We start from the raw sequence: 135631 nt of genomic DNA on the forward strand, positions 1-135631 counted from the left end.
GGGCGGAAAAGGATGATCGTTGGTGGCTCTGTATACCCTGGGAGTGCGAAAGAGGGCCTCCCCCGTCCCCCGCGTCGAGCCCTAGCAGAACGAGTCACTCGGAAAAGGGCAGGGAAGAACACTCACAGTGCAAAAACACCGAAGCATGAAACCTTGTACCTTTCTAGAAGTTGCAAAAATAGCGCGGCTGGAGGAAAAAGTGTAGCTAGCTCTATACGTGTCTGGTTGAGGGGTGGGGCACCAGAGGTTGGGCTTTGATCCGAAAAGCCTCAAGTTTCCAGAGGCTACATTACAAAGCAGGCTAATGACCAATCTTTGTTGAATCTACCAGCTAGTGGGTAAGGAGGATTTGAACCAAGACAAGGACTGTTGGGTGAGAGTTGAGACAAGACTGGAGAGATAGGGGGTGGAGGTTGGAATCAACAGACTTTGTTGGATGTGAAGAGTAAAGGATAGAGGGTTCTGGTAGGATTCCCAGGTTCTAGAATGGAGCAGCCGCTGAGTCAAGGCAGAGGAAGCATGAAACAGTATGGGGATGAGTGCAGAGCTCTTGGTGAACCTGAATGGAACTCTGATCTAAGGAGACTTCCCTGCTCTTGGACAAAACATCAGAAAACAAGGGGGAACACTTCCCAGTCATTTTATAGAACAAACATCTCCCTGATACCAAAACCAGACAAAGACATTAAAAGAAAAAAAAAGCCTTTGGACTAATATACGTCATAAACGCAAAAAATCTTAAAATATAAGCAAATTAAATCCAGGAATATATGAAAAGGCTAATACATCCTGGCCAAATGGGATTGATCCTAAGAATGCAAGGTTGGTTTAAAACATTCAGAAAACCAATAAATGTAATTAGCTGTATAAACAAAATGAAAGCGAAAAAGCTGATCATCTCGGTAGATAAAGAAAAAGCATGTGACAAGATTCAATACACATGAAGATTCTCAGCAAATTAGGAATAGAAGGAAACATTCTTTACCAATTAAAAGCCCTCTACGAAAAGCCTACCACTAATAGAATGTAATGATGAAAGACTGAATGGTTCCCCTAAAAATCAAGAACAAAGAATACCTCCTTTACCACCTCAATTTAATATTGTACTTGAGGTCCTAATCAGAGCACATAGGCACTTAATTAATTAATGGTGCACAGATCAAAAAGAAGTGAAACTATTCACAGATGTCACGATTTGGGGCTCAGAAAGCTACTGGAACTAATAAGCGAATTTAGCAAAATCACAGAATACAAGGTCAGTATAAAAAACCAACTGTATTTCTATATACTAAAAATAAGCTATTAGAAGATGAAATTTCAAAATATATACTATTTGTCCTAGCATCCAAAAAACATGAAATACATAGGAATAAATTTAACAAGCTATGTGCCAAACTTGTACACTAAAATCTATGAAACATTGCAGAGCACAATCTTTAAACAACTGGAAAGATCATAACATGTTCATAGTTTGGATGACTCAAAATTGTGATGTCATTTCTCCCTAAATTGAACTATGCATTCAACAAAGTCCCAATAAAAATCCCAGAAAGTTTTTTTGTAGAAACTGGCAAGCTGATTCTAAAATTCATTTGAAAATGCAAAAAAAAAAAAAAAAAAAAAAAAAACCTAGACTAGCCAAAACATTTTTGAAATAGAAGAACAGAGTTGGAGAGCTCCCCTACCTGATTTCAAGATATACCATAACATTACAGAAATCACTACTGTAGTGTGGGCACTGGGGCAGACAGATCGATGGGACAGAAAAAAAGTCCAGAAATAGACCAAAATGTACATGCTTAGTTCATTCTCAACAAGAGTGCCAAGGTATTTCAATAGAGAAAGGATAGTCTTTTACAAAAATGGTGCTGGAGGAACTGGGGATCCATTTGAAAGAAAAAAAGAACTGAACCTCGACTCTTACCTAACACCACACACAGAATTAACTTCAAATGGATCACAGATGTAAAAGTAAAAGTTCAAACTACAAGATTTCTAGAAGAAAATTTAGGAGAAAACTTTCATGACCTTGCATTAAGCAAAGATTGCTTCGAATACCAAAGCCATGCGCCATAAAAGGAAAAAAATTTATTGGACTTCATCAAATTTTAAAATGTCTGCTCTTCAAAAGATACCATTTTAAAAAATGAAAACACAAGGCATAGGCAGGAATAAAAAACCTTTGTAATGCATATACATGACAGAACACAGGTATCCAAAGTGTATGAAGAATCCCTACAATTCAGTAACAATAACCCAAAATAGACCAATTTAAAAATGGACAAAATATTTAAACAGGTATTTTGCAAAAGGAGATACACAAATGACCAGTAAACTCTTGAAAAGATGCTCAACATCACTTGTCATCAAACAAATACAAATAAATAGACGTCACTATATACATCCACTAGAAAGGCTAAAATTAAGAAGATTGACAATGCCAAGTGTTGATGAAGATGAATGGCCACTGGAATTTTCATACATTGCTGGTAGAAATGCAAAATGGTACAGGAATTCGGAAAATAGTTCTACAGTTTCACATAAAGTTTAATATATGTTTACAAAATGATCCAGCAATTCCACTCCTAGGTATTTACCAAAGAAAAACTAAAACATAAATCCATGCGAACAAAGACTTGCTCTCTAATGTTAATGGCATTTTTATTCATAATATATGTCTAAAACTAAAAACTACCCAAATATCCATCAAAGGGTATATGAGTCAGAGACGTATCACAAGGAATTGTCTCATGCAGTTATGGGGGCTGGCTACAGGTCTGAAACCCGGAGGGCAGGTCATCAGGAAAAGCAAACTGGAAGGTCTCTGGCAGGAACTGAAGCTGCAGTCCACAGGCAGAACTTTTTAAGGGAAACCTCAGTTCTGCTCCTAAGGACTTTCAGCTGATTGGATCAAGCGACCCGTATTACTGAGAGTAATCTTTATATAAAGACAGCCGATTATTGGTGTTAATCACCTCTACAAAGTGCCTTCACAGCCACATCTTCATTAGTGTTTGATTGAGTAAGTGGGTATGATAGTCTAGTCAAGCTGACACATAAAACTGACCAGCAGGTGACTGGGTATACAAATTGTGGACTACTACTCAACAATAAACAGAAACAAACTACTGATAGAAGTAACGGTATGGATGAATAAGTCTCCAACACATTTTGTTCAACAAAAGAGGGCAGACGAAAAGACCCTGTAGGATTCTACTTATTTGGAAATTCTAGAACAGTCAATAATGATCCACAGTGTCAGAATAGGTAAGTGCTTGCCTGATGCCAGTTAGACATTAGGGTGAGGATTCTGACTGCAAAGGGAAACAAGAAAATTTGGGAGAATGATGGAAATTATAACTGGACTGTGGTGGTGGCTACCCAGCTATAAACATTTGTCAAAATTCATCGAAATTATGCACTTTTTTAAAGATTTTATTTATAAGTAATCTCTGCACCCAGTGTGGGGCTTGAAACTACAACCCTGAGGTCAAGAATCACTTGCTCCACTGACTGAACCAGCCAGGCACCCCAAATTATACACTTTAAACGAATGCATTTATGTACATAAATTATTTCTCAGTAAAGTTGATGTGGGGGGGGGGGACCTGATTCCTGCACAGCAGAAGCTCCAATCAAGGTTACAGAGGTATGTCCAGTTCCTATGGCACTATTTTTGGAAAAGACTATCTTTTCCCTATTGAATTACCTTGGTACTTTTGTTGAAAAGCATTGAACCTTATTTGTAGGTGAGAAGTTTCCTGGATGGGAGTGAAGGATAAAAATGCAATCAGATCAACTATACTTCATGAAAGAGAGAGAAAGAAAGAAAGAAAAAGAGAAGAAAGAAAAAGAAAGAAAGAAAGAAAGAGAAAGAAAAAGAAAGAAAGAAAGAAAAGAAAAGAAAAAAGAAAAGAAAAGAAAGAAAAAAGGAAAGAGAAAAAGGAAAGGAGAGGAGAGGGGAGGAGGAAGGGGAAGGAGAGGGGAGGAGGAAGGGGAGGGGAAGGAGGGAGAGAAGAAGGGAGGGAGGGAAAGAAAAGAATTTAATCAGAGAGATCCCTGGTTATTTCTGACGTCAGAGATGTCACATGAGCGAGAGAGACGGGGATGTGGTCACTGGAAAGCCTCCTCTTCACTACCCCTACCGCGCCCAAACAAACATTTAAGCGCTGCCCTGAGCCCTGTGAACGGCTGTTGTTCAGTGACTGGTCCTCATAAGGTGTACTCCTCACCAGCAGCCACAGCAGCCTCTCTGGTGACCAAACTCATCCCCACCCCTTCTTCGCCATGGGAGAAATCATCCTTCTGGAAACAGGGCTCTTCTCTGGGGACCATACCCTGGGGGACCGGCCCTCCTGGCCTTGGAAAGGGCCCGCACCTAGAGGACGGCGATGAGCAGGAAAAGCCTTAAAGCGGCTTCCCATGGGGTGGCGAGGCAAGTCTAAGCTCGGCGGTCTCACCCAGTAGGCCTTGGTGAATCCCCAGTGGTCCCGAAGGTGCTGCTCATGGCCTGGTCCTGGACCAGCGGCAAGCAACTTCACCTGGGAACCTGTTAGAAATGCAAATGACCTTGGCCCCACCCAGCCCTCCAACGCCCGGCGCCGCGGAGATGGGACCCGGCCCTGCGCTTTAACAAGCGTCCAGGTGCGCCGAGGCAGGAAGTGGAGGAAGGAATGGCAGCGTCGAACGGGGAAAGAAGGGCCTCTCCTTTAAGACTGAGTCGACGCCCCCCTGCTGCCCCTTCGCGAGCCCCCTAACAGCCTGCAGTGGGCGGTGACGCTCAGGTGGGGCTGGGAGGAGGCCCGAGCGCGGGAGGCGGCGGCGGGCTGGCGAGAGGGCCCGGCCCAGGGGAGGGACAGCCGGGACCACGACGGCACCGACGGGGCTCCCAGGGCACCCGAAGGGCCCGCCGGGGCGGCTCCCATTCCCTCTCCAGCCCGGGCGACCTAAGCGTCTAGCGCCCCGCTCCGCAGGCCCCGGGGCTGCCCCGCTGTGCCGTCCGGGGGCTTGGACTCGGGGTGGCGGGGCGGGACGCGGGTGGCCGCGCTGGGCGCCGGGCGGGCGGGGGCGGCGGGCCCGGCCTCGGCTCACCGCGGACGCCCGTTCCGCACAGCCGCCGGGACCCCGGCTCCCGCACCCAGCGGCATGAATCTCAGCAGCACGAGCAGCGCGGCCGAGAAGGCGCCCAGGGCCACGCTCTGGGGTGAGTGAGGGCCCGGCAGCTCCCGAGCCCGGGGGGTGGGGGGGGGGACGGGGAGCCCCTCCCCTGAGCCGGCCCGGCCCCCTCGACCCTCTCCCTTCGCAGGCTGTGAGCTAAACCAGGAGAAACGGACTTGGACGGTCAAAGCCCAGAAGGAGGGGAGGCAGGACTGTAAGCTGTTGCTCAGTACGGTGGGTGCCTCCCCGCAGGAAGGGTGGTCGGATGCAGCCGGGAGGGACTTGGACAGCTGCGGAGAGCCAGGGGGGCTCTCTGGTCCCAGAAGGTGGAACAGGGTTTCCCTCCGCTGCCCTCCGGTGATGAGGTGGCCTGTCTCCAACCGCTCTCAGATTTGCTTGGGGGAGAAAGCCAAAGAAGAGATGAACCTCGTGGAAATCCTACCCCCAGCCAGCCAGGAAGACAAGAAGACCAAGCCCATCACCATTGCCTCGCTTCAGGCCTCTGTGCTACCCATGGTGAGCCTTTCCCCGCAGGCTTAGGGAGACTGCCTGCCCTGGGGCGGTAGGAGGCCCAGCTCAGTCCTCACCCCCTGGGTGGGGATGGACAGACATCAAGGGGGGATACAGTTGTTCAGCAGTAGGGCAGTCCTGCCTGAGAGGCTATATAGCCCGTGACCGAGAGCCCTGGACTTAGGAGGCAGAGAGCCCCATTTCCATCCCAGCCCACCCTTTACGAGCTGTGTGACCTTGGGCAAGTTAACCGCTTTTCAAAATCACGTTTTTAAACCTTTTGATGCTGGTGACAGGACACTGTTGATGACTTCCATACTGATTGTGTATCCAGAAATTCTTTTTCTAATTTTCTTGAGTTCTTTATGCAAATCATCGTTGTTAATGGCAGTTTTTGTGTCTTTTTTAATCCAACTACACTGTCTCGGACCTCCAGTATAATATTAAGTAAGATAATAACGGTAAATGTCCTTGTTTCATTCTTGATATATATGTATATTTTTATAGATTTATTTATTTGAGAGAGAGCAAATGCGCGTCAGTGTGGTGGAGAGGGAGTCTTAAGCAGATTGCATGCTGAGCACAGAGCTGGATCTCCTGACCCTGAGATCTTGACCTGAGCTGAAACCAAGAGTTGGCCGCTTAACTCACTGAGCCACCCAGGAGCCACTATATGTATATTTTTAAAGGAATGCTTCTAATGTTTCTCCATTAAGTATGACATGTTTGGTAGACACCTTTTTCAGGTCAAGGAAGTCCCCATCTAGTCCTCTCCCTTTTAAAATTGGGATTTCTTCATTTTAATCATAAATGGTTAGCAAATGCTTTTCTATTCAGATAATCATAGGTTCTTTCTTTAACCTGTTAATGTGGTAAGTTATATTAATAGAATACTATTCCGTCAACTTTGCATTCCTAAAATAAACATTATTTGATCATACTATAAATTTCTAGATTTGCTTTGCTAATATATTAAAACTTTTTAAAAAAACTTATATACTTATAAGTGACGTTGACCCATAAACTCTTTATCTTATTTGGGTGTCAAGGCATACTAGCCTCATGAACAGGGGGATGGAGTGTTCTCTCCTTCTATGCGGTGGAACAGTGAAGGTAAGACCAGTATCATCTGTCCCTGAAGACCTGGGAGGCCCATCTGTAAAACTGTCCTTAAACTTTTTTTTTCCCCCTCTGTCCATGAGATCTCCCTAGATCTCATTCATTGCCAGGGTTTTAAAGACCATTTTTACAAATGAAGACTCTGATATTTATTTCTGTAAACCTACTCTCTCTCTTGTGCTCCAGATCCTCTGTCCTGCTCAATGTATTTGATACCTAAGAGATAACCTGTACTTAACAAATCCAAATCCAAACTCTTGATTTTTATCAATAATCTCTTTCCCCACCCCCAAACCTGATCCTCCCCCAGGATATAATTGCTCTTCCAGTTAATCAGGACAAAAACCTCCTTCTCAAACACCGCATATCACCAGCAAATCCTGTTGGCTCTACCTTCAAACATACACCAACCAGTCTGACCACCTCTCAGCACCTCCCTACTATACCCTGGTCCAGGTGACCATTACCTCTTGTTCAATTTTATTGCAGGGCCTCCTACCTGGTCTACCTACCCTTTACCCTTGGTTCCTTATAGTCTATTCCAGGGTTCAACAAACTGCAGAATTAAACCCAGCCCACTGCCTGTTTTTGTAAATAGAGTATTACTGAAACACAGCCACACGCCTTCATTTATGTATTATTCATGCCTATTTTCACTTGGTAACAGCAGAACTGAGTAGTCTCCGCAGAGACCATATGGTTCACAAGCCTAAAATATTTACCGAATATCTACAAAAAACTTTTCCCCAACTCCTGATCTATTCTATGCACAGCTGCCAGAAGGATACTTTTAATTTTTTTTTAATATTTAAGTAATCTCTGCATCCAACGTGGGACTCAAACTAACAACCCCGAGATCAAGAGTTGCAAGCTCTTCTGACTGAGCCAGCCAGGCACCCCCAGAAGGATCCTTTTAAACAAAAGTCAGATCACATTGCTTCTCTCCTAGAACACCTAGGTCAGTGGCTTCCCATTTCACTTCGAATGAAATCCAGGATCCTTTATGTTCTGGCCTGCAGAAACCTCTCTTAATCTCAACCTTTGCTACTCTCCCCTCCCTAACCCTGCTCAAACAACACTGGCTTTCTTGACCGTACCTTGAAAATTCCAAACATACCCCTTTCTAGGAGTCTTGCATTTAATGTTCCCGTGAGAAGGACACACTTGCCCCCATCTTCAATTCAAACTTTGCTCATATGTCCTCCCACTGAAGAAGTCTTCCCTGACCACAAACGGCACCCCCTCTTCCTACCCTTCGATAATCACTTTTTCCCGCATGGGACCCATCACTGGCTCAGTCTTCATTTGTGCCTTGTCTTTCTCCCCAGCCAGGATCTAAGCCTCAAGAGAGCAAGGACTCTACCTGTTTCGTTTACTGCCTTCACCATAATGCCTATAGAGTAGTGCCTGGTATATTGTGGAAACTCGGCATATAATGAATGAGTGAGTAAGGAAGTGAACAAACTATGTGGGACTGGTTTGATTTTGAACTACTGTCATTTATTTAGTAGGTTTGGATCTCATTGTTTCCATTTCTTTGAGTCGTCTTTTTATATCTGCTTTATTGAGATATAATTTATATGCAGTAAGATTCACTAGTGTTGGAGCGCCTTGGTGGTTCAGTAGTTAAGCGTCTGCCTTCAGCTCAGGTCATGATCCCAGGGTCCTGGGATCGAGCCCTGCAAAGGGCTCCCTGCTCCGCGGGAAGCCTGCTTCTTCCTCTCCCACTCCCCCTGCTTGTGTTCCCTCTCTTGCTGTTTCTCTGTCAAATAAATAAATAAACTTTAAAATATATATATAAAATATATAAATAAATATATAAACATCTTATATATGTATAGATATATAGAAAATCTATATATTTATGTTTATGTATTATATATTATTATAAATAAAATCTTTAAAATATATTTATTTCAAGTATTTTCTCCTAGTACATGGCTTGCCTTTTCATAATAGTTTTTTTCGAAGAGCACAAGTTTTTAATTTTTATAAAGTTCAATTTGACTTTTTTTCTCTTTTTAAAAAATATTTTATCTGAGAGAGAGAGAGAGCATGAGCAGCGGGGAGTGGCAGACGGAGAGGCAGGCTCCCCGCTGAGCAGGGAACCTGATGCAGGGCTCAATCCCAGGACCCTGAGATTATGACCTGAGCCGAAGGCAGCTGCTGAACCAACTGAGCCAGCCAGGCACCCCTGACATTTTGTTCTCTTATGGTTCATTTCTTTGGTGTCCTGAGAAATCATTGCCTAAACTAAGGTCACAAATGTTCTCTTCTAAATTTACTTCTTGAAGTGCTATTGTTTTAGCTCTTATATTTAAGTCGATCCATTTCAAGATAATTTTTTTGCATGGTATAAAGTAAGGATAGTGAAACATTTTTTTCTGAGTTTCTATCCAGTGCTCTAGCACCACATTTTTTTTTAAAGACCATCCTTTCACTATATTTGTATTTGTTGGCATTTTTCCATAAATCAATTGCCCATATATGTGCAACTGCACATAAAATATGCAGATATTTCTGTATTGTTTCATTGATTTTTTTTTACCTTTACTCTCATAACAGTGATTTGATTATCGTAGTTTTATAGTGAATCTTAAAATTAGTGTGAGTCTTCCAACTTTGTTGGTCTTTTCTAAAAGTGTGTTGGCAAATTCTAGGTCCTGAGCATTTCCATAGAAATTTCAAAATAGACTTTCTTTAAAAATCAGTCTTTAGGGATTTTGACAGAAGTTGTATTGAGTCTATAGACTGCTCTGAGGGGAATTGGCGTCTTAACAATTTTGAGTCATTAATAATTGAACATATGTTTCTCTATTTAAGTCTTTCACTTTTCACTGTAACATATGTCTTTAACTTAACTTTAACTTTTCCTACTAATATTTTATAGTTTTCAGGGAACTGGTCATATACATACTTTGTAAAATCTACCCCAACATACTGCATGATTTTGGGTGCTATTGAAATTGGTATTAACGTATTTATTGAAGGATAATTCGTGTACCATAAGCTTCGCCTATTAAGGTAAAATCAGATGGTTTTTGGTAAATGAAAGGTGATGTAACCATCACAATCTAAGTTTAGAACATTCTCATCACCCCAAAAAGTAACTCCATACCTACTACCAGTCACTCCCCATCCCCCAGACCTGCAGCACTAGGCAACCATTAATCTATTTTCTGTCCCTGCAGATTGGCCTATTCTGGGCAGTTTATATAAATCGTAAAATGTGTGGTCTTCTGTGAGTGCTTCTTTCACGTAGCATAATGTTTTTTTTTTTTTTAAGATTTTATTTATTTATTCATGAGAGACACAGAGAGAGAGAGCGAGAGAGAGGCAGAGGGAGAAGCAGGCTCCCAAGGAGCAGGGAGCCCGATGCGGGACTCGATCCCAGGACTCTGGGATCATGACCTGAGCCGAAGGCAGACGCTTAACCATCTGAGCCACCCAGGCGCCCTCATGTAGCATAATGTTTTTAAGGTTCATCTGTGTTATAGAATATAACAGTACATTTTTTTATTGCCAAATGATATCCATTGTATGGACAATACCCCATTTCAGTTATCCACTCAGCAGTTTATGGAATTTGTTTTATTTCTACCTATTAATGCTGTTGTGAACATTCATGTACAAATTTTTGTATGAGCATGTGTTTTCATTTCTCTTGAGCATATACCTGGGGGTGTAATTGCCAGGTCATATGGCAGCTTTATGTATATAACATTTTGAGGAACTGCCAAATTGTTTCCTAAAGTAGTCACACCATTTTACAATCCCACCAACAGTGTCTGAGGATTCCCATTTTCCGACATCTTTCAATGCTTGTTATTGTCTGTAATTTTGATTACTCATTTTATTGGGTGTGAACTGGCAGTTCAGTGTGGTTCTTTTTTTTTTTAAGGTTTTATTTATTTAGTTATTTATTTATTTGAGAGAGAGAGCAGGGGAAGGAGCAGAGGGAGAGGGACAAGCAGACTCCACACTGAGCGTGGAGCCCAACATGGAGCTTGATCCCAGGACCCCAAAATCATGACCTGAGATGAAATTAAGAGTCGAAGGATGCTTGACCAACTGAGCCACCCAGGTGCCCCCAATGTGGTTTTGATTTGCTTTACCTAATGACTAATGATGTTGAGCCTCTCTTCGTGTTTTCATTGGTCATTTGTATATCTTTTTTGGAGCATTGTCTATTCAGGTGTTTATTCATTTTTTAAAATTGCACTTGAGTTTGATATTTTAATATTTGTCTTCTTTAAATCGTATGAGTTTTTATATACTCTGCATACAAGCCCCTTATCAGATGACTTGCAAATATTTTCTCTCCCATTTTCTGAGTTGTCTTCTCACTTTCTTGATGCTATCATTTGCAGCACAAGTCTTTACTTTTGATGTAGTCCAATTTATGTTTTATCTTGTTGCTTATGCTTCTAGTGTTGAATCTAAGAAACTGTCACCTAATCCAAGGTCATGAAAATTTGCTCCAATGTTTTCTTCTAGGAGTTTTATAGTTTTAGTTCTTATAGTTAAGTCTCTGATCCATTTTGAGTTCATTTTTGTGTACAGTATAAAGTATGCAGATGGTGAGGCACCTGGGTGGCTCAGTCATTTAAGTGTCCACTCCTGGTTTCAGCTCAGGTCATGATCTCACATTCATGGGATCAAGCCTGCATCCGGCTCCAGGCTCAGTGTGGAGTCTGGTTCATATTCTCAGATCCTACCCCTCTGCCCCTCCGTGCTCGAACTTGCTCCTGCATGCACTCTTGTGCTCTCTCTCAAATAAATAAAATCTTTTAAAAAATGTTTTAAAAAATAAAACAAAATAAAATCTCTAAAAAGAAAAAAAGAAAGAGGGGCCCCTGGGTGACTCAGTCAGTTCAGCATCTGTCTTCCACTCAGGTCATGATCCCGGGGTCCCAGGATCAAGCCCTACGAGGGCTTCCTGCTCCACAGGGAGTCTCCTTCTCCCTCTCCCTCTGCCTGCCACGCCCCCTGCTTGTGCCCGCCCGCACTCTCGCTAGCTCTCACTGTCAAATAAATAAAATCTTAACAAAAAAGTATGCAAATGGTATTTTTAAATGTCATTTTATTGCTGTTCAGTAGTAGTATAGTTATGTAATTGTTTTTGTATTATCTGACCTTGCTAAACTTGCATATAAGTCCTAGCACCTTTTTGTTGATTCCTTAGAATTTGTTATGGATTTATTCATGTTATCTATGAATAAAGTAGTTTAACTTCCTTCATTTCTTTTTCTTGCCTGCCTTCACTGATGAGGACCTCAAATATAATGATGAATAAAAATAGTAACAGCAGGTCTGTCCTTGCCTTTTTCCAGTCTTCTACCATTAAGACAGATGAAGGATTTTTGTAGATGTCCAAATGAGGGTGAGGATGTTCCCTTCTAATTTCCTGAGATATTTTGTCATGAATGGATGTTGAGTTGTCCAAGAATTCTTTTCTGCATCTATTGAGGTTATTTTTTCCTTTATCCTGTTATGTGGCAAATTACATTTACTGATTTTTCAAATTTTATTTCTTTTAATGTTTTTAAATTTTAGGGTATGCTCCATGCCTAACATGGGGCTCGAACTCACACCCCCGAGATCAAGAGTGGCATGAGCCAGCAATACATAAAAGGACAATGCATTATAATCGAATGGGACTTATCCCAAGAATGTACAGTTTTATATATTGCTGAATTCCATTTGCTAATATTTTATTAAGGATATTCATGTTGGGGTGCCTAGCTGGCTCATGCCACTCTTGATCTCAGGGTTGTGAGTTTAAGCCCCATGTTGGGTATAGAGATTGCTTAAAATCTTTTAAAAAAAAGATATTTGTGTCTATATTTATGAGCAACATTGGACTGCTGTTTTCTTGTCATTTCTTGTTTCTGTCTGGTTTTAGTATGAGGGCAATGCTGGCCTCAAAATGAATAGGAAGATCCTCTCTTCTGTTTTCTGAAACAGTTCATGTAACTTTGGTATTTTTTTCTTAAATGTTTTAGTAGAACTCAAGTGTGAAGCATTCTGGTTAACTACAACTTAAATTTCTTTAATAGATTTAGGACAATTTGGGTTGTTTTTTCTTAAGAGAGCTTTATGTCTTTCAAGGAATTTTTCCATTTTGTTCAAGTTGTCAAATTCATTGGCATAGAGTTGTCCATAATATTCCCTTCCTTTCCTGTAAACTCTGTAGTAAATTCTATTCTTTTGTTCCTGATAATGGTAATTTGTGTCTTCTCTCCCATTTCTTTGTACAGTCTGGTTACAGGTTTAATACTTTTATCCATCTTTTCAGGAACCCGCTTTTTGTCTCAACTTTTCTCTATTGTTTACCCACTTTTGTATTTTATTGATCTCTGTTCTTTATTTCCTTTCTTCTGTTTGGATTTTAATTTGCTCTTTTTCTAGTTTTTTAAAGCAGAATCTTACATTATTGATTTTTTTTTTTTTTTTAGACCTTTGGTCTTTTTCTGATACAACCATTTCATGCTTTGATTTTCTTCTAAGCACCTTTCTGACTTCATCCCACAAATGTTGATAAGTACAGTTTTCATCTTCATTCCATTTGAATTATTTTATAGTTATCTTTAGCCCCTGGGGTATTTAGAAATATGTATGTTTTTCTAAGATTCTCTCATTGATTTCTAATTCTGTCTCATTGTGGTCTGAGAAAATACTCTATATAATTTCAGTCTTGTGTTCTGACTTTTATGACCCATAATATGGCCTAGTTTGGTGAATATTTCCTTAATGCTCAAAGAATGTGTGTTCTATGGTTGTATGTATTGTTTTATTACTGTCAATTATATCAAGTTTTGTTGGAGTCTTCTGTATCCTTACTCATTTTCTGCTACTTGATCTGTTACTGAGAAAGGACTGTTGAAGACTTCAACAATAATTATGCTTTTGCCTATTTCTCCTATCAATTATCAGTTTTTACTTCATGTATTTTGAAGTTATTTTATTAGGCACATATACTTCTAGGATTGCTATATCTTCTTGGTTAATTGATCCCTTTATTATGAAATGTCCCTCTTTATCTGGGGTAAATATTCTGAAGTCTACTTGGTCTCATTAATTTAGAACATCTAGCTCCCTTTTGATTAGTGTTTGTGTGCTATATTTTTCCTATTTTTTTGGGGGGGTCATTTTACTTTTAACTTCTGTATCTCTCTATAAAGTAGGTTCCCTTTAGATACCGTATAATTGAGTCTTCCTTATTTAGCCAATCTGGTCATCCCTGCCTTTTAATTAGAGTATTTGAATTATTAATATTTAAAATAATTATCAACAAGGTTGGATTTTAACCTATTGTCCTGCTGTTGGCTTTCCTATTTGTCCCATCTGTGTTCCTTTCTTTTTTTCTGGCTGCCTTTTGGGTTAGCTAAGTGGTTTTTATGATTACATTTTCATCTCCACTATTGGTTTCTTAGATATACCTCACCTCTATTATTTTTTTAGTGGTTGCTCTAGAATTTATAGATGCATCTTTATTTATTTTTAAGATTTTATATTTATTTAATTGACAGAGAGGGAACACAAGCAGGGGGAGTTCGAGAGGGAGAAGCAGGCTTCCCGCAGAGCAGGGAGCCCGATACGGGGCTCGATCCCAGGACCCTGCAATCATGACCCGAGCCGAAGGCAGTTGCTTAACCAGCTGAGCCACCCAGGTGCCCCTATAGATGCATCTTTAAATTACAATGGTCTATATTCAAATAATATTATACCACTTCATGAATGATATGAGAATCTTGCTACAGTATACTTCATTTCCCATTTCCCATCCTTTGTGCTATTCTTGTAATAACTTTTGTTTCCACATATGCTATAAATCCCACACTACATTGTTCATACTTTATTCACGATCCTGAGATCAGGACCTAAGCTGAGATCAAGAGTCAGATGCTTAACCGACTAGCCACCCAGGCATCCCTTAAGTTTTTATTATTTTAGTAACCTCTACACCCAACATGGGGCTTGAACTCACAACCCCAGGATCAAAAGTTGCACACTCTTCCGATTGAACCAGCCAGGCACCCTAGACAGTCTATATTTTAAAGAGATTAGAAATTAGAATAAAACGTTATGTTTACCACTTCTGGTACTCTTCATTCCTTTGTGTAGAACTCTAGGTTGACTTTTTTGCCTTCAACACTTAATAACATTGCTCCATTGACCTTCTAGCTTGCATAATTTGGAGAAATCTAGTATCCTTGTCTTCATTCCTCTTTATGCAATATCTTTTTTTTCCCTCTGGCTGCATTAAGATTTTATCCTTATCACTGGTTTTGAACAATTTATAAAATGCCTTGTTCATTGAACTTCTTTAATTTGTGGTTTCATTGTTTTCATCAAATTTAGAAATTTTGGGGCGCCTGGGTAGCTGAGTCGCTAAGTGTCTGCCTTTGGCTCAGGTCGTGATCCCAGGGTCCTGGGATCGAGCCCCGCATTGGGCTCCCTGCTCAGCAGGGAACCTGCTTCTCCCTCTCCCACTCCCCCTGCCTGTGTTCCCTCTCTCGCTGTGTCTCTCTCTGTCAAATAAATAAATAAAATCTTTAAAAAAAAATTTAGAAATTTTTTGGCCATTATTCTGCAAATATTTTTTTCTGCTCCTCACTTCTCTCTTGGGGAGTCCAATTACAAGTTTATTAATTGTGTTCAAACCTACCTATTTTGTCTCCCTGATCTATCAATTAGCAAAATGATTTGTGTTAAAATTACCAATTATGATTGTGGATTTTCAGTGGATTCCTCTCATAATTTTATTATTTGCTTTATATATGTTTATTTTTCAATTAAAATTTTTAGATAATTGTAGATTTACATATAGCTGTAAGAAATAATACAGGGAGATCCCTATATATTTGCCCAGTTTTCCCCAAGTAACATTTTGCAAAACTGTAATATAACATTGAAATGAGGATATTGACATTGATACAGTCGAGCCATCTTGTTCAATACAATTTCATCACCTAAGTTCATATATTTAGCACCAATGGGGCAGGGAGACAACAGGGATCCCTCAAGATACCCTTTTATAACCACACCCACCTCCCTTCTGCCTCCTGTTCTATCCCTAACCTCTGGCAACTACCAACCTATTCTCCATTTCTAAAATTTTGTTCTAGAAATAGTATACATATGTAACTTTTCTGGAACAGGCTTTTTTTTATTTCCCTCAGCATAATCTGGAGTTTCATCCAAATTGTTTTGTGTATTCTTTTTATTGCTGAGCAGTATTCCATGGTCTCACTCTACCACAGTTCAACCATTCAGCTGTGGAAAAACTGAGCTGATTCCACTTTGGGACTGTTATGAATAAAGCTGCTCTGAACATTTGTGTAAAAAATTTTATGTAAGTATAACTTTTCCTTTCTTTGGGATAAATTCCCAAGAGTACAATTACTGGGTCATATGGTGGCTTCCTGCTCACTTTATTAAAATGCCAAAGTGTTTTCTAAAGTGGCTGTGCCATATACATTTTTACCAGTAACGCACGGGTGATGCCTTCTTCTGCATCCTCACCAACGTTTAATGTTGTCACTATTTGTGTTTTTCTGCCATTCTAAAATGTGTGTCTTGATATCTCATAGTGCTTTTAAGTTGCATTTCCCTAATGGCAAATGATGCTAAACGTCTTGTCATGTGTCCATTTGCCATCTGTGTATTCAGTAAAATGTCTGTTCATGTCTTTTGCCCATTTTTAACTTGGATTGTTTTGTTACTGTTAGGTTTTGGTAATTCTCTATAGATTCTAGACACTAGTCCTTTGTCAAGCCTATGGTTTGCAAATATTTTCTCCCTAGTCTGAGTTGTTTTTTTATCCCTTTCCAATGAACTTTTTTGGAATAAAAATTTTTAGTTTTGATGAGGCCCATCTTACCAGTTTTCCTCTTATGACTTTTGCTGTTAAATCTAAGAACTCTTTGCCTGCTCCAAGATCACAAAGACTTTCTATGTTTTTTTGTCCAAAAGTCTTATAGTTTCATGTTTTGCATTTAAGTCCACAATCTAGAGGTAATTGTGGTAGAAGTTGTGGGGTTGAGGTCAAGCTTCATCTCCTTGCCTCGGGATGTGCAGTTGCTCCGGCCCCATTCATTGAACAAGCTGTCCTCCTCCCTTTAACCAGTCATGCACCTTTGTCAATAATCAGTCTCACGTGTCTGTGTGGGTCTATTTCTAGGTCTTCTGTTTTATTGATCTTTGTGTCTCTCCTTCCAATACCACACAGTCTTGATACTGTAGCTACAGTCTTTTGCGTGTTTAGACTACGTTGTCGATGCATATGATTTACAGAATTATCTTCCTGGTAAACCAACATTAGTTTTTTATCCCCCAAAATGCTTATTGAATTCAAGCTTGCATCATCTGCTATTAATTTGTTTTCCAGTTTTCTCTTAATATCCATTTTCCTTTATTCTTTAGTAATGGAATTCATGACTTTTAGCTGGCCACAGGCTACTGAGAATCAGGCATGGCCATGAAGTTCTGGCCAATGGAATGTAAGCAGAAGTGGTCAAGTGTCCTTAAAGAGAGATCGTGTGACCGTTTTTATCCCTTCCTCCATCCTGCTGGCTGGAATATGGATGTGATGGCTAGAACGTGAGCAGCCATCCTGGACCAGAAGGTGGAAGCCATGTATTAAAGATGGTGGAGTAACACAATAGGAAGAACCTGCATCCCTGATGACTGAAGAGCAGTATATACCCACAGCTGACTGCTTCTATCCAGATTGAGTTTATGTGACAAAGAAATAAGCTTCTGTGTTGTATAAGCCACCAGCATTGAGTTTTCTGCGGCTTGTTACCAAACCGAATCCTAACAAATACAGCTAGCTTCATTTTTGTTTTAGATAGTTATGTTTGCAGTAACAGAGACCCAACTCCAGGGACTCAAACACATTCGAGATTCGTTTCTGTCTTGGATAGAAGACATCCAGACATAGGCAGTACAAGGCTGGTAAGATGGCTCGATGGTCACCAAAGACCCAGGCTTCTCTTCTCTTTCTTCTCTCCTGGGTTCAAAACTTCCATCCTCAAGATCATCTTTGAGTCCAAGAAGACTGCTGCAGCTCCAGCTCTCACTTCTGCATTTAGGGTAATAGGCAAGAAGAAACAGGGGGAGACCAAAGGGACTTTTCTCAGTTCTCTGTCTACCTCTTAAGGAGTCTTCACACAAGCACCACCCACCAAATTCTGCTTATAACTCATTGGTCCAGAAATTAGTAACATGATCACAGCCAACTACACAGGAAACTCAGGAATACAGTCTTCGGTGGGTACAGTATTTGAATAGTATCAGGACACTGCCATTATGGAAAAAGGGAAGAATGGATATTGCAGTAGCCTTGAGAAGCCTCTGCCACACCTGCTAGGTATGCTTCCATGTCTTTTCTTCAACATTTCCATGTGCTTATGTTTTAGGCATGTATCTTATAAGCAGTAAGTAGCTACGTTCCATGTTAATCTATCTGACCAATATAGTCCGTTTATGTTTACTGTGATGCTAATATACTTGGATTTATTTGTAATATGTACTTTGTGATTCTATATTCCTTGCTTTTTCATGTTTTGTTTTTCTTTTATCTCCTTTTTCTGTCTTTTATCAGATTAAGGTTTCTTTTCCCCTTTTCTATTGGTTTGGAAGCTGTTGAATCTCATTCTGATTTTTATTATTAATTTTTTAACAATCATGCATGATTAGTCTAAAATTAATATTCTATTCCTCCTCCCAAACAATCAGGGGAGATTTTCTAATTACCTTCTTCTTAACTTACCTGTTATCATGCAGTGTCTTAGCTTCAGCTTGTTTTAAACCCACTCAATACTAGTCAATACTAGTATGATTTCGTTTTACAATAATGCTTGCTTGGATTTTTCTTTGTTGACCAAGTTTCTTGCTCACCCCACTGCTGCTTGTATCCACCTCTTCCTTTTCCATGTAATTGTCCTCTTTTAAAAAAAAATTCTTTAAATTCAATTTAGTTAACATATACTGTAGTCTTAGTTTCAGGGGTAGAATTCAGTGATTCATCAGTTGTATTTAACACCTAGTGCTCCTCACATCACATGCCCCCCTTAAGGCCCATCACCCAGTTACTGCATGCCCCCACCCCCATTCCCTCCAGCAATCCTCGGTTTCCTGGAGTTAAGTGTCTATTATGGTTTGCCCCCCTCTCTCTGTTTTTATATCATTTTTCCTTCCCTTCCCCTGTGTTCATGTTTTGTTTCTCAAGTTCCACATATGCATGAAATCACATGGTATTTGTCTTTCTCTGATGCACTTACTTCACTTAGCATAATACCCTCTAGTTCCATCCATGTCGTTGCAAATGGCAAAATTTCATGCTTTTTGATGGCTGAGTAATATTTGTGTGTGTGTGTGTGTGTGTGTGTGTGTGTGTGTGTGTGTGTATACCACCTTTTGTTTTGTTTTGTTTTTTAATTTAAATTCAATTAATTAACATATATTATTTGTTTCAGGGGTCCGGGTCTGTGATTCATCAATCTTACATGACACCCAGTGCTCATTACAACACATACCCTCCCCATTGTCCATCACCCAGTTACCCCATCCCCCCACCCCTCTCCTCTCCAGCAACCCTCAGTTTGTTTCCTAAGATTGTGAGTCTCTTATGGTTTGTCTCCCTCTCTATACCACCTCTTCTTTATCCATTCATCTGTCAATGGACATATGGGCTCCTTCCATAGTTTGGCTATTGTGGACATTGCTGCTATAAACATTGGGGTGCATGTGCCCCTTCAGATCACTATGTTTATATCCTTTGGATAAATACCTAGTAGTGCAATTGCTGGGTAATAGGCTACCTCCCTACTGTTTTTAAGGAACAGGAGGAAACTCCATACTATTTTCCAGAATGGCTGCACCAGTAATTGTCATCTTTTTGACACCTCATTGAGTAGGTCTGGGAGTAGTGAACTTACTTGGGCTTTGCCTGGAAATATCTTTATTTTACCCTCATTGCTTCATGATAGTTTGGCTGTGTATAATTCTACAAAGAGGGGAGTTTCCCTCGAAACTTTGAAGATGTCATTCTATTCTTCTGGTTTTTGACGTTGCTGTCAAAACCTTCAGTCTGTCTGATTATTGTTCCTTTTTTGGAAATCTGTCTTTCCTCTCTGGTTTATTTTAAGATAACCTCTTTTTGTTTTTGCTATCCACCATTTCACTGTGGGATGTTCAGGTGTACATTTATTTTTATTTATCTGTTCAGAACTTAGGTTTCCTGGATGTGAGGATCTGTGTCCTTGACGGTTTCTAGAAGCTCTTGGTTATCACTTTGCATATTGATTCCATTACTTTTAGTCCCTTACTGTGATGAGATGCATGTTAGATCTGCTCATTCTGTCCTCCATACCTCTCAGCTTCTCTTTTGTATTTTGTTCATCTGTCTCTATGTGCTGCATACCGGGCAGTTTCTTCACAGCACAATTCCAGTTTCCTGATCCTTGTTTTAGCTGGTTTATTCTGCTTTTTAACCCTTTGTTCAGTCTAGAAGCTGCATTTGGTTCTTTTTATTTCTCCTAATACCTGTTCTTACAGTTCTGATTCCTACTTTTGTTTATTTGATTTTCATCAATCTAATTTCACAATTGTTTAGATTGTTTCTCTTTTATATCAGGTTCTTGCTTGTGCTGGTCTGCGGTCATCTTGTTTCCTTCTGCTCACTCTAGCAGGATTGTGTCTTGTATGTTTTTTGTGATTTTTAGATGAGGAGCTGTCTTCAGGGTCTTGTTTTTTTCTCTTAAAGAATTCCATGTGAAAAAAATTGACAAGTGTCCCAAGAGAACAGTTTTGTATTTGTGTCTGCCATTTGCCCAGGAATGTCACCAGTCTGGGATTCTATACAAGTTTCTGGACTTGGCAGTACTCACCAAGTGAATTCAAACTTTGTGTGGGAGGGAGGTACAGCCTGTGAGTACAGGTTCTCACAGGAAACTTATTTATGCCCCTTGCATTTCCTTCCTTCAGTGGTGGGGGGAGGGGGAGTTCCTAGTAGGTGGGTTTGGAATTCTGCAGTTCCTAGCCTCTCCCCAACCCTGGAGCTTTTTACTGAGGTGCAACCCTTAGAGGGTCCTAGCCTCCATTCAGCGGGCTCTGTGACAGCGTTCCTCTTTTGAACCCAGGCCCTGTCTCCTGTCCATGAGTGTGTGTTAAAACCTAAGGCCACGGGATGCCTGGGTGGCTCAGTTGGTTAAGCGTCTGCCTTTGGCTCAGGTCATGATCCTAGGGTCCTGGGATCAAGTCCCGCAATTGGGCTCCTTGTTCAGTGGGGACCCTGCTTCTCCCTCTGCCTGCCTCTCTCTCTCTCTCTCTCTCTCTCTCTCTCTCTCTCTCTCTCTCTGGCAAATAAATAAATAAGATCTTAAACTCAAGGCCAGAGCTGTTTTCAGGCATATCTCCCCCTCAGCTGCTTACGGCACCTGTGCTTGCCACGCTGCCCCTTCTTTTCTGGTGCATGGGACCTCTTCTGTCTTACTATTCAGCCATGCAATGAAAACATTGGAATATATTTTATCCAGCATTTCTGGGTGTTGATGGCTGCAGAGTTTCAGTTTTCATTTATCTCCTTCCTGTCTGAGCCCAAAACTCTAAATTAATCTCCCTAAGCCTCAGTTCCCTCCTCTGTAAAGTCATGGCACCTCCATCATGGGATTGTCCTGAGGGGTTCGATAAATAAAGCCTGTAAAATGCTTAGCATAGGGCCTGGCACACGGTAGGCAGTCAATAAATGGGAGTATCATCATTGATACTCCAGAAAATTTGGAAAGTTTGGAGAAGTATAAGGAAAGGAAATATCGTACTGTCCCCTGAAAATTATGGTTCATACTTAAGAGAAGTCTAACTGTATTCATATGTATATCCACACACTACTGGTACTGTACATACCACTTTGTGTCTGCTTTTCTCGTTTGATTCGTGTCTTATTCAGGTGGGCCACCATAACAAAATACCATAGAGTGAGGGGCATTTATTTTGTCACAGTTCTGAACGTCTGAGACCAGGGTGCCAGCAAGGTCGCATATGGGGAGGGACCCTCTTCCTGGCTTGCAGATGGCCGCCTGCTCTCTCTGTCCTCACACGGCAGAGAGACAGAGACAGAGGGAAGCCTCTGGCCTCCTTTACAAGGGCACTCATCCCATCATGAGGGCCCAGCTCTCATGACCTCATCTAATCCTAATTTCCTCTCAAAGGCCCCACCTCCAAATATCCTCACACTGGAGGTTAGGGCTTCACATAAGAATTTGGGGGATACAGTTCAGTCGGTGGCAATCACACTTCTCTACTGAACAGCTGCCCCTCAGCTTGGAAGCCTGTCTGGGATCTTTAACAAGAGCGGGGTTATCAGATTCACATTCTTCTCTGACAGAATCCACCTCAACAGGAAGGGGCTGATGACACAGTGAGGCCCAGAGAACCTGAAGTGTGTGTAGTTGGGGTTTGGGGAATCAATTCTGAGTGTTTCTGCCAGAGAGCAGCTCCCAGGCAGCCTCCAGGGGTGAGTGAGCCCATCTTCTCCACTCCTGCCCCTGCATCCCTCCCCCTGCAGGTCGTTCTGATGGGACTGGAGCTTTCTCCTCCAGTCACTTTCCAGCTCCGGGCTGGCTCTGGACCTGTGTTCCTCAGTGGCCAGGAACTTTACGGTAAGTCAGAGCTTGGACCTGGGGAAGGTCTCAGAGTGCAGTACCTAGCACCCAGGGCCAAGAGGGGACCTGGCACTCCAACGCTGGAGGGATTCTTGAGTTATTAGCAAAAATCCCCAAAGGCAACGTGATTGCCAGTAGTCTGGACTGGGAGTCCTGCTTTACCCCCCTGCCTCTGTGGGCCACAGTCCCCTTGCCTGTAACACCAGGGTGGGGGTATACTTGGTTTCATCTTCAAAGAGCAGCTGGGAGGAATAAACGGGACATCCAGGAAAAATTTGCGGGGTGCCTCGTGCTACCGCACTCAGAGTGTCAGCTGCTGTGAGGCGCGTGGCTGGAGGGGCCGTACGGACCCCCAGCAAGCCGCCGCGCCGCCAACTCTTCCTGGCCTCCTCTGTGCGGTTGTCCCTCTTTCGTCAGGGCACTGCCCTACCCCAAGACCCTGGCAAGGCTCTCCTTCCCTCAGGATGAGGTCCGCATTCCTCAGCCGCCCCCTTCGCTGGCACCCTCCGCCCACCCTCCCTCGCCTGACTGCTTCCCAGCCAGAGCCGCGGCGGGTCCCTTCCCCTGCCCTCCCCTGCCCTCCCCTGCCACCCCGGCTTCTCCGGGGTTCTGGGCCCTTCACATCACCCGAGCCTCCACTTTGTCAGAGAGGCCAGAAAGGGTCTAGAGGAGGTGGCAGGTGCTGGCTTCCCCAGGGCAGCTCTGACGGCGAGACCCATGGCGGAACGGGAGCTCGCCAGAGACCCGGAGCTCCGCGGCCCTGCCCCCTTCCCTGCGCCGCAGACGCTGCAGACCCGTCCTGGGAGGAAGAGGAGGAGGCGCTGGACGAGGAGGAGGAGGAGGAGGAAGGTGACAGCGGCGAGGTTGACGACGACGAGGACGACGACGACGACGTAGATGTGTCCCTGGAGGAGGAGACCCCTCTTAAACAAGTCAAGAGGCTGGCGCCCCAGAAGCAGACCAGCGTCGCCAAGGTGAGGCAAGGGACCCCCAGAGGCTCCCCAGAAGGGGGCCAGGCCCGCCGCGGGCTGGGTGCCTGAGTGAGAGAAGCCTGGCCAGGGCCCGCCGGGCGCTCAGCGGCAGGCCGTGCCGCTTGTGTTTGCTTCCCAGAAAAAGAAGGTGGAGAAGGCAGAGGAGGCCGTGAGGTAACTCTTTCCCTCTATTAAGTCGGCCGCGATCTTGTAGCGGGGGTACGTGGGGCTAGAAGGGGCCTGCCATGTGTGCACGCCGGTATGAGCCTCCTGCCGCAGCCTCTGGGGAAGCCTTAAAGTATGCTTACCTTTTGCCCTAATTCCACTTAAGGCAATTCCTTCCGAAGGAGCCCACCCAAAATATGGGTAAAATGATAGGCACTGAGATACGCATTATTCAAGTAACAGTAAAAAATGGAAGCATTCCAAATGTTGGCCAATATAGTATTTGATTGAGCCATGTCACATTTTCCCAATGGCATGTGACCTGGTGCCTATGAAGAATATAGCATCCTGGAAAGTGTTTATTGAATTTTTAAAGCAGGATGTTAAGTCATATTCATGTTATTTCATATGCTTTTAGAAGAAAACAAAGCAAAAAACCCTAAAGGGAAACGCACCAAAATGTTAATACTGGTGGGGAAATAAAGAAAATAAGTAATTTAATCTCTATTTGCTATATATTGTGCAAAGTAGTTGAACATTACTTTTATAATGAAAAAGACCCATTTGTGATAAATAAAAGAAAGCAGATGGAAGCCTGAGAAGAACAAAACATCTTGTTTAAAATAAGACAGAGTGGTCCCCGGCAGGTGACAGGCGGAGAGGTAAATTCTCGGCAGCTTCCAACTCTCCAGGTCACAGCCCCCTGCTTTCAGTGTGGGCACTGCGAGGGTCTGGGCTACTGGTGTCAGGCTGAGTGCTCTCTTCTTCCCACCCACATCCCCTCTCCTTGCCCCACCCCACCCAATTCCAGACCCAGGCTTAAAGACAAGAGTCCTGTGAAAAAGGTGAGTACCAGGAGAAGGGGCTGGTCCTGGTGGGGGGAGGAGGGGGAGGGAGTGGGACACTGGCGCCCCCCCTTCTCTCCATAGGCCAAACCCACACTCAAACCCAAAAAGCCGGGATTCAAGAAATGAGCCAGGAGTGGCCTGGCTGCAGGGACCAAGGGAGAGCCACCTAGAGCACATGCAGGGTGGCCTTCCTCGGCGCGTTCCCCAGGTTCCCCCCTACGCAGCCTCTCTCCATCTGAGTCTGAATGGGATGGAGCTGTTGGGGGCGACACAAGAGGCCCTCACTCCCAACTCTCGAGTTTCAGCAGGACCTGGAGGGAAAAGCTCCAACCTCGGGGCCACAATAAAGTTTGCTTTGTCAGGACCTTGTTTCTGCCATCTGCTCCCAGGGGCCGGCCTTCTTGCTGCTGCAGTGAGCCCGTGTGCCCGGCAGAGGGCGGCCGCGCGCCAGCTGGGTTCTGCTCTGCTCTTTTACCTCCCTTTACCTCCCTCTCTTGTTCTCAAACTCCCACCCACTCCCACTCCCACCCCCCCAGCTTCGGGGAAAAAACCAAGTGTCTCAACCCCTTGCCCAGCTTCAACTTTCTGCCCCTGGCCTGAGGGAGGGAGCTCCAGCTGGTGTGAGTCTTTCTGTGTCCACACTCGCTTGTGGCTGGCCCGTTTGCCACGTGCCGAACCAAGGGGTGAGAGCTGCCCACCCTGCCAGGAAGGGCCTTGGCCCGTCAGACTAGCCTGAGGATCTTCTCTCCTGGCCCTAATCACGTCTGTCGCTTGTCAAATACACAGGACATCTATTGGAACCCCAGAGGAGGGATGCTAGTTGTGCGCTTCCAGGCTTGCCTCCTGTTCAGGGTGAGCTCTTGCTCATTTGTGTGCAGATCTGTGTCAGGCAAGAGCCCGGAGGCCTGGACCTTCAAGGACACCCTCCCAGGCAGGGCACATGAGGCAGGCTTTACAGAGTCTCTAGAGGGTCTCTTACAGGAGGTGGACAGGTAAACACTCTTAACTCCCCTGTGAGGCATCCCCCAGGACAGTTCCTGGAGCCACAGAACAGGGCTCCCCAGAGTGTTCGGGTGAGGCAAGGGGGGACTGGCAAGGGGGTGAATGACCTGGAGCCTGGGTCACCCATGGTGACACACAGATGGCCCCCCACTTGGGCTTATACTTGCAGGGCCTCTGCTGGGCTTCTCCCTGGCCCTCCCCCACACCTCCACCTGCCAGACCTAAAGTGGGCCAATGGGGAGATGGCCCTGCCTCTCTCCAGGATCCGGAGGCAGGGTCCCAGAAGGTGGGAGGCCTGAATGCCGGCATGAGAAGGTCAGCAGGCAGGCTTTTGTGTCCGTGTTCAGCCTCCGTTTCTCTCGAAGCCAGGAGAGACGGAGGAGGGTAGGGCTAGCGTTCTTACTGCTTGCTCTCGTCACCCCATAGGACAGATGTGGGCATCGCCCCACCCTCTAACAAATGAGAATGAGCCACTGACCTCTGGTCACCCGGACAGCAATTCACATCTGGCTCCAGGTGGGCAGCAGGCATTTCTCATGGCTTCATGCCACAGTGACACAGAGTTGGGGAGACAAATTCTTCACCTTCAAGTCCCCTCCAGCCTCATGGAAACAAAAGCCAACAACAAAATGTCAGTTACTGTCCAGTGCTTTGCAGGAAGTGAAACAGGCTAACTTCCAGGCTGGAGAAGTGCTGTTGGGAGATCAGAGGAAGCCCCTCAAAGAAGAGGAGTGACAAGAAGGGGGTGGCAGGCCCCAGGAGTAGCCGGCAGAAGGACACTTGTCCTTCTGCCCGGGCAGGGGCCAAGAATGCAAAGGGCCTGAGGCAGAGCAAGCTTGGGGGTCTGAACAAAAGAAGATTGCCATCATTGTAGGAAGAACGTGCTGGGCGTGCAGGGCTATGGGTGCAGCCTGGAGGGCCTCCCGGGACTCACTCCCGTTAAGCCCGGCTTCTCAGACCTGGAAGATGAGGCACAGAGAGGTGAAACAACTTGCCCCCAGGGCCACAGAGCTAGTGGAGGAACCAGGGTTCCCACCAGGTAGTGTGGCCCCCAGCTCTTTAACCACTCCGGATGGGAGTGGGGAGAGCCCCGCAGAGGAGCGCTAGGAAGTCTCATGAACTGAAAGCGGTCGTTAGAATGCAGGCCGGGAGTTAGACTGGGCAGCCCCCAGCCACACAGGGACTTCTTCCCTCTGCCGGCCCCTTGCCCCAGGCCAACGCCCCAGCAGCCTGGCTGCGCCCGGGGTCTGCACAGAAGGGCCGGCGACAACTACACCGCTGACTTGGCCTCCGAGTGCTGGCAGGTGCTGGCAGGCGGTAGGGACCGAGTGACAAAGAGGAAGGGCTCCCCGGCCTGGACAGGTCCAGGTGCCTTTTGCCCTGCCCCAGCTCCAGCCCCAGCCCTTCTGTTTTTCAACAGGAAAAGGGTGAGCCGGGTCGAAGCAGGTGGTGACAAGTGGCAGGTCTGCAGGTGGGCTCTGCGGGCTCTGTGTCTGCACCAGCTGGGCTGTTAGAAGGAGCAGGCGTGAGACGCCTCAGTTGGGGGGTGTTGAACTTGGCACTAGGGGGTGGGGATTAACCAATGCAGCCCAGGCTACTTCTCACTTCCCTTATCACCTCCTGCCACCTCCCCCCATAAATGTTAATGAACCCTACCTTCTGCCTCCCAGCTCCCTCTAGTCAAGGGAGAGAGTGGGGCAAAATTTAGGTAAACTGAGTCTGGGCCACATAAGAGGGTCTAGGCCCCTTGCCCCCATTCTTTTGGTCCTTGATACTTTTCAGGGAGTGTCTACCTCAGTTGGTACTCATGGTGGCAGTTTTGACAGCATCGATAATGGCCATTTCCTTTTTACAAATTAGCAAGCTGAGACCAGAGAAGTGAGGGGCTTGCCATAGGTCACACAGCCCATGGAGGACAGGGCCTGGGGATGGGGATAAAATCCATGGAACACTCTCCATGCTGCCTCCCCTCTTGGAGCCCAGCACTGGCCTCCCCATAGGGGTAAAGGAGCAAGCTGAGTCAGAAAGCCAGGCCTGCGGGTGCACAATGGGAAGGGACAACGAGCAGATGTCGCACCATGAAACAGGCTACCCAGCCATGCCCCAGAGCCCCCTGGCACAGGCCCCTGGCTGAGCCCCAAGGCCAAGCTTGACTGCTGGCATCTGTTGCCATGGAGACCCAGGCCTGGCTGGGGGGCTGGCCAGTGACAACAGGCCCCTCCCCCACCGATAGGAACCAGGCACTCAGGCTCAGAAAACTGGGGCCCAGACAGCGCTAGGTGGCACTCCCCACACCTGACTCCTTATTTCATTCCATCTCCCAGCTCACCAGTCCACCCCACAATTCCAATTCGGAACTACCTCCATGCATCTGCTCTTACCTGTCATCCCAGGATTGAGGGCAGCAGGAGGTAGCCCTGAGTACCCTGTCCGGGAGGTAGCCCTGAGTACCCTGTCCGGGAGCTAGGAGCAGGCACACATGCGGGTGAGGTCGCGGGCTCCCCGGAGAATAGAGCCAGAGCCAGCACCAACCACAGCAGAGAGGGAGATTCAGGCATTTCCTCAGGGGAGGCGGAGTTTAAATCCTGCCCCAAATGGAACAAATGTGGAAAATGGAAATGATCAGGAGCATTGGTCTGGGCAAAAGCAGAGAAGCAGGACAGGCTGGGGCTTGCTCAGAAAATGGTGAGCACTGGACTGGGAGTCTGGTTACCCGATGCCTTGTCCAAGTCATGCCACTCACTAACTAGCTGTGAGACCCTCCCTGGGCCTCCTCAGGGACCAAATGAAGAATCTCTAAGAGCCCTTCCGGTTTTTTGCGTTTTTGTTTTTTAAGATTTTATTTATTTATTTGACGGAGAGAGACACAGCGAGAGCAGGAACACAAGCAGGGGGAGTGGGAGAGGGAGAAGCAGGCTTTTCGAGAGCAGGGAGCCCGATGCGGGGCTCGATCCCAGGACCCCGGGACCACGACCCGAGCCGAAGGCAGACGCTTAAGGACTGAGCCACCCAGGTGCCCCGAGCCCTTCCAGTTTTGACAGTATGATTCTAGTATTGTTCCAACCCCGGACTCCCCCAGTTACAGGACTACCTCCGCACTTCCCAGGCCAGGTCAGGCTCAACAGGACCCTGAGCCCCGCCATGGGGCACCAGGGGCGGAGCTGGGAGCCAGGTGCTGGAGCTGGACTGCTGGAGGTGGCCAGGAGGTGGCCTTGGGTCTTGTCTGGGGTGGGGGGAGGGGTGGCAGACAACTTTGTGGATTGATCTAGCTCAGGAAGGTGAGAAGGAGGCCTGGAGGTGAGAGTTTCGCCCTCCTGCTCATCTCTTTAGGTAAATACATCCACACCCAGCATTTCCCCTTCTCTTTCCATCCTGGGGGCACTTAGACCTCACAGCCCAGAGCTGAGGTGTGAGCTCTGCTTCCCGACGCGGGGGGCTTCCCTCGGAGATCCCCCTAAGCACGAGCCTGCTTCCACAGTCACCATCCCCCACCTTCTGTAGGGAAGGAACAGTTAGAGTCCCTGGTCACCAGCTTCTGGGACCTTGGATATCGCAGCCCGGAGGGCATGGACACAGCAGAAAGTCTCCAGATGAGATCCATGTGGAATAGAAAGAGCATGGACTTTAAGAACCTAGTTCCACCATTCACTAGCTGGGTCATTCTGAGCTAACTACCTACCAGTGTGCCTCAGTTTCTACAGCGTGTCTGTAGAATGGGGTAATACTGGCACGGTACAGAGCAGGGTGGGACCAGAGGTCATGTGACGAGGCTGGTGGGCACTTCATCCCAGGCAGCTGCTGGTAGGCGCGGGGAGGAGGCCCTAGGGACAGCTTCTGCCCCAGAGAGGATGATGGGTGAGGCCCAAGAACATATTACACCTTTTGGCGTCTGCTCAGTGCAGTTATCTCATTTGGTCCTCCGACATCCTGAGGCGGTACTGTCCCATTTCGAGGAGAAAAGTGCCCGGGGCCCTGAGAAAAGTAGCTTGTGCCAATGCACCAGCTCTTCTCCGAGTCTGTCTTTTCTGAGACAGGTCCTTCCACAGCCCCAGCTGCGCCTTCTCCCCCATCCCTGGCCCCCCACCTGTTGCACCCACTATTTGCTGCCAGTTGGGACAGCCTTAACACCTCCATCCCGGTGGCCAGACAGCAGAGAGGGGGAGCAAGGGGTGACAGAGGCAGTGGAAGCGAGCGCTCCTAGCCAAGCCCACCGCCTGCCCCCTGGAGGGAGGCTCCTCCTTTTAAGGCTGCTTCTGGGAATTTCCACCCCCAGAGCCAGACTCAGCAACCCCTGGCCCGGAATGATACCTGCGCTCTCCCTTGGGGAGGTGGGGCACCAGACCTGAGGGCAGGAGAAGCTGGCCCTGAGAGGGGAGGAGGGGCCCTCCGGTCCAGGTCTGAGGGTCAGGGGAAACGGGGGAGACCACAGGGGCCAGCCTCCTTATCCAGCAGCTCCATCCTCTGTGCTTGGTAGCCCAGCAAGAGGCTGGCGGCCCCGCCGGTGGCTGCTTTGCTGGCTCACTGGCCAGGAAGGTGGACACCTCACACCTCAGGCTCCCAATTGCGCCCTCCTCCCCCACTCCTCCTCCCCTCCCCTCGCTCTCCTCCTCTCCCCCCTGAAAACCTGTGGCTTGAAGAGACCTTGGCTTCTCTGGGACTCTACCCCTGGGGACTGCCCATATCTGCTCCTGAGTTTGGGGGCAGGGGGGCAACGGCCCCAAGAAATCTCTCCGGCGATGGGAGCCACCCGCCTGCTGCCCAACCTCACTCTGTAAGTGTGCTGCCTCTCTGGACTGAAGTTTTGTCGCCGTTTCCAGCCTGGGGCAGACCTAATCTTACCGGGACCCCCACACGGAGGGGCTGGGGGGAGTGCCTGGGGGCTCGCCCTGGGTTGACGGCTGGCACCCACACCAGGGTCTGCCTTGTCTTCCCACACAGGTGCCTGCAGCTACTGATTCTCTGCTGTCAAACTCAGGTAGGCGGGCGCCCCCCCACCAACTTTTCCCCATCTCCCCCACCCCACCCAGCTGGGGCGGGGGTAGTCGCCTCTCGGCAGGTTCTGGCCTCTCCCTGGATACAGATGGTTTTTGAGGTTGGGGGGATGGTGTCAGCCTTCGGGGGAGGGTAGAAGGGGCCAAGGCACATTTGGGGATGCACTGAGGTCTTTATCTGTCCTCCCTCCATGACCCTCCCTGTCCCTACTTGTCCTGGAGTCTCTGTTTCTCTCTCCTTACTGCCACACGGGTCCCCCCCCCACCACCACCACACACAAGGCTAAATGCATGGAGCAGCCCAGGCTTGAGGGATGGAGTCTGAAGCGGTAGGTTAGAGGGCAGAGGTGCTGGCTCAGGTGAGGCTTGTACTTGGAGGTATCTGAAAACACAGGTTTCCATGCAAAACCACTTGTGCGTTCCACTTACTATCCCACGCCCCCCAACACGGATGTCCTGGGGGGCCGCTGTCCTGGGGGATTGCGTGGTCAGTCAGAATGCCCAGCCAGGGCGGGGTGACTCCTTACCTACAGGGCAATGAGGTGAAGCCCAAAGAGGTTTTTTGGGGACAAGATTCAGGGTTTGCATCTCCACACTCCCCCCACCCTATGTCAGCCCCCCATGCACACACACACCCCCCACCCCAAGCCTCAGCCCCCTGTGCAAGGCTTGGTCCCTTTTTGTGATCCTCCATAAAAGTGCAGCTATTAAAATGCACTGGTCCAGAACCGCTCTGGGGAGAGATCGCTTGGCTTTCCCAGGCCAGAGGCCCACTTCTCTTCATATCCAGTGGGGACTTTTTTTGAAGGTAAATGCCTTTTCTCTGGGAGAGGGAAAGGGGCTGCCTTTGAAGCAGTGGGGGGGTGGGAGAGAGAGAGACAACTCCCCCCCCCTTTTCCTTCCCCCTTTTGCTCTAGCCCCCGTTCCAGGCCTTTTGCTTCACACATCCAGGGAGAGCAAGAAGAAAGCCCCCAGCCTGGCTGGGAGGGGGCTGGGGGTGGGCCCAACCTGTTCTGGAAGGGGAATTAGCACAATGGTGAGGCTGGCCGGGGCGTTTATGGCCTGGCTGAGGCCCCATTCAGGACTCAGGGAAGGTGGCAAAGCTGTCCTTTCCCCCTTGAAGTGCCCCCTCACCCCCCTTGGAGGGGGGGCCGGCAGGCCGGACCATAGCCATGCTTGAGGGGCCGTCTGACAAGCAGCTGTCTGCAGCAGTGGAAGGGGAGGTCCCCCCGCAGCGGGAACATGAAAGGGACAGGCCAGGTCCCGCGGGGAGAGCGACTTGTGGGCTGTGGGGTTGTGGGGGGGGGGCGTGGGGCTGCTTTTGTGCAGGGCCTGAAGGGGGACAAGGAGAGGAGGGGGCTTCAGGGAGGCCCTCTCTGCTCCTGACCTGGAACAGACAGCCAGAAGAAGGCTGCCCGCCAAGAGGGGCGGAGGGCCTGAACCTGGGCCAGGAGGCTGGGGGCTGGGGACAGGCCGGACCTCACCGAGGGTCCTGGGCCAGCCAGACCCCACCCCCTGGCAGGGAGGCAGGCCCCCACCCCAAATTCCAGGGTGGGGTGCGGGTCGCACTTCGCTGCCCTGAGTCTCCAGACCCTGCTCTCATAGGCGGGGGGTGGGGGGGGGGGGTCCTGGCGGCACTCCTGGCCAGTGGCTGAGCTGGAGTCGGAAATGAGCAGTGACACACACGAAGGGTTAACCCTGAGCGGGTTACAGGGTCAGCCTGGAGCCGCTCACTCACCGCCCCCTTCCTCAAAGCTGATCCTTCCGGCTCCGGCTCCTCCCTCTCCACAACAGAGTGGCCTCTGACAGATGCTGATCAGGGTCCAGGTCTGTCTTGGTGGTTGTGACTGGGCCTGGGATAAAGGTGGCCTTAGGGATCTGGGGCAGAGAGAGTCTGGCCAGCAGGATTGGGTGGAGGGAGAAACATTTGAGCCTAGGGTTGAAGCTGTCACCAGCAGCTGAGAAATGGCATCAAGTTTGCACCTTACTGGAGAGAGAGGGCAGGAAGTGGTCTGTTTTTCTCCCGCTCAGCGTTGCGGATAGGTAAGGAGAGACTGGGCCTGGGGACGGTACTCGGCCAGGCTTGGCAGCACGTACAGTGGAACCCGGGAAGCAGGCAGCAGGCAGCAGGCTGCAACATCGCCCCCACTGGCCGCGAGCCTCTGTTACATTGTGGCACAGGCAGGCCAGAGCCTCCCGGGGGCGCCCCTGGGCCACCGACCCTAGCGCCCCTTCCTGCTGCAGCCTCCACCTCCCTCACCCCTAGGAGGGAGGAACACTGAACCGGGGACGGGCTTCTCTGAGAGCCCTGAGCACCCAGGGGCAGGGGCAGGGGAGGCGGGCAGGAGCTCAGGATTCCACAGTTAGTGCTGAAATTGGGTTCCTTCTAGCAACCAGAGTCACGACTCCAGGTCTGCACTAGATCACCAGGTGTCTCCCAAGCCTGGCAGATGGAGAGCCAAGAGGTCACGACTGGCTCACCCACTGGCCTGGGAAGATCATACGTCACCTTGCCCTACACCTCTGCTTCCCAGGGCCAATGGCCTGCCCGCATCACACTCACCTCCACACCCCGCTCCCCTGGATGGACCACTGGTGGTGTCACCCAAAGCAAATTGACACTATTTTTCCCTTGGTAACCGCAAAGGGGGAGAATCACCCGTCTCCTAATTTTAACCAGTACGTGAGGGACCAGGGCGCCATGACCGACCAGCTGAGCCGGCGGCAGATCCGCGAGTACCAGCTCTACAGCCGGACCAGTGGCAAGCACGTGCAGGTCACCGGGCGTCGCATCTCTGCCACCGCGGAGGACGGCAACAAGTTCGGTGAGACCCAGCCCTTGCCAGAGGCCACTCACACCCCTGGCCTGCCTAACCTGGTCTCTCCCCAGATCCTGTGCCAGGGCAGGGGCCCAAGTGTGAGAACCTCCCGGTGCCCCCCGCCCAAGCTCGGGGGTCAGGCTGGTTGGGGGCCCCCCTGCCACACCCCTGAGCCGGGAACCCCCATGGACAGAGGTCTTTCTCCCCCTCCCCCATCGCAGCCAAACTCATAGTGGAGACGGACACCTTTGGAAGCCGCGTGCGCATCAAGGGTGCTGAGAGTGAGAAATACATCTGCATGAACAAGAGGGGCAAGCTCATCGGAAAGGTGAGACCTGGAAGGAGGGCGAGTGGATGAATGAACCAATCTTACTGCCTGCCCCACAGCACCCCACTCCCCTCTACTGGGCCCAAGCCAGGACCACTTCTACTCACACCCCAACACTCAGCCACTCTCTGGTTTCTCCATTTAAATGAGTCCCTGTGGGTCTAGAAGCCCTCTGAGAACACTTACTGATCCATAAGTCTCTTCGGCTCTGATTTACCGGCTCTATCCCAACATCAATCAGTCAGGATTTTAGCACCTACATGAGATTGCAGCCTCCATGTTGAGGTTAAGTGTTGATCAGTGCTGAGAGTGGGCACTCATACACGGCCACAAGCTCCCCAAGGTCAGTGGGGTCCACAGGAGCCCTCCAGGAAGATGCACACTGTCTACAAAACTGCCTGCTAGTGTAACCTCTCCACAATGGCAGGCCCAGTACTGTTGAGCAGGGAGACTTCCATTTCCTTTAGCATTTGTCAATCCTGGCTTCTGATTCTGGCTGTTCTCACCAAGTATTTGCTGATTTTTGTCAAGCCTCAGGCTTCTTGTCTATAAAAATGGGCATAGTGTCAAGGCTATGGATAAGGTCAGATGGGTGGCTCCTGACATTGTCTTTATTCTATAAACATTTGCCCCTTCTTTTCAGGAGACTGTTGCCTCCTTTCCTCCACCCAGCAGTTACCATTCACCCACGCTGAGGAGTGTTCTCATGTGCTGAGTGCCCACTGAGTACGCACTGCAGAGTAATCTGGATCTTTATGCCACATCTGGGGAAACAGGCTCAGCATGGCTAAACACCGTGCTCAAGGTGTACAACTTGCAAATGACAAGCCTGTATTTAAGTTCAGATCTGACTCCCAGCAAAGCGTGTTCCTTTCTCCCACTTTTGCCTCTCCAACAAGGGCACCTGTCTCACCTCACCGGGCAGAAGTCCTTGGGCACACAGCCCCCATCGCTCCCTCCTTTGTCCTACAAAATAGGCCCAAAAGGCTGACAAGCCAGACAGGTTGGGTGGACAAACTCCCCTCCTCTCCCTCCTTCCCTCTGCAGCCCAGCGGGAAGAGCAAAGACTGTGTGTTCACGGAGATTGTGCTGGAGAACAACTACACGGCCTTCCAGAATGCCCGGCACGAGGGATGGTTCATGGCCTTCACGAGGCAGGGTCGGCCCCGCCAGGCTTCTCGCAGCCGTCAGAACCAACGAGAGGCTCACTTCATCAAGCGCCTCTACCAGGGCCAGCTGCCCTTCCCCAACCACGCCGAGAGGCAGAAGCAGTTCGAGTTCGTGGGCTCAGCCCCCACCCGCCGGACCAAGCGCACACGGAGGCCACAGCCCCTGACGTAGTGGGAGACACTGGGGGCAGCTGCCCCTCACCAGCCTTCCCATCCCCTTCCCTTCCTGATCCCAAGACTGGGCTGGGGTGGAGGGAGGGGAACCAGAGCCCCCAAGGAGGACCACCAAGCATCGGAGCCTCCAAGCCGGAAAGGGGCGGGACTGCCACAAACCAGGGCTGGGGCCTCAGGGCAGCCGCCCCAGATACCCCCCACCCCCCCACCCCCCCAACCCCGCACCGGAATAGGCCCCGGGGGTGGGGCAGACCCCCAGGTGGAGAACTGTAGTGTTCCCCTGGACGCAGGCTCCCTGAAACAGGTGGAAAGGGCAGCAGACTCAAGGCCTTGCAGACACTGTCTGGAGGTGGCTCTCTTTAAACTCTGCTTGCGGAGACTTCCTCAGTCTGCCCCCAGCCTCCAAATTCCTCCTGGCCAGACTGTAGGAAGGGACTTTTGTGTTTGTTTCAGGAAAAAAGAAAAAGGGAGAGGAGAAAAAAAAAAAAAGAGGGATGGCCATTCTTCACATTCCACTACCCAGGCCTGCACCCCCATCCCCAATTTCAAGCCCCAGAATAAAACCATTTTCCTGCAAACGGGTTATCTGAAGGCGGGGTGGACAAGCCAACTCCCAAACTGCGGGGTAACAAACTTGCCTCTCCGAGAGGCGCGGAGCAGAGCCCGGGCGAGCCGTGGGAGCCCAGTGGCCCCGGGCCGGGCGTGGCCCGGCAGGTGGATGGGGCGGTGCGCGGGGCGCGGGGGGCAGCGCCGCCCGCAGGGGAAGCGGGGCGTGGGTGGCCCCGGGAAGGCCCCGCACCTCCGCCCGGCGCGAGGCTGGCGGCCCGGGGCGGGCCCAGGCCCCGGGACCGGCGGGTGCGCCCCTCCCTCCGCGCGGGCTCCGGTTTCCTGGCTGGCACAGCGCGTCCCGTGCTACCTGTTGGGGCGAAGCAAACCCAAACCCTGGGGCGGGCGAGCCGCCGGGGCCGGGGCCGGGGCAGCAGGCCCGAGAGTCCGGCGCGGCGCCCGGGCGACCCGCGTACGCCGCAGCCTCCTCGCCGGTAGCCAGATTGCCGTTTTCCGGTGAGGACGGGGCGGGGGGGGGGGGGGCAGGGGGATGGGGGAGGAGGGCTCGGCCGAGCGGAAGGGGGAGTGAGGGCGAGAATGCGCCCTCTTGTTCCCCAGGTCCCCGCGGGGGGCGGGGGCGGGGGCCACACCTGAGGGGAAGTCGCAATTAGAGCGCGGCCCAGGGGGAGGGGGCGCCGCGGCGGGCGGAGGGGAACGGCGCCCCCCTCCCCCGCCCGGGCTTCTCGGGTGGGCTTTCCCAGACGCCTCCAGGTGTGCTTTTGGGGAGTGGAACTAAGAGGCCATAAAAGCCGCCTCTTTCCTCATCTGCGCTGGCTTTTAATCTTGTTGAGGGGAAAGCCCTTCCTAGCAGGGCTCCCCGCCCAAAACCGCTCTTATGTTGTTGGACCCCCAGCCTCAGTTTCCCCTTCCTCTGCTTTCTGGGAAGCTAGTGGAGGGAAGTATTATGGAGAGAGAGGAAAAAGGATGAAAAGACCTCCCTTCTCCCCACTTTTCCCAAGAATGGCCTAAAAATAAGGACCGATTGGGAAGTTGGGGAGGAGCCCGGTTTAGTCAAAATGGGAGGTGGGTGAAGCAGCCGCCCAAGCCGGTGGGGATTGGGGATCCCTCGCCTCTCCTTTGGTGAGGACTGGAGCAGTCTGACACCCCCAACTCTGAGCAATTTAGAAGGCACAGCCAAGAGGGAGGTCCCCCAGGCCCCAGGACAGACATTCTCCCCCAGCTTGTCATAATTGCTTTGCACCAGGTTGCCCCCCCCATCACAAAGAGCCTTAATCCTGGTGAAGACTGCGGGAGATGTGTTGGGGGTCGTTTTCTGGGGGTTGGGGGGTAGGGAGGGTGGTCCAGAGCCACAGCTGATAACTGGTGAGTTCAATGGGATTTTAAACACAGGGGCACCGCCCAGCAATTACCTGAGGACAAAGGGTTGGGGCCCCCAGGTGTGGAGGTCTGGACTTGGGGGGCAGGGGTAGGAGGCTGGGAAGGAGGTGTGTTGGGGAGGGGGGCTCTTACAATCCTGCTGATTTCCGCAGGAATTTAAGACATTCTTTAAAACTCTAGCCTGCCTCCCCCCAGCCGGGCTCTCAGACCCACCCCACCATCCCTGGCTGGGTTAGAGACAGCTTCAAAGGTGGACGGGGCCCTTTGTCTTGCCTCTGCTTTCTTCTCCGCCTTTCTCCCGCCTCTCCCTCCCTCTCTTTGACCTCCCCAGCACAGACAGGCCTCTGGGGGCCGGCTCCAGAAAGCCCTTACTGTTTCCTTTCTTGCTTTCTGAGGTGAGACCTGGTGAGGAGGGACTGAGAGTGGGCAGGGTGAGGGAGGAAGGCGGCCTCGGAGGCCTGTGCCATCTCAGAGTGCCTTGCCCCGCCCTGAGCCCCGAGCCTGGCACGTCTGACGCCTGCTGGTGGCCTTGGGTCTCTGGCTTGGCTCTCTGAACCTTCTTACCACACCTTTTGGTGCCTCTGCCAAGTCCAGGCTCCATACCCAGGGGGTCTCTTCATACTCTGGGGAAGTCGGTTCAGTTCATTCGCCTAAACTGGGGCTGATTTCAAAGATGCTGAACAGAAGAGGCCAAAGGAATGGATCTCTGAAAATGGGGTCTCAAGGGATTTAACATGGGTGGGGGAGGGAGAAGGCTTCCTTGAGGACCTTAGATCACCCCGCAGCTGGCTACAGCAACCCTGGCTGCCTCTGTGTGCCGGAAGGTTCTAAGCAAGTGCGCAGATGGGGTGGACACCGTGGGGGAAGACTTGGGGCAAGACGAGCGCATCCATCTCTGGGAGGATGTGACAAAGTGGAGGGAGGCGGCAGCAGGTGCCTCCGATCCTGTGCTGGTTAGGATCACCAAGACCTCCAGCTAAGAAAGGCCTGCATATTGATCTCCCCTCCTCTGTCCTTGTTCCTCCAACAGCCAGATGAGGCAGAGGGGGAAATCCACTCTCTTTCTAGTCCCTGCAAGCTGGCTTCTATTAAAGTCACTCTACTGAGCCCTGTCCCTCATACTGCAGTGGCCAGTGAGCTCCCTGGCTTCAGACCTGGGCGTCCTCAGCCTCACAGCCCTGGACTCCATGAAGGACCACCCCTTTTTGAAGCTCTGTCCTACCTCTTCATTCTCTGGTGCTGGGACCCTTCTCTTCCCTGGCTCCTCTTCATAGAAACATCCCCTAAGATTTCTGCCTTTCTCTTCTTGCCTTGTTCTTCCTGCTGAGACTCTCCTAGCAATGCAGCACGTCAGCTGTCACCCCCTTGCACACCACTGTTTTCTCTCCCACATTCGGAAACTCTGCACCATTGCCAGACCTCGCTGGGGTCTGTCTCAGTTACTACAGTAGCTTTCCAAGTCAGGTCTCTGCCTCCCGACACCCCTACCCCCTCCAGGACATCACACGGTTCGCTCACCCTACCCCACCCTAAGCCACAGCTCTGCCCGCGTTGTGTGATCACCAGTGGACTCCTTAGCTCCTGTACAATCCCGCTCAGCCTTCCTTCCCAGCCCTGTCCCTACAAGTCCCCTCCAGGAGCTCTGGCAAAACAGCAGCCCTTGCCGTCTGGCCAGCACCCTGTGCCCATCTTTGATCATGAGGTTCCTAGTGTCCAGTACGCCTTGCTCCGGAACGCTCACACGCCCAGACCGCTGCTGTCTTCTCCGCTCTGTAGACTTGCCTCCTCTCTTGGACTAGCGGTCGTCTCTGGTGCCATGGGGCTCTCTGGCCGCCCACTTGCCCTTGACTTATGGCACATATCACTGTACTTATTCGTGCTTGTGGAATGGTTGTGCTACAAATCAAGTGCCTCAGATGTAGAAGTAGTCCGTCTTTGCCTCCCCCATAGTACCCAGCACAGGACATTACATAGAGTAAGTATTTACTGAGGAAATTAAACCAACTGAAGGTCCAGAAATAAGTCCTTGGCCCAGCGCCCTGCATTCCCTCGAGATGGAGGCAGAATGAGAAGGAGAATCCTGCCTCCACCCTCCATCCTTAGGTGGACTTAGACAGGGATGGGTCCTAAGCACTTAATCCACAGACTTATTTATTCCCTACAATGTACAAGCACTGTGCTAGCCCTTCAGTTAACAAAAAAGATGGACAAGATATTGTATCATCCCCTGTCAAGATCTCCAGACACTTGAAACTTAAGGACTTTTGGAAATCTCTCTCTCACACCTAAGAAGGTAGCAAAGTGGCATTTGGTACAACCCAAAAGAGGAAAAAAGGAGATAGGAGCTTTTGGAAACAAGGACACTAATGTGTACAGAACTCCAGAGATGTGCCAGGCAGCATGTGAGAAATACTCACATATAACCCCTTATTCAGGGGATAAGATTATTCCCACATCACATGTGGGCGAGCTCAGACTCGGAGATATTAACTCATCCGTGGTCGCAGCTAGTGAGCATTACAGTCTAGATTCTTGCCTGTCTTCATCACCTGAGTGGGATATTCTCCACTTCCGGCCAGGCATGGTGGTTTCTGGGATGGGAGAGTACATGGGGCCAGAGCATTGGGAAAGGCTGGGGTTTGTATGACCTTTAAGGATGAGCAGGATTTCAGGGGCACTTGGGTGGCTCAGTCGGTTAAGTGTCCGACTCTTGATTTCGGCTCAGGTCATGATCTCAGGGTCTTGAGATCCGCATCAGGCTCCAAGCTTAGTGGGGAGTCTGCTTGAGATTCTCTCTCTCTCTCCTTCTGCCCCTCCCCCACCTCTAAACAAATAAAAGAATGAGCAGGATTCCAGTCCGCAGACAAGACATGCAAGGGAAAATACTAAGAGGGAAAACAGCATGAGAAAAAGGCTTTGAGGCAGGAAGATGTGAGGTGTGTTCAGGGGAAGGTGAGCAGTCCGTGGGTTTGGCTAGAATTGTAAGTTTGCCTGGAGAACTGGCAGGAAAAGATTGGGTCACACTAGGGAAAGTTTTGTGGTAGCAGGAGCTTTGAGACGGAGAGTGATCATGCAGTTGTGGGTTGGGGATCCGGGGAGGGGCTGGTCTTGTGGCAGCATGCTGGGGGCTGAGGCTCTGGGCTCCCTGAGACAGAGGGTCCAGTGTACAGAGGTGGGGGGTACGTGACTTCTAAACTCTTAAGAAAGGGTCACTTCTAGGCCCTCCTCCTTTCTTTTATTCCTGTGGCCCAGTTGTCACCTTTCCCTTCTCCGTAGGTGCCTAGGTACCCTTAGTCACCCTCCCCAGGAGTTAATCTTTAGATGGCCCGGGCATAGGGGGAGAGTCCCTGGTGCTCCCAGTCCCAGCCGGTTGGTGCATGGGGCGGGGCGGGGGGCAATGGAGTGAGACCGAGAGAGAAGAGACTCCCATTGCACAGGCCTTGCCGAGGCGGCTGGCGGTGGGGCCAGAGTCCAGTGAGGACATCTGGCACCAGTGATCTTGCTGCAGAAAGGAGCCGAGAACTAGGTGTGTGGGGCCTGGGACTGCCTTCCTGAGAGGGGCAGGCGCTCCAGCCCCTATTGTGGATGCAAGGGGCCCTCCTCAAGGCCTCAAGGCACTTCTGAGCTTACAGGTAGGCTAACCCCCTCAGCAGCTGGGTACGGCCGAGCCGCGCCCGGGAAGCCTACCCCGGGGCCTGGACAACAGGCACTGGTGTTCAGTGTTGCCTACTTCTGGGGGAAACTTTTTGCCTCCCCTCTCATCCCAGCCTGAAGGGGAGGCAGGCAAGTGACGGGGGAGGATGGTCCACTGGCCCTGAGGAGTCTGGGGCCTTCTCAGGGGAAAGGGCTGGTGGGCAGAACAAGTCTCACTGTCCGGCAAGACCAGAGGGGAAGAAGAGGTGGAGCGTGGCAGGTGAGAGAAGGGTCTCCTGGCCTGGCTGTACCCTCGCCGTGGGCACTGACACACACACACACACACACACACACACACACACACCAGGGGCCCTTGCCGTGGGCACCGACACACACGACACACACACATGCCGTGGGCACTGACACACACACACGCCATGGCCACCGACACACACACACGACACACACACACGCCATGGGCACCGACACACACACACACACCCCAGAGGCCCTCGCCGTTGGCACCAACATACACACACACACGCCGTGGGCACTGACACACACACACACACACACGACACACACATACGCCCTGGGCACTGACACACACACACACACCTCCACCCCCCCACACCCACACCCACACCACCCCCCCACACACACACACATGACACACATATGCTGTGGGCACTGACACACACCTCCACACACACCCCCCACACACACACACCCCACATCCCACACACACACCCCCACATACACACCCCACACACCCCCACCCCCAGGATCCCTCTCAGTAAGGAATGACCTTGACAGGTACCATGCCTCAGGCCGACAGAGGGAGCCCTAACTCTGCACTCTGCAGTGGCCTTGGTTCCAGGGCTGGCTGGTGGCAGACTCTTCCTGCACAAGGTGGCTCTCCCGCCCCGTGGAAGGACATTCCTCTAGAGTGGGGGGCAGTGGGAATGGGCTTTTGCAGGATTGGAAAACTCTTCTCTTGGTCAAGGGGAATGAGAGGGAGGTGCTCAGAGACAGCTGAGGTCAGGTGGGGGGCAGACTTCTGGGCCCACAACCCCATGTCCACCCCGGCCATGCTTAGGGCCTTGCCTTCCTGCTGGAAGCCACCCTCTGACCCTTCAACAGAAGTCATCCCTCCCTGTCCCTATCGCTCTTCCCCAACTGCACACCAAGCTTTCTGGAAGGGGGGGGGACACTGCCCAGTGCTGCCTCTGTCTGCAAGGCTGTCCTGCTCTCTGGCCCTAAATTAGGGCTGTCCTGAGGCCGCCCGGGGAGCCAACCCCAGAGCTTCATGGAAGGGGGTAGGGGAGACTCGGGGGAGCCCTAGCCCCTGCAGCTCCCCCACCCCCACCCCAGCACCAAGCAGACCTCAGGCCGCCTCCCTCCATCCCTGAAGAGGCAGTGGGAGCCACAGCCGCCTCCTCCCCCCTCCCTGCTGCCGCCGTGGCTGAGCCGGCAGGTTGTCTTGGCAACGGGAGGCGGAGAGGAGATGCGCCGAGGGATGGAGGTGTATGTCACCGAGGAAGCTGCCGTGCTCCTGCCCCACGCCCCAGGCCCCTGAAGGTACTGGAGAGCCCTCCCTTCCCTCTCCCCCTCCCCCTGCCCTTTCCCCTGGCTTCCCCCACTCTGTCGGACGATGTGCTTGTTTCGCAGAGGAGAATGTTCCCCTCCTCCCGGCCCAGAGACTCCTACCCATTTCTCATGAGCCACCTCATTCCAGGCCCCTGTCCACAGCTGTCCTTCCCTGCAACAGCTCATTCCAGCCCGACCTCTGGTCACCCTTGCACCGGAAGACAAAACTCCTGGGGTGGGGTCTGGGGGGGTGGCAAGTGGGAGCAGGGCAGGAACCGCGGTAGTGGGAAAATCAGGGGCCCTAACGGGCTGTGGTGGAAAAGCACCAGGCGCTCGGTGTGCCAGAAGGGTGGCAGGAGGCTGTGCACAACTGAGCCGGCGGGGCCTGGGCAGTGAGGGTGGGCTTGCAGGGAGGAAAGCAGAGACTGGGCTGGTTGCCCAGAAAGGCCTGGGTCCCCCTCCTCCAAAGCTGTGGCCCCTCCTGCCACATCAAAAGTCCACCCCCTCCTGCATCATGTCCTGACCTTTCTTCCTAAAGGTTTCTTCCCCCACCCCCAGGCTTTCTGGTTCCTTCCTACAGGGCCCTCCCCCAGCCAGTCCCCAGCAACTAAGCCTGAATTCTTTCTACTCTTCCTCAGCCACTCAGCTGCCTGCCTTCTTCATTTCTCCTTTCTCGCTGGAGCCCATCCTTCAGAATTCATTCTTCTCTGTCTTCCACTACCCCGGACGTCCCTCCCTTCCTTTCCCTATCTGTCCCCTCCCATCCTCTTTTCTTTGAGAAAGAGGTCCAGGGCACACTCTCACCTGTCCCCCTAAAGCCCCCTCCCCTGTGATTTTCCATTTGGACACCCCAGAGCCCCCTCCCCAGATTCTAGATTTCCCCAAGGACAGCTCATTCCATCAGCTGACCGGCTGTGGGCAGCGGTTACCGGGGCAACAAGGGCTGCCTAGGTAGGCAAGTCTGCTGTGAGGTGGAAGGAGACTGGGGCCATGGCCAGGGTCGGCCGGCTGGGCTCCCTCCCCTCCCCCCCAGGGGTCACAAATGAACCAGGCTCTGTGCTGAGCTCGGAGAGAACCAATGGGCCAGTGGCAGGGTCCTGGAGTGGTTGAGGGTTTTCCCATTCAGGGAAGGCACATCCTGTAGTTCTGTGCTGGGACGGGGGCATCACCTGGCAGGAAATTGCCTTCTGATGCAGCTGCCCTGGTGAAAGACGGGGTCCTTCTCACAGTTCCCAGGGGATCCAGGGTACCGAAGGACTAGCCCAGTCTCCCGTGCTGAGGACCAGGTTTCTCAGATCCTCCCATTCAGGCCTCCCCAGGAGGGGGTGAATCCTTCCTTGGGTGACCAATTCTGGCATTTTGCCCTCTCCCTGCCCCTGAGCATCTGTGCCCTTTAGCACCCCAGGGAGGCAGGGCCCCCAGAGGCCTGCGTTGCTGCTTTTAGGTGATGAGTAGGAGATGCAGGTGCTGGGAGGAACCAGGTGTTGTCACCCCTCGGTTATCAGTAGAGCCCCCTTTTGCCTCCACCCCAACTCAAACCCCGGCCGTTTCTGCGGAGGCTTGAGGGGCTATGTGTGTGTGTGTGCGCGTGTGAGCAAGCATGAGTGTTACAGGGTTGGGGCCATGGGAAAGGGAAAAAGGCCAGCAGCTCGCCGAGTCTGCTTCCGATTCCGCTTCGTCATGATGCCGGGTTAATGCTCCTCTTGTTTGAGACGGATTGAGCTGCAGCGAGTGATCGAGGTGGAAGAGCAGACAGACACACACAGACACAGGCGCACGCCCGCCCTCGGGCCGGCCACACGCTATCAGCTGGAGGTGGGGAGGTGCGGGGGGGGGGGGGGGGGGGGAGGGGAGGGGGCAGGGCCCGCCCCGCCAGACGCAGGCTCCAAGCGCCAGCTCGTGGAGAAGCAGGGTGGGGACGAGGGGGTGGGGGCCCAGAGCGTAGGTCCCCTCCTGTACCACCTCCCCCCACCCACCCACCCACCTACCCCAAGCCGGCTTTTTTCCTGTTATTTGTGCTCTGGGAAAGCACGGCTGGGTTCCTGGAAGAGACGCCTATTACCTTGGCTCTTGAGAAAAAGCGGCAGCCCTGGGACCTGGGCGGGCGCCTGCCCAGCCTGGCCTTGGGGCCTCAGAGCGTCTGGGCCCCACTGTCTGGGAAGAGGTAGGTGGCAAGGTCTCCCACCTCTCTTCCCCTCTGTGGGCACTTTGGGCTCTGGGTGGTGGCTGGGATCCCCTGGGGAGGGGGTCAGCTGTGGCCCCTGTTCAGTGGGAGAATGGTCCTGCGTGGCCAGACCCTGGGACTAGCTGGGTTTGATCTCCTCAAACCTGATTTGAGAAAGAGGGTCGGGGTGTTTCATACTGTCACCCCAGTCCCCCCTTCACCTAGCTGTGCTGGGCAGAAGTCCAAGCGATGGGATGAGGGGGACGGGGTGGGCCGGGAGCTGTTCTTTCTTTGCTGAATAACAGGGAGCGTGTAGGGAGGAGAGAGGAAGGGGTTGCCAGTCTCCCTCCCAGTGTGCCACAGATCTTGAGAGGGGAGCCAGACACACAGACACCTGAATGCTGGTGGTGATGGGTGTGCTCCCTGTGGGGAGGTACCTGGGGAGCCCCTTTCTCGCCCTTGGCTGGCCAGGCTGCGGTGAGAGCCAAATGCAGAGTGAGGTTGGGTGGCAGGGCGTGGCCGCAGGCCTGACCCCTGTTCACTCTTGGCCCCTGCCGGAGTGCTTGAAGGGGCTGGGGGCTGAGCAGACATTCAGGCCCCGAAGGATCCAGAGGCTCCCTCTTGCTAGTTATGCCCCTTCCTGGGCAGATGCGCCTGGCGTTTCCCTCCCAGGGGACAGTGTTGACAGGGTTTGAGAGTCAGGGGAGCAGGGGCAGGTGTAAGAGAAGGAAGGCAGGCAAGCTTTGGGAACGGGGAAGCAGGAAAGCTCCCGGGGAATGGGTAAATGGGGGGCACTGTGTTCTGGTACACGTGCACAGCTTAGGGAGGGGGTGTCAGCACGTGATGTGGATGATTGTGAGCTTGGAGAACGGCTGCCAGGGAGGCTCAGTGGGTGGGTGTGAGGGGGTGTCAGTGGCACCGTGTGTCACTGTGGGGGGGGCCCTGCCGGGAGAGTGGGGGCGTGATATTGCAAGCAGGGTGCATGGGTTCTGCAACGGTGTTTCAGTGTGGGCTCCTGCGTGTGTGGGTGAAGTCCACACAGTGTGAAGCTGTGTCCACGTGTGAGCCTCCATGCTGCTGGCCTCTCCATATGCTGAACATTTGAGTCATACTGTTCACCTCGTAGTGCAGGTCTGTAGGGATTCCTCTTTTGGAGCTCACGTGTGTGTGTGTGTGTGTGTGTATAGACACCAGAATAGTGATACCCCCAGAATTCAAAAAGCTGAATTTGGGACACAAGACCCTTGCGTCTTCCCTCTCAACCCAGCTTTCGTAAGTGATACCACAACGAACCAGCCTGGCCGGCTATAAATAGAGGCCAGCGCAGGAGTGTGCTGAGGACCATGCAGGCCTGAGGGGGACTCAGAAAGAGAGGCCTCTTCAGAGGGAAGGTAGAGAGAAAGGCTACAGAGACCCGAGAGTGCTCAGGAGAAACTGGATGGAAAGATGCATATTTGTGTGAGGTAGGAGGAATGGAGGGGTGCCCGGGCCCAGGCCTGCTGCCATCAGGAACAAAGACCAGGCAGGGCCTTGAGCAGGTGGGTTCTCAGACCAGGACCCAGATTCGGAGGCCCACCTGCCCCTGCCTGAGGCTCCATCAGAGTATGAGAGGGTGCTATATAGTGTTGGTATTAGAGGAACCCCCACCCTCATCCTAGCAGATGGAGCAGGGCTTTAAGAATGGGGATGGGGAGAAAGGGGAAAGGAGAAAAGGGGAGAGAGGGTACAGGCTTCGGGGGTGCTCCATGCACCCCGGCCCAAAGCTAGGAGCCCTCCCCTGCTCTCACATGCCCTTTGGGGGCAAGCATGGGTGCCCCCTACACACACACACACACACACACACACACCCGCGGGCCTCCCCTGCTGCTGCTGGTCTGCCCCTGCCCGCCCTTCCCCACTCCACCCTGGGATGGGATGCTGTTTTGGGAACTGGTGACCTAGCTGGATCCTGCCTTTATTTCTGGCATTGAATTGTTGCCACAGTAACTGTGGGGGTGGGGCCGGGAGCAGGACAGTGTGAAAGGGAAACAGAGCGGAGGGAGGAAAGATGAAGAAAGAGAAGAAAAGGGGAATGGAAAGCAGAAAGAGTGGAGAAGGAGCAGGGAGGGGGCAAGGCAGGCGGTCCCACTGTGAGTGAAACTAGAGAAAAGGCAGAGGGGCAAAGTTCTTGCCCACCCTGACCTCAGCCCACTTGGACAGCTCGTTTGCCTCATTTCATAACTCGCTTACTGTCTGCACCACCAGCGTCCAGCCTGGCCTGACCCTGCCCAGGGGCACAAAGCCTCCCTGCTCCTTGTCCACAGGCCAGGCGGGGGAGCAGGAGTCTGGGTGGCTCCGCTATGTAAGGTTAGCCCCAAGGCCCAAGTTCAGATGGAAGTGGGATCTTCAGGGACCCACTGAGAAGAGTGTCCATTGGCTTTGACCTGAGACGGGCCTGGGTGGGCATTCCAGCCTGACTTCTATTTGGGTGGCCATTGGCATGTCCACCTCTCCGCCGTGGTTCCTCATCTCTAAATGGGGAGGGCGCTGGCTTGCGTGAAGGGCAGAGGGGATGCGTGCATGTCACTGGCACAGTGGCTGGCCCAGCGCGAGCACTGGTTGGCTTAGGACTTAGGATGGGAGGCTCCCAGCTGTGGTTCTGCCCCTTGAGCCTTCTTCATTTCCCCCAGTCCAGGGAGGAGCCAGCTGGGATGGGCGCTCGGGGCTTATCACTCCCCAGCCCGAAGCCCAGAGGTTCTGGTCGCCGCGGAGAGGCAGATGCCAGGCGGGCCGTGAGAGGCGGGGCTGGGCTGGTGGCCCCGATAAGGCGTGGCTGCTCCCTGGGAGGGCGGGGCGCAGATGGGGGAGTGAGGAGCCCCCCCCATGCCAGGGGAGTGAGCAGCTGGGAGGTCCTCTCCACCACCTGGGCTTGCCTGCCTCCACCGCCTTTCTTTCCCTTTCCTTCCATCCTGCCCTCCCTTCCTGCTGCAGCCTGCCCTCTTGGTCTCTGTCCACCAGAGGCTGCTGGGATGGAGGCAGCGCATTGTGCCCGTGTGACAGGGCGGGGTGTGTCCAGAGGGGAGAGAGGGTCAGGACTGGGGGAGGGGGACGGTGGGTGTTGACTTGAGAGGGAAGGAGCTTTGGGGGAGGGGGCTGCTCGTGGGGGGAGTCAGCAGTTGCCTGCATGCTGGGATTTGAGAGAAGCCAAGAAAACCCTCCTTCCCTCCCTCTCTCCTTCCTCTCTCCCTCCACCCCACACATTTTTCCTTAAAGTTTCACCGGTAAGACCTTCACTTCTTAAGGCGAGCCCCAAATTAAAATGCCGTGCCCTGGAAGGTAAGCGCTCAGCTGGCTGGCGTGTGCTCTACCACACTGGGCACTGGCGGGCCAGCCCTGATGGAGTGTGGCCCCGGGTAAGGGAGGCCCTGAGGCTCAGCGGGGAGACCCAGCCCAGGGGACGGGCATGGGCTTGCAGACTGCCCTGGAGAGGAAGGGTCTGGGGAACAGAGCAGAGACATCATTATTTCAGATCACATTTCTGAGTGGCGATGCCTGAAGGCAATGTTGGTGCACGTGTGACTGTGGGTTCAGGGCATGATTGTGTCCCGCTGTGACTTGGCTCATCATGGACCCTTCCCCTCCCTCCTTGCCTGGGCGAGTACCTCTCTGATATACAGTCATCGCCCCATTCAGTACCCCCCGCCCCCCCTCCCCCCACACACACTGGTGTTCAAGGGGAGGGTGCCAAGGCCACCACCAGGCTCAGCCTGAGGCTCCAGAACACACTGAAACTCTCTCTTCTCCCTGGTGGCTCAGCCATCCTCACTCCCCTCCAGTCCTTTTCTACTGTCTTCAGCCTCTTCCCCACCAACCTGTAAGATCTGCATATGACCTTCCTTGTCACTTTTCCTGGGAAAATAAGGGCCTGGCCCAGGCTACAGGGCCCTGTGTTGTGGATACCAACTTTCCCTTTCCTGTCCTTCAGGGAAGCCCAAGTTTTCCTTCCAAAGCCAGCCCTCCACTTGGGCCTGGACCGCATCTCTCCCCCTGCAGGGACCCTACTTCCTCTCCACTCTTCCCTCCCCCATGCCTACAAAGGAGTTCCAGTCTCCCCTTTCCTTAAACACCTTCAGCCAATCTGGCCTCCTCCAAAGCCACTCTCCAACCCCTTCCGGCCCTTCTGTCCCACTCCCCTGCCTGTGTCCTAGCCAGGCCTGCCCTGACAAGGAGGCCTCACTTTTCCTCTGGAAATGCTCCGGGAGGCCACCGACATGGAAAGCCATACTCCCTTCAGCACTTCTCTCCTTCTCTGGCCACAGACTCTTGGCTTCGTGACTTTTCCTCAGCCCTTCCCTCCCACCCTCGCTCTCCATACTTACTGCACTCACGTGCACGAGATACACCCCCTGCCCCCAAGGAGCGGGCCATCTCCTTTTCCTGGTCCCTTTCATGCCATCTGTGATGATTTTTCTTCTAGTCCCCTAGGTGTTTCTGAGGATGCTGGTTTTGAACTTCTTTCTCCCCTTGGCAACCTCATATGCCGACAACCATCTCTAGTCAGATGGCTTCTAAATCTCTTTCCAGCCCACCCCTCCCTCAACCTCTGGTTCCTCTTGGACATTCCACCTGCTCATCAACTGTACCCACCTCCACCTCAAGCAGGCATCAAGTGAACTCACTGCTGCCCCTTCTTCTGTCTCTGAGCCGGCCACCTACCCCTGCCCTGGGGGGCTCTCCAGATCGAGTCCGTTTGGCACATTTTGCCTCTAGGATCTCTACCGTTTGCCTCCTGTCCATCTTGGGCCACGCGCACAGGTCTAGGCCCTTACAAGCCCATGCCAGGACTATTCCTCATAGCTTCCAGGCTGGTCTCTGTCCACGCTGCCCCTTCCTGTCCAGTCCCCCCTCCCAGGCTGCAGCCACATTCATCGTCCCAAAGCACTGCTTGGATCTGTCTCTTCGTTGTTTGAAAAAAGTTTCTGAGCATTCTATGGCCCCTGTTGCCCACAAAATGCAATCTAAATCCCTTGGTCTGGGTTGGAGGCCTCCATAATCTGACCCCCAACCTCTTGCTCAACCTCATGAGCTCTACAATTTAGCCATATTTGCTGTTCCCTAGACAGACCCAGTGCTCCCTGTTCCCCGCCTGCCCCCACCATGCCCCTACTTTTGCTCATGCTGCCTTCCTTCTCTTTCGAGAATCCATTCTTTAGTTTTTGCATGAACTCAAACTGGGCATTCAAGGCCTACTTCAAATACCTCCTCTAAGGAATCTTTTTTATTTTCCCTTCTCGACACCCCAGCAGAAGTGATTCCTCGTCCCATGACCTCTCACAGCTCCTTCTGTTATCTTATCTGCTTTGCGTGGGAGTTATCTATATACATTTCTCATTTCTGCAGGGGCAGCTTGGCTCCCTTGCCTCATCTTTCTTTTCTCCGTAAGACTTATCACAGAATGTTGTCTGTGGTTATTGCAGAATAGGTGCTCAGGAAGTATTTGATGAATGGATGGATAAAGCAATATATGACTGGGTGGGTGGGTAGATGGTTGGTGGATGGATGGATGGATGGATGGATGTGTGGATGAATGGAGGGATCGATGGACAAGTGGAGGAATGAGTGGATGGATGGATAGATGAATGGATGGATGGGTGGATGGTTGGATGGATAGGTGGATAGATATATGGATGAATGAGTGTTTGGCTCTAAGGCTAAGCCATGTATACCGCTAGTTTGACAATGGCTATTAACTCAGTAAAGATCAGGGACGCCTGGGTGGCTCAGTCGGTTGAGCATCTGCCTTCGGCTCAGGTCATGATCCCAGGGTCCTGGAATCGAGTCCTGCATCGGGCTCCTTGCTCAGCAGGGAGCTTGCTTCTCTCTCTGCCAGCCACTCCCCCTGCTTGTGCTCTCTCTCTCTCTCTCTTTCTGACAAATAAATAAATAAAATCTTAAAAAAAAAAACCCACAGTTAAGATCAGAGAGGAGTGAAAGAGAGCTAACAGCTCTTTGAATATGTATTAGAGTTTATGCTGATTCTCAGACACCTAGTTACAAATGCATTACAAAGTGAGAGCTAAGAAGGCGACAGAAGGATAAAGCTCTGGAATGGAGTCTTTCCATGGGCACCAAATACCTAGTGTGACTCTGACAGCAAGGGACTTGTCTTAGAGAAACCTTGACTCTCGAATTCCAAGAAGACTTGAGAAATGTGGCAGATTTTAGTCTATCCCCACAATGCACCTGACACAGTACTAGCTAGGCACTTTGAACCACTCCAGTGCTGAAGACACAGTCATATTCAGCTCCATGACTCTGGACAACTTTTTAACCTCTTTGAGCCTCAGTTTTCTCATCTGTAAAATGGGTCTACCTTATAGGGATGTTGGAGGGGATGAAACAAATCATCCTTTAAACTGCTTATTAGGGGAGCCCGGCTGGCTCAGTTGGTGGAGCATGTGACTCTTGATCTTGGGGTTGTAGGTTCGAGCCCCACACTGGGTATAGAGATTACTTAAAAATAAAATCTTAAAAAAAAATAAAGTGCTTATCAAAATACCTAGCATGAGCATTCAAAAAATGATGGCAATTGCTTTGTTGTTTTGCCCTCCAGAAGTTAGCACTCATTCTGGTTAGTGAAAAAAACATGTTCCTGTATTAGGCAACATATAATCAAGGGCTAAGTTATATGGGTCTCTTTTTCAGTCCCACTGGACTTCAGAGAAGGGTGATCAGAAGGACTAGAATAGTAGGGGAGGCCTCCGAGAGGAGGAGGGTTAGGGTGGACGCTGAAGGACAAGTGGGATCTGGGAGACGAGGAGGTGGACAGAATAATGGAAGGGCATGTGCAGAAGCAGGAAAGTGGGCGCGAGGGCTGCTCATGCAGCAAGCGGGTGGTTTTGGTGGTGGAGAGAGGGTGAACCGAAGAATGCTCTGATACAAAGTAACAGATGATAAGATTGGGAGCATCAGTGGCCTCAGTCTTTCATTACCCCCTGTGGTAAAGAATGGCTATAGAATAGACATCTAAGTTCATTAGTCCTTGAGGAAAAAGAAATAATAATAGCTAATACTCTACATAGAATTTACAATGTTTTAAGCACTTTACCTGTTATAACTTATCTAATACTCAGTCTCCCCATGACATAGATACATGACATAGTACTGTCTTCCATTTTACAGATGAGAAACGTGAGGCACAGAGAGAGTAAGTAACTTGCCCGAGGTCACACAGCTGCTGAGTAGCAGAGTCTATACTCACCCCCAAGAACTCCAGTCCAGAGCTCATGCTTTTTTTTTTTTTAAGATTTTATTTATTTATTTGACAGAGAGAGATACAGGAGAGAGGGAACATAAGTAGGGGAGAGGGAGAAGCAGGCTTCCCGCTGAGCATGGAGCCCGATGTGGGGCTCGATCCCAGGACCATAGGATCATGACCTGAGCTGAAGGCAGCCGCTTAACCGACTGAGCCACCCAGGCGCACCCTCCCCCCCCCCCCCCGCCGAGCTCATGCTTTTAATCTCTACCTTATGCTGCCTCTTCCCTGTACCTGCTGTAGCCATCAGCTCTCTTCACTCTAAGGCTCACTGCCAGCAAATGGAAAGATAGTCCCACTGCCACCATCGCTGGAAGCTCAGCCAGGCATTCACTGAACGGTTATTATGTGTCCAACGCAAGGGGCAGGGGGGAGGATTGCTAAGGGAATTAGGGTTGAAGGCTGAAGGTGAAGACACCAAGACATGGCCCCAGGCAACTCATAATCTACTGCAGCAGACAAGACCCAGCTCTCTAGGAGCAAAGAGAGAGCAGTGTGGGGCGGGATGGCTTCCTGCTGAGCCTCAGGGGTGCTGTCCTGCAGTGAAGCAGCCGTATAGAGGGCAGAGGGCAGCCTCGCCCAGGCGTCCTGAGAAGGCTTCTGACAGCTGGGATGTGGCCGCGGCCCCAAATCACATGCCTGCAAGTGAGACTGACTGCTGGACAGGGACAGGGATGTGGGGGCTGTGGGCTCCCTGCAGTCTCCTCTCCCATCTTCCCTGCAGTGGAACCCAGGGCAGGGGACAGGGACAGGGACACAGGGAATGTGGGCTCCCTCCAGCCTCCCCTCCCTTCTTCTCCGTGGCAGCCCCCCCCCTTAACCTGACCACTCATGCCAAGTCAGTTTGGCTCCATCCCGTCCTCCCCGTCTGTCCACCTCATAGGTTCAGTAGGACCCTCTGGGCTATGAGACAGAGGGGCGCACAGTGGACAATGGATTGAGGGGGAAAGAGGGCCAGGGGCCAGCCGAGAGCCAGAGAGAGAGGCCACGCGGCAAGGGCCGAGAGGAGTGAGAAGCGGGGCCTGAACCCGGCCTGCGGCCCCAGGGCAGGGCAGGGCCCGGCAGGTGTGACAAAGCAGGAATGTAGAGGCTGCACCGGAACGGCTGACCCCTGCAGTCATTTCCTTTCCAGCCAGAGAACAATGGCTCAAAAACAAATGCAGCCCCTCCGCTTTTCCCGCCTCGCCGTCCCCACGCGCGCTGGCTTTCCCGGAGCTGAGCGAATGGAAAGCCGGAACCCTGGAGGGCGCTGGCTCCCTTCCGCCCTGCTCTCCCGAGCTCCCTGAAATCCGGGGCCCCACCGCCCTCACCGGCACGTCCTCCCTCCCCTCGCAGGCCCGGCACTCGGTCCGCAGCCGGAGAGTCACTGAGGGATGAGGACGCCACAGCCCGGTGGACCGCGCTTTCTGCTCTCGTGGCCCCGAGCGCGCGGCGCCCAGGAGCCGGGCCGAGCCTGACGCCCTGTCGTCTCCCCTCGCGCACGGGGCTCTGCGAGTGACCCGACCGGCCGGCTCCCTGCTGCATGGAGCGGCTGCAGAAGGTGCGCGGGGGCCGCCCCCACGTCCGGGCGGTGGCCTGGGCAGCGGGTGGGGCCAGGCTTCCCTGCGGAGGGTCAGGTCGGGAGTCGACGGTGCCACCTGGTGGCTGCCCGCGGCGCCGCACCCCGGGGCCCCAGAGGGCTAGGGAAGCCCGCCCCCGCCGCCCCCTCCCGCCCTCCGCCAGGGGCCCTCCGCCCGGTGGAGAGCCCTGCCCGCTCCCGGCCCTGGCACGCACGCTCATTCCCACCCGCCCGCCTTTCACTCTCCCCAGCAACCACTTACCTCCCCTGGGAGCGTCAGCTCCTCCCGAGGCTCCAGTGTTCCCGGCTCTCCCTCCAGCATCGTGGTGAGTACCTCTCGGCCACCAGCACCCGCAGGCCACCAGCACCCTCAGGGAGGGGGTGGGGTGGGGGACACGCTGGGCCGCTTCACCCAGAGCCTCCCAGACGATGGTGCTGCCAGGGCTGCTAGGCAGAGAGAAGCCAGAAAGCCAGAGAAGTTTCCCCACATCCACCTTCTGCTGGTCTGGTTCTGCCTCGTTGTACCCGAAGTGCTAGGTGAAGGACTATCATTTTTTAAGGTGACTCTCTAAACCCTTAAAATTAAAACAATGGAATTATTAACTAATAGGAACAGGCATCTCAAATGGCTGCCTGTTTTCTTCCTCATAAATTGCAAGTCTAGCTCCTAAGGCCAGTATTCTAGGTGAGGCTTTCGGCACATCTGCTCCATTCCTACCATTTCCCTTCAGGCCAAGATGGACAATCAGGTGCTGGGCTACAAGGACTTGGCTGCCATCCCCAAGGACAAGGCCATCCTGGACATCGAGCGGCCTGACCTCATGATCTATGAGCCCCACTTTACCTATTCTGTCCTGGAACACGTGGAGCTGCCCAGAAGCCGGGAGGTGAGGGGTGGGAGGCTCCTCTTGGACGGGACTTGGGGGAAGGGCTCCCCCAGCTGCACAGGGGAGGAGGCGGAATCCTTCTCATGCTTCCTTTCCTGGCAGCCACACTCCAAAACAAGAAAGGGAACTGTGGGCAGAAATCAACCAGTGATCCCCGCAGGGTCTGTGGAGAGCGGGCAGAGACCGGCTGGAGGCTGGAGGGTAGCTCCATGTAGAGAACAGGGGAGGCCATGTTTGAATGGCAGCCGCACAGAGCTGGGGGCCGGGGCCGTGGAGGAGAAGCGTAGGAATGGACAGAAAGAGCAAATTGGCTCAAAGCCCTCAGGAACACTGGACTGGGAGGCTGGAAGTCCTCGCTGAGTGACTGTGTGAAGGTGTGGTTTCAGCTTCCCCTCCTGTAAAATAGAGGTGATACATCTGCCCATCCACCTCACCAGCGATTTAAGTGCCAGAGATAACTCACAGCAACTACTCTGTAAACTGTATTCCAGAAAGGGGTAGTGTCACAGCTGAGCAGTGAGCTGGAGGCAGGCTGTGGGGAGACTTAACTGCCCTGCAGGGAGCCCAGACTCCATCCTGGATGCGTATGGCTCTTGGCCCTTCCCCCTGGGTGCTAGGCTCTGAAGACAGGGCCAGAGCCACCTTCAGTTGGCCCCCAGAGCACAAGCACACTGCTGCAAGACCCGTGCCTTCTTCACGCAGCCAGAGAAAGAGAGGACTCTGCCCAGGAGAGCGCTAAGAGGGAGAAGGATGGAGGGCCAGTGCTGGGAGCTGGCAAGGACTGAGACAGAAGACGTGGCTCAGAAATTGGCCGGGCAAGGGTGCAGAGTTGGGTGGGGGGATGAAGTGGCCCCTCCGGGGTTCGAGGGATGAGCATTTCCCCCTATCCTTGTGGCTCTGACCAGCCTCCTCTCCATCCGCAGCGCTCACTGTCACCCAAATCCACATCCCCCCCACCATCCCCAGAGGTGAGTCTGCCCCACACCTGACACTTGCCCAGCTCCCCACCCCCACACAGATGCAGAGCCCACGGGATGACCTCATCCTGTCGCCGACCAGCTCTGGGTCCATTTGTCTGTCTGACCCAGGACCTCATGTAACCCTTACTCCCTGGGTCAGACACCATCAGCAGGTCGAGTCCTTGGATACCCTTCCTCTGCCCTGGGGTTGGGGGCTCATGGGCTGCTAGGGCGGGGGGACAGAGATGGTGGAGTGAGGTGAAGCAGGGTCTCCATGGGTTGGAGAGGGTAGGGTGGGGGACCTGGGAGCTTCAGTCAACCACACTTCTGCTCTGCAGGTGTGGGCGGAGAGCCGGTCCCCTGGAACCATCTCTCAGGCTTCAGCCCCAAGAACCACCGGGACCCCCCGGACCCCTCTACCCCATTTCCACCATCCTGGTAGGTTTTACTGTCAGTGTGGTGGCGCCCTTTTCCTAGGACCTCTTTTTCCTACAGGGAGCCAAGCTTCTTATTCTCAATCCTCTACTCTCTGGGGTGTATGCTCACCCCAGAATGGCCAGACCCCCTGATGCCAGGACCCCAGGCAGAACTCCCCGAAATAATGGGCCCTGTCATGCCTTTGCTCCCACCCCACCAGAAACGTGCAAAAAGCCCCAACCCCCTGAGGGACAGTTCCAGGAACTCTGGCTCTGTCTTGGCTCTGGGCGGAGCCTGTGAATTTCCTTGCTTTCCCCCACCCTGTTTGTGCCCTTCTCCCTACTGAGCTGGCATCGCCCACCGTCAGCGCATCCTTCTTCTCATTGGCTCTTGCTCCCTGTCCACAGAGACCACCCGCCCAGATTCCAACATCTACAAGAAGCCACCTATCTACAAGCAGAGAGGTGAGGGCTCCCCTCACCGAGCTGGGCTGGGAGGCCCTGGGGAAAAGGCTGTTCATAACATACATAACCTCTGCCCTGTGCGCTTTGTTGTGCCCTGTTTTCACACCCACGGTGCCACAGGTGTGAACAGGGATAGGAAAGGGAGTTGGCGGCTAGGGTGGGCCGAGGTGGCCTGGCTTGGGGTGGGGACCGACCCTGGCCTCCGCCTGCAGAGTCCACGGGAGGCAGCCCTCAGAGCAAGCACCTCATCGAGGACCTCATCATCGAGTCCTCCAAGTTCCCTGCAGCCCAGCCGCCTGACCCCAACCAGCCAGCCAAGATTGAAACCGACTATTGGCCTTGCCCCCCGTCGCTGGCTGTTGTGGGTAGGAGACCGTGTTGGAGAGGGGAGGGGAGGCCCGGGACACCGCCTCACAGTCCCTGTTGAAGGTCCTCGAACCCACCTTCTCCCCACTGCCACCCTATGTCCTTCATGACCCCCCTGGCTCATCACTATTCCCTGCCTTCCTCTAGCTCTGGGTGTATGCGGCCCTGCTTGTTGGTCTTTCAATCCCTTTCCATTCACTTACTGGACCACTCAGCAGACATTGACCAAATGTCGGCCTCCCAGGCTCTGTGATAGGAGCCCTGGAAAAGAGAAAAAGGAATGAGACAACGTCTTGGTCCCCAGTGAACTTAGGTCGTGTGACTGTGTGTTGCCTACTCAGCTTTACCACAAGGCTAGAGAATGTTACTTTTATTTTTTGTTTTAAAGATTTTATTTTATTGTAGAGAGAGAGACAGAGATAGCAAGAGAAAGCAGGAGCAGGGAGGAGAGAGAGAAGCAGGCTCCCCGCTGAGCAGGGAGCCCGATGCGGGGCTCGATCCCAGGACCCTGGGACCATGACCTGAGCTGAAGGCCGATGCCCAACCGACTGAGCCCCCCAGGCGCCCTCCTTTTATTTTTTACAAAATGTGTAGTGTTCTCTTGAAGGGGCAGCCCAGTGGCACGCACAAAGCCAGGACCTGATGAGTGCTTGCTGAGTGAGTGGTGGATTGACGAGCCTGCCTTTGTCCGTGTTCCCCAGAGACAGAATGGAGGAAACGGAAGGCATCTCGGAGGGGGGCCGAAGAAGAGGAAGAGGAGGAAGATGATGACTCCGGGGAGGAGATGAAGGCTCTCAGGGAGCGTCAGCGAGAGGAACTCAGTAAGGTAGCATCTCACTTAGCCCCAGCCACCCTGCCCATGTCTTCCTGGGGACAAAAGTCCCAGGTCTCTAGCTGTTCTGTTCTGAATGGTTTCGTGCCTGAAAAACATCCTCGTACGAACATGAGGACTTCCCCTTCTTCCCAGGACATCAGGTTGCTGCTACTGAAGGGACACCAGGATTTCATGCTGCTTTGGGGGAACGCTAGTTAACTTAGGATTAAAGGAAAGAAAAGGGTGCCCGCCTCCCAGTGCCAGGCTTCAGGAGGCTAAGTTCATGGGAAGAGGAGCAAGGAGAGCAGGAGAGAGGATGTCGGGAGTCATGGGAAGGTCACCAAGAGTGGCCTGGGCTGGTGCTCTGGGAGAGTGACCTCGGTTGCAGAGGCCACTTGGATGCAGTTACATGGAGCAGCGCCGACTCTTTGCTCTCAAGGGTGGCCAGACCCAGCGTGGTAGCGCCATCAGACCAGAGTGACAGGCCCTACGGGCTCCAGGGCACAGCACAGCCTCTCTGGAAACCTGTCCCCAGTCCTGCCTGCAGATACCCAGCTCCGATGGAGAGGAGAACTGGGTACGGAAGTCTTCCTCTCTCCCTCCCCAGGTTACTTCCAACTTGGGAAAGATGATCTTGAAAGAAGAGATGGAAAAGTCATTGCCTATCCGGAGGAAAACCCGCTCTCTGCCCGACCGGACACCCTTTCATACCTGTGAGTGCCACGGCCGGGGCCCCCGAATCACCTGGCCGGACCTCGCGGCCAGAACCAGAGTCTGAGTCTGTCTATCATACGGGGGGACAGGGGACAGAAGATCAAGGTACTCATGCTCTCCTTGGGGCAAGGATACCAGTCATGGAGCAAGACTAGATGATAAAGATACTATCGGCTAAAGCAGAAGGAGCAAATTTCATTTCATTGACCAAACGTTTCTTGAATGTCTAACATATGCTAGACACCGGGGATTATAAAGAGTCAAAAAATACATTCTCCTTCAGTAGCTTCCAGTCCATGGGGAAATTGACATGGAAATTGGGGTCAGTGTGGTGGGGCCATGCCGTGGTGACATGAGAGGCACACAGGGAGGGCTTCGAGGGGACCGTGACAGGGCCTGGGGCCAGAGGGCTGGGGGGGGCAGTGAGGTCTTGAAGAGGAAGACAAAGTGAGTGGGGAGAAGGGCATTGCAGACACTGGGGACAGCATGGGCCCAGAGGCAAGGGACAGGGAACGTTCTGGCCAGCGTACAGGACCTGCAGGAGCCTGCAGTTCCAGAACCCAGAGCGTGCCTTGGGGTGGCAGGGGTTAGCCAGAGAGACGGGGGTGGCCTGAGCTTTGGGTACTATGCCTCAATCCCTGGAGTCTAGCCTGGACCTCCCTAGCAGCAGCACGGCTGGAGCCAAGGGAGGGAGATGTGAGAACCCAAGCTGAAACTCTGAGGCCTCTAAAAGCCTGGCCTCAGGAGCCCCGGAGCATCACTCCTCCCACCTCCTGTTGGTCAGAGCAGCTCCGGGGCAGCCTAGACTCAAGGGAGGGGAGAGGTGTTCTTCGGAGACACTCCACCGCATTTCCCAATGGGCTGGGTAAGGGCTAAAGCTCTACACAGGTCCAGGGAAGGGCAGTGGGTTTAAAAAACATGCAGGAGTTGGAGTCAGCCAAACGGAGGTGATGAGGGAGGGGGCTTGGGGGAAGAACAAAAGGACCGGTTTGGGACATGCTGGGCTTGAAGCGCATGGAGGTGGGAGCCAGGTCTTACTGAGTTGGAAGCTTGCAGGGCGAGGTGAAGTCTTCAGCTTGTCTGTAGTAGTAAGACCTTGAGAGAAAATGGGATCATGCGGAGAAGAGAGGGAAGGGAGGATGTCGAGGCTGTGCCCTGGAGCGTTCCCCCCAACCCAGGGAGATCCAGGATGGGGAGGCAGGCCTCCGGCCCTCCTCGAAAAGCCTCTTGCTCCACGGGCTGGGGACTTGGGTCCGGGAGCGGGTGCCAGGAGAAGCTGAGGTTGTCTGCTGAGCGGAAGCAGGGCGAGGCTGGGTGAGGTTGGGAAGGTTTGGACTAGCCGCTGCAGGGAAGGGGCACCGGTGCACGGCGGGCCGTCTGTAGTGAGGGAATCTAGCAGTGGGGGCTTTATCTCCATGGCCTGCAGGCAACAGGCTGATCCAGGGTTAGGGTTTTATAAGGCAGGCGCTGAGGGAGGAGGGGCCGGGGGAGCTGCTGACCATGAGGGCGAAGGTCAGGGGTGGCCGGGGGGGGGGGTAGATCAAGACCCCGGAGGTCCCCATGACACAGACGAACAGATGTGTTGGGAGTGAGGCTGAGGGGAAACTGCAAACAAGGGTGTGGTGTGGTGGCTGCAAAGTGGGATTCCCGGGCTTCAGATGCAAGGAGCAGCCGTTGTGGACAAGACCCCGGGGGTGGCCATTTGAAGGGGCTGCCTCATGGAGAGTGGAGGTGGAGGCCACTGGGGTGTGGGATTCAAGGAGCCGTAAGGGCCGTATGTACACAGACATCCACAGGGTCACTGAGCGTACCCAGGATGATATTTCAGTATGAGTGGGAAGAGTTACAACGGGGCCGTTTTAGAGAACGTGGAACAGTGAAGGCCTGAAGAAAGAGGCAAATGGAGAGGTGCCCCAAAGGTTGGATTCAATCTTCATTTCCACCAGATTTTGCTATTCAGTCAAAATTAGCTTTTTAACTTCCATTTTGGCCTTGCAAAGTAGAATAGCCCAACGTCTACCTCCTCATCATTTTTGGTATCCTTGAACTTGTATGTGACCAGTGAACACATGATTGCATAGGTTACGGTCATAGCTAATCAACCTCAACAATTTCAGAAGTTTTTTTTAATGATTTTTTTTTTTTTTTACTTATTAGAGAGAGAGAGAGAGAGCGTGTGAGGAGGGGGAAGGGCAGAGGGAGAGAGAAAATCCCAAGCAGACTCCATGCTGAGCCTGGAGCCCAACGTGGGGCTCAATCTTAGGACCCTGAGATCATGACCTGAGCAAGAGTCGGACACTTAACCTACTGAGCCACCCAGGTGCCCTCAACAATTTCAGAATTATGAACAGGCATGTCATTCTAATTTCGTAGTGACATTGAAATGGTCATTTTCAAAACAAATAAGCATTCTAAAAGTAATTTGAAGTGAAAATTTTATGTGTTTTGTAGGTTGAAATTCTATCAGTCACTTGAAATGTAAATGTATACTTATTCTCACAAAAGTGAAATGCTGGGACGCCTGGGTGGCTCAGTCTCTTAAGCATCGGCCTTCAGCTCAGGCCATGATCCCAGGGTCCTGGAATCGAGCCCCGAATTCGGCTCCCCTGCTCAGCAGGGAGTCTACTTGTCCCTCTCCCTCTGCCCCTTCCCCTGCTTGTGCTCTCTCACTCTCAAATAAATTAAAATCTTTTTTTTAAAGTGAAATGCTTCAATAATGAATGATCTTTGTAGAAACATAATTTTCTGCACAAAAGTAAGAAGTATTAAAAAAAAGTATTAAGAAAAACGAGTTCCTCAAAACACATTTTGTTCTCACCAAACTTCCAAACAACAGCTTTTAAAAGGATGTTTTAAGAAGACAATTTTTTATAGTTTTGAATCTATCAAGACTAAACCTTCAAACAAAAATGTTTATCGGGATGCCTGGCTGGCTTAGTCAGAGGAGCGTGTGACTGTTGATCTTGGGGTCATGAGTTCGAGCCTTTCATTGGGTATAGATTACCTACTTAAATAAAGACACTTTAAAGATGTTTATCAAAATGTTTGCCATAGAATGCCAATGATTTCTAGCGTTTGGGCATGAAAGAGTTTTGTGATATGGCCAAACTAAGAATCTTAATTACAAAGTTCTTTTTAGGAAAACCTGTTAACTGAAACTAGTTTTCCTGAGTTACAATCTGCGGTGCAGGAAAGCTAAGTGATATCATGAAATGTGTAAGTTGAAAGTGACATCTGATCTTGCAAATGGGAAGTCTATATATACAGTTTTAAGTAAGCTTTACACGCGCTGTGGGGTTTGAACTCGAGACCCCTGAGATCAAGAGTCCCATGCTCTGCTGACTGAGTCAGCCAGGTGCCCCACAAATGTGAAGTATATTGACTGCTGGTACAGTCTAGCAGCCGATGGTGCAGAGAAAATGATCATTTCTGTATTGTAGCATCAAATGTCTAAGATTTGATTACTAATATTGCTAATAATAAAATTGTAATGATTCAATTACTTTGACTAAATTTCAGATACATTTTTCTAGCCCAGAATTTCATTTTATGATGGTGAGCTTCATCCTCTGGTCGTCATTGGCTAACTATCAATTTTAACACTCAAGCATTTCACCCAGATGTGTGTGTGTGTGTGTGTGTGTGTGTGTGTGTGTGTGTATTTATTTATTTATTTTTAAATATTTTATTTATTTGAGAGAGAGAGAGCCCAAGCAGGGGGAAGGAGCAGAGGGAGAGGGAGAAGCAGGCTCCCCGCAGAGCAGGGAGCCTGATGCGGGGCTCGATCCCAGGACCCTGGGATCATGACCTGAGCCAAAGGCAGATGCTTAACGGACTGATCCACCCAGGCGCCCCCAAATGTGTATTTAGTTAGACAGCTCAAAGCCGGCTGCACAGTGCCACTTGCGGAAGGTAATGGGCAGGAGCCAGAAGCCAGCAGGGGCACCCCCCGGGCCCCCCAGGTCCATGCTTCACTGCCTTGCTTCTGGCAGGGGAGGCCAGGGAGGCAGCCCTCTCAGGAATGATAGACCAAAGGCACTAAGCGGGGCCTCTTGCTCTCTTGCAGCCTTGCATGCAGGCACATCGAAGTCGTCTTCTCTCCCCGCCTATGGCAGGACCACGCTGAGCCGGGTAAGGTCCCAGACCAGAGATCACAGACCATGAGGGAAGTGTGCCTTCGGGCACCTCGGAGGGACTGAGCTACTTGGGCACCCTGGGGGAGCAGTGCCGAGTTCTCCAGCCTCCCTCTGATCCCTTCATGTCCTTTCTAGCTACAGTCCACAGACTTCAGCCCCTCTGGGAGTGAGACTGGAAGCCCAGGTGAGAGGCAGGGCCGCCCAGTGCCAGGCGAGCGGGGAACGGGGCCTCAGCAGGCCCCAGGGCAGCCCGCGTCTGTGATGTGGGCAGGGCTGTGGCTGGAGGTCGGGGAGGCTGAGCTGGCAGGTTTGGAGGCCTGCTGACCTTAGAGCTGCCTCTGGACAATGATTCTTCTCTCCCACAGGCCTGCAGGTGAGTGCCTTCTGGAGGGGAACACGCTGAGCAGCAGAAGACATGGACGGGTGACTGGAGAGTTGGGGGGGGTGGAGGGTGTGGGGCCACAGAGCTGCATGGTGAGGACACGAGAAGCCAGGGTAAGGCTGGGGAGGTCTCCCTGCCCCACTCTGGCTCACTGCGGCTTTGGTCTCCCCAGAACGGAGAGGGCCAGAGGGGGAGGATGGACCGGGGGAACTCCCTGCCCTGTGTGCTGGAGCAGAAGGTGAGGGGCAGGGGCAGAGCCAGGGGTGGGGGGCAGGGGACAGAACCATCTGCAGTGGGGGCGGGCCGGCCAGCCGGTGGGGAGAAGCCAGGGAAGTGAATGCACTAGGGGGTCAATGATGGGAGGGGCAGCAGGGAAGTTGGGGAGATGGTTGGCAAAGATGGCATGAGCCCCAGTGGCCCTTGCAGGCTGATAAGGGGCCCAGGGAGTTGAGGGGGTTATGGTGACAGGAGACCCCCGCCCCTCTCCCTCAGATCTATCCCTACGAAATGCTCGTGGTGACCAACAAGGGGAGAACCAAGCTGCCTCCCGGTGTGGATCGGATGAGGCTTGAGGTATGCAGAGGAAATGTGTGGGGGCAACCTGGGGCCTCCTTGAATGCTCCCTTGGTCACGTGGCCCCGCCCCGAGCCCCTGTCTCTAAGCTGCCTCCGTGTGTCCCCTTTCCAGAGACACCTGTCAGCCGAGGACTTCTCAAGGGTATTCTCTATGTCTCCGGAAGAGTTTAGCAAGCTGGCCCTGTGGAAGCGGAATGAACTCAAGAAAAAGGCTTCTCTCTTCTGACCACCCTTCCCACTCCATGACTGACGCTCTCCCCTGCTGCTTCAGGGCTCTGTAGCTGGGGCCACTAGACCCCACAGCATCATCTCTGCGGGGAGCAGGGCGGGGGGATGGAGGTAGAGTTGGCTCCATCCCCCAGGTGAGGGGGAGCCAAGACCTCTGCAGTGCTGGGGTTGTAAGACATAAACTTGCTTCCCCACAAGGAGCCAGGGGCCCCCTTCCCTCCTCCCTGGTCCTCACCGCACAGGGCAAACCCAGTCTGGAGCCCAGCACACACAGAGATAATGTTTGCACCCTCTCCCCCCCCAACCCCCACAGGAAGGTCCCCACAAGAGAGTGACAAGAAAGGAAGGCAGCACTTAGTGGTCAGGCATGTTGGCAGTCTTGACCAATGGGTGGGTAGAACCCTCGGGCCTGCTAGGAAGAGGGCGAGGGTGGGAAGCCGCCAGGCAGGCAGGGAGAGCCGCAGGACTCTGTGTGCACCCAAGCACGCCTCCTCTCCTCACCCAGGACAGCTTCCCCTGCACCTGGGCCTCTGGCTTCCCTGACTCTTAGCAGGAGCAGCTTGAGCTCAGCCTCTAGCAATGAGGTCACCCTATCCTCCAGCTCACCATGTTCTCTCCTTGTGACTCCTAAGCTTCAAAGCCTCTTGCTCCGGCCCTGTGGCTTCCCTAGAAGCCTTGGCTTAGAGTGGAGATGTTGCAGAACCCTGGCCCACCATCAGCCTCCAGGCAAAGTCAGCTAGACTTCTAGCACCCAGGTCCTGGGTAGAACCCAGGCCTTCAGGCTCTCTTGGGACGGGATCAAGAGGCCAGGCTGAGTGTCCTGGCCACCAGGTCCTGCCCATACCCATGCATCCCCACCATGCTGTCTAAAGAATGTAATTTATTGGGGCACCCCCCAGCTGCTTTCTCTCCTAACTCTCTGCCCTACCTTAATCACACTCCCAGCTTCTCTTCTCTACAGAAACATATGTGTATATAATTATATATATATTTTTGCCTGGGTCTGGGTTTTGTTCCTGCCCAGACCCTGGCATCCCTTTCCACTGTGTGTGTGTGATAATGCTGTGGGAGGGGGACTCCGCTTGGAATTAAAAGGTTGCATTGGGTCCCCAAATCTATTTGTTCTTTCTGAGCCACCAGATCTGGGTAAGAGGGAGAGGTGATGCCAGGCTGAGGGAAGGCTTGGGAGTGAGGGTTCAAATGGGGAGCCCCGAGGGTTGGAAGAGATGGAGACAGCAGACATACTGTCCTTCCCGCAAACCCAGGCCTCAGAAGCAGGGCTGGCCTGGCAGCGTCCCAGCTGCTGCCCTTCTTCAGGGGCTGTGCGAGCACAGAGGTATGGAGGAAGGGCAGAGAGTCATGCTCTGGAGACTGATACGAGAGCCAGCTGGGGGCATAGCCTGCTGCTTGTCCTCTGCTGAGGCCCTGAACGCTCAGCTTGGCAGTCGAGCTCATCAACATCTGACATGACTGCACCTGCCAGGGCCTGATACTCCCAGTCTGATGGGGGGCCAGACACACAGAGAAGGTCAACAGTGCATGAGTAGGCGGTCAGGCGACTACTGAAGAGCAGGCACGGAAAACCAAGCACTGGAGTACCGACGGGTGAGGTCGAGTGGTCTGCGGGTTCAGTGGAGGCTGAGGGAGGAGCGGGTACCGTGGTCTTTGGTGACTTGGCAAGGCCTCCCAGGGGGGCGCAGACAGGGAACTGCAGCGTGGAGGTGGGTGGAGAGGGTGAAGAGCTGACCAGAAGATCAGAAGCGGGATATCGTGTGTGCGTGCCAGCGAAGGAGGGGCCGGCCTCACCTGGCGGACAGAACCCCGATGTGGGCGCAGGATGAGGCGTGCTGTCAGAGGGACCCGGTGAGCTGGAGAGTGAGCCCAAGAACTGGGACCTGATTCAAGTCTGCTCCCCCGAGACGAGTTTCCACCCCCTTTGGCTGAAACAAAAGCAAAGTGGGTGAGAATCTCAAATGCGAACAATTACTTTAAGTTGTAGGAGTTCTGGTACAACTGCAACATTGTTTTCTCCTTTCAAGAGCCTACGAGTTCCCTAGCTCAGATCATTTTAATCCTTTCAGGGAAAGAGAAGGTTGCAGAAGAGACCCTTGTTCATCTATCTCCTCCAAAGCCTGAAGCTACATGCAAGTAACGAGTGGAGACAGACCTGCAAGTTTCCCGACTGCTAACCCAGGACTTCCCCAGTATAAGCAGCTGCCACTCAAGGGGCAACAGGGAGGGCAGACGAAGAGGTGGAGAGAGAGAGAGAGAGAGAGAGGAACAGTTACCCAATTTTAGGTGTTCAGCCAGTGCTTGGAGGGCTTGCCCTGTTCCAGTACTTGGGATACAGTGGGGACAAGGCCAGCACCCCATGTCCACAGAGCTCCTGGGGTGCTGAGCAGCAAGGGGTGCTGAGGCAGTGTTTGGTCACAGGTCACTGGGAAGTGCTTTTGGTGGGGCAGAGTGCACACTGAGCCCAAAAGGATTTTAAGTTCTTGAGATTTGGAGAGACTTGAAATGGAGCTGGGTCCCTAAGACAAAACCTTAAGAGAATCTCTCAGTGCCTCTTCCCACAAAACACACACACACACACACACACACACACACACACACACACACACACACACTCGTAGGCAGGCACATGCATGTTAACAGATGCAAAACCTTGGTGATCACTTAGTCCAAGGGTTTCCAAACCTTTTCAGTGGCAAACCTTTTTTAAAAAATTATATTTTATTATTAGTAATTGGAATACTTACAAGTTCAATTTTATAGCTAATTATGATGAAAATGAATGAGAACAAAGAAACTTTGATGACTAAAAAAATTTTAAGTCAAGATTTACATACAACAGTTGCCTCTTTATCGCATACAGGAGCTAATGCACTATTGTATTTGGCTGCACCGTATCAGGAAAATCCTGATCCACACAGATAAGTAGCTACAAAATTGTATGGCTTAAAAATGCACATAAATCCATTCACACTCCTCCCATGGAGCTAGTGCAGTGTCAATGTCCCCTCTTCTTGGAGCTGGGCTTAGTGACTTGCACATTTAAAAGTTCACCCAGCAATAGCCTTGGCCCTCATTTAAAGTGACAGGAGGAATGGCTTTATTCAAAGGTCTTCTCCCAAATGAGCTAATCTGGCAGACTTTAAATATAGCTGACCCCTGAACAACATAGGGGTTGTTCGAAAACAAAGTCAGAAATCCGTATATAACTTCTGACTGCCCCCAAATTTAACTATTAGCCTGTTCACCAGAAGCCTTACTAACATAAACAGTCGATTAACATGTTTCTTATGTTATATGCACTATATACTGTGTTCTTACAGTAAAGTAAGCTAGAGAAAATATTTTTTAAAGATTTATTTATTTATTTATTTGAGAGAGGGAGAGCACAAAAGCAGGGGGTGGAGCAGAGGGAAAGGGAAAGCAGACTCCCCACTGAGCAGGGAGCCTGATGCAGGACTTGATCCCAGGACCCCAGGATCATGACCCGAGCTGAAGGCAAGACTTTTAACCGACTGAGCCACCCAGGTGCCCCGAGAAAAGAAAATATGAAGAAAATCATAAGAGAAAGGGGCACCTGGCTGGCTCAGTTGGAAGAGCATGTGACACTTGATCCCGGAGTTGGGAGTTTGAGCCCCAAGTTGGGTGTAGAGTTTACTAAATAATAATAATATTAAACTTTGAAAATTTTTTTAAAAAAGAAAGAAAATCATAAGGGAGAGAAAATACAGTTAGAGTACTGTACTGTATTTATCTAAAAACCGCATGTATCAGCAGACCTAAGCAGTCCAAACCCATGTTGTTCAAGGGTCACCTGTACATCGGTGGGCTCTAACGCTTTTGGCATATAACACATATAAATGTGTCCACTGACTGTTATTAAAACTTTTAAGATAAAAATTTAAAAGTGAAGCCAAATGAAAGGTTATGGATTCCTGATGCACTCCCACTATCACCTAGAGTTCCTTGGGGAAAGCGGATTTAATCCATGCAGCTGCTTCCCTGAGGAAGCAGGTCCAGAAAAGCACAGCGCAAGACTGGACTCAGGTCTCCAGCTCTCCCAGTCACCTCTCCCGACACAAAACAGGCTCCTTACATTCTGGCCTAAAAGCCTCCTCCCGTTTCCCATAGGGCTCCTCACAGGGGCCCATTTGCAGATGGGTTATTTATTCTTTTTTTATTTTTTAAATTTTATTATGTTATGTTAATCACCATACATTACATCATTGGTTTTTAATGTGTTCCATGATTCATTGTTTGCCTATAACACCCAGTGCTCTATGCAGAACGTGCCCTCTTTAATACCCATCACCAGGCTAACCCATCCCCTCCCCTCTAGAACCCTATTTGTTTCTCAGTGTCCATAGTCTCTCATGGTTCATCTCCCCCTCTGATTTCCCCCCTTCATTTTTCCCTTCCTGCTATCTTCTTTTTTTTTTTTTAAACATATAATGTATTATTTGTTTCAGGGGTACAGGTCTGTGATTCAACAGTCTTACACAATTCACAGCGCTCACCATAGCACATACCCTCCCCAATGTCTATCACCCAGCCACCCCATCCCTCCCACCCCCCACCACTCCAGCAACCCTCAGTTTGTTTCCTGAGATTAAGAATTCCTCATATCAGTGAGGTCATATGATACATGTCTTTGTCTGATTGACTTACTTCGCTCAGCATAATACCCTCCAGTTCCATCCACGTCGTTGCAAATGGCACAGATGGGCTATTTAAAAACGTTTATTTTGGGGGCGCCTGGGTGGCTCAGTCCTTAAGCGTCTGCCTTCGGCTCAGGTCATGATCCCGGGGTCCTGGGATCGAGCCCCACATCAGGCTCCCTGCTCTGCGGGAAGCCTGCTTCTCCCTCTCCCACTTCCCCTGCTTGTGTTCCTTCTCTCACTGTCTCTCTCTGTCAAATAAATAAATAATCTTAAAAAAAAGGGGGGGAGACCCTCCTTTAAAAATAAATAAATAAACAAACAAACAAACAAACAAACATTTATTTTTCCCAAGCAGCTGTCAGAGAACTGAGATCCAAATGCCAGCCATGTCTGGGCTGGGCAGAATGCTGCCCCCACCCCTGGTGACTTAGGCCAGACTCCAGGCTCCACTCAGGGTACACAGCCACCTCTGGAGCTGTCTGCCTCTCCTGGGCCTCAGCCTGACCAGTGAATGGGCCCCAAAGGGCAGGCCTAGTGCAATGAAACGCCAAGACCCCACAGCTCTAGATCCTACAGCTTTGTGGTAGAGGCTACCCTCCTCTCTAGTGCCGCCCTTAATCCCTGACCCTCTCATCATATGTCAGTGGTCAGCAGAAATACATTTTGCACAGATACCAGCCCTCTCCTCAGGAAGATCTTTTCATTCCCGAGGGTTGGGAGTGTAGTAGTGGAGGCGGGAGGGGAAACTGGCTTTAAACTGGTGGGGCTGTTGCTCTGGACATTCCAGGAAATGTCCTGGACATTCCTGCTCTCCTTAAGGGTTCTGCCTATGTAATTCTTGGGCCCAACTTTCCGGGGCAGGAGGCCTCTTGACACAGGAGACCCACCTTCTGTTTCTTTCCTTGGCGCCTGCTAAGACAGCCCAGCCAGTTGTTACTTCCTCTGCAGGACATCTGGACCAGTGCTGTATCCCCCTAAAAGAACAAGCGACAAGTGAAATTAATTTTCATCATATACTTCATTTAACCCAATATATCTAATATGTTACAATTTCAACAGGTCATCAACATACATCATGAGTGAGCTATTTTACATTTTCTTTTTGTAGTAAGTCTTCAGAACCCGGGGTATACTTTACCCTCCGCACCTCTCAATTTGGACTAGCACGTTTGTTTCAGTGCTCCACAGCCACGTGCCAACAGGGGCTACTGTGTTGGACAGGGGGTTGGGGTAGGGGCGTCTAGAGACTTACAGGACCCACAAACCTTCCCATTCCTCGTGGAAGAAACTCCCGGTCCCACTCGTCCTTCTCGCTGCCACCTGGCTTCCCCCACGGGGCCGCGTGAACCTGCTTCTCCGCGGCGCCCCTCCGCTGCGGCGCCAGGCTCCAGGGCCACCCCCTTCTCCCCCCCCGACCCCACCGCCCCGCTCTCCCGGGCCGGGCCACGTCGGCGCCCGGCCTCCTTCCGCGGGCCTGGCCGGGCCGGGGCTGGGGGCGGTGGGCGGCCGGTGCGCCCAGCGGGCCGAGGCGGGGCGGACCAGGCGGGGCCCCGCCCCCTCGCCGCGCCTCCGGGGCCGCCCTCCGCCCGAGAGCTTCGCCGCCGCCGCCGCCGCCGCCACCGCCGCCGCCGCCGCCGCCGCCGCCGCCACCGCCACCGCCACCGCCGCCCGGGAGCGGAGCCGGGCCGGGCCGCCAACATGCTGAGCCGGCTCGGGGCGCTGCTGCAGGAGGCCGTGGGGGCGGTGAGGCCGGGGAGGCCCGGGCGCGCGGGGCTAGGCCGGAAGGGCGGGCGCGGGGCCGGAGGAGGAGCCGGCGGGCGGGCGGGCGGAGGGCGCGGGTCCGCCTCGGGGAAGGGACCCCCAACCAGGCCGCGGCGCCCTTTCCCGGGCCTCCCCTCTCCCCCGTCGCGACCCTCCCGCACAGCCCTTCCTGCTTCGCGTGGCCTCTTTCCCTGTCGCGCCTACTCCCAGCTCCTCTCCAGATCGCCCCAGCCCCTCACCCTTTTCCCCAAATGGCTTCCTGTTTATTTTTCCTGCTCCCCGTTCCCAGTTCGCTCCCAGTTCCCAAACTGTGCTGTGCTAGAGGGCTCCCTTGTCACCCAGTAGTTTCCTCCCCAAGGTCCCTTCCCCAGGCCCTTTGCCTTCCTCCCCCCCCCCCGCCCCCCGCTCCTCCCTTTCTGGTCACCTGGGCTGGAAAAATAGATGCCCCTTGCCTTCCTTCTGAGCCCCCAGGCAACCCCAAGACCTCCGTCAGGCGCGTGTGCTCTCAGCCTCCACTTGCGAAGTTCCGGCCCAGATTGGCCACGTCTCCAGGAAGCGTGTATATATACAGTCCAGGGGTGGGTGGGCGCCTGGCCCAGGGAACAGCCTGCTGCGGGGCACAGGGCGGTATCCAGAATGTTATCTCACACCACAGTGGCCCTGGCCAGAGTGACCTTGAGTCAGGAGAGGCCAGCAGTGGGGGGAATTGTGGCGGCCATATGAGGGAGAGTTTGTGTGTTTGCCATTATCTGTCGGGTTGAAGGCTGGTCAGAGGCCGGTTCACTACATTCAGCAAGATAAAAGTGCAGTTTAGATAGACTAGGCCGAATGCCTTCTGTTTAAAGTAACCTTGCCAAGAATCTGTCTGTAAAGTTAACAGTTCTTTTGTCCCAAAGTAGAGGTCTCTTCTAATTGATCAATTTAGTATATTCTGTCCGATTTGCTCAGAAGAAACAACCTGGTGTCCCATCTCCTTTCTCCCCCACACCCCCCATCCAAAACAGAGCTTATTAAAAATGAGAACAGTCTCAGCCTTATCAAACCTGTGAAGAAAGTGAAAAGCTCCTCCGACCTCTCCTTCACCTGTCCCCAGCCCTGCCCTTCCTAATGTCCAGGGCAGCCCACCTCGGGAGGGGTCCAGAATGATCTTGCCTTCCCTTCTTCCTTGTCTCCAATCAAAACAGCTGTCATCTTAGAAAGTGGTGTGACAAACCACTTCATACCTCTCAGGAAAGCTCCATACACAGGGTGGGAGAGGGGCCAGAGAGAGCCTTAGTCCTGAGAAGTGACTTTCTAATCCTTCCAGTGCAGGCATTTCAGCATCAGGGGCTGGAGGAGGGATTGGTGGTCAAGGGACGTATTTTTAGGCAGGTGATTTTTGGCCCGTGAGTATCAGATACATAGACAATGCCGTGGAAGTTTGGCTGGCCCCATGTAACTGTCAGGAGAGAAGGGAGCCCCTCTTTTCCCCCCACCCCCACATGGGGAGGCATAGGTCTTCGCCTGCCTGGGTCACCACGTTAAGACCCCAGCAGGTTGCTTGACTCCTTGTTAAGGAGGAAGAGTGCTCCTTCCTGCCCTCTTCTGACAAAATAGAATAGCAATCGTTAAGGGTTCTTTTAGAAAATATTCTTTATTATTATTAACAAAGATAATGAAGATTAGTAATTTAATAATTTCTCTTTAAAATAAATCATTTGGTACCATTTCTTTGGAGTTATAAGAGCTAATAGTAGATTGAGGTGAAGATGATCCCCTTGCTTTGTCCTGACAGTCTGTTTTGTTACAGTCTGTTTGCTACAGTCTGCTGCCGTCTGTGTTCTCCCGGGTCTCCTGTTCTTACTGGGTTGTTCGTTTTCAGCATAAGCCCAGCTTAAGGGTTCAGGAGACTACAAATGAATTTTGAGGCTAGATGAGAGCCCATCACCGCGCTGGAAGATGACTTATAGTGCCGGTCAAGGGTCGGAGGGCTTTCCTGAGACAAGGGACTATGGAAAGGATGTCTAAAGGAGTTTGCTGAGACGTTTAGTAAATACGAATGACTAGTCACTCGTGGCAGAGCTCTTTAGGGGCAGGCAGAGCTAGAAAACACAGAGCCCGAGCCGTCAGGGAGCTCACAGTCTAGTAGAAGAGAAGACTCTAATCCCACAATCACAGTCTCACACAGGACGTGGTAAGAGACAGTGGCCCCATGTGGACGGTGTGCTTGGAATGACCGTGGGAGGTACTGCTCCAGTAAGGGTCATGCCTCCCCCCCCCCCTCCAGCTAACCGTGAAAGAAGACAAGGTTGCCTGGGCAGCCAAGGGTTGAGGGGGAGAGTTTCAGGGCCTCTGATTCAGTGTTACTGCTTCTTCCTCCTGTCTTCATGGCCTTCTAACCGTTCTTCCTGCCTTCATCATCACAGAACTGTCAGCGGACTCTGCCTGAAACACTGCTTAGCAGACGTCCTTGACCTACCTCTGACTGCCTACAAAAACAATCCTGACCTGGTGACTCGATGTTCAGGGGCCCATACGCTCATCAATCCATCCTTGTCCCAGACACACTTTGCAGAGTTCCCTCCGCAGGAAACATCTTTCCTTCATCTCTAATTATTGACTTGGGACCGCATTCGTCACGTTTTAGTTTCAGGGTAACCTCAGTAAAGCCTTCTCTGTTCCAGTGCTCTTTTCCCATGGGCCATTTTCTACCTGTCCCACGTTCTCACACGACTTCCTACAGCTGAGTTACTCGGGGCGGTTTTCATATTCTGTTCTCCCTGGCACTGGGTCTCCGGCAGCCTTGTATTGCTTACAGCATCTGGCATGGTGTCTTGTACACAGGAGGCGCTCAAAAGATACTTCCTGAACGAATCAGGAGTAGACACTCAGTTCTGTGCTGCAGTGAAGTGTGAGGTTAGATGCATCCAGGAACTCTGGTGAGGCCTTTGCAGAACCGGTGGCCCTTAGCTGGACCTCACCAGTGACTGTTTGGATCTAGGCAAGTGTAGGGGGACACAGGGCCTCCTGGACAGAGGAGTGGCCTGAGCAAAGATGGAGAGGTAGAAATGAGCACCTGTGGTGAGGGACTATTTGATTATGCATTTTTCTCCTGTATACATTTACTCTGCAAGGAAAGAGAGTGACAGCTCTTTTTTTGAGTTTTCAGGGAAGCAGTTGTTATCGGTGTGGAGATGAAGAGATAACTTCTGGAAGAGGGGCAGGTTTGAGGCTTGCTCGTAGCAGAAATAGAATTCCCTGGGGCTGGAGGCTGTGCATCCCCAGCTCCTCTAGCAACCTGCAGCCTTGGACAAAAGATGCAAGCATGTTATATAATAAGTAAGGCACCTCATGAATCTTATGCTAACTACCTATCTGGCTGAACGAAGCCTTTCGATGACCTTGAACACAGATTTGTGCAGACTCTCGGACTGAGAGGGGCCCGAAAGCTTTGTCTTTGCCATGTTTTCCATGCGTATCATTTTGATTTTGTTGTTTTGGGGGCGCTCTCCTGTTTTCCTCTGTATCCCTCTACAGTAGCGTAACCACGTTGAGACGAACTGTTTCTGTGTCTGTCCCCCCGACCAACGTTCTTAGATCTTCCGGGCCAGGGACAGTGGAGTCATGACACATAGCAGGAGCACAGCGTCTCCAGGAGAGAGGGGGGCTGGGAGAGGTGCCAAGAGATTGTCCTGGAGAAAACGCCTTCGTGTTCCCTTTGAGAACCTGGATCACGGTGCCTCCTCCAGGGCCTGGCACTGACCCGACCCCTGGTAGACGGTTGACCGTCCGCTGTGATGAGTGACAGTGGCAGCCCCTCACGCTGAGTCTGCTCTCTCCACAGCGGGAGCCCAGCATTGACCTGCTGGAGGCCTTCGTGGAGCACTGGAAGGGCATCACGCACTACTACATTGAAAGTACAGGTGGGAGCCCTGCAGCCAGTGGGGAGGAAGGTGTGGGCCGCGTCCCCATGCCTGCAGAGATGCATGTGGCCTGGAGAAGGTGACGAGGGCTGCACAGGGGTTGAGAGTGGGAGCTGGCCCCACCCTGACCTTTTGGGAGAGGAACTGTGTGAGGTAGGAGTGGGGACATCACTGAGCTGACTGCAAGGCAGAGGCTGAGCTCCACTTGCCCCTCGCTTCCAGCGAGGCAGAGTGTCCAGGCCTGCAGTCCTCAGGGCCTGTGTCCAGGGCTTACTGATTAAAAGAAACGGAATCAAGTCCTCCTTTCCCTGAGCTAACTGTGAGGGCATTTCCCTTATAGAAATCTAAGGCAGGGAGATGACAAAAGCCAATGCCCATAACGTGCCTAGGTCCGTGTCCCCCAGCTGACACCCCAGACAGCAAGGCTTTGGGTAATCTGGGCCCAGCAGGATGACTCCCTAAGGGGTGGAATCGGATTGGCTGCTTTGTAGTCAGTATGTTGGTATTGGTGGATACACATTGGTTGCCAGGTAACGCTATCCGGCATCCCCGGCTTTCTACCTCCTGGTTCAGACTGGGGTTTGATTCCAGTCTACCCCTTTCCTGAAGACTTGATTTCCAGCCTGAGCCAGCCCAAAAAATTAAAAAGCAGTCTTTGGACACTTTGAGGGACCCCCCTAAATGTCCTTTTAGACCAGGTTTCCCAATCTTGGCATGGTTGACATTTGGGCTTGACCATTCTTTGTGGTGGAGGGCTTCTGGGGGCGCATGGTGGGGTGTTTAGCAGCAGCTCTGGTTTCCACTGTCCCCATTGCAATAAGTATAAATGTCTCTCCAAACATTGCCAAATGTTCCCGGGGGCAGAATTACCCCCAGTGGAGAACAATGGCTCTAAACTGAAGATCTTTTTTTCCTTTTTAGAGGTAATAATTGATGTTAACATTATATCATGTAACTTGGGTGTACAACATATTGATTCAATATATGGATATATTGTGAAGTGATGACCACAATAAGTCTAGTTAACATCCATCACCCTAACTAGTTGCCAATTTTTTCTTGTGATGACAACTTTTAAGATCTACTCTTAGCAATTTTCAGATATGCAATACATTAACTATAATCACTGTGCTGTATATAACATTCTCAGGACTTATTTATTTATGAGTTTTTATTTTTGTTTTTGTTTTGTTTTTTGTTTTTCAGAGAGGGAGGGGGACAGAGGGAGAGGGAAAGAGAGAGAATCTTAAGCAGGCTCCACACCCAGCACAGAGCCTAATGTGGGGCTTGCTCTCACAACTCTGAGATCATGACCTGAGTCGAAATCAAGAATCAGACACCCAACTGACTGAGTCACCCAGGCGCCCCGGGACTTACCTGCTTCTTACTTACTTACTTATTAAGATTTTATTTATTTATTTGACAGAGAGAGACACAGAGAGAAAGAGAACACAAGCAGGGGGAGCAGCAGAGGGAGAAGCAGGCTTCCCGCAGAGCAGGGAGCCCGATGTGGGGCTCCATCCCAGGACCCTGGGATCATGACCTGAGCTGAAGGCAGACACTTAACCAACTGAGCCACCCAGGAGCCCCAGGACTTATTTATTTTTTAATTGGAAGTTTGTACCTTTTAGACTGAAGGTCTCTTGACAGAGAGCCCCAATCTACCAGGATGTAGGAAAAGATCCAGAACTGACTTCAGGTCCACCTGGGGCTTCACCTGAAACCAGTCCATTAATTTCCAGAGCAGTCCCTAGACCATAGGCACAGGGATGGGTGAGGTGAACTGAGCCGTGTTGTTCAAAAACCAGTGCTTTCAAAACAAGCTAGAGGGTGCCCCAAGGCAGTCCCAAAGCCCCAAAACTTGCTTTATGCAAACTCTGTCTGAGACTCTCACCAAGAAAGCCCCAGCTTCTCCATCAAGACCTTTGCACAGCGGAGCAGTGTTGCCTCCGAACTCATGGTCATGCATGGATTTTTTTTCTCCTGTGTAAAAAAAATTGTTTCTCCTTTCTGCCTCCTGTGAGTGTAAAAAGGGACCGGAGGTTTACCTCTCCGGAAGCTGCTCCAAGACAGCTTCTAAATTCTATGACAGAGACCCCTGAGCCCCCAGCTTCTTGTTCGGGCCCAGAGCTGACCTGCAGCCTGAGCAGTATACCCTCCTGGACACCCCCGGGGTTAGGAGAAAAAATGATGCCGCCTCCCTCTGATAAAGCGCTAGAGTATGCACACATTCCCAGTCCGAGGGCTGTATCCTGGGCCTCATCCAAAAGGTCTTTTGTCTTTTTAAATATAGAGGCACCAACTGTAAATTTCCACTTCCTCTGGTCTTCGTTCGAAGCCAACTGTGAGCCGGGCCTTACTCCAGGTGTACCCTCAGTCTCCCTCCACCCCCTGGGCCCCAGGGGCTTGACCTCATCACCCCACTCACCCTTGTTTCCTGAATCTCATTAGATGAAAACACCCCCGCCAAGAAAACGGATATTCCCTGGCGGCTGAAGCAGATGCTGGACATCCTGGTGTATGAGGAGAGGCAGCAGACGGCAGCTGGTGAGGCCGGGCCCTGTCTGGAATACTTGCTGCAACACAAAATCCTGGAGACGCTGTGCACACTGGGCAAGGCCGAGGTGGGCACACCCCGGGGAGCCCCTGCGGCCCTGGCTCGTCCCTCTGTGTTCCTGTCCCGTTGTGTCATGGAAACGCTGCCGTTATTCAGTCAGGGTTCATTCAGCCAAAGGTGTGCTAAGAACCGGCCGTGTGCTAGGCAGGGGCCTCAGTGTGGCAGACCCAGCAGCTGTTAAAACAGATGAAAGTTCTAGTCAGAGAGAGTGGGTCACCAGGGGGGCCCACACGCAGTCTGTCCAACCATGACAGGTCATGGAGAACGGTGAAGCGGGACGGGGACCCAACAGTGTGGGCAGGCCGGTTTCAAAGGGTGCAGCTCATTTGATTGCAGTCCATGTGATGGTGCTTCACAAAGCTGGCATTTCTTACAAGTCGGAGGTTTGGGGCAACGGTGCACTGAGAGAGTCAGTTGGCGCCATGTTTCCAGCAGCATCTGGTCACTTCATGTCTCTGTGTCACATTTTGGTAATTCTTGGTAATATTTCCAACTTAGTGATGATATTCCTTACGGTGATAGGTGCTCAATGATCTTTGATGTTGCTATTATAATTGGGGGTACCACAAGTAATGCCCCTGTAAGACAGCTCCACTGACTAGCCCATCCCCGTCTTTCTCCCTCTCCTTGGGCCTCCCTACTCCCCGAGACACTACAATATTGAAATTCGGCCAACTAATACCCCTCCAGTGGCCTCCAAGTGTTCAAGTGAGGAAGAGTCACGCATCTCTCACTTTAAATCAAAAGCTAGAAATGATTAAGCTCAGTGAGGAAAGCTGAGATGGGCCAAAAGCAGGCCACATGACAAATAGTCAGCCAGGTCGAGAACGCAAAGGAAAAGTTGGAGGAAATTCAAAGTGCCTTCCGGTGAACGCGCGAACAGTAAGAAAGCAGAACAGCCTTATTGCGGCCGCGCCGAAGGTCTAATGGGTCGGCCTAGAAGAGCAAACGAGCCACGACGGTCCGTTAAGCCAAAGCCTGACCCTGAGCAAGGCGCTGACTCGCTTCGGTCGGGCGAAGGCTGAGAGCGGTGAGGAAGCTGCTCGGGGAACGTTGGAAGCTGGCAGAGGTGGGTCCGTGAGGTGTAAGGGAAGACGCCGCCCCTGTAACATCAGGGTGCGAGGGGAGGCGGCCAGCGCTGGGGTAGACGCTGCAGCCAGTTCTCCGGGAGACCCAGCGGGATAAGTGATGAAGGAGGCTACGCGGAGCAACAGGTTTCCAATGCGGATGAAACAGCCTCTATTGGCAGAAGACGCCAGCTAGGACCCTCAGCGGCCGGAGGGACGTCAGTGCCCGGCTGCAAAGCTTCCAAGGGTGGGCTCACTCTCTTGTCAGGGGCTGAGGCAGCTGGTGACTTGAAGTCGAGGCCAGCGCTCATTGACCATTCTGAAAATCCCAGGACCCTGGAGAGTTGTGTTCGCGCCACTCGGCCTGTGCTCTGTGAACGGAACAACAAAGCCTGGGTGACAGCACTTCGGATCACAACGTGGTTTCCTGAATATTTTAAGTGCACCGTTGAGACCTTGCGCTCCGAAAAAAATATTCTTGTCAAACCACGACTGCTCACTGACCATGCATCTGGTCACGCACGAGCTCTGATGGAGAAGTAGAACGAGACGATGGTTGTTTCCTGCTGACACGGCAGCCATGCTGCAGCCCGGCGAGCAAGGAGGCATTTGACCCTCAAGTCTTCTTATTTAGGAAATACATTTTGTAAGGTGGTGGCTGCCATAGATAGTGATTCTTCTGATGGATTTGGGCAAAGCAAATTGAAAAACCTTCTGGCAAAGATTCGCCATTCTAGGTGCCACGGAGAACATTCGTGATTCATGGGAAGATGTCAAAATATCAACATGAACAGGAGCTTGGAAGAATTCTATCTCAGCCTTCATGGATGACTCTGGCGGGTTCAAGACTTCAGAGGAGGAAGTGTGGGGGAGAGAGCGAGAGAACTAGAACAGGAAGTAGGGCCTGAAGATGGGACTGAATGGCCGCCATCTCGTGATCAAACTAACAGATGAGGAGTTGCCGCTCATGGATGAGCAAAGAAAGGGGTTGCTTGAGATGGAATCTACTCCTGGGGAAGATGCTGGGAAGATTGTTGAGATGGTAACAGATTTAGAGCATTGCATAAACTTAGTTGATAGAGAAGCGGCAGGTTGGAGAGGACTGACTCCGATTTTGCAAGAAGTTCTACTGTGAGTAAAATGCTATCGAACAGCATCGCAGTGATACAGAGAAATCGGAAGAGTCGATCAACATGGCCAACGTCACTGTTGTCTTATTTTAAGAAGTTGCCACAGCCATTCCCACCTTCAGCAACCACCACCCTGATCAGTCAGCAGCCACCAACAGCGAGGCAAGAGCCTCCACCAGCAAGAAGATTACAATTCGCTGAAAGCTCAGATGATGGTTGGCATTTTTTAGCAATATTATGAAATTAAGGTTATGTACATTGCTTTTTAGACAACGCAATTGCACAATTAATAGACTATAGTATAACATAAACATAGCTTTTGTATTCACTGGGAAGCCAAAAAATTAATTTGACTTGCTTTATTGCGATATTCACTTATCGCAGTATTTGCTTTATTGTGGTGGTCTGGAAGCAAACCTGTCTGTCTCGGAGGCGTGTCTGTAGTGAGGGAAGGAGGCTTGCAGAAAATGTGCTCTCTGAGCAGTGACCGAGGGAGGATGGTTGCTGTGGCCCCGGGGGCGGGGAGCATTCCAGGCAGTGGGCAGGCTCCATCTTCTGACGGGCACTCTGTTCCTTGACACTCAGTACCCCCCAGGGATGCGACAGCAGGTATTCCAGTTCTTCAGCAAGGTTCTGGCCCAGGTGCAGCACCCCCTCCTGCATTACCTCAACGTCCACAGGCCTGTGCAGGTGAGGGGCCAGGAGAACAAGGGGTGTCTGAGGGTCAAGCCCTCTCTCTTCTCTGCTACCCCGTTCTTCTCTGTTTCTAATTTGCTTCCCTTCTAGAAGCTTCTCCGACTTGGTGGGACAGTTCCTGGATCCCAAACAGAAAAGGAGGAGGTACAGTTCACCACCGTCCTCTGCTCCAAGATCCAACAGGACCCAGCCCTGCTCACCTACATCCTGGAAGTGAGCACCTCTGTGAGGGACAGGAGCGGGAGGGCCCTGACCCCAGGGCAGGCCCCTAAGGCCCTTCTGAGGAAGCAGAGGGTGGAGCAGGTACTCAGGCACCTAGGCGGCTTTCCCTCCAGCCCTATGCCGAGGCCCTGACAGCCAACACATCCTGCATTCCCAAGGGGGCATTGTGGGGAATGGTGTGCACCATGACATGGCTTCACCCGACCTTCTTTGCAGGGTAAAAAGATTGTCAGTAGGAAGAAGTCATCCAAAGAACCCACCACCCTGCCTAGAGAGGCAGCCAGCATCCAAGGCAAGGACCATCCCCGCAGCAAGGCTCCTGACACGAGTCCCTGCGGGGCCCGGGCCTTGAGCACGCAGCTGCCTGCCGAGAGGGAGGAGGAGCTGGATGGAGCGGCTGGGGAAAGCAACCTCATCACCTCCCTGATCGGGTTGTGCAAGAGCAAGGTGCTTGCTGCCGAGACAGAGTGGGCAGGGATGAGGAGGGCAAATTGCCGGGAGGGGATCTGGGGGTTCAGATGTATGTCCCTGAAGTCATACCCCTATCCCCTAGAAAGGTCGGGTGGCTCTGAAGGCCCAGGAGAACCTGCTGCTCCTGGTAAGTGTGGCTTCGCCTGCAGCCGCCACCTACCTGGTACAGAGCAGTCCTTGTTGCCCTGCTGTGGTCGAGCACCTCTGCCACCTGTACCAGTCCGTGCCCCCCTTCCTGGACCCGGCCGACATTGCTGCACTAGAGGGCGTCAGCTGGAGGTAGGCGCTTGACCCAGGAAGCTGGCCTACATCTTCAGTGGCGAGAAGCCCTCCCTGTCCTCTGGTTTTCTAGGAGGGATGGGGACCCCTGCTGGCCACCCTCTTGCTGAGGGCACAGCCTATCCTCAAGGGCTTTCCCCCCTTGCTCCCCCGCCCCGCACCAGCAACAGAGGTTGCAGAGAGAAGGGGCCCAGATTCTGGAACATCCCTGAGGCAGGCCTCACAGCTCCTCCCTTGCTCCCCCTCAGGTTGCCCAGTGCCCCATCTGATGAGGCTTCCTTCCCTGGCAAGGACGCCTTGGCTGCCTTTTTGGGCTGGTTTGATTACTGTGACCACCTCATCACAGAGGCACACATGGTGAGCCAGGGCTGCAACAGGGCTCTCTGGGGGGGTGCCCTGCGGTTGACTCCACTCCCTTCCCTGTGTCCACCTTGAGGACCAAGTGGGTGTCTCAGGAGCTAGGCAGGGCCCCCGGGCTGCCTATTGCGTTAAACGCTGTGCAAGGACACGGTTGCTTCTCGATGGAAAACTGTCATGGAGGTAAAACATGCTTAAGACATGTTCTTTGGCACCTAGGTGGTTGCAGACGCCTTGGCAAAGGCTGTGGCTGAGAAGTTATTCATGGAGATTCTGCAGCCCCACCTCCTGCATGTGTAAGTCTATGTCCTGTTCCCTTGGGCATGGCCGTGGTTGGGCCCAGTTGCTCACCCCACCAAGTCCCTTCCTGTCCCTAAGGCCAGGGATCTCCTTGGCCAGAGTTAGTGGGTCTGTGGGCTCCATGGTTAATGTTTGCCGGGCCTGGCCCCCTGACACACATGTGGCTCAGAGCCACATGGGCTGACTCCAGGACCTCGGGAGGGCTAGGGAGCAAGCAGAGAAATACCAGGGAAGGCACAAGGAAACCAGGAAAGGGTCCTGTCACCCCCACGTTCGTTCACTCCTGGCTCCCTCTCTGCTCTCCCCTCTCCACCTGGCTCTCAGCCCCCAGGCCTGGCTCAGTGCTCTCTCTCTGTAGTTCTGAGCAGAGCGTCCTGACCTCCACCGCCTTGCTCACGGCCATGCTGCGTCAGCTCCGCTCTCCTGCCCTGCTGCGAGAGGCTGTGGCTTTCCTCCTGGGCACAGACCCACAGGCTGCAGCCCCCGACGATGGCCCCCGCACTCTGTGCGCTCACCTCATCGGGCACTGCGACCACCTCTCTGACGAGGTGAGGGGGTGGGCGTTGTCCTTCTGGCTCCCACCGACCCCTGCCCAAGGGGGTCCCCTGACTGCTCCTCCCGCTTGCACAAACTCACCAGGTGGTACTGCCTTTGAGGCATTGAAATGCATACCCCCAAAAACAGTGACTGCTTTTGTCACACGGTGATTTTCTGTGATCAGATGCTTGCCATGTGACTTGATGTGTTCCAAACCTATTTCATATTCACTTGGCTTGTTTGAGGCTTACAGCTACTCTGAGCTAGGTGAGGCCGCTATTCCCGTTTCTCAGCCATGGAAACTGAGACACAGAAAAGCCAGTTGGCTCACTTGATAACATACATCAAATTGGTAACAGAACCAGGACTGGGCAGACTTTCGGCTCCCAGCCCAGCACCCACCCACTCCCCCCAAAACCTGGCACCTGCTCTTTTCTTATCTGAGTGAGCAATTCCCAGGGACCCCTAGAAACCAGGGTCCTGCTGACCCTTTCTTACCCAGATCAGCATCACCACCCTGCGGCTATTCGAGGAGCTGCTCCAGAAGCCGCACGAGCAGGTCATCCGCAGCCTGGTCCTGTGCAACCTGGAGGGCCGCCATTATGTGGCCCGGGGCTCACCCGAGCCCGAGAGCTATGAGGACACCCTGTAAGTGAAACCCTGCGCCTCTGGGAGGCCTCAGGCTGCTGGGACCCACCACAGCCCCCCGTACCCCCGCACTTGCTCATTCATTCATTGGTGCCACAGAGATCTGGAGGAAGACCCTTACTTCACAGACGGCTTCCTCAACTCCAGCTTTCACCCCTCAGCAAAGCCTCCCCCAGCCCCTGCCACCAACTCAGATGGCAAAACAGCAGTGACCGAGATTGTCAACAGGTAGGGAGCCGTCTGGAAACCTAAGCCACTTGAGGTTTGTTCCGTCTTTGGCTCTAGCCCTGAGGGAGGCGCAGCCCAGGAGGGAGTGTTGCCTCGGGGCTGGAGATGGAGTGGGGAGGAACTAGGGCAGCCCAGGCAGTGCCCCTCCACACCTAGGGTCTTGTCTCTCAGTTTCCTCTGCCTGGTTCCTGAGGAAGCCAAGACCTCGGCTTTCCTAGAGGAGACCGGATATGACACGTACGTCCACGATGCTTATGGACTGGTGAGTGTTGAGGCCTCTGCCAACACCCACTTCTTGTCCCTCAAAGCCAGGGCGTTGATAGACTCCACCTTCTCCTTCTGTGATCTGCCCCAGGCGCTCCCTGCTCCGGCCCAGAGCCTGAGTCCATCTTTCCTCTGTGGTTCCCGCGGTCTGCGGGTGCCTCCTGACCACTGGGCCCACCTCCTCAGCTCTCACTCCTGTTTCAGTTCCAGGAGTGCAGCTCCCGAGTTGCCCCTTGGGGCTGGCCCCTGGGCCCCACACCCCTGGACCCCCATGAGCCCGAACGGCCTTTCTTTGAGGGTCACTTCCTCCGAATGCTGTTTGACCGCATGTCCCGGATTTTGGAACAGGTAGCCAACAGGACTGGGCCCTGGCTACAGGGTTGAGGGCCCACGGGAGAACTCCAGGCAGGTGCCCGGGGTGGGGGGTGGGGGTTGAGTCCTCTTTGGTTCTTCAGCTCCATATCCCCCTCCCCCACCCCTCCCACTTCTCCAGGCAGGAAGCCCCATCTTGCCTCTGCTCCACACGCCCTAACATGTTCTGGCCCTCAGCCCCAGGGAATCCGTGACACACACACATCACGTGAGACTCCCACCCCCGCACACGTTCACACTGGCCAGGCGCCTTGCTGGGGGAGTGCCAAAATGCTCACCGCCCCCTGTCAACCCTTGGCTTGTCCACTGTGCTCCCTACAGCCGTACAGCCTGAACCTGCAGGTGACCTCAGTGCTGTCCCGGCTGGCCCTCTTCCCCCACCCCCTTATCCACGAGTACCTCCTGGATCCCTACATCAACCTGGCCCCTGGCTGCAGGAGTCTGTTCTCTGTGCTCGTCAGGGTAAGAATGCCGGAGCCCAGGGCTGTGTGCCTGTGGGGTGGCAGGAAGAGAGGGGATCAGGAGGGGGCTGGGGGCCGCAGGAGTGGGCACTCTGGACAGCCCCACCCCTCCTCCGCGGTGCTACAGCAGAGCTAGGGGACCCTTCATGAGTGTCACTGGCCCCCACCTCAGCCGTGTCTCATTCCCGCTCTAGGTGATCGGGGACTTGATGCAGAGAATTCAGAGGGTACCCCAGTTCCCGGGCAAATTGCTCCTGGTGCGCAAGCAGCTGATGGGTCAGGTCCCTGGGGAGCAGTAAGTAACCGAGGGAAATGGGTGCCCAAGCATGGACCCTAGGGTGGGAAGGCAGACTGCCCAAGGATAGTGGGAGGGGCACAGGCTTGGGGGGGAAGAGGGCCCATTGCTGAGCTCGGTCTTCACTCAGAGATGTCTGCCACTGGAATGTGCCTCATGGACACTGGGATGTCATACTGGCCACACTCCCACCGCCTCCCAGCCATGACCCCCCCCCCATGCTGTCTCCCTCAGGCTGGACCACCAGACTCTCCTCCAGGGCGTGGTGGTTCTTGAGGAATTCTGCAAGGAACTGGCTGCCATCGCTTTCGTCAAGTTCCCCCCACATGGTCCTCACCTGCACCTCTCCTCTCCCCGAGAAGGGCACGTCTGAGCCAGGAACAGGACAGGAGGGGAGACTTCTGTCCATACCTCTGCCCAAGAGCTGCCTCGCACCTGGCACTGCCGCCACCTCCTGCCTCCCAGGTTGGGGGCTTGGTTCCATCTCTACCTCCCAGGCACCTCTGCCTCTGAGGAGGCCTGGGCTTCCACTCCCAGGTTAACTCAAGAAGATCGTGGCCTGTCAGTCACACGAGACTGGGTTCAGGGAGTGGGTCTCCAAGGTACCAGAAGCCAAGGAGCAAAAGAGATGGCCTCCCAGACAGCATGGTGTCCTCGGGGCCTTCTCGGGGGAGCTGGGTAATTGCCAGGTGAGCACCCAGACCCAGACCCTCACATGTCCTGTGCCCGTTACCCGAGTCGACAGGCCATTCGTGGCCGGGGCCAAGACCTGTGGCTCAGTTCCAGGGGCACAGAGGGGAGTGAGTGATGGTTCTGAGGCTGGTCAGGACCGCAGGCCAGAGACACAGGGGCACAGGAGCCCCGTCTCTGTCACGCTAGGTACCACAGACACTGCTAAGACTTGACATTTTCTCTCCTGCCTTCTTGGCTTAACCCATGGCAAAGGGGCAGTGGATAGCCGGGGAAGCCCACTCTTCTGCCCAGCCCTCCTGGAGACTGTTGCAAAATTCCCAACCGCCTCATGGCAAATATCCAAAGCATGCTCCGCGCCCAGGCGGGGGCAGCTGCTAATGAGAGCCTTGGTTTAACTGCAGCCAGGGCGGGAGAGGCCTTGGGAAGTTGGGGGCTGGGTGCCAGGCTCCGGCTCCAGCTGCTTTCTCTCTGGCGCCTCTGAACCCGTCCCGGCAGGTCCTCAACACCTGGGCAGAGGGGCTCAGAGACTGGGGGGAGGCCGAGCCTGGCCCTCAGCTTTCCACCCAGCCTGCAGTGCTCTCGATGGCATACTCTTCCGGGGGAGCCAGGGAGCTCAGGACAGACGAGGCCAGGATGCCCACCTGACCCCAAGCCCCCAGGGCCCGGCAGGGAGGCGCTGGGGCCCAGGCAGCCGGTTGTAGTGTTGTTCTCCCTGCATGCCCTTCACGGCTGGGGCTGCCACCCCACCCGGCCTGAATCTGTCTCAACCTGCAGGAACACACAGGTGGCGCCAGGCATTACCTCACAGCAGGACTGCAGTTGCTGGCTTCGCTCCTGGGCAAGGAGGAGCAGGCCAGAGCCCCTTTCGCTTCCTTTTCCTGCCTATGCCGCTTCTAGAAGCTGGCCGCAGGTTGCCAGGAGGTGACATGGAAGAGGAGAAACTCAGTGACCTCTCCCTCTCCTGCGTTCCTCCAAGCTGGGGAGGATGTAACCGCCGCTCTGAAGGACACCGTGCATGTGCATGCATGCGTGTGTGCGCACGTGGGTGCTGGCGCGGGACCGGAGAGCAGAGCTCACAGGGCAAATTGAACTCTTCGAGTCAGAAAAACGTTTGAGCGTCTGGGAGTCACAGAGACTCCCCTCCTCCATCCCCTTCAGCATTCACACTGCATCCCCCCGAGACAACACAGCAATAAATGGTTTGGTTGCGTGGACACAGCGGCCCTGTTCGCCACTCTTCATGTCCTCCTGCGCAGGACTCCACTGCTCATTCAGGCCCATCTTCCTCCCCAAGAAAGACACGTTCCTTTTCCAGCACTGGAGTGGAGGGAGGTGGTGTCCGGGTGGGCGGGGGGGGGGGGCGGCTGGCGACGGTGGTGGTAAATAGAGACAGGCTCCGGCAGCGCACATCTGATGTTCCTCAGCGCCTGCCAGGAACCACGCTCCTTCTTGGCCAAGCAACACTTTCTGCCCAGCTTACCTACAGCTGAGAGCCAGCTAGCCTTGGAGACACTGGGAGAGAACGGGCCATCTGGAGCATCTGTGTGCAAGTCTCATTTTGGGGTGTTTATGTTTTGAGTTGTATGAATGCTTTAGTGGACCTCCTATTTTAAAAACCTGTCCCTAGATGTGTGTGTGTGGGGATGCTCTCAGGGAGGTAGCTGAGTGAACTCCAGGACAAAGCAAGTTGAAAACTCGGACAGGGCTGATGAGTGGCTCTTACCTCTTACCATGTCACAATCACTGGGTTTGCTTTTTACAATACCTGTGGAATCGGTGTCTCTGGGGGTGGGCCCAGAGTTGTTTTTAAAGCTCTCCAGGTGATTCTAATGGGCAGGGTCGAAAACTACTCTAGGCTAAATAAAGTGGGAGCAAAGATTGCCCTTCGACAGGGATGTGGACTGGCGGGTCCCTCAGACACTGAGAGAAATGAACCAAAGTGAAAGGGTTTGATTCCATCATGTGGGAGATGTTTGTTCCTCAGACGGCACAAGAGGATTCCTACCACAGCTTAAGGCCAGAAAGACAAGATGGCAGCCAAGAGAGGATGGGAAAGGGGGGCATCAGTGTCAGAGTGAAGTTACCTCAGAAGGGAAGCCTAGTCAAGTGTCCCCTTGCTCAGAACCAGAGATCTGTATTACACGCAGTGATCAGCACACGATATATTTTCTTTGTTCACTTCCTGTGGTTTTCCCTTAAGTTTTAGTAAAGTTCTTTTTTAAAACAATAATTTTTATCATGATTCTGCTGGGCTGAGGGGAAAGGAATAAAGGGTTTTGGTCTGGCTTGGGCTGAAGTTGTAGAAAGGCAGAGACAGGAGCCTGGAGGCCAGCAGAGTGATGCAGGGAGGGAACAGGGAAGCTCAAGGAGGCAGGACCAGCTTCTACTTTACAGCTCCTTGCCCACCTGAAGCTTCTGGTGTTCTCACTGCTCAAACCCCAGAGGGGATGTGGACACATCCTGCCCTGGCAGGCAAGAGAAAGAGAGCCCCAGTGGACCACAGAGGCTATGGTGGACAGCAGGAAGCCTGCCCACCCCAGTCACCTGCAGTCTGGGACACAAGCTTGCTATCTGGGAAGACCTGGTGGCTGTGGTGGGACAAGGGGAGGAGCTTCTTTCTTGATGCAGTTCCCCCTTCCTGCTCACTTCCTCCCCACAGAGACATGTAGGCAGGAAGGCAAAGCAAATGCCACCTATTTACTCAGCAAGGGGCCCACTCCCTTGGAATGACCTCCCCCAGCAACCCAAGTCCGTATTCTAAGTGCCTGAGAATCGGGATGTAGGCCTTTACTGAGGCAAGCATGGAAAATGACGAGTAGATGCCCTCTCAGGTTCAGAAAGTTCTCACATCCCCATAGGGAGTAGTGCCCTCATCGTGCCCACAGGGCAATTAGATCCTTGAGCTCTGAGCTCCTTGTTTGGTTAAAGGCACTGTCCTGGTGCAATGCAGGGACCTGTTCCACAGAGAAGGAAATTACCCTGAGAACTAGGAGAATCACCTCCTAATGCAACAAGACCCGACTGCCAACCTCCTGCCTCCCTCAGAGGAAGGCAGAGCCGCGGTGGGGGAGGAGAGGGCCCAGGAGCCTGGCTCCTTGCACAACGATGGCACCTTCCTATCTGTTGACTGGGACAACAGATGATTCCTGAAGTCTCTGTAAGAGCTGGCTTTGTAGATCTTCCTCCATCACCTTCCACCAAAAAAAGTTCTCACCCCGAACCTTTGGGGGCTCACTCTGCATACCTGGGTTCCGAAAAGCCACAGTCACCAGCACATTCAAGCAGACGCCATCTGCATGGTCTTTGCCCAGGTGTTGCAGTCCAAGCAACCCCTTGGTCTCCACTGCCAAGTGGTGCAGGCTCAGACACTCCTGTAGCAGCCGCAGGATGGCCATCTTGATGCCACCCCTTTGCTCCATGGGAGTGAAGCCGCAGGCAGTGATGGGCAAGTGAGGCATCCCTACTGTGCCCACCAACACCCACACTGTCTGGACACTGGTAAAGGTGGCCACGAGTCGCTGGCAGACCAGACTACAGGGAAGCTCCTGGGGCAGAATAAGAGGGTGCCTGGCTTGCTGGCGGTACTGGGCGGCTAGCTCTACCAGGTGCAGAATGTCCTGGGCTCGCAGTGGAGTGGGCAGGGAGGTTCGTGGGTACCAGCCAGCCTGCAGGGACTCCGCATCCGCCTCCTTGGAAGTCTTGAGATTTCCACCTGGAGGGGATGTCGAGGATGGGGTGGGGGAAAGGGTGTCTGTTGAGAGAAGTGCTGGGTCTGGCAGATTAAACGGCCACCCAGGCATTCTAGCCCTGACCTACACCAGGGTTGGGGTTGGTAGGGGTTGGTAGGGGCTGGGAGTCAAATCCACAGGCTGGAGATGCCAGGCTTGTACCAGACAGACTAGGGGCTCATCTCACTAGAGGACAAGCTGGGGGAAAGGTGTCAGCTGCCCCTGCCAAACACTGCCACCAGGTGGGCCATACCTGTGGCTCGAGCGAGGAACACAAAGCGGATCCAGGAGGGGCCGCGCTCCTCCACAGACAGCAATGTCAGAGGCTCACAGTGCAGCCCGGCCTCCTCCTTCACCTCCCGCTGCAGTGCCTCCACGATGGTCTCCCCAGGCTCCATTCTCCCCGCGGGTAGGTACCAAGACCCACGGCACTCTTTCTTGGCCTCCTGGATCAGTAGCACCTCATCCTGAGGGGAGAGAGAGGAGCTTCGCTGGGAATCTTCCCTTGCCCTGGGGTTAGAGCCTATCTCAAATACAGTCACCCAACACCCCCTTACTGGTGCACACCTCAAGCTGATAAGCTCTCCAGGGAGCTGGCCCTTGTGTTCCTGGGGGCCGCAGCTGTCTCACGCTGCAATTTATCCCTCTTTGCATTCAGACTTCCATTTCAGAAAGGGGCTAAGATTCCTGGGAGCTGTTTCAGGGGCTAGGGATTAGGCCCCACGGTGAGGTTTGCCATGTGTCTTGCACTGACTCCTGTCTACATGCCACATGTGTCTATGTGTATCGCTCACCTCCCCTGGTGATTTACAAACCGCTTGTGCCACGGGCCTCACACTGGGGCCTAGGCTTCGCAACACTCCCCACCCCCATACAACTCCTACCTCTGGCCCTGGCCCCTTCTAGCCAGTGTTGCAGCAACTTGCACCAGGATCAGCACGAAAAGAGCACCACACAGTGGGACAGAAGGTCTGATATAAGCGCAGGTCGTGCCATTACTGTCCACGGGGCTCAGAGGAGGTCTCTGAGGCACTGGGCAGATCTTTGAGCCCACTAGCGGCAGGCACTGTGCTAGATTCTGGGGAAAGAGGAATACGACAGGCCTCTTCTCAACACACTGAGGCCTAGCGGGAGGAAATAAGCAGGCTCCCGGGCCTCAGATTCCTCCTCAGTATAGAGGGACAGTCTCAGGGCTGGGCCGCACAAGGCTCAGATGTTAAGTGTGAGTGAGAGTGCTTTGCAAAACTGGGAGGCACCACACACCAAGAAGTGGCGGCTGCTGCCGGCAGGTCCTCTGTCCCCACCGGGGCTGGCTGCGCGCTGCGGAGGGCCGGGCGCCGGGCCCAGCGGGCGGACGCTCACCTGCTCGTTGAGGAACACGGCCAGCACCACGTAGCAGACGTTCTTCCGCAGCCGCACGGGCGCCCCGGGCTCCCCGGCCGGCACCGAGTCGCAGCTGTGCACATTCAGCCCCTGGCCCCCCAACACCGCCGCCAGCGCCCCCGCCAGGCCCTCCGATGCCATCGGGTCCCCTGGGAGGCGGCAAACGGGCCCCCGCAGACCGACCGCGCCGGGCAAGGTGGGACACCGGTGAGACAGCGGTCCGCCGCCGTCGCCCCCTCCCCCTGCCGACTCGGGCCAGGCGCACTCGCGAACGCGGAAGCGCCGGCGAGCCCTGTCCGCTGATAGGCTACGCGTCACCGCGGCCTGCCCGGATTGGCTGGCTCGCGTCGGTCATGGCGGGGGCGGGCCCAGTCCGTGAGCGGGCTAGGAGCCGGGCCTGGGAGGTGGTGGCCGCGACCGGCTTCTGCTTCTCTCTCAGTTATCCGACGCCCCGCCTCCGGACATTTCTAGCCACCAGCCTCGCTAGCTCCTCCAGCAAGCACTTGTCGGCGCGGGTTCCGACGATGACGTCATCCTGCCTGCGGGCTGCGGAGCGCCACTGTGGCCCGCGACGATGACGTCACGACAAGCCAGATGACATCACGGAGGCCCCGGGGCCGTGGCTGGGACCTACTGTTCAACTTTGGTCATACACCTACCATGGCATTGCCCAAATCGATCACTTCCCAAATAACTTTTCTTCACTAAAAATGTACAGCATGTCACCGTGGCAGGGGGAACATTAGCTCCTGCCTTGGGGAGGTGGACATAGACATATAATAAAAAGTCAACTGAGGGTTATAAGCCAAGTGGCTTGGGTAAGAGGTGTGACAGGTGCTCAGAGAAGAGAGGGAGTGGGGCTGGGATGGTCAAGGTGTGGCTGGCCATGGGAGGGGGAGATTTGGGGCAGAAAGAGCCTCCATCGGTGTACTGGCCCCTTGCCCACTGCATTTCCCACGCAGTTTTAGGGCCCTCTCCACTGAAGACTGAGAGCCCTGCTAGGGCAGGGACCAGGTCCTGCTCCTTCATCTTTGTTCTCCCCCACAACCAGCTCACACGACCTGGTAGCCTGGCGCTTTGAGAGCAGGGTGTGGGTTGTTTTGGCGAGTTCCTACTTCTCTCCCAGACTGACCTTTCCTCCTCAGAGTTTCCTTTAACCTACTCTCAGGACAGGAAGGCAGAGCCAGCTGGAGTGAAACTGTGAAGCCAGCCAAGTCTGGGCTCCCCATCCCCAGTTGAGTTTCCCCTTGCCCTCCTGCCAGCTTTGTGCACCTTCCTTTTAGGAAGGTGTAGACAAGGGGCACCTGCGTGACTCAATCGTTAGGCGTCTGCCTTCGGCTCGGGTCATGATCTCAGGGTCCCGGGATCAAGCCCCACGTCGGGCTCCCTGCTCGGCGGGAAGCCTGCTTCTCCCTCTCCCACTCCCCCTGCTTGTGTTCCCTCTCTTGCTGTGTCTCTCTGTGTCAAGTAAATAAAAATAAAAATCTTAAAAAAAAAAAAAAAGAAGGTGTAGACCAAGCATTGGACTTGGAACCAGATGCCCAGCCACAGCTCACTGGCTGGTTCTGTGCTCCTGGAGGAGTTGTGGGCCTCAGTTTCCTCATCTGTAGACTAGGCTCATAATAGCCCTTCCTCCACAGGGTTGTTGGGGAGGTGAGACATCACAGGAGGAGCTCTGTAGACTGTCCAGTGCAGGTCACCGTGACCAGGCAGCCCAGCCCTGGGGGGGGGGGGGGCGGGGAGCCCTCCTGGCCACAGCACTTGTTGCTGCCTTGCAAAGGCCCACTGTCATGAAAAATGCCTACAGGACCGCCACACAACTATACTCTCAGGAATTCCAGCCACACCAGACTGGCCTCCTTAGGCCCCTCTCCCATAGGGAATTGACTGCAAGTTCCCTGGGGGCAGGGCCCTGTGTTAGGTGGTGGGGCATCCCTGTCGGGCCCACAAGCTTTTGAGGCACTTGCTGACCACTGCTGACCGCAGCCCTATCCAAGACCCCTCTCCTCCCGAACTCTGGAACTCACGCCCGGAGAGTCGGGCCCCAGGGACTGCAAAGCACCTTGTCAACATATTTGCTGTGGTGTGTGTGTGTGTCCACACATCGGTTTTCACATCTGTGAAGTGGGGACAGCGTTGGTCCCAGACTCCTTTCTGCCTCCCAGGGGTGATTTGAGAGAGAATGAGGTCATGTCTGGCAGGGCTGTGAGAGCCTCAGAGGCAGCCTAAGATAAACACCAGACTGCCTGGAAGAGCAGACTGCAGCAAACCACCGCCCCACTTCCCCATTATCACTGGGAAAAGCTCTCCTCCCCTGTTAAGTGGACCTAATCACCCCTGTGGTGAGGAGCACCCAAGGCAACAGGAAAGCCCCTTGTAAACTGAGAAGGGCTGCACAGGCAGAGGGCCCTCAAGACAGTGTACCTGGCCCTTTCAGGAGTGCCGAGGGAAACAAGAGAAAGTAGACTTTCTCAAGGCAGCGGGTGGAAGACAGCACACACCACACTGAGACAGCAGATCCCCAAGACCCACAGGAAGAGCTGAGGGAGGAAAGGGGGCTGAGGGAGAAGCATCCAGAACCAGAAACAGAGAAAGTTCTCTGTTAAAGTTTGCTCTGCATCCCCCGTTCCCAGAGAGGGTGGAGCACCAGCTGGTGGGGGCGGCTGCGCAGCATGGTGGACAAGAGCGGCCAAACTGGTAGATGTCCTAGTACGGTACTCCCAGCACCCACGGGAGCAAAACCGGAGGCAGCCATTTCCGAGCTTGTGGACGCACATGCGCAGGAAGGCAATGTAGGCAGCCTTGGAAACAGGGCCAGGGATGGGCAGGCAGGGTGGGGCAAGGGCGTCTGTGACTCTAGAGGCCTCTGCGGAACAAGGAACGCCGTCCCCTTGCAAAGCAGGGCGGTAAGGAGGGCAGTAGCCCAAGGTACAGGGCGGGGGAGGTTTGGTTGAGCCCGTGCCCTGCCACTAGCTTGCTGAATGACCTCGGGGGAGCCACATCTACCCTCTAGGCCATCTGTAAGATGCAGACATAGGTGGATCCTGAAACAGAAAAGGGACATGAGTGGGAAACTGGTGAAATCCCAGTAAACTCTGTTGCTTGGTTAATAGTGTATGGATAACGATTTCTTGTTTTGATTACTGTGTCATCTTTGTGTAAGATGTTAACATGAGAGGAAGCAGGAGGAAGGGTAATCGGGAACTTTACTATATTTGTGACTTGACTGTAAATCTAAAATCATTTCAAAATCAAAAGTCTAAAAATGTACTTTGTAAGAAAAGAGAGGGGCGCCTGGGTGGCTCAGTCAGTTAAGCATCTGCCTTCGGCTCAGGGTCCTGGGATGGAGCCCCTTGAGTCCGCTTCTCCCTCTCCCACCGCCCCTCCCCCACGCACACTCTCTCTCGCAAATAAATAAAATCTTAAAAAAAAAAAAAAGGAAAAAAGAAAAAGTTGGCAGTGGTTGTCCACATGCTGGAGTCACTTCCAGCCCTGAGAGTTGCACTTTGGTGACATGTGGGCCAGTGAGAGGGGCGGGAACAGAAGGTGGACAGTGGGGATGCTGGGAGAAGCAGAGGCCCCAAGGGCAGCACCAGACAGGGGGTGAGCCAGCTGAGCTTCCACGAGGAAGAGGGCCCCCAGGTGCCGTCTCAGGGTCAGTCTCCACCTGGACTGGCTTCCTGCCCAGGGCCAGTCCTGGAACATTTGGTCCACCTGCTGTTTACAAGAGTCAGACCCAATATGCCCTTGAGGGTGCTATGGCCTGTCATGAGATGGGAGGCGGGGCAGAGAGGCCTGTGGAGAAGACAGAGGCCTGGTGACTGGGCCATCTCTGTCTTCCCACAGGAAGCACCCTGTGTTTGGGGTTCTAGGGTGACATTAGGACACAGCTATATAAGGTGAAATGTAGGTAGGGAAGAGTCACTCGGTGCCACTTGGAACATGATCAGCTATAAAGTGTCCTTGTTGGAAGGAGGACAGAGAGGACAGCAAGCCCATCTGTGAAGTCCATTAAGGGCTGAGACTAATGTAAAGGAGGCTCTAGTCAGGAAGCTTGGTTCAAACCCCAATTCTGCTGCTAAATCTGCTGTGACCTTGTGTGACTCACTTAACCCCAGCCTGCCTCTCTCCTCTTCTGTAAAATAAATATAAATAATGTCTACTTCAAAATCATGAAAAGTGAAATGAAAACAGTTGCAGAATAAAGTGTAGGAGCTCCTTGATTTTCTTTTTTCTCTATCCCATGAGAATGAAAATAACCTAGTTCTGCAAACAATGAAGAAACCGGATTTTTTTTTCTTCTTTCAAATGAGGAATGGTTATGTGAATCACAGCAAAGCCACAGAAGGGAACACAAACAGCCATTTAAAATGGAGGTTAGGCAGTAACACAGAAAATGACCACAATACAGTGTTAAAAGGAAGAAACTGAGTACAAAACACACCGACTCAGTCATGTATAAAACAGCTCCTTGGAGAAAATACGAGGAAATACACCGAAATGCTAATAGTGGTTGGGTTCGGGGTGAGTGGAGGTGAGCTTACAGGTGACTTTTTCCTATTTTCTAAATGTTCTGAAAGTATATTAGATTTATAATAAAAAAATTTTATTTCATAAAAAAAAAAACATTCCCCAAACCACTGCAGGAACAGTTAGGTATCCCAAGAGTCGGAGCATGCTGGCGCTACGATGTACAAGGGCGCGCGGGCAGGCAGAGTCGCACAGAGGGCCCTGGGGGTGGGGAGGGGCTGTCAACTGTCTCAGGCAGCGAGCCAGTCCCTGGGGAGTGGGCCTGGGGCCAGCCGCGGGCACCGAGGGCAGATGGCTAGGCAAGAGCTCTTCCGGGGCCGCACTCCCAGAGCTCCAGGTCGGGTCAGACAGGAGAGCTGGGGTAGCCTGCAGTTCCGGGCAGGCTGGGGCTCCCAGATCTCCGTAGACCCAGCGCGCACAGGAAGGCTGCCGTGCCGCTGAACCCCAGGGCTCTGCCTTGTCCGCGGTCTGCTGTCAGGAGCATCCTCAGGGCCCAGGCCCTGGAAGGTTCCATCTGCTCCTCAGGGGGAAGGAAGGATCCAGGCCCCAGGAAGAGGAGCAGGCCCGGGTGTTTGAGGTCCCTGTCATGGTGCCCCCCAACCCCACTCCACTTCCTTGTCTCCCCTCCCTCCCCAGTCCCTGTGGCCTGCCACTCCAGCAGCATTCACAAAATAACAGCCTTTAATGGAAATCATGAAGGAGGGAGGCGAGACGGGGGAGCAGGGACAGGGCATCGCCCATATCATTCCCTCCAGCCAAGCCTGGGCAGTCTCCTGATGTCCTCCCCCTCCCCACACTTCACTGTTGTCTGGCAAAAGGGCAGGATTTCAGCGGCCCCTTGTCCAGCATGCCTGCAGTGCGAAGGGCCACCCTGGAGCCCAGTGAAGATGTGGGTGGTGTAAGCAGAGCTCGGGCAACAGGTGGGACAGTAGGGGATGAGGCAGCAGAAGAAGGTGTTGCTTAAGCCAGAACGATTCCCGAGGCCCCCCAAGGAAGGGCTGTTTGTCTCTTGGGTTCAGGGGGCAGGGGTCGGAGGGAGTCATTCACCCCCAGTGTGGGCCTGGTACCATGGAGAGGGATGCAGGGACGGAGCAGGTGCCAGCCTGTGAAGGGCAGTTGTGAGCTTCGATGGCACCGTGGTTGTTGGCTTTAGGGCCCAGGTTGGGGTGGGGAACAGGGTGCCCTGCCTGTGCCCAGAGTGGAGTTTGAGGGATTGATCAAAAGTCCCCAAGTGCCCCAGCGTCATTCTCTGCTGAAGCTGTGCTGGGACTGAGCACCTGATCTACCTGCCCCCCCTAACCTACCCCAGACACTCGGGATCCCCCTATTTAGCCTCCTGTAATGTTCCCACAGACACCTTCACTGCTTGGAACACAGCCCAGTCCATCTAAGAAGAAAGAGAAAGGACAAGGTGTTTATAATCACATTCCGGGGCTCTTCCCACCCAGAAGGTCCCTCCTGGGCCCAGGCTGGCTGCTTGCTTCGCACAGAGTGGATTTGCTGTGCCATCCCAGCCACCCTCCTGGCCAGCGTCACACTCACCTGGGCATAAAGCAGGCGGCGGTCAGGGGACAGGCTGGGTCCCTGGTGGCAGAGCTGAGCAGAGAGGGCAGAGGTCTCCGGGGACAGGAAGTGCTGAGTGACACTCACGGTGCTTACCAGGCCCTGCACCTGTGCCAGAGAGGAGGTGGGCAGAGGGTCAGTGGAGACTCGGGCTCACGCATCCTCCCCCTGCCCCTCTTGTCCCCGAGGTCTACGTCCCATAACAACCCCCACCCAGCTCTCAGAGAGCGGAGGCCCTGGATCCAGCACCAGGCACCTCAAAGGGCGTGGCCAAAACCAGGCCAACGGGAGGCCAGAGAGGGCACAGGCAGGGTGAGCGTCCGAGGACACGAAGCCCAGCAGGACTACGTGACTTCCAGACCACTCAGCCTCTCCTGCCCTTACAGTGGGGTGGGACTTCCTGCCCTGCCCAGTGCTCAGGGCACTGGGAGGGGTGAGGCCCGGGGTCCTCCGGAGCACTGTGGTGTCAGCTCTGGCTGCTTCGCATGGTCTGAGCGCTCTGCAAAGCCCTTGGCCTGCTGGGGAAGCACCTGGTGGGGAGCCCCGGCAGGCACCAGCACGGCCTCTCCAGGGGCCTGCAGCAGGGTCCAGCAGTTCACGCCCCACTCCTCCCGCAGGCGCCGCCGCAGCCCTGCATCCAGGTAGCAGTAGCCCGGGGTGCCAGGCTCCAGGTTGCCTGCTCCGGCCGGGCACACCTCAAGGAAGAGAAGGGGGAATGAGCAAGGGAGGGAAACGAGGAAAGGGCTGCAGGATGGGGCACAGACTTCCCAAAGGCCAGAGGCGCAAAGGCCAAGAGCTGAAGTGGCCAAGTCTTGAGGGCAGGTGGGGGCGGCCATAGGGGCGGGAGAAAAGGCTAGGTGGTGAGGGGCTGGGGCTGCTCAGGTCGGAGGTTTGGCTGGAAAGAGTGTAGAGGACAGGATTAGGGGCTCCAAGTCTGGCGGTCTAAACCCCCACTTTTCTTGGGGCTGGATGCCTTTGAATAGCCTCTGTGTCCCTGGCCCTGGACCCCTTTCTCCAAAAACCCAGAAAGATGTCCTGCATGGTCCCAACTCATAAACTGTCTATACCAGGAGCTCTTAACCTGGAGTCCCATGAATGTCCTGCATTGGCTGCTAAATTGTAGGCCACCAGATAGCTCGATGTCCCTGGGGAGACCATCTGCAGCATCGATCAGATTAATGTAAGATCCCAGATCCAGGAAAGGCCACACAGAGGCTTTGATGCACCGTGGATGTACAGGCTTGCCTGCCAGGCTGAGGCCTCTGAAGCAAGCATAGCTATGGGGGAGGTGGGGGGCCTTCATCAGCCCAACCAGAGTGGGGAGCTCCTTGGGCAGACAGGGACTCATGGGAGCCAGAGAAGGAGATGCCCAGGGAGTTACCTGCAGAGGTGAATGCCAGCATCATGGTCCACCTGGCCACCAGCCAAATCCACCCCTTCAGTAGGACCTCAGCAATTGTCCCTGGGCTTAGGACTCAGGGTTCCAAGACTGGGCCATGGGGCAAGGGGAGGCTGGTGAGCCAGCCTGGAACCTAGGGTGGCCCCAGGCAGGTGCCAAGGCTCTTTTGCCCTCAGAATCCATCCTGGAGCTAGATCAGTGTTTCCCAGGCCACCCAGTGAGAACATGCCCCTCCAACCTTCTCCGTGAATCATCAGGTTTGGCCATATGAGACTGCCTAGAGCGACCACACCCAGACTAGATGAGGCCATCTGTGTATGAAGGTGTGCTTCTGTCTGCTTCCTTCGGCGTGTTCCGGCATCTGTGTGTATATTTACGGGTCTCTGTGTGTTTGTCAGTGTGTCTGTAGATACGCATGCCTGTGGGCAGGACGGTGTGGTGGACAGCCATGTTAACACCTGCATGTCTGTCTGTGTGTGTGTTTGTGTGTGTCTTTAGCAGGGGTGACACCTGGAGGATGGCTTTCTCCCAGGACAATCAGGGTTCAGCTGGACTTTAGAACCCCTGGGCCTGCCCTAACCTTAACACTGGCCTTCCACCTCCCCAGCCCCCTGGAGCTTCCTGCCTCCTGCTTATCCCCTCATCTTCTCCTTCCCTGCCCCTTATCTTGGTCCAGTCTTTCCCACCCACCAGGCTGCCTCCTTCAGCCCTCACTTGCTAGCACCCCAAAGAGCACCTCCTTATAAGATGTAGATCACGGGGGCGGGGGGCTACAGGAGGGCATCTCAGATGGGCTTCCCTTCGCCCTCTGCCACCTGGAGCCCTTGCAGGGGAGGCTGTCTGCCCCCAGGAGAAACAGGGCTATGACCTAGTCTCAGGTTTCAGCTCTACCACTCAGCTTCAGTTTACTCATCTGCAAAATGGGAAAGCAGCAGTGCCTGCCACACAGGGTGGTTGTGACAATTAACCGAGATCATGTACCCAAAGCCCTTACACAGTGCCTAGCCTGCAAAAGCTCCAGCTCTCGTTTCATCTCTCGGTCCCTGCTCACTCCCTGCTCTTTCTTTGTGCCCCACCACGCAACTCATAAGGTCCCAACCTGCCTTCTCTGAGTGAGTCAAGGCCGTCCAGCTCACCTGGGGGGTGGGGAGAGTGAGCACATGGGGCACGCACAACAGGGAGAGAGCTTCAGGGCCTGGGAGCCCCCACTTCTAGGGAGCATGAGGGCAGCTCAGGGGAAGGGGAGGGCTCCCAGCTCCTTCCTCACCATCTGGAGAAAGCGGCGGATGCGCTGAGCGTCCTGTGCTCGGAACACGTGCCAGACAGTGCTGACCTGGCTGCCTGGAGACCAGAGCCCCTCCCCATCCAGGCCTGAGAGGAAGTCTGTGGAAGAAAAACAGCTCAGGGGGGCCCGGGGATGGTGGGGGGAGAAACAGCATGTCTAAATTTGCAGACTGTCTGACCCCTGCCTCTGGCCCAGGACCCACCTTTCTGTGCCCGGTGCCAGGTAGGCGGCGGGGTCTCAGCGCGTACCAGGACGCTGACCAGGTCGGTCACCTCCACACAGAGGTTCTTGGTCCCCAGGTGCCCACGGTGCGGGCTCACACCTGCACGGAAGCAGAGAAGAGACCAGCAGGTCACGGGCCCCAGGACTTTGGCACAGACACGCCTGTGCCCAGAGGTAATAGGCATGGGATCAGGGGCTGGGCAGGAGTGGTGTGGGCACTCACCATAGGCTGCCCACAGCTGGGGCTCCAGTGGACGCAGGGCGGGGCCAGGTGGGAGGTAGGAAGCCAAGTTGAGTTTCCCGTGGCGGGCACAGTACTCGGGGAGGGGCAGGCTGGCAGCCAGGTTCTCCATCCTGGAGGGGGCGGGGTCATGCCCAGCCGACTCAACCCAGGCACCCGAGATCCCCTCAAAGCCCACCACTACTGGGGTCACTCCCAGAGGCAAGAGGGTCACGGGGTGAGGGGCAAGGGGCTGGTCAGAGGCTAGGCAGGTACTATGCTACTATACACACCTGCTGGTGTCCTCGTCCCCCAGAGCTCTGTGCAGCAGGAGGACGGAGCCCTCGTCTGACTTTGGGCGAACTAGGGGAGGAGACATGCCATTGGCCCAGGGGAAGAACCTCCTTGCCCAGAGGACTCGGGCCCCGTGGCAGCAAGAGGGTCTAGTGTCTGCCCTGGGCTCTGCTTCCAGCAAACCCCCCCTAGGGTCACCATGGGACTTCGCTGCCACCTGGCTCAGCCTCCCAGCTCCCCCTGCCCCACATCAGGGACACTTACTTTCAGGCCGGGAGAATCCCTCCCAGAACGTTGCACTGTGGAGGCTTGTGGGCTGGGGAGGCCCGAGGGGCGTCAGTGCCTGCACCTGGCCTCCAAGTGCCCCAAGAGCTTCCGTCCCCCACAGGTTGCCTCGCAATGTCCTCTGAATCCCCGACACCAACACGGGCTGCAGTGAGGAAAGGCAGAGGGATGCAGGGGGAACGACCAGACGGGCAGCCCCCTTGGCCAGGCCGGGGCATGTTGTAGGGGACACGAGACTCACGTGGGGACCAACCCTGCTGCCCACTCTGGGTGATGGGCCAGGTCTGCCTGGGCCTGGGATGAAGGCTCTGAGGGTAAGCGAGGCCGGGAGAACTGGGAGTCAGGAGGCAAGGAGCCTCACCTGGCCCTGCCTCCAGTGCTCCTGGAAGACATGGAAGCCTCTCTGAGGCCTGGGCTCCTGCAGCCACAGCAGAGCTCCGGGAGGAGGCAGCCGGGGCCGCACTGGTGAGAGGGGCAGGCCCAGGCCTTTGCGCAGTCCTGGCCCGGCCCGCAGCCCCGGGCCCAGGGCTTTCTCCTGGATCTTCCTTTCCACCACCTGCGCGATGATGCTGTCCAGGATGTTGGTGATGCGGTCATCCTGTGTGGACGGAAGGCCAGAGGGGCAGGATGACTCAGGACCTGCCTTACTCCACAGGGAGGGCCAGCCCAGCCTGTGTCCCCAGGGTCCCCAGGCCTCCCTCTGTGCCCTTGCTCACGCTGGGCAGGGCAGGAGTGACCGGGGCAAAGGCCATGTGTATCCGCTCGTGCCCCAAGCAGAGTTTGACAGCAGTGGAGGCCAGCAGTTCACAGAGAGAGGGACAAGGTAGGGGCCCTCGGCCGGCACGGTCCTCTGCCGGGGTCTCGGTGGAGTCCGGGGTCTCTGGCAGGGAGGAAAATGGTGAGGGGCTTCCCCTTTTGCTCGAGGCTCCACTGCCCACAGGCTCTGCCCTCGTGTCCTGGCCAAGTCTCTCTCCTCACTGGCGCTGCCCGGCTCAGCTGCTCTGGAGGCGCTCACCTCCCACCGCCTGCCGGCAGCTTCCTAAACCTCTCCGGAGGAGGAGGGGCTTATGATGGGAGTCTGACTGCAGAGGGATGAGGGGACTTGTCCTAGATTTTATTCAGATTTATTTCCTCAGGAATGATTTGAGAAGAGTGATGGAGACTATGGGGGCACAGGATGGCTAAAGCCATTCCAATCTGTCCTTCGGACGCCAACCCCGCAGCCCAACCTCCCTGCACAGTCTGAGCAAGGTCCAGGGGAGCTGCTCACCCTCTTTGATGTCCTTGGTCCTGTTGGTGTCCCCGTTGCAAGAAGACTGTGGAACTGGGGGAGTTTTCTCTGTCGGCTCCTTCTGTTAAACCCATCCACCACCCCCCAACCCAACCAGAGATTTAAAAGCGGCAAACATAGCTCAATCCAATTCAACCCACAAGTATTAACAACAGACTAGAAAATTGTGTTTAGAGGGAGCAGAATGTTATGTGATATAACATTAGGTGGGAAAAAGTTGCTCACGGAATTCCACACACAGTATTGATCTAAAATGTACAAAAATAGGCTGAATAAATATATAGACAAGTGACTGGAAAGAAAGTTGTCAAAATGATAACAGTGGCATTATAGCCTATTGCTGTATTCTTCCTTATACTTGTTTGTATTTTCCATAATGGGCACGTACCAGTGTCTGGCACACAAAATGCATTCAATAAACTATTTCTTGAATGAATCATTTTTATAATAAAAGCATGAACTTTATAAAACCTTTGTAAAATGCATGCTGAGTGCCTGCCCTATGTTAAGAGCAGGACATAGAGAGAAGGTGGGCCCATACTCCGCCCGCAGGAGCCTGTGCCTGGGGAGTGGAGAGACAGGGCCCGCCAGCGAGCAGCTCCAGCATGATGGGGCAAGTGCTAAGCTGGAACACGCACAGAGTGGCAGGAGCTCTGAGCAAACAGAGAGGGAGGTGGGGCCGATGCTAGAGCTCAATCCATGGATCCTGATCCCCAGAGGAGAGTGAGAAATAGCTTGATTTTACCCAGCGTCCGTGTCCCTCATCCCCATCAAAAGACAAGGGCCAAACCCTGCCAGTAATTTCCAGACACACTGCCCAATCTTGGGGCCCTCACCAGCTAGTGCTGCCCAGCTTCTTACCTGCTGGCCCCCATCCCCAGAGGCCCACACTCGGGCATCAGCTTGGCAGGGGCAGTGCCCCCGGATGTCAAACTTGACCCAAACCTCGTGCATGGCGGTGCTCAATTCTGCCAAGGCTGTGAGTGGGGAGGGAAGATGGAGTTTGGTAGTGAGTGTGGACAGAAGGCCATCCCTGTGCTGCTTGGCCTCACCAAGCAGGAGGGCATGGGATTGGGCTGAGCCACATCCAGACAGGACCTGCCCTCTACACACCCCACCCCTCCAAAATGGCTCACCCTGGCTAGAAACGAATTGGGTGAGCATCAGGGAACTGGCAGTATGCCTGGCCTCTTGGGGACACTCCTCCGTGGACTCCTCCTGAGGGCCTGTGAGGTAGGAAGAAAGAAGCTGCAGGTCAGGAAACCAAGGTAACCACAGCTTAAGGTCAGAGAAGAAGCACAAGGGCATGACATCTAAATCAAGGGACTCGACAATCCATAAATCCATAAAACATGGGCTTCTGGGACACTTGGGTTCAAGAATAACGTAGGATTCTTTGCTTGTAGAACGCAGAGACTTTAGAAAAATGCTGACATACATTGCCAGGACTCCAAGATGATCTTGTAGAATACAGTGTTCTCAAACATTTCTGACCCTGGAACTCTTTTTGGCTACCTCCACTGGAACACTGGGAAATTTTAAGCCCTCAGGTGACTGAGTGGAGCCAAGGGAGAAGCTGAGAACCATGAAAAGAGTAAGACTTGGGATCATAAGGTCTGAGTCTAAATCCTGGACCCAACACTTCTTAGCTGTGTGACCTTGAACAAATCACTTAACCTCTCTGAGTTTTTCTTAACTGGAAAACGGAGGCAATATACCCACCTCACAGTGTTGTAAGGTTTAAAAAGGTGCAAGCTGAGCAAAGTGGGAGGCATAGAGTAGGCACTCGACTTCTTTTAAGGGTGGGCAAGGACACAGGCGTGGCCCTCTGATCTGGGGAGAGGGAAAAGTCTGCTCTAAGGGGCATTGAGCTGTGGTGGCTGAGGCTGGAGCTGGGGGCGGAGGGTTTCTTGGGGAAAGGCAGCCCAGAAATGGCCACAAACCTTAGAGCCGCCCTTTCGAGGCCCCCGTCCCTGCCCTCCTGCCCTCAGCCCCCAGCTCCTTTCCTACCTGCTTTGTCCCTGGCCCTCCTAGCACCCGCCATGCGGCCACAGGCCACACACAGCCGGTGGCTACAGTGGGGGCATTTCCAGTGGGTGTTGAAGAGTCCGCGGTGGCAGCGGCTGCAGCAGCGTGGAACGCCTGGGTTGTCTTCTGTCCTGGCGGGCCCCTGGCCTGTTGACCACGGGAGAGAACAGGGTCAGAGGAGGCTCAAGCCACAGGTCCCTTCTGAGGACCTCCAGGCAGGGATGGAGCGGAGTGGGAGCGCTTTCCGCTGTGGGGCCACCCTGGACGGGAGACAGGCCCCGGACAAACAGGCTCTGTAAAGAACCTCCCCACGGCCCTGCCTTCAGAACACCCGCCCAGGGACAGTACAGGCCTCGCCTCTCCAGGTCGTGCCCCAGGGATTTCCCCATCGGCCCTGAATTACAAATCCACACCATTTCCAACACAGTCCTCCCCTCACCTCCCTCCATCCCGAGGAGCTGTCCCTTCAGGGGACTCTGTATACCAGAAGAGGGAACCTTAGGAGGCCACTCCTCCCCTCACCCACACTTTCTGACTAAGCCCTCCTCGGTCAGTGGGAGGACGCCAGTGAGCATGCGTTCATTTACTCATGCTCCAAACACCTTGCCCTGCGTGGGGCTGAGTGCTGGGGACTCAGAGCTGGTCAGGGCCCAGAGCTGCCCTCCCAGTGCTCACATTCCGAGAGGGGAGATGGGCCCATAAACACGGCAGTGATCATGACACCACAGGGTGGGTGCTGGGGTAGGAGAACGGGGTGGAAGGGCAAGGGTGGGGATAGTGGGGGCAGCGACACAAACGGGCCCCGAGTGGTGAGTAAGTGTTCATTCATCGGGGAGAAAGGGAGGAGAAGGGCATTCCAGACAGAAGGAACAGAGAGTGCCAAGGCCCGAGGGGATGGACAAGCTGGGGTGAGCCGGGGAGGACGGGCCACCGGGTGATGTGGAGCGCTGGGAATCCAGGCTGAGGGAGTGGCAGGCTAGACCGGCTCGGGGCGGGGGGGGGCGGGGGGCGGCTGGACTTTCTGGGACAAGAGGGAGCCACCAATGGGCCCCTACCCAGGCTGCACCCCTACTGCAGGGGTGTGTACACATTTTCAAATGCACACATGGGGTTGTGGGAGGGCCTAGTAGGGAGAGCCTGAAACCAGAGGGACCCGCTGAATGCCTGGCATCCCACCAGTCTTTTCGCATCGGCCCAGACCCTACTAGCCTCCTGGGGCCTATGAATCTCAAACCGCAGGGAGGGCCCCCACTTTCCAACGCCCTTGAAGACACTTGGCACCCTGTTTTGTTTCCCCAGCAAACCCAGAAACTCTTAAGCAGCTGGACTGGACCAGGTTTCACACCCTCCCAACATCCCTCGCCCCGGCAAGAGACGTCAGAACCCATGTCGACTAGGAGTCTAAGCCAGGAACAAGGGCAAAGCAGGCAGGAGTTCTCCTGAGTTGGTATCAGGATGGACAGTGCTAATGGGAGGGACGGGCCCCGGGAGGGAGAGGCCCACACCCTGCAGGCCCCATGCTCCGCGTCAAAGCACTGTGACCACAAGATCCAGCCTTCCCTGGCTCCTGCCCGCGCCGTGGGTCCTGCTCACCTTCCCGCTGCGCCCAGGCCAGGGCTTCGCGCTCCCTCCGCAGCAGGCGGCATAGTCGGTCCCCCAAACCACTTAGTAGATGCTTGGCAAGGCCCTTGCTGAGCCGGGCCTCGGGGCCAGACCCTCCTCCCTCCTCCGAGCCAGCTGCTGAGTCTTCGTCCTGCGGCTGCTCCCCTCCCAGAGGCAATCTGGAGATAGGGCACAGGAAGGTAAGGAGGGAGCCCCGACTGGAAGGGTGCCGGGGGCACCCAGGGGCAACGGGCTCACCTCGGCACTTGCTGGGAGTGGCGGGCCAGCCCTCCCGCCTCTCCAGCTGCATGGGTACAGCTTTGGCATGGAGCCATGCCTGCCAGGGGAGCCGAACAAGATGTATCCTGAAGCCCTGGGTCCTGGAGGCTGGCCCTACCATCTTGGGGTCCTGAGGAGACAATGAAGCTGGTCAGGAGTCCGGGCTTCCCGAGCTTACGTGAACCCCAGGCCCTACCTTTAACCCCCAGCCCGCCCACATGCAGAGCCAGCCCAGCCCCTAGGCCCCGGTCTACGAAGCCTGATTTGGAGCTAGTGAAAGTGACCTAGGCAGCCAGAAACTTCACAGAATGGGCTGGGCGGAGAGCCTGGGAGTGCCCTGACAAGGCCTGACGGCCCAGAGGAGAGGTCCGCTGTGCGTGGCTGGAGCAGCTGGGACGATCACCCTGCCCCACATGCAAAATCCGGTTAGTGTAGACGTCCTTTTATCTTTTTTTTTTTTTTTAAGTAAGCTCTATGTCCCAACACGGGGCTTGAACTCACAACCCTGAGATCGAGTTGCATGCTCCACCGACTGAGCCAGCCAGGCGCCCCTCAGTCAGTGCAGACTTTGGATAGCTCCGCAGTGGGCTTGGTGATCCCGCTGGCCTCCTGTTCGCGTGAGGAGACAATCCGGGCATGGATGGAGGGTGCCAGAAAGTGAGAAGGCTGATAGTTTCAACACACGCTACAGGTGCAGTGACCCAAGAAGGGAGAGGGGCCAACAGCTTCCCAGCCCCAGCAGAGGCCTGCGAGAGCACGGACAGACCCACGCCAGGTGCAGGGGTGCCTGGGCGAGGCCACTGAGAGCTTCGATCCAGGCCCAGTGGTCCAGGAGGCTAAGAAACTGAAGTGACACTGAAGAGCTGAGACTGGGGCCAGCAGTGCTGGAATCACAGCGTGACAGAGGGTCCAGGATGCACCCAAAGTCCTACTACTGGCCAAGTCCAAACTGAGTTTCCATGATCCGGCTGGCCAAGGGAGGAGTTGTTCGTTCCTGGGGCGGGACACGGGGTCCTTCAGGAGGGGCGGTGCCCCAGACGGGGCTATGTGGCACAATCACAAAGATGAATGTTTACTGAGTGTGTACTCAATACAGTGCCACATATTCTTCAAAGCCCTTTATGTGAATTATGCCATTTCATCTTGCAGCGGTCTTTACGAGGTGGATGCCATCTTTATCCCCATTTTATAGATGAAGAAACTGAGGCCCAGAGAGGTGAAGTAACTAGCCCAGGGTCACAAAGCACCAGGCAGCAAAGTTCGGACCCAGGCACTCCGACTCCAGAGCCCATGCTCTGAACCGTGTTGTGACACTGCCACTGCCACATGACAGCTTGGGACAAGGGCCGACCTTGTCAGGGGAGGCAGAAGGAATAAGAAGCCACTTGCTGGCAGGCTCTGGCCTGTAGATGCTAAGGAACTCCCAGAGAACCATCACACCCGGATGGGAACCCAGACCACTTGTGTGATCCACTCATAAAGGGCCTAACGACCCCACCTCCCCACAGAGCCCCAGTCCTGGCTGCCCCTCCCAGGCAGGGCCCCCTGCACCCTTACCTCTGTGGTCATCATGCTGCACGGCCTCTGCCTTGTTCCCAAATGATGAGTCCAGCATCTCCTGCCGACCTCTGGCCCCCTGCCCCGCACTGCCTGGGAAAGGGTTGGGCGGGCGCTTGGCAGCTGGGCTTCCACCCGCTCCCTGGACCTCAGGGCTGCTTGCCCTCTTGAGGGCCTGCAGCTGGGCAGAAGGGCTCTCCTCGTCCCCAGGGCAACCACCTGGACACCCAAACTGCTCAGAGTGTCGTGTGAGCCATGTCTTCTTTAGCTTGGTGTGATGGCTGGGTGGGCAGGCCCTGGGACCAGAGGCCTTGTTCACTTCCTCAATGGATTCACTGGGCCCGATGGTGCCCCCCTCCTGGCACTTCCCACAGGGGCCAAGACCTCCATCTCTAGCAGGTGGGTGAGATGAGCAACAGCCTCCCTGGGTGGCAGGAGGCCCAGGAGTGGGGCACCTTGATGTGGCTGATGGCCCCAGATGGTACCCAAGGCTCCCACCCCCCGGTAGAGTCCAGACGTTGCCAAGAGTATGAACCAGGCCCGGGGGGCACGGGGGCCAGGGGGTCCGGGGAACAGAGTCCGGATGCCCCAGGAGGAACGGGCAAAGGTTCTGATGCCTGCCGACTCCTGCCTCTCCATCTCTCTGGTGGAATGAAGGATGCTCCACTTCCCCAGTTCTCTGGAGATGCCCACCAGAGGCTAAGCCTAACAACCCAGGTTCCGCGGTTGCCAATGGTTCCTTTGCCAGCCTGAGGATGCTTGGATCCTTGTGGTAAAAGCCCTAAAGAGAGGAGAAGGGGTAGAGCTCGTGCTGACTTTGATCCCCAGTGCTTCAAAGGATGAGCAGAACTGCCGACCGGCAGGTGTGCGCCTGTGTGGCCTTAAGGGTCAGGAAAACACTGAAGAACTCAATCCTGGTTTGCAGACCCTGCTCCCTAAGTGCCTCCCCACTGCCCAGCTTACCCCCTCCCCCCTCCCTCCCTGGGATTTCTCAGACCTCTGCACAAATCCAGCAACTAAAGGGTTAGTGCTTGCCACCACCAAAGGGCCTCTGAGGATCTATTCAGATTGTTTGATGACGAGTATCATACTGATCTTAAAATAGCCTAAATCTTATTCCTGGGCATGGGGGTGGGTTGCCGGGGGTGGGGGTGGGAGGACAGGTGCCACAGACACAGGCCATGGGGACACCTGCACATCCCACTCCCAGAGAGAGGGCCTTGTGTGTCCCCCGACCCCAACCCCAAGACGAGACTAGTGTTCAGAGGCTGCAGTTCCCAGGGCCTTGTTCTGAGTGGACAATGAGTGAGTCAGTCCCTGAAATGGCCCAAAGTCAGGGAAGGCTCAGTGAGATGGAACAGCTCAGAGGAGGAATTGCTTGGGGCTGACTCTGTCTGAGCTGACAGGCTCCTCTACTAGGGTGCTGTCTTATGTTTTCGTCAGAACGGAAGAGCAGAGTGCTGTGGCCAGGCAGGGCCGCTCGGGAACACTGAGCGGCCTAAGCCCCAGGTACCCTCTCTGCTCCAACACTCACCTTGCTGCCTAAGCCGAAGGCAGAGGGCACTTTGGGCTGCCCCCCTGAGTACACCCAGGGGTGTGGGGCCAGGGGCCAGTCACATGGACGCTCTGGAGGCAGGCTGGACACTAGGTAGGGTGGCAAGCAGGTGGGCACCCAGAAGGGAGCTTGCTCGAGGATCTTGGTCTCCAGAAGGAAGGGGCAGTGCAAGGGCCGGAAGGCCACAGGGTCACTCTTGGGATGGCCACCATTATTATGCTCAGGAATCAGGGGGCCATAGCGAGGCGGGCACGCTGAGCCACAGAGTGCCAATGGGTGGGTAAGCATTGCCTCCTTCCAGCGCAGCCCCTCCTTGCTACCCAGCCAGTTGGCCTTCCTCTCCCCATTGCGGGGGCCTTCTCCCTCCACCTGTGGGAGCGTGTCCTTGGGGCTCTGGGGAATGCCAGAGGGAAGCCAGGAGTCTGGGGTGCTTAGGACACCCCTCCAAAAGGGAGCAGGCTCTCCCAGGCACAGTGCGCCCCGGCGCAGACCATCTCGAGGCAGGGTATCCGGCTCCTGTCCCAGGATGCCCTTCTCAGGGGCTGTCTTCTCCCAGGCTGGGGTGTCCTTCAGGAAGCTGGGCGTACTCTCCATCACTCTCCTGCCCTCATGGGGCTCTCCCAGAGGGGGTCCCTGGAGCATAACCAACAATGCATGAGCTTCTTAGGCACGTGCCCCAAGCACCGTACCGCCTGGGGCAGAGCTGGGCACCGCCCTGGCAACACCAAGGCAGCTCAAACCAGTAAGGCAAGTGCCAACCTACAGCTAGGCTCCACGCTGCCTGCCCACATGCAACTCGAAGGACCTGCCTGGGTGGGATGCTCAAGTGTGGGGAGGTCAGCCCTTGCCCCAAATGCCCAAGCCCACCTGGGCCAGAGCCCCTCAGCAGAGACCACCATTTCTAGGATGACATGTCCTTGCATTTGCTGAGCCTGGACCCTGGGCACGAGCCACAGGGCAGGGCAAGGGGCGAGAACCCAAAAGATGAGGTCGGTGGAAGATACTGCACTAGGGGACAAGAAGACAGCGTCCTGGCTTTGACTCAGCACCTGCTATGTGACCTTGGGCAAGTCATATCACTCCTCTGGGCCTCAGTGTGCCCTTGTGTAAAATCGGGTTTGGAAATTAGCAGTCTCAGAGGCCTCTTTCCACATTGCAGTCTGTGGGACCGGGGGTGGTGCTTGCCTACCCCCACCCCTCAGCCCCACTCAAGCCTGTAGGGGTGCAGGCAGGGTAGGCTGGAGTCACTGGGGAGAGCCGCCAAGGCAGGGCTGCTGGCTGGTATCTCTCCCTACACTTGGGCAGTCCCTGGTGTGTCTCTTCCCAGCTCTCTGTGGTTTCATGGCTTTGGAAGCAGAGTCCCAGGACAACTGCTGGGGGCTGAGATCTCCACCGCAGCCCCCAAGGGAAGGAGTGAGCCGGCACAGGAGAGAGGGATTAAGAGGCCTCAGCTGGGACGGGTCAAGCTGCTCGAGTCCAGCAGGCAGTGCCAGGGCCGCCGGCGGCCGCTGGTAACTGCAGCCTGGCAGGGGGAGGGAAGGAGGCGGGGAAAGCAGGCTGGGCCCCAGAGAGAGGCAAAGGAGGGAAAATTGAACGTGCGTGCAAAGGACCAGGGTGACAGGTGGCACCGGAGCCGCAGCGCTCCCCCAGCGCGGCCCCCTCGGCGGGCTGGATGAAGCCCCAAGAGAGGAGGGAGGTAGCCCAGGGAGCCGTGACAGAGGTCGCTCGGGTTTTCTGGGGCCACGGCTCCGTCGTGGTCCAGCCCCGTCGGGCATCCTAACTTTCAGACCTGTGGCGCCGTCCGGAGAAGCACAGGGAACTCACTCGCTGCCGGCGGCACGGGCTCGGCTCACAAATGCCCCGCTACGAATGTCCCCAGAAGGCCCGCCCCTGGCGCCCCCTCTCGGCGCTTACCTGGGCTTCGCGGGCCGGGCGCGGCGCGGGCGGCGGCGGTCGTCTTGGCCGGCGCCGGGCGCCCGCTCCCCATGGGCCGGCTCCGGGGCCTCCCGGCCGGCGAGCGAGGACGCGTTCTCCCGCTCTCTGCTCAGCGCGCTCGCGTTCTCTTTCCCCCGGGGCGGCGGGGGCGCTCTAGGGCCGCAGGTTGGAGGGGTCGGATTCCGGGATCTGCAGGATGCGGCACACGGCGCGGATCGGCCGCACCAGCTTCTGGGCCGAGGCCGTGGGTTGCGCCATGGGACGCCGAGACTCCGTGCTGCGCCGCGGGGAGGGCCGGGCCGGGCCTAGGGAGCGGGTGCCCCCGGAGGGAGAGTGGGAGCCGGGCCGGGGGGAACGTGCGCCCCGGGTCGGAGATGGCCGAGTAGGGGTGGGGGGAAAGGCCGAGAGGCCGGGGGAGGGGATCGTGCCTGGAAGTGGGGGCCGATCCCGGGTCCCAGGAGAGAGGCACCGGCGAGGGCGCAGCACGGCGCAGAGCGGCTAATGGAGGGAGAGCGCGGCGGACAGCGCAGCAGGACCTCTCATCGCCATCGCCAGACGCGCAACTGAGAGTGGGGAAGCTGCTCCGCCGGTTTCCTCCTCCAGCACCCTGCGGGAAACAGGAGCCCGTGATTCGGCGGCCCCGCCTGGGCCTGCCCCCTCCCGGGCCCCGGGGGCTTCCGCCAACGCCCCGGCGATGCCACCGGCTGCGCACGGGGAGAATGAGCCCTTTGTTCCCCCCTCCCCCCCCGCGGCACCCGGGCGCCTGCCGAGAGAGGCTCCCCCGGGGCAGCGTGCCAGCTTCCCAGCCGCCCCACCCTCCCGTGGGCCCGGCCCCGGAGCCTGGCAGGCGGGCAGCACCCCCACTATAGGTGCCAAGCCCGGGAACTGGAGCAAAGGGCGGGAGGGGCCGGACCGGGCCATGGTGGGGCGGGGTGCCCCCCGGGGTGTTAGGGCGGGGCGGCTGGGGGGGGCAGTGCCAGAGCTGGCAGGGGCAGTCGGGTTCTCACGGGTCAGTGATGGGCGCCTGACCCACGCCAGCCGACCCTGTGCCTCCCGGAACACTTGCTCGTGGTCCTTCAGCTCTGGCACATGGCACCCCCACTCCCCCACTGGCCCATGTCTGCCCTGCCTCATCCTGACCTGGCCAGGCTGCTCTTCACCATTCTTGACTCAAGCCCCCTTCCGGGGCCCAACAGCCGGCACTGGGTCCTGCCTTAGCAGTTCTGGGGAGACCTAGGCTCTAGTCTGTCCCTACTCTAAGGGCCTAGGTTTCAGCAAGTGTCCAGAGAGGAGGTGGGCCCAGATGAGGCCAGACACCTGCTCCAGCCTGGCATTCTGGGGGTCTGCCCCATCCCAATTCCTAGTGCTTCCAGGCCCAGCACTGGAGAGGAGCCCATGGGAGTGGCTCCCGGGAGGGAGCAGAGAGGAGGAGAGGAAATGGGAAAGCAGGGCACCCTCCACCCGAGGAAGCATCCCGGCTCCTCTGCGGGGGTGGTTCCAGAGCACAGACACAAACAGACAGATTCAAACACACACAGACAGATTCAGACACACATAGAAACCCACACGCCCAACGGGCGCTTCCCTTCCCTGCAGGCCCCCACCTCCCACCCCACAACTCCCCTTCCTCCCTCTGGAAGCCATCCTTGGCCTGCTTTCACCCAGCCTGGGACAGAGGCAGTACCATCCCACCCACCACCAGCCCATCGAAGGGATGAGTTCTCCGATGCCTCCAGCCTGGTCCCGAGTCACCACCCCTCTGCCATCCCTGGAGAGGGGAGCCAGGAAGAGCTGGGAGGGAGCCTTCTCCCAAGAGACTGAAAGAGAGGCAGGAATCCTTTTACCAGCTGAGGAGAAGAGGGGGCTCAAGAGAAGGAGGCCCGAAGGGGCGCCAGGCAGGACTTGGCTCATGTCTGCACCTACTCGCTCAGCCCCTCCGCCTCCCCCCAGAGGCCGCGTCTGTGGCAGGACAGGCTGGTAGGGGCTGTTTACATGACTGAGTTATTAACACTGCCTTCCTCCCCCAGCTCCCCTGAGGGGTGGCCTGGACCTCAGTGTGCCAGGGGAAATGATCGTGGAGGGTCTAATGTAGACTGCAATGCCAAGGTCCCAGGCCCCAGACCACCCCCCCCGCAACGAGGCTGGCTGCAGGGTGCAGATAGGGAGCTGGGGTGTGCCTGTGGTCCCCCATCTGTGTCCTCTGGCAGCTGAAGCTTGTGGGAGAGTCTGGGGGGAGATTCCTTCAGCTTAAGGCCTAGAAGAGGCTGGGTAGGGCAGGGTGGGAGCCTGGGTTGTCCTGGGCACTGAGGGCCTGTCACTGTCATCCTCAAGGAGATGGGGACTGTGCCAGGGAAGCAGGACAGACATCTCCCCACATCTCACCCCCAGTTGCCATGTCTGCTTTGTCAGGTCACAGTCTCTGGACAGGAACAGGACTCTCAGGACAGGCTCCTGAAATGCCCAGGGGGCCATGGGGGTTGGGGGAGAAGGCCCTTTCCACCCTCACCGGCTCCCCATCCTGCTCCACAGCCCATGCCACGGGCCCACAGAGCCCTTGTAGCTGGCTGTTCTGTGCCTGAGGACGCAGCAGATCGAAGGAGACGCAAGAGATACAAACACAGAAGGAAAGCCACACACGGGTGGACACAATGCTGGATTCATGGACAAAGGCAAGCTGACCAGCACCCCCAGAAGCGCCTGGGCCCACCCTGGGCTCACACCGACCCCTCACCCGCGCATGCACACACACACACACACACACTGATACCCACATTCATACTGACAAGCGCAGCAGTACTCGCGAGCCAGCTACCCTCACGCTGTCCCCAGAGCCCCTTACCTGGGCAAGCACAGTGCCCCTCGGGTGGACAGCCCCCTGCCCTGGGGAGGGCAGCAGGCGGGGGCGGGGGAAGGAGCCCCGGAGAGTCAGGCCAAGCTGCCACTAATCCGGGCGGGGAACGGGGGGGGGGGGGCACCCACGTCAGAGCGGGGACTGCCGGGTGGAGGGCATCTGAGGACATCCCCTCCCACACACGCGGCCGTCTGGGCACCTAGCCCTACTTCCCCAGCCCCTCCATCCTTCAGACAGCTGAGGCTGGCCTCCCCCCACCCCGCCCCCCACCCTTGTGGCAACGTCTGGACGGGCGGGGGGGGGGGGGGAGGGGGAATACCGGGGAGAATTCTCCCAGGACCTGGGGTAAGGGGGAGAGGAAGGGAAGTGTTGGAGATGCTTTTGGAGCCAGGAGGAAGCTCTGGAGCAGATGCTCCCCTCCCCTCGTGCCCACCCACCCACATCCCTGACCTAATTCCTCTTCTCAGTCCGCACCTCCCCAGTGCCCCTCCTCCCTCCCCCCACCTCCCCTCCCCTGCAGTCTAACCACCCCGGTAGAGAAAGCTACCTCATTCTGCCCCAGGCTTAGGACCTTCTGCCTAGCAACCCAGCTCTGGCCCCCAGGATTTCCTGAGTAGCAGGCATCATCCTCCTGCTGGGGTTTCTGCCCCCTACCCAGCTCTTGGGCATCCCGGCCATTCCAATGTTTATCGGGGACAAGGGGTAAGAGCCTGAGGTGCTCTTGTCGACCCCCTCATGGGCAGGGCAGTGCCAGCCCAGACTCCCCCAGTGTTGGAACAAGAGGCTCACTACCTACAGCCTCAGAGTGGCAGCTATGACTATTTCAGGGGCCAAGGGCATCCAGAGGCCAGAGGCAGGAAGGGGCACCCGGATGGACACGGAAGGGCCACAGGCTGACAGTGGCTGAAGAGGCAGGGCGAGGGAGGAGCCACCCAAAGTCCAAAAGCAGGTGGGGCGGTGTGGGGGCAGGAAACGGGAGTCCAGGAATTCAGGCCCCCACACACCCGGCAACTGGGAGGCAACGGAGGACCTCCTCACCCTCTCCTCACCCCCTCACACAGGCCAGGTGGACTGCGAAGCTGGAGAGTCAGCCCGGGGCACAAAGTGAGTGGGGCTAGTACCTGGGCCAAGCCGAGGCGTTTTCTTCCCAGGGGCCTGGCCGAGGCTGCTTCATCTCCTACACGGTGCCCAGTGCGGAGCCCAGCACATCTGTGCTCCAGGCCGGTTGGAACGGAGGCCCAGCCTAGATCTGCCTGGGCATCTTGGTGGACAATGGAAGGCAGAGGGCCAGGGCAAGCCAGAACCTAGGGGGCCCTAGGGCCAGGAGCCCCATGCAGAGGGAGGCAAGCACCGGCGGCAGATGTCTCGGTGATTCTCAGAGGGACACGGCAGGCCCTGAGGGAAGCCCAGCCCATACCCAGTGTTCCTGTCTCAGGATCACATGTGTGCTTGGCCAGAAATGCTCCAGAACTTGGAATTCTCCTTGCCCCTTCCCCTCTGGCCTCAGGATGTCTTAGAACCCATATAACTGCAGCAGCCATTTGGCAAATGTGTGTTCTAAAGACCCTGGCGTTTTCGAGGCTCTGTGATGGGCCCCAAGGAGCTACAGTGCATGAAGATGAACACGCAAGGCCATCTCTGCCCTTGAGGAGGTTAAATAGTCACTCCGGGCATTTGTTCTTGTACCAGCGAACAGTCTCTGGGGCCTCTGACGTGTCAGGCCCCGCACGGGCCACCATGGGGTGACTACTGGAGGCGGCATGTTCACCAATGAGTTCAAGGTGCTTCTAGTCCCACCCTGGGAAAGTGGGGGGAGCTTCCCAGAGGAGGTGACGCTCAAGCTCACAGGTCAGAGAATAAGTGGGCCTTTACACTGAGCCACACGTGTATGACCATATTTCACTTTGACTAAACCACCATTTGTTTCAGCCTGGGATACAAAAGTGAATAGGAGGCAAGTCTGTTCTTTTATGAAGTCACAATGAACGGGGGAGAAAATCTGATGTGCTCAAGGCAAAAACAGCATGTAAGAATAGATACGGTGCAGTCCGGATGAGCAATCAACTCCAAGGGGGCGGGGGCGCACTCACCCAGGGCTTCCCGGGACAGGGGGTGTCCGAGCTGGAATCACAGGGCACATCAGGGTAGGACAGAGCGTTGGGTAGAAGCAGATCGGGTCCGGGGAACAGCACGGAGCTATGAGACAGTCTGGGCTGACGAGGTGGCGAATACAAAGCCAGCGAGGTCTAGGGGAGGCCAGCTGGGAGGGGAGGGAAGGGCGATGGGCACACCAGCACAACCACGGTGTGCCCAGGTCCGGTGAGCAGGCCAGAGACCGGAAGCTTGGGAGCTTGGGGAGGGGTTGGCAAGTCAGGGAAGGCTTCTTGGAGAAAGCAGGTCTGTAAGCAAGGGTATGGGGGCTGTTCAGAGGGCGGGAGATTCATACAGCTGGAGCAAAGGCCCGGGGGCCGATGTGGATAAACGAGTGAACGAGAGCGCTCAGGAGTCAGAGAAGGCAGGAGCTGTGGGGCAGCCAGGCCAGTGAGGTGGGGGGGGGGGGCGGGGGGAGGTGAAAATCTTGTGCCTGAGAAAAGTGTCACCATTTCTGCCCAGGGGCCCAAGGGACCCTGCAGCCCATTCTAAAGCCCATTCTAGGAATGAAGGCAGGTGAAGCTTCAGCTCCCTCAACTCCCCATAGCTTCAGGCCTCCCCCAGTGCCCCCTTCCTCTGAGCTCATGTCTCGTTTGCCCATTCATCGCACACTCCTCTGTTGTGCACCCCCAGTTCAGGGGTGGGGGTCCTGCCGTTCCACGTCTGCCACAGCAACTTCTGGGCCAGCTTGCCTCGTGAGACAGGGCCCCCAACCACAGGCAGCACGACGGGGACAAGTGGCTTCGCCTCTCCAAGTCTCCGTTTTTCCATCTGTGAAATGGGTCTAAGCCCGACCTGCAGGCTCGTCAGGAGGAGTCAGGGAGACCATCTCTATAAAATGCCCAGCGCAAGGCCAGGCGCACGACCGATATTCGATCCGGGTCCATCTCCTTCTCCTTGCCTCGTCCTGCACAGTGGTCAAGCACACCGACTCTGGAGCCACACTGCCCGGTTCAAAGACGAGTTCTGCCATTTGTTAGCGTGAGCTGTGTAACCTCGGGCAGATCACCTGTCCTCTCAGTGCCCGTCTTCCCATTTGGAAAGGGGTGTTATAATAATAGTACCTGCCTCAGGAGGTTGTTGTGAAGATTCAGTGGCTGTATGTTAGGGGCTTAGAGCAGCACCTGCTGGGTTGTCACGTCCTACGTGCTAGCCGTTCCGAGACTCTGCGTCCTGAGTGTCTCAAAACGTGCCTGGCACCTGGGAGATGCTCAACAGAGATTTTTTGAGTGAATAAATGAAGAGATGCAAGGGTAGGCCTAGATAGGAAGTCACCGAACATCAATAGTGAGGAGCTAAACCACCCCAGCCGATTAAGTGCCTTCCCCAAATAAAACCCAGATAATCCCCACACCAAGAGTTAATCCATACTCCTCAGGTCACTCAGGGTTACCACCGTATGTCCCCTCTCCCCACCCACCTCTTTGCTTAATCAAAAGTGGGAAGGAAGCACAGGCACGGGGTGGCTGAGGGGAGCAGCCCTGGGACACTGTGGTGAGACCAGCACCCAGGGGCCGGAGGGGGCAAAGCCAGCACAGGCTGCCCCAGGGAGTAGAGCAGGAAGAGCCTGGGTCTCAGAACGGGGGAGACTCCGTGGATGGGGCAGACAGGACCACTGACCACAAACAACAGGAAGAAGCAGCAGAGAGGGCCACGGGAGGCCAGGCCAGAATTCTGCATCGTCTCTCCAGCCAGCCAGCCTGCCAGCCAGCGGTCAGGCCCCTCTCGGGCAGGGCTCTGGCCAGCCTCCCAACCCCGCCCTCCTGGACCTGGAAGCTAGGGGCAGCCCAGACCCTGGCAGCTGCTGCCCTCTCGCGGCCACTCTGAAGAGGTACAATGCTCCCACAGCCAACCTGGGTGTTTACAGGAACTCGACCCCTAGAGCTGGTCTAGGGACCCCCCTAGAGACCCCCACGGGCCCATGGGGGAAGCTGGCCTCCCCAGGCCTAATCTGTTTATAGCTCCAGCTAATCCCCATGAGATTACTATGCTGCCCGAGTTCCCTCCACAACTGTGCTCCCACTGGCTTCTACTTCCCATCAAGGTCCAACCCCATCTCCCCGTCTACAACCTTAGACTCTGACCCCTCTCAGGGGTGTCCCTCCCCCCTCCCCCCAGTCTCCCATCTGTGTTCTCAGAGGTCTCCAAGAGCTTCCTGTGACAGTACTCGCCACATCACAACTATATGTCAATGGCTACCTCCCCCAGAAGACTGGGTCCTTCTGGCAGTCTGTCTGTCCTTTTAGCCTCCATCCTAGGCCCGGACTGGCCTGCGGCAGGCTGTTTATAATAATGTGTGCTATGAGCACCAGGAATACAAACCAGAACAAACAGAACACTTTTATGTGTTTATTTACCAAAACGTGCATAAACCTGACCTCATTCACCAACACAAAACATACAGCCAGGACACACACCCACACCCACCCACACCCACACACAAGGCCTTGGAGGAGGGCTGTCAAGTACTCTGAAGGACAGGAAGGAATGAACACAGCTGGGTGGACTTTTGGTTTCACCTGCAGAGGTTTGGGAAGGACTCTGGTCCCACACACCCGGGGGGGGGGGGGGGGTAGAAGGATGAGAAAGACAATAAATAGAACCCTGGGCCCAGCCTGCTTTGGTACATTGCAGGTATAGCCCTGTGCATGGCCCCGGCAGCACCTGGCCCTTGACGACACCAGGAGCCAGGAGGACAGAGCCTGAGCAGCTGGCGTAGGCAGGTCAGACGTGCAGCCAGAGATACCCTCCAAACAGCCCCCAGCGCCCCATAAGGCAAGAGGTAAGATTAGACCAGGCTCTGCAGACCCTAGCTGTTCATGTCTGAAGAAATGGTCTTTTTCCTTGTCCGAACCTTCAGGGAGCGCGAGGTGGTGCCCTGGGGGGAGAGAGCAGGTACAACCTGAGGAGGTCTAGGCCCGAGTGCCTGGACAGCCCACCTCCTTCGTGCCTTCCTTGCCACTGACCTCCCGCACCGGCGGCTTCCTCTTGATCACACGCAGGCTCTGGCTGCGGCTGAGAGGCTTCTCTCGGGGCCGGCTGGGTGGCTGGGGAACTGCCTCTGTGTCTGACCAACACTCATCGTCGGTGTCGCTGTCCTGCAGGCCCCCTGCCCGGTACCCTGTATAGAGGAGGGGGAGGCCGGGGAGGCAAAGCTGGGCATTTCCATAGTCTGAAAGCCTCGAGCCAAGCCAGGCCTTCTTCTAACTGCTGGGGAAGCCACAGCTTGCATGGAAGCAACATTCCCCTCGGAACAAACAAGCTCCGGATCTCTCTCCCACTCACCGATGGGTGGCCTGCGGCGAGGTACTTGGTCCTCCAGGTAGAGGGGATCCCGGTAGGCGGGGGCAGGGGCATCAGGGATGGAGCGCAGGTCCTGCATGGAGAAGCTTCGCAGCCTTCCGGCCAGTGCACCCTGACTCTGCAAGGGCCGGGGAGCCACCGCGTCACCTGGAGGGATGGGGCAGGGGATCCTAGCAGGAAGGGGGCTGAGCCAGAGCAGCTGCTCAGGGAAATGAAGGGGCCCAGGCCTCAGGACTGAAAGCAGCTCAGTAACCTAGCCCCATGCCTTTGTGGCACGAACAGGAAGTGAAGGCCCAGAGAGCAGGACCAACTCCTCATGATCACTGTCCCAGCCAAGGAAGTCTGAACTTCCAGCTCCATCCTCCTGCCAACACCCCACCTGTCACCCCTCACCCTGTTCCCCGGCATGCTCAGGTGCTCTCTCTTGGCTCCCTGACAGAGAGCTGGATGCCCCCAAAAGGCACTGGGAGTGGGAGGGCTGCTGGAGGGCTGGGACCCAGGGCACCTTGGTGGCAGCCTGCACAGCGGCTGAAGCAGCAATGTTGAGGCCCCGTTTCCCAAAGCTGAGCACCGTCTCATAGCTGCGCTCCTTGGCCTGCATGAGGCAGGTGTCAATCTCCTGCGGAGGGCAGGAAAGTGGAGGGGAGTTCAGCTGGACAGTTGAGTCACTCCTGTGCTGTGGACCATGCCTCCCTGCCCACCCCCACCTACAGGGCACTGGCAACCACGCCGAGCAGGGCTCCCCACCCACCCATTCCCACACCTCCGTGAGTGACCACACGCAGCCTCCTCCCACCATCCCCTGAACAACTTCCAGCTGGTGTTTCACACTCTCAAATGGTCATTCACATGTGCTCCCATCCGATCATCACGAGAGAGGAAGAAGGCTAGTTTCTGTCAAGGTCCCACAGCAAAACGGCAGCAGGACTCAGATAATCACCCAGAATCCTGAGCCCGAGTCCAGGGCCCTTTCCTTCACACCCACCCCTATGTTTCCCTCCCTGACTCCCCGCAGAGTACCTTCTCATGACGGGACAAGGATGGGTGGACAAACTTGCGGTAAAGCAGGCTGGCCCCTTTGGTGTAAGGTGATAGCAACCACAGCACAAAGGCCATTTTGATCTCGTAGTAGAAAGGGAACCTGTCAGAGCACAGGGCGGCAAGGTCAGCCAGGCTGAGAGTGGGCCGTCACCTGCCCACCGCCCGCAGACCCCCTGCATGCATACCAGGAAATAAAGATGTCTGTGAAGGTCTCCACGGCCATGAACAGTGCAAAGACTATCCAGTACATCATCCACCGGACCTGGGGGGCAGGGGGGTCAGAGGCCAACAGCTGAGCCTGCAGAGCCAACTCCCCTGTCCCAGGCTGACCCGGAGATTCCAGAGAGCCTGTCCTGCTGCATTCTCCCGGCACCTGGCTGGCCCTAGAGAGTTGCCTGAGAAACTGCCACTCATCTCTGTACCCACCCCCAAGAAGCTGCACCCACATGATTCTGCACAGGCACCCCAATAGCCTGCCTTCCAACCACACCCACTCTGCTTAGGATATGCCACCTGCTTATGCCCCGGAGGAAGGGGAGGGCAGGTCAGACCCTCCCCACCTTGCCAAGTCCTACCATACTCCCAAGGTTGTCGTCCCACCCAATCTAAACCAAGCCCTCCTGCCCACAGTCACACTCACATATTCACGAATGTTCTTGGTCTTCACAGCCTTGTAGGAAGCATAAGCTGGGTATAGCATCCCAAACACCAACCTAGAAGAGCCCATAAAACAGAGGGGGAGTATGAGGGGCATCATGTCCTCCTGCCCCCCACCAGGTGGCCATCTCCCTCCCAGGGGTGAAGTGGCAAGGGCCTATCCTGTTCTTCCCGCTTGGCTTGCACAACCTGTGCCTGAGTCAGTGCCCTGGAGGCCACCTCCCCACCCTGCTGTTTACAAACACCCCAAGCCTGCCCAGGCCTGCACCAGTGGCCTATGGGAGCATGACTGAGGAGGAGCACACACAGCCACACACAGGCGGATGGGAGGCAGGCTTCGGAGCTGGTGAGAGCACCAGGCGGTCCCCTCCCATGGACATGCAATCAGGCTAGGGCCACCAGACCTGGCACTGCCAGGTTGCAGACAGGAATATTGGAGCCAGCTGCTGGAATAACAGAAGGTGAGAGGACAGAGTGGGTCGGCTGAGGCCAGAGTGGTGAGTCATGTGACTGCTCAGATGGGAAGTAGGCTCCTGGAATCTCCGCCCACAACGTGCCACACCACCTTGTGTTTGCTAAGGGGCTGCAGGCTGGCGTGAGGGCCTCTGTCCCACACACCTGTCTGCAGTGTGTGTGACTGCGGGAGGGGTCGCCATGGAGCCAAGGAGACTTTGGGGGTGGAGAACAAGCAAGGGTGCCCGATGGCACGTGCAGGCCCGCAGGTCCGTTAACCCTTGTGGTGAGTGTTGAGGGAGCTGTGACCCGAAGCACAGAAAGCCCCCTTTCCCACCAGACGTTCCTATCTTCCACCTCAGGTGCGGTCTGGTTCCTGGGGGTAGAGGGTGTATGAAAGCAGCCATACTCACACCACCAGGCGACAGATCATCCAGGACACCATCCTGCAGCCTCGGGACGAAGGGGGAACCCCCACAAAAAGATGACCAGGGGACGCTCACGCGGGGCTGGGACGGGGTAATCAGTGGAAGTGCGGGAACTAGAGGGGCGCTCGGGCTGCCCCTTGGCAGAGGCGGAGCCCGCCGCCCCCTAACTCCGCAGTGCGCAGAGCCTGAAGAGCGGGGAGACCCGTGGGCTGAGGCGAGGAGGCCGGGGCTCGGAGGAACCGACTTGGGAGCCGGTAAGGGCGGGCGCCGCGTTCTTCCGCCCCGCCGCGCTCCTGGGGCAGTTACGGCTCAGCCCCGCACTTCCTGCTGCGGGGAACCAGGTGTCCGGCTCTCGCCGTGGCGCTGCTGCGGGTCCCGGGCCGCGGGTGGCGGTCACGGCCTTCGCTCGTTAGGGTCCCCGCGGTCTCAGGGTGCCCAGCCACCGGTACCGGCTTCGGGGCGGAGTTTGCAACTCACTTGAAAGTTGCACGGAACTAGGCTCTGCCCAACCCCTGGTCGCCGGCGCTTGGCGCAAGCGCAGTACGGCCGCGGAGGGGGCGGGGCGAGGTCAGAGAAGCCAGGGGCCTGCCCCTTAAAGGGGCGATGCGCCTCCTACCGGTGGATGGGGCCCATTAGGTTGAGTAGCCGCCCTAATTGGAAACATTAGGGGGTGGGAAACGGCAACAAAAAAGGTGGGGAGGAGGAAACGAAGGATACTCGGAGTCCAGAGTTTTCGCGGCTCTAACCTGGCTTCCCCCTTTACCTCGTCTTTCCCTTAGGTAAAATGGGAAAAGGTATGGGATGGGTGCAGGACCCTGCTTCCAGGCTCATGCACAAGTGGAAGAAGGCTTGGCTGAGCGACAACGGATCCAGGTCTTGCAGCACTGGGTCAGGAGATGCGTAAGCGCCTCAAAGACGCTGAGTTGACGTAGAGTGAGACCGCGAGGAAGTAGGAGAGGGAACCTGAGGGACTCAACACTCCCATGAGACTCACCCTGAAGAGTGGGTTTCAGGAGTTGACTTCTCTCTGGGATACCTCTCTAGAGCCCGCATACCTGGTGGGCTGACCGTGATGATCTGAGAGATTCTGGGCAGAACCCCCAGCCACCCCCCCTTTCATCTTCACCGGAAGTTTGAAGTTCCACCTTTTCCTGTGAGTCAAGAGCACAAACATCCCTGAGAGCTGAATCCTATCGACAAGTGCCACTTTGTAGCTAATTTTTGTACGCAAGGTCTTGACCTTTACAAAGATCCTCCCTCCCCCCCCCTTTTTTTAACCATTTAGGAAATATATTCCCTGGGCCGCCTTGGTTGCTGGCTGATGGGTGGGTGATGGGTGAATGCTTGGCTTGATCAGTCTTCCGAGCAAGGCCCAGGAAGGGGAGAGGGAACAGAGAAGCTCTAGGGGCAGATGTATAGGGGGAAGAAGGTGGGAGGCTCGAAGGAGAAGGCAAGATTTGTGGCTTCTAGAACTTTGCATGTAGGACTGCATTCTTTGTATCTCTTCTGCATAGTGCCTCATTCCTCCCTCTGACAGTGGGGACCATGCCTCTGCACCCTGCGCAGCCTCCCTTCTGCTTCACAGGGCTGAGGTGAAGGAGACAGCAGAGTTACCCAGAGCCATGGGGATGGGAAACTTGGACAGTTAACTACTTTTTATTAGAGCCATAGTTAACACCCATCACCTACTGAAAGGATGGAATAGGTAATGATGGGGGCCAGGGAAAGGAGGCTTCCTGGGAATAAATAAACACGAGGTAATTATGTAGTCTTAATTACTATCATCCATTTTATTGGTGGTGTTGGGTGTGAGAGCTAGCAGTGAAACTGACCCACAGGAGAAACTCCCCTGAGGCCTCCCTCTTCCCATCTAACCACCCCCTCACACTGGGCCTCACTCCTACCCCATGTTTGCATAACGAGAGACTCCAAGGGCTAGAGTCCCACCACCCATCTCTAGGCACAACATTGTGATAGAGGTGAAAGTCGAGCTTAACTGAGGAGACACATCCTTGTCTCCTGGGAGCAGAAGGATGTGATTGACTCATGGGGGCCGGCTCAGGAGGAGCAGGGGGCTGCGGAAGAGGGAAGGAACACCCATTCCTCAGGCGGTAAGAGTGCCTGGGTTCACTATGTGCATGTGCACCTTGGGCCCGTTGGTACCTGATGCAGAACCTCCTCCTCCCTGGCTGCCTTCCAGAGTCACCCGACCTGACATCAGCATCTACCCCCACTTGCTGGCGAAGAGCTTCCTGTGCCCACTTTAAGACCATCCCCATGGGGAAGGTCTCTCACATGGAGACTCCTGGTCCTGATGACTGCACTTAGGGACTCTAAGGGACATCAGAGGTCTGCTTCCAAGAGCAGGACTCAGCGTGGAGGGGCATGTGGCTGGGAGCTGAGGGGTGCAGAGTGAGAGGACTCTGTCCCTCATGGCCTTTGGTCATGAGATGTTGACACAGTCACCCAGCTACACTGGGTTGCTAAGCAACTCTCTGGACACACAGATGACCCCCAGAGCAGGTGACCAGGCAGGCGTACAGCAGGCTTCATTCCCCATGTGCAGAAAGCTGGGCATTGAAGGGGAGAAGTGTCTCCCAGCGCTGGGAGTCCCAGGGAGAGTGACAGAATGTTTATCTTTCCACCAGGCAACAGTGTACCAATGTGTCTGGGACGCTCAACCCACTTTCCCCAGCAACTTCTCCCTGGCACAGCCTGAGGGCCCATTCCCCATTTGAAAAAGCGGGACAGTGTGGCTGGGGGACCTGAGGGCCATCTGCTAAGCCAAGAGCACACGGATGTGGTTGGAAGAGGTGCACCTCCAGACACAGCACCCATGAGATTCCGCATTGTGTGGGGGTGTGCTCAGGGGCAGGCTTGTGGGGGCAGCTGCCGCTACAGGAGAGACAGAGGGCCCAGGGGCTCTGAGCCTGACTGGGGAGAAGCCCTAGTCCACAGACAGCAGTTCTCCCCAAAGACCAACCTCCTCCTTTCCCACCAATCACCCTTCTCTGAGCCACCTCAGCACCTCACAGAGTCCTAAAGCCCAATACGGGTCACAACGCTGCGTCGGACGCACTGTTCCCACGGCTTTCCATATGTGAATGTATCATATAGTTCATGCATTTAAATCTCACACTAACTCTGTCAGCTAGGTATCTTGATTATCCACATTTTACAGATGAGAAAAATGGAGATACAAATGGGCTAAGTATCATGGTTGGGGACGCCCCTGCTGCAAAGTGGCAGGATCAAGAATTGACAGAGTAGGTTTTAGTGTCGACTTTACAGAAGGAGAAACCGAGAGCCAGGGAAGTCAGTGGACTTGCTCGAAATCTCACACCTAGGGCAAGGGCTAGCTGCAATGGAACAGAGGGGAGAGGAGTGGAGGGACTGCTGAGTTTGCCTTTGGCCATGTTGGTGGGAGTTGACCGGACGGAGGGACAGACCCCAGTCTCAGTGGGCCCCAAGACTGTGATCTCCGGGAAGGAACAATTGGGCTATGAGTCAGCCCCAGGTGGTAGAGACTAGTCACACTTGCTCCGCACCCGAGAGTCATCATCGTGAACTCCTGACCCCAGCACCAGCTGACCGTGGGGTACCCACTTGCTCTTCCGAAAGAGAGCAAGGAAGAAGGGGGTCTGAAGGCTAATGCTGGCTGCCTGGGAACGGCAGGGACAGAGAGCACAGCCTTGGCTCTGTTCTGAATGAAACGGCGGCCTGTGACTGCAGGACACCTGAGAGCAAGCAATGGGGTGGGAAATTTTTATTTGCAGCAGTGAGTCATAACATTGCCCCCAAGTGCCCCTGGGCATCCTGCCACCAGTAGGCCCTCCACAGTCTGGGCACAGGGAAGTTTGCCCACCTCACCCCACGCCTTCGCTGGCCTTGCAGGGCTGAGCTGTGTATTGCCAGCACACAGCAGAGGGCAGCAGGAGCTTGGCTCCCACGTGCTGCTTCTACCGGACCCTCACCCCCTCCACCACTCAGCTTGCACTAGGAGGCAATGCTCCTGGGCCCTGCCTCTGTGGATTGGAGAGGTCTTGGGATCCCCAAGATGCTCTCTAGCCCTCCTCCACTCTTGGCACCTGCCCAGTAGGCTCAGGTGCTTGCCGGGGCCCTGGCTCGGCCAGCTCTTGGACCCACCTCACAGAGCCTACACAGCTCAAGGTCCACATCCCAAACGTGGGGCTGAACCACGGGGTGGTCTGAAGCTGGGGTGGCCACAGCAAAGAAAAGCTGAAAGGCTTTTATCTGGGTGGTCTCCCGTCCACAGGTGAGCTGGATTCAAAGTCAGAGCAGGAAACTCCAGTGAGAACAGAGAAGGCCCTAAGAAGAACTCGCGGTCTGCTTTATTGCTTTGGGCAGAGGGGCTTTGCCCCCAGGAGATCAAGCTTGTGCCCAGAGGCTGGCACTACCATTGCCATCCTTATGAGCTACAGGGTGGGCACACCAGAGATGAACCGAGGAGGACAGGTACCATGTGCCTTCTCTAAGAAGAGAGTCAAGGTGATGAAGGAGAGCCTCTTTAGGCCGCACTGAATCTGCATGTGTGCACACAGAAATGGGAGAGTCAACAGGTGTGTGTGTGTAACTGAGGGTGTCCATCAGCGTCCATGTGTGCATGCAGAAGGAGCATAGCGCGGGCGAGCGAGCCCAGCGGCGTGAAGGATGTGGCCGCGGGCTGCAGTGCCGAACATGAGCAGGAAAACAGACACCCGGAGCACCAACAGGAGAGACCAAAGAGTAGGAAAGCTAAGCTGAAAAACGGGAGGGGGTGGTTCTTCCCCCCCCCATACTCCTCCCCTGGGGCCAGAGTCTGCTGGGGAAAGCAGCAGATCAAGGATGGGGGGGTGTCTTTGGGTAGAATGTGGGGCCGACAGATGTCCACGTATGAGAGGGCACAGGGCAGCTGGGTTGCCTGGCACATCTACAAGTCTCCATGCTGATGACAACTATGGTATAAGTGTCTCCCCTGGGCCTGCCCACGGTGTGTGCCCATGCTCATGGAGGGAGCGGGCGCGGGGGGTGTCCGTGAGGTCATGTGTGCAGGTTGGTTACATGTGTCTTCACACGGGCACACATCCTGCTCACAGAGACTTCTTTGCATCCTCCAGGGGCCGCCCGGACACCCAGAGGCTCGGCACCCCTCTAGGCACTGAGATCCACCACGATGTGTCGGTACACGAGGGTCTGTCCCTTGAAGCTGGGAGCCAGGAGCAGGTGGGCGTCCCCAGCAGGCATGTAGCAGAAGGCCCGAGGGGCCTGCACAGCCAGCTCCTGGAACCGCACAAACTTTTGGCGCCCCTCGTCCCACTGGTAGATCTGCGTGAAGGAGAAGTCACTCCCCAGCGCCAGGTAGCGGCGGCCGCCCACGAGGAAGGGCTGCATGGCCAGGGAGCCCCTGGAGGGCAGGGCCTGCACTTCAGAGAAGCGGCTGCCCTCCCAGCGCAGGATCTTAGAGTCGCCGATGTAGCGACTGAGACACAGGTAGCTGTCGCGACCGGCACGGAAGTGTTTCACGGCCTGGGCATCAGGAACCTGGGTCACCTCGCCCTGGGCCACAAACTGCTTCTGGGTGCGACTCCACTGATAGATGACAGGCGCCTGGGAGCTGCTAGACACAATCAACCGTGGCTTGCCCTCGCCATCCACAAACTCCAGGTCAGTGTCACGGTGCCAGGTGTGCAGGGCCTGGTGGGAGTAGAAGCCGTTCTGGTACCAGCGGTAGAGGCTGGTGGCACCCGCCTTGGAGCTGTCGGCCACAGCAAAGTACCAGTCACCGTCGATGCGGAAAGCCTCGAGGTCGTTGGGCTTGCGCACGCGCTGTGGGTCAATGTCCTGCAGCTTGGTGAAGCGTGTGGTGTTGGGGTCCCAGTGGTAAATATAAGAGCCCCCAAACAGCTGGGCCACAACCATGTACAGCTGGCTGTCCACCACCATGGGCTTGCAGTGCACGGCAGAGGGGGCTGCCAGGATGGAGAGACGCAGCATCAGGCAAGGTCAGGCAGCCGCGGGCCCCACCGCATGCCATGCCCCTGGAAAAGGGGGTCACTCCCCTCCAACCCTGGCCCAGGACTAAGGCTCTCTGCTACAGTATCCCTCCCACTGAACTTCATCCACTTTTCCCAGCTAATAATCTGTCTCAGCATCACTCTCCCTCCACCCTTGCCCCCAGGGTTTTAATATCAGCTGACACTGAGCACAAAATAGGTGTCCCTAGATATTGACCAGTTGTTTATCCATAATGTCGATTATTGAATTTTTGTTGTGTGAAGTCCCTGTGCTGAGTGTAACAGATTGCCTCAATTAATCACCCTGAAATGGATCCTGTTATTTTGCCCATTTCACATGGAAACAAGTAGGCTCAGAGTTTAAGGGACTTGCCCAAAGCTACCTGGCTGGCCAGACAGATGCCAGGCAGCAGAAGGAGGAAGAGTCTGAGCCCATCCACAGCCAGGTGATAGAGCCAAGGTACATATAATGACAGTTTGATGTTTGAATAGTTGGGTATGAAAACACATTATCCTAAGAATTCCCACTTTTGAAGGGGCTTTTATGTACGAGATGTCTGCACGAATGTACTTTTGCTCAACAACCAGATCGATCTTGCCCCTTCTCAGGCACCTGAAGCACACGGGCCACACTCTTCACCCGTCCTGATGTCCCTAATTATTACCTCTCCTCTCCTCCTTCCCAGCACGGCTTTGGCCACCTTCCTCCTCCCCACCTCTCCCCCCAAGAAAGCCCATGCTGAAGCCCAGGGCTCTGGCAGTCACCCCGAGTCCCTTCCACAGCCTTGGTCCACCTGCCCAGATACTCATAATCCCCCAGCTCCCAAGCTGCAGCTCAGACCCTCCATGCCCACACCCCCAAGAGCACCTCAAACTCCATCTGGCCATGACTGGGCACATATCTGCCCTCAAACCTGCTCCTCTTCCTCCTCTGTGTTCTCAATTTCTGTTTGTGGCTCCACCCAGTCACCCTGTCCAGAAACCTGGAGCCATCCCCAACACCTCCCTGTCCCTCACTCACCCACAGCTGATCAGTCCCGAGTCCTGTCAACCCTCCCTTCTGCTTTCTAATACAGTTTGTGTAGGATTGCTATTATTTCTTCTGTAAATGTTTTCTAGAATTTACCAGGGAGACCATCTGGCCCTGGAGTCTTCTTTTGTGGGAAGGGTTTCTTTTTTATAAAGACTTCAAATTATTTCAGAGATACAGGATAATTTAAATTTTCTGTTTCCTCTTGTGTCAGTTCACTCCTCCATTCTAAATCTCTCTCTCCATCCCCACCTCTGTTGCCCCAGTCCATGCTCTAGCACATCCCCGCCTTACGGTGTGCCCACATTTTGTCCCATGCCAAGCCACTCACCACACTGCATACAGAGAAAGTGTGCTAAAATACTGGTTGGTTTGTTTAACACACTCTGCTCAAAATCTGCCTGTGACCTGGTCCTCATGTCTCTTGGGTCTCATCTGCCTCTTTCGACCTTGACCCTTATGCTGTAGTCATATGAGCTGCTTATGGTTTACGCATGCACGCACTCATGCACTAAGCCTTTGCATACCTTCTTGAATTTGCTCATACTGTTCTCGCTGTCAGAATACCCTTCCCACAATTTTTTCTCTGAGCTAAGTCTCCCTCAAGCCTTCTAGACACAGCTCCAATTCAGTGGATCCCAAATTGAGCTCACTAGCCACTCTTATCTCCTTCTTGGTTCACTGGCACCACCCAATACTTAAGCCAGGCACTTAGGCATCACCTCTGACTCTCCCTCACCCTTCAAGACTCAGCTCAGGCATCCCCTCCACCAGGAAGACTTCCTTGATTGCCCAGGGTAGATCTCTCCTTTGTGGTCCCAGAGCATCGTATTCATATCTCCCTCCTCACACCCACCTATTATATGGATGTTATGTGTGTATGTATTGGCCTCTCCCCAAAGACCGGAAAGTTATTATGGGCAGAGACAGTGTCTCATCTCTGCCTCTACCCCTAGGAACTCAATGGGGAGGAACAATGGAGCCCAGCGCATTGTGGGGGCCACCACAGCCAGGCCGGGGATAGGTACCTGGGATTCTATCATAATCTCGAAGCTGCCGTTCCACATAGTCCCACTTGAGGACAGTGCAAGCACTGGCACCTGGCTGGGCCAGAGCCAAATAGAGGTCGCTGGAGTAGAGGAAGGGCTCGGCTGACACGGCTGGGAAGGACAGGGTCTGGTACAGCACGAAATCTGCAGGGACAAGAGGTGAGGGGTGGGAAGAAGAAGGATAAAAGCTTGTTGGGGGGTAAGGGCTGCTGGACTGGCAAGGCGGAGGCTGGGGGTGCTTCCAGGAGCTGCCCTGGGGAGGCCTGCGGTGGGGGGGGGGGCACCTCTTACCCGTGGTGATGCAGTCAAACTCCCGCAGCGGCAAGTCCTGCACCTTGTGCTCTTGGAAGCGGGGCGGGCTGGCGCAGTAGATGGGGGCCACTGTGGTGTTGGTGTGCGCCAGCCACTCCACCAGCCACTTCACCTTGCAGTCGCAGTTGAGCGAGTTGCCCCGCAGGTCCCTGGCTCGTGAGGGGGATGGAGGGAACCCAGAGATGAATAGGTTCCCAACGGCTCTACACCCCACCCCCCCACCCCGGGCTCTCTAGGCTTTTGGAAGTGGGTATAATCAAGGCTGCTCCTCGCTGCTCACATGGCATCTTTGCACAGATTAGAGAAAAGTTCCCCTTGGGCTACATGCCACCCCATGGACATGTGCTTGGCCAGAAGAGTAGGGGCCGAGTTTTAGTCCCCACTGGCCTCCCGGGTCAGGTGCCTTTTGCAGGGTATAACCTGCACAACTATGTTGCATCTCAGTTCCTTCAAACCTTCCACAATCCTGGGTTGTTGTTTTTTTTTTTTATTTTCTTGTGTAAATACTGATTAATGATTGTGGCTCTGCTATAGGACTTTAATGTACATTCAAATCAAACATACATTTAAAATGTACATGTTTAAGAAACATACATTGTGTATCTCCTTCTAGGAGGCATCCCCAAACCCAAGCCCTCCCAGCCTCCCAAGACCTTAGGATCTTCCCAGTTCTGGCTCCCACACCACTCTCTCCCCAGATGCACCCCTCTGTGGCATTGTCGAAAGAGGTAGGGCTCAGCCTTACAAGTCACTCAGGATGTCCAGGGGCCGAAAGATGTCTCTAGGCAGTGTCTGCAGGTTATTGTTGGCCAGTGATCTGCAAGAGAGACCCCTGGGTCACCTGAAGATCTCACAAGAGACCCCTGGGTCACCTGACTGAGGCCAAAGGCCACAGGAGATGTGGGGTTTGGGTCCCATGTGTGTGTATCCGTGATGTACTCACAAGTGTGTCAAAGACTTGAGTCCTCTGAAGGTAAACTTGGATAGTGCCCAGATGTCATTGTTCTCAATGAAGCTGGAGACAGTGAGAATTTGTCTTAGATGCCACTCAGTATCCCAGAGCTATTTCCCTCTGCCCCACCTAGATTCCTGCCCATGGTCCTGAGACAGGCTTCCATTCTGATTCTGGTGACATGAAGCCTGTGGTGACCAGGCATCCGGGCAGGATGGTTTAGGCAGAGGGATGGATGAAATGACCCTCTGCTTGGGTCCTGCAGTCAGAGGATTCAAGGGCTCTCCCTCCCTGTTCCCCCCCTTCCCCCAGCCTTCCTCATTCAACCTGCCCTCTCAACCCACCCAGGCCGGGCTCCCTCCTCCCTTCTGGTTCCCATTTCCCCACTCCTTGCCACACACAGGTACTGCAGGTGCGACAGTCCTGTGAAGGCGTTGTCTCCAATCAGTGTAAACTTGTTGGAGTTGAGTAACCTGGAGAGACAGAGGGGGAATTAGAGCTTCCAAGGGTGTGCCCGCTGTGCCAGCCCCCCAGCCTGCAGCCTCACCCTGGGCCTTCCTCACAGTCGCGGGGTCCTGCTGTCCCACCTCGGGACCCCAGAGCAGCCCGGCAGCAAGACCAGCCAGGAGCCTATTCTGGGCCCAGAAGCTTTTTGCTTCAAGGGTAGAAACAGTCAGGGGCAGATCTCTCCTGTCACCCCACTGTGTCTCTCTGTCTCTGTCTCCATCTCCACTGTCTGTCTGTCTCCCTCCCCCACCCCAGCTCACTCAGTCCCTCTCAGACTGCTGGTGAGTTCGAGGGTAACCCGTGGTGAACAGGAGTTGGGGTAACTCAAAGGCACTCTCTCCTGCGACTGGGGCTTCAAACAGTAACAGCCCCTGTTAAAATTCCACACCCCCCACTTCCCTCCCTTTCGACCCCGAGCTTTCTTCAAATCTTGGTCCCTGGGGTCAGCTGTCTCTAAGATGACCCTTCTCCCCTGCCATGTCCACCTTTTGGCACCAGCCCAAGCTACTGCGCCCAATTCCTTTGGGTCTCCATTCCTAATTGGGCCCCAAATACCCACTCTTGGCTTTTGCATGCAACCCCCTCCTTCCTTCTCCCCCTGCTGCTCCCTGCACCCTTCCTGACTCTATGCGGCTCCACCTTTTGTGGCTCTCCTAGCCAGCAAAAGTAAGGGACACCTGCATCTTAACCTGCGATGGCTACGTGCATTTGCTCTCCTCTCCCCAGTCCAGGGTCTGTCCCCTTCCACTGCCCCACCCCCTACCTGCCCTACCCCAAGCCCCTGTCCTTACAGGAACTGTAGCAGTGGCAGGTGGGAAAATGCTCCATCCTGGATCTCCGAGAAGGCAGCATTCACCAGCGTCCTGCAGGGGACAGTGGAGTCAGTGCTGTGGGGACTATGCAGGGACTGGGGGTGGAAGCGCACACAAGGTGAACAGGGCAATGGTTCTACACACACTTAGCCTGGACACTCCCCATTTCACCAGCCCAGGCCCCCTACCTGAGGCTACCCTTCTCTTCTCTTTATGAAAAATTCATTGCCTTCCTTCATCACTACCCCACCCCCACTGCCTCCCTGAGCACCAGGGGCCCCTGGCTGAGCTTCCCCTTCCGCCAAAAGAAGGTTCCAGTACCCACACCTTCAAGACCATCCCAACACCCACCGTGTGCTGGGTGCTGTTGAGGGATGGGGCACTGGGATGGGGGTGGGGGATTAGCATCCTGCTCTTAAGGACCACACAGCCCATCTAGTCCCTGCGGCCATTTACTGCAAGCGACAGGCTGGCTGGCCCAGTGCAGAGTGGATGGAAGACCAGTGGAAGACGGCTGCCTGGTGCCAGGGCTCTGTGTGGGTGCATGTCACTTCTACCCCTCCCCCCACAAGAAGCCTTTCTGCCCTTGGTGTGACATCACAGGCAGGGGCCCACATGCTCTTGTAAACAACCCCTCCCCCCATGGCCAGAGCCCTGCACACAGTAGGTCTCACCGATGCTGATGGTGATGATTCATTCTTGGCCATAAACTCCTGTTTTCCGCAGCCATGGCTGCTGAGCCTGCATGACTACAGAACTCCCTGCCCGGCTGATGCCTTGAATCTCCAGTCCTGAGGACCCCTGGAGTCCTCCTGCCCCCCACACTTTGTAGAGGGGGAGCATGCATCCACTTTCAGAGGGCTTTTGCCTTGCTCCCTCTCTCCGCTCCCCCACCTCCCAAACCAGGGCAGGACACTCACAGAGAGATGACCTCGGAGGGCAGGTTCCTGGGCACTGCCTTAGAGTCCACGCAGAAGGCGGTGTCCCTGGTGCAAGAGCAGCTGGGCGGGCAGGGGGGCGTCTTGGGGGGCCTCTTGGCACTGACTTGCAGCATCAGGCAGAAGCCGAGCGCGGACAGCGCCAGCAGCCGGAGCCCGGAGCTCCGCCTGGCCCGCAGCCCCGCCATGCTGCCTGCAAGCTCTCTCGCGGACCACCGGCCGCAGCCCCCGCCCCGCGGGCTCTCCGCCACCCAGAGCGGGCTGGCACGTCCCCGCCGCCGCCGCCGGCTGCTGCCGCAGCTAGGGGCCCGGCCGCCCGCTGCGGAGAGCAGACTCCTCCAGCCCTCGGGGCGCGGGCTCCGTCCCCTCCCCTGCTCGTTCTCGCGAGCCGGCAGGGAGAGCTGCGCGGGCCCGGAGCCGAGCGCGGGCTGACCGGCGGGGGCGAACGCGGACTGCGGCGGGGGCGCGCGCAGGGCGGAGGGCGGAGGGTGCAGGGCGGGGGCGGGGGGGAGTCCCCAGCTGGGAGTAGCCCGAGAAAGGAGTGGTTGCGGCCCTGTACGCTGTGCGCCCTAGCAGCGGTCTCGGGTCTCCCGGGGGCCGTCCGCTTGCATGTCCGGCGCCCAGGGAGGCTGTCGTGAGTGCAGGTGTGCATGTGCCTCCTCCGCGTCTGCAGGGCCACTTGCACTCAGGCCCCTATCCCCTGGTGGGGGCATTTCCGCATTGTGGATCCACGTGCCTCTGTGTGCCTGTCCCTCTGTCGTGGCCCTCAGGGGGACACATCCTCTAAACAAGAGTTCATGGGTGTGTCATCAGCGACATGTGTGTAGCTGTGTTCACATGTGTGTCCACGAGCCCGTGAACAGAATGTGCCTTTGTGTCTCTGTGAGCTGAAAAGGGAAATGTTTGTTACTGAGTTGGAGTGGGAGTGTGTGGAATTCTGGAACATCTCTCCCTACCCAACCACAGACTGTTGAAGCTGGGTAGAGCCCTGGACGTTTTCCAGTCCAGCTCTTTGTCACAAATGAGGAAACTGAGGCCCAAACTAAGAGGAAGGCAGCCCAGCTTGATGTCACATCGACTGTGTGTTTTGTATTCTATGTACTTAATCCTTCCAAACTTTTAAGGTGGATGATATGAATCCCTTTTTACAGATAAGAGAAGTGAGGCTGATAGTACCCGAAGAAAGAGACAGAACAGGGATTTCAACCCACTCTGCCCAACTCCGAAGTTCATAGTCCTACGTCTTTTTTTTTTATTTTTTTTTTTAATTTATTTGAGAGAGAGAGAGCACAGGCAGGGAGAATGGCAGGCAGAGGGAGAAGCAGGCTCCCCGCTGAGCAGGGAGCCCAACATGTTACCTGATCCCAGGGACCTGGGATCATGAACTGAGCCAAAGGCAGACGCTTAACCGACCAAGCCACCCAGGCGCCCCACAGTCGGACTTCTATACCAGGGGTTTCCAAAGTGTGGTCCAGGGAGTCCAGGAGAACCTTCCAGGGAGTCACTGAGGTCAAAACAATTGTCCTAAGAACGTTAAAACTTAATTTTACTTTTTCACTTTCACACTCTCACGAAAATACCCTGGAATTGTCCAGAGGCTACATGATGTATCTTCTTACTAAGCCAGAAATTACAGAGATTTGCAAGGGGTACCTGGGTGGCTCAGTTGGTTAAGTTGATTTTGGCTCAGGTCATGATCTCAGGGTCCGGGGATCGAGCCCTGTGTGCAGCTCAGCGCTCAACAGGGGGTCTGCTTGAGGAGTCTCTCCCTCTGTCCCTCCCTCCGCTCGTGCTGTCTCTCTAAATAAATAAACATTTAAAAAAATAGATTTGCAAAAATGTAAAACAATGACACTCTTGTCTCTAATTTTTTGCTTTGTAAAATAATTTTTTAAAATTTGTGTTATTTATCTTAAAACATAGAATGGGTTTATTATTGCAATTTTCATTAATTAATTAACACTTTTCAATTTCTCAGTAAATATCCATATGGTAAATATCAATAGATATAACCCACATAAACGAAAGCTCTTTGGGGGTCCTCAATATTTTTTAAGAATGTTAAGGGGTCCTGAAACCAAAATGTTTGAGAACTGCTGCTCTCCGCTGTGTTACCTCCCTGGGGGAGTCTGTGTGCAGGATTGACTGTGTGAAAAGTCCGGGGGTACAGGACTAGGGGAGCCTGGAAGTCAGGTGAATGTGCTCCCAGTCTAGTGTTCTGTCCATATCAGGCCAGGAAACTGAGATCACTGCGTTTAAGATGTGTCCCCAGCTGTCCCCAGCCTCTGCCAGCAGGGGCTTCTCTGATTGGAGATTACATCTGTCCATGTTCTCTCAAGCAGGGATGCCCTGTCCCTCTGATGCTCACTTGCCACTGCCCATCCAGCTGCCCGTGCAGCCCTCTGTATGCCAGCGTGTGGGAAGACAAGCAATGGGGGTGGGGAGGGTGGCCAGGGCAGCTGGGTACCCTCCCCACCCGTCCCTGGCACGGCTCTGCCCAGCGCACAAAGGGCAGAGTGAATCTTGTCCCAGCCCCTGCAGCTGAGGAGCTGGAAGGGGGAAAAGAAGAGGCTCACATGGAAGGGGTGGCTCTCCATCACCTACAGTTCTCCCAGAGGGATTTAGCCCGGAGACAGACAGAAAGGGGGAGTCTGGGCCCTATTCTCAGCTAGCGAGAAGAGGTGTTTTGGGGGATGAAGTAGATGATGATAATCATGACGATTGGATTGATGATGTCATTGGATCTTCACAACAGCTTGGAAAGGGGGACAGGATGGGCAGACTAGTCCCATTTCACAGTTGAACACACTCGAGCCTGGAAAGGCAGAAAGATGGATTCATTCAGGATCCCAGAGCTGGCCAGTGAAGCACCAAGACCTCCACATGCTGAAGAAATGAACTATTGACCGCTCACCTGGAGCCCCTTCATGTTTGGTGACCGTCCTATCCTTGAATATAATTACATGTTGGCTGTGTCGTGCCCCTTGCCCTGCAGCAGGTACAAAGAAGCCTCAGGAAAGCATGGTCTCAGGGCCAGTCCCAGGGAAGATAGGGCAACGAAAAGCTCCCGCATAGCTGATGAGAACAGCGGTGCGTGCTAAATGGCAGGTGAAAGGGCAGCAGGAGGCCGGGAGATTTTGGAGGAGGGAGGGGGCACCGTAGCCTGGGCCAGTGAGGTGGCTCTTGCCTGGCCTTGTAGGGCTGATGGCACTCAGAGAGGTGGAGGGGCATTGAAGGTGGGATTTCCAGGAGGGAGAAACGGCCTAAGTAAAGGCCAAGATGTGAAAAGTCTGCAGCAGAGGGCTGGTGTGCGGTGGGGGGGGAGGGGGGGGAGGACGGGGGACAGCTATCCATGCCCAGCTAAAGGTCCCTCCTCATTTCCTGAAAACGAAGATAAGGACCCCAAGACCTCTACTGGGTCAGTGCCAGAGGGGTTGGTGCTAGCATCTGAACTCCCCTTGTGAAACTTGAGGGCAACCTTCTTTCCCCAACCTCCAAACAGGCAAAAACAAGTGGAAGAAAAAAGAAAAAGAAAAGAAAACCCACAAAGCTTGCGAGAATTACAGCCAAAGGGCAGCCTGCAGGGGAGACTGAGGACTTGAGAGAGCAGAGGCTTCTTTCCAAGAGAGACTCCTTTCTCAGCACCAGCTGATGACGGCAAGCCCTACACACAGCGCCCGTTCAGAACAAGCTCCACAGCTGGGCCATGCGGCCGCCTGAGATGCCCGCAGGGACCCCGAGATGCTTGCAGTCCTCCCTGGCTCTCCTGTTGGCCCACTGCCCACCTGGCTCAGGCCCAGTGTGTGTGAGTCAGCCAATCAATCGCAGCGTTGCCAGGACAACCCCGGGGCGGGAGTGGGGTGGGCGCGCTGGGGGCGCTGGGGGCGGGCACCACAGGCAGCTGTCTCCTACATCTGGCACCTGCACACCCCAGCGGAGGCTGCACACAGTTAAG

General features: G+C 54.6%; 9 protein-coding genes and 1 long non-coding RNA gene across 18 annotated transcripts; 4 read left to right on the top strand and 6 right to left on the bottom strand.

Moving 5' to 3' along the window:
* The first annotated feature begins 5145 nt into the window (after positions 1 to 5145).
* Positions 5146 to 24567, top strand: NPM2 (nucleophosmin/nucleoplasmin 2). Of its 2 annotated transcripts, XM_028114227.1 has the most exons (8): positions 5146 to 5203; positions 5306 to 5391; positions 5548 to 5673; positions 22361 to 22454; positions 23241 to 23431; positions 23568 to 23602; positions 24405 to 24438; positions 24523 to 24567. In XM_028114227.1, the coding sequence occupies exons 1-8, from the start codon at positions 5146 to 5148 to the stop codon at positions 24565 to 24567; spliced, it is 669 nt and encodes a 222-aa protein (XP_027970028.1). The 2 variants fall into 2 exon arrangements, with proteins under 2 accessions (XP_027970028.1, XP_087877541.1); XM_088021415.1 differs by lacking the exon at positions 5548 to 5673.
* Positions 24568 to 30179: 5612 nt separating this feature from the next.
* FGF17 (fibroblast growth factor 17) lies at positions 30180 to 34998 on the top strand. 2 transcript variants are annotated; one of them, XM_028114420.2, is made up of 5 exons: positions 30180 to 30214; positions 30382 to 30418; positions 33082 to 33259; positions 33475 to 33581; positions 34629 to 34998. In XM_028114420.2, exons 1-5 carry the CDS (start codon positions 30180 to 30182, stop codon positions 34920 to 34922), a joined length of 651 nt encoding a protein of 216 aa, XP_027970221.1. In that variant the 3' UTR covers positions 34923 to 34998. The 2 variants fall into 2 exon arrangements, with proteins under 2 accessions (XP_027970221.1, XP_027970223.1); XM_028114422.2 differs by having other exon boundaries at positions 33115 to 33259.
* A 9071-nt stretch (positions 34999 to 44069) lies between these two features.
* DMTN (dematin actin binding protein) lies at positions 44070 to 64163 on the top strand. The gene is given in 16 exon segments (XM_088020986.1): positions 44070 to 44255; positions 52885 to 53089; positions 53359 to 53433; positions 53839 to 53994; positions 54918 to 54962; positions 55292 to 55391; positions 55778 to 55834; positions 56047 to 56199; positions 56902 to 57026; positions 57622 to 57727; positions 61795 to 61859; positions 62000 to 62048; positions 62230 to 62261; positions 62263 to 62484; positions 62739 to 62819; positions 62934 to 64163. Coding segments are annotated over 15 exon segments (1398 nt in total). The 5' UTR covers positions 44070 to 44255; positions 52885 to 53071; the 3' UTR covers positions 63048 to 64163.
* On the bottom strand, positions 63361 to 70021 carry LOC114217413 (uncharacterized). Its single transcript, XR_003610981.2, has 3 exons — positions 69908 to 70021; positions 68610 to 68696; positions 63361 to 64989 (listed from the first exon to the last, which is right to left on the bottom strand). It is a non-coding gene; the product is annotated as an uncharacterized LOC114217413 (long non-coding RNA).
* Positions 69377 to 85236, top strand: FHIP2B (FHF complex subunit HOOK interacting protein 2B). 2 transcript variants are annotated; one of them, XM_088020985.1, is made up of 17 exons: positions 69377 to 69465; positions 73307 to 73385; positions 75837 to 76009; positions 78785 to 78889; positions 78986 to 79108; positions 79334 to 79564; positions 79671 to 79867; positions 80116 to 80224; positions 80444 to 80520; positions 80883 to 81072; positions 81564 to 81709; positions 81809 to 81937; positions 82109 to 82199; positions 82406 to 82549; positions 82895 to 83035; positions 83229 to 83329; positions 83564 to 85236. In XM_088020985.1, exons 1-17 carry the CDS (start codon positions 69421 to 69423, stop codon positions 83700 to 83702), a joined length of 2220 nt encoding a protein of 739 aa, XP_087877111.1. In that variant the 5' UTR covers positions 69377 to 69420; the 3' UTR covers positions 83703 to 85236. The 2 variants fall into 2 exon arrangements, with proteins under 2 accessions (XP_087877111.1, XP_027970045.1); XM_028114244.2 differs by lacking the exon at positions 69377 to 69465 and adding an exon at positions 69928 to 72801.
* A 933-nt stretch (positions 85237 to 86169) lies between these two features.
* Positions 86170 to 89387, bottom strand: NUDT18 (nudix hydrolase 18). Its single transcript, XM_028114408.1, has 3 exons — positions 89113 to 89387; positions 88004 to 88217; positions 86170 to 87734 (listed from the first exon to the last, which is right to left on the bottom strand). The coding sequence occupies exons 1-3, from the start codon at positions 89272 to 89274 to the stop codon at positions 87139 to 87141; spliced, it is 972 nt and encodes a 323-aa protein (XP_027970209.1). The 5' UTR covers positions 89275 to 89387; the 3' UTR covers positions 86170 to 87138.
* Positions 89388 to 94987: 5600 nt separating this feature from the next.
* Positions 94988 to 107837, bottom strand: HR (HR lysine demethylase and nuclear receptor corepressor). Of its 3 annotated transcripts, XM_088021417.1 has the most exons (19): positions 107223 to 107837; positions 105689 to 106469; positions 104111 to 104261; positions 103844 to 104031; positions 103404 to 103406; positions 102233 to 102397; positions 101359 to 101448; positions 101084 to 101199; positions 100202 to 100283; positions 99648 to 99811; positions 99293 to 99529; positions 98911 to 99076; positions 98646 to 98715; positions 98356 to 98486; positions 98113 to 98232; positions 97893 to 98008; positions 95757 to 95921; positions 95206 to 95334; positions 94988 to 95050 (listed from the first exon to the last, which is right to left on the bottom strand). In XM_088021417.1, exons 1-19 carry the CDS (start codon positions 107835 to 107837, stop codon positions 94988 to 94990), a joined length of 3552 nt encoding a protein of 1183 aa, XP_087877543.1. The 3 variants fall into 3 exon arrangements, with proteins under 3 accessions (XP_087877543.1, XP_027970173.1, XP_027970174.1); XM_028114372.1 differs by lacking the exon at positions 103404 to 103406; XM_028114373.1 differs by lacking the exons at positions 95757 to 95921; positions 103404 to 103406.
* A 1494-nt stretch (positions 107838 to 109331) lies between these two features.
* Positions 109332 to 112198, bottom strand: HRURF (HR upstream open reading frame). Its single transcript, XM_088021418.1, has 2 exons — positions 112018 to 112198; positions 109332 to 109785 (listed from the first exon to the last, which is right to left on the bottom strand). The coding sequence occupies exon 2, from the start codon at positions 109434 to 109436 to the stop codon at positions 109332 to 109334; it is 105 nt and encodes a 34-aa protein (XP_087877544.1). The 5' UTR covers positions 109437 to 109785; positions 112018 to 112198.
* A 4318-nt stretch (positions 112199 to 116516) lies between these two features.
* Positions 116517 to 121138, bottom strand: REEP4 (receptor accessory protein 4). Of its 4 annotated transcripts, XM_028114399.2 has the most exons (9): positions 121057 to 121108; positions 119800 to 120010; positions 119165 to 119237; positions 118710 to 118786; positions 118504 to 118624; positions 117989 to 118102; positions 117466 to 117601; positions 117147 to 117301; positions 116517 to 117058 (listed from the first exon to the last, which is right to left on the bottom strand). In XM_028114399.2, exons 2-9 carry the CDS (start codon positions 119835 to 119837, stop codon positions 116990 to 116992), a joined length of 783 nt encoding a protein of 260 aa, XP_027970200.1. In that variant the 5' UTR covers positions 119838 to 120010; positions 121057 to 121108; the 3' UTR covers positions 116517 to 116989. The 4 variants fall into 4 exon arrangements, with proteins under 4 accessions (XP_027970200.1, XP_027970199.1, XP_087877113.1 ...); XM_028114398.2 differs by lacking the exon at positions 119800 to 120010 and having other exon boundaries at positions 121057 to 121138; XM_088020987.1 differs by lacking the exon at positions 119800 to 120010 and having other exon boundaries at positions 117466 to 117630; positions 121057 to 121138.
* Positions 121139 to 125213: 4075 nt separating this feature from the next.
* Positions 125214 to 131864, bottom strand: LGI3 (leucine rich repeat LGI family member 3). The gene is made up of 8 exons (XM_028114395.2): positions 131659 to 131864; positions 130718 to 130789; positions 129821 to 129892; positions 129411 to 129482; positions 129213 to 129284; positions 128447 to 128616; positions 128135 to 128299; positions 125214 to 126031 (listed from the first exon to the last, which is right to left on the bottom strand). The coding sequence occupies exons 1-8, from the start codon at positions 131862 to 131864 to the stop codon at positions 125214 to 125216; spliced, it is 1647 nt and encodes a 548-aa protein (XP_027970196.1).
* Positions 131865 to 135631: the final 3767 nt, after the last annotated feature.

Source organism: Eumetopias jubatus, unplaced genomic scaffold (assembly GCF_037043125.1).
Source record: "Eumetopias jubatus isolate StellerSeaLion01/CBP00866 unplaced genomic scaffold, mEumJub1_p1.0 scaffold_2, whole genome shotgun sequence".
Taxonomy (NCBI): domain Eukaryota; kingdom Metazoa; phylum Chordata; class Mammalia; order Carnivora; family Otariidae; genus Eumetopias; species Eumetopias jubatus.

Bases quoted from the DNA above. Each gene is read 5' to 3' on its own strand.
- NPM2 (XM_028114227.1), top strand. From the start codon at position 5,146: ATGAATCTCAGCAGCACGAGCAGCGCGGCCGAGAAGGCGCCCAGGGCC. The intron at 5,674-22,360 runs GTGAGCCTTTCC...CTCCCCCTGCAG, and splicing joins AGGCCTCTGTGCTACCCATG to GTCGTTCTGATGGGACTGGA. The intron at 24,439-24,522 runs GTGAGTACCAGG...TTCTCTCCATAG, and splicing joins ACAAGAGTCCTGTGAAAAAG to GCCAAACCCACACTCAAACC.
- FGF17 (XM_028114420.2), top strand. From the start codon at position 30,180: ATGGGAGCCACCCGCCTGCTGCCCAACCTCACTCT. The intron at 30,215-30,381 runs GTAAGTGTGCTG...CTTCCCACACAG, and splicing joins CTGCTGCCCAACCTCACTCT to GTGCCTGCAGCTACTGATTC. The intron at 30,419-33,081 runs GTAGGCGGGCGC...GTAACCGCAAAG, and splicing joins TTCTCTGCTGTCAAACTCAG to GGGGAGAATCACCCGTCTCC.
- FHIP2B (XM_088020985.1), top strand. From the start codon at position 69,421: ATGCTGAGCCGGCTCGGGGCGCTGCTGCAGGAGGCCGTGGGGGCG. The intron at 79,868-80,115 runs GTAGGCGCTTGA...GCTCCCCCTCAG, and splicing joins CTAGAGGGCGTCAGCTGGAG to GTTGCCCAGTGCCCCATCTG. The intron at 80,225-80,443 runs GTGAGCCAGGGC...TTTGGCACCTAG, and splicing joins TCATCACAGAGGCACACATG to GTGGTTGCAGACGCCTTGGC.
- NUDT18 (XM_028114408.1), bottom strand. From the start codon at position 89,274: ATGGCATCGGAGGGCCTGGCGGGGGCGCTGGCGGCGGTGTTGGGGGGC. The intron at 88,218-89,112 runs GTGAGCGTCCGC...CTCTCCCCTCAG, and splicing joins CCGTGTTCCTCAACGAGCAG to GATGAGGTGCTACTGATCCA. The intron at 87,735-88,003 runs GTATGGCCCACC...CATCCCCTCCAG, and splicing joins GTTCCTCGCTCGAGCCACAG to GTGGAAATCTCAAGACTTCC.
- HR (XM_088021417.1), bottom strand. From the start codon at position 107,837: ATGGAGAGTACGCCCAGCTTCCTGAAGGACACCCCAGCCTGGGAGAAG. The intron at 95,922-97,892 runs GTGAGGAAGGAG...CTCTTCCTTGAG, and splicing joins TCCGCCGCTTTCTCCAGATG to GTGTGCCCGGCCGGAGCAGG. The intron at 95,335-95,756 runs GTGCTTCCCCAG...TCTCTGGCACAG, and splicing joins CTGCCGGGGCTCCCCACCAG to GTGCAGGGCCTGGTAAGCAC.
- HRURF (XM_088021418.1), bottom strand. From the start codon at position 109,436: ATGGCGCAACCCACGGCCTCGGCCCAGAAGCTGGTGCGGCCGATCCGC.
- REEP4 (XM_028114398.2), bottom strand. From the start codon at position 121,115: ATGCGGGCTCTAGAGAGGTATCCCAGAGAGAAGTCAACTCCTGAAACC. The intron at 118,625-118,709 runs GTATGCATGCAG...GTGCTCTGACAG, and splicing joins ACAGACATCTTTATTTCCTG to GTTCCCTTTCTACTACGAGA. The intron at 118,103-118,503 runs GTACTCTGCGGG...TGCCCTCCGCAG, and splicing joins CCTTGTCCCGTCATGAGAAG to GAGATTGACACCTGCCTCAT.
- LGI3 (XM_028114395.2), bottom strand. From the start codon at position 131,864: ATGGCGGGGCTGCGGGCCAGGCGGAGCTCCGGGCTCCGGCTGCTGGCG. The intron at 130,790-131,658 runs GTGAGTGTCCTG...TGTCCCCTGCAG, and splicing joins CCCTCCGAGGTCATCTCTCT to GACGCTGGTGAATGCTGCCT. The intron at 129,285-129,410 runs GTGAGTACATCA...TCTCTCTTGCAG, and splicing joins CTCAAGTCTTTGACACACTT to ATCACTGGCCAACAATAACC.